The sequence below is a fragment of the Brachypodium distachyon genome, chromosome 4, assembly GCF_000005505.3.
Source record: "Brachypodium distachyon strain Bd21 chromosome 4, Brachypodium_distachyon_v3.0, whole genome shotgun sequence".
Classification (NCBI taxonomy): Eukaryota; Viridiplantae; Streptophyta; class Magnoliopsida; order Poales; family Poaceae; genus Brachypodium; species Brachypodium distachyon.
Window position 1 is genome coordinate 46,155,553 of NC_016134.3, and position 111,529 is coordinate 46,267,081.

The window sequence follows — 111,529 nt, forward strand, 5'->3', positions numbered from 1 at the left end:
CGCAGAATATGAAGCGGAAGAAGGCTGCGGCTCGTGGCCCCAAGCCCAAACCCTTAGTCGTCGGGTAAGGCCAATCTCACCTCGACCGCTTATGTCGGTCTTCTTCTTTTGTTGTCAAGCAAATAGCTAAGTTTTACTCCTGCAGGGAGGCTTTAGTGGCCACACAATCTCAGACGTGTATCGCGTCTGAGATTTCGGTGGCTCGTTCTTCCTGCGCCGAGGACTGAAACCCGGCCGCGGGCAAGACTGAGACCACCGTGGATCCGACATCCCCCGCTCGGGACATCGGTCCAAGCGCCGACGCCACGGTCGTCGGTCGGTCCGAGACTCTTGCGGCCGGGGTCTTGGCAACCAAGGTTGCAGGCGAGGCAGCCCCTTCCTCGGCCACAGTCGAAACAATGATGGAGCCGCGGGCCTCTGAGACGCCGCAAGAGCTGGCGACGGGTCCTCAGGAACCCCAAGAGCCGCAGCCAACTCCGACGCCACCTCCATCTCCGTCGCGGCCAAAAGGGGATGCCCAAGCTGCTGCTACTCGGGACGCGAAGGCTAAAGGCCTTGCTGCCGCAGCAGGGTCGACGGCTCCGGGATCCGCTGGTCCGCGTTATTCCGACCGGCATCAGGAGGTTCCACTCCGGACGTCCAGCGGACAGAGCTGGGGGTCGTTGGGCCAATCCGTCATGGACTGGAACAGCGCCGGCCACTACGAGGTGAATTCCATCACCTTGCAGTCGGCGCGGCAGAGCCCTTTGGTGGGGGCTCCCCGGGCAGCGACTCCTTAGTCAGTGTCGGCGCGAATTTACCAGGCCCGGGTGGCCTTGTTCGAGACGAGCTGAGCTACCGAGGTACGCAGAAATCCTTAAGAAACTTTAACTCTTATTTCCAGTATGGTCTTATTTCTGGTATAGTCTTATTTCCAGTATAGTATCCATACTCCTAGTCCCCGAGGTTTAGGGCGAGTAAGAATTAGTCGGCCTGAAGCTTATCTCATAGAACTTCAAACACTTATTCCCCGAGATTCAGGCCGAGTTTAGAATAGTCGGCCTGAAGCTTAGAAACTTCAAGCACTTATTCCCCGAGATTCAGGCCGGGTTTTAGAATAATCGGCCTGAAGCTTAGAAGCTTCGAACCCTTATTCCCCGAGATTCAGGCCGGGTTTTAGAATAGTCGGCCTGAAGCTTAGAAGCTTTGAACCCTTATTCCCTGAGATTCAGGCCGGGTTTTAGAATAGTCGGCCTGAAGCTTAGAAGCTTCAAACCCTTATTCCCCATTAACTACCTGTTGTAGTGAACTCACTTGTGCATATTCGTCTTGCAGTTCTGCATGAACAAGCGCACTGCAGCCTTTAAGGGGCTGTTGGGCAAGTATAAGAAGCTGGCGGCGTCGCACAAGGCCCTGAAGGCTGAGCGCGAGAGCCAGAGTAAGTATATCCTACCAAGATAAGATCTCTGTCTGAGTATCCATATTCAGCATAAACTAACATTTGTTCTTGTTCACAGCCGGGGACAACGCTCAAGTGGCGGAGCTACTGAAGCGTGTCGCCGAGGTTCAAGGTAACATTTCGTCCTCAATCCGAGCTCCATTCATATTAAACGTCAGCCTCTGTAATCTACGTCCGTTTAAACAGATGAGAAGACTCGGCTGGTCGATCAGCACCGGGAAGAAATTACCCCGGCTGCAAGCGCAGATCGCTGCGCAGGCCGAGGCGCACCAGACCGAGGTGAACCAACTCACCTCGGCCCTCTCTTCGCAGGCCAATGAGAAAATCCGCCTGGAAGACGAGGTGAAGAAGGGCAAGGCGCTTGCTGACCAGCTCGAGACTCGTGCCACCTCCGCCGAGTTGGAGGATGCCGAGAAGGCCGCCCTGCTCAAGGTCGTCCGGCGTGACGTCGTCAAGATCGACAACATGCTGACGAGTAAGTTGAATTTCCTCATTCGGTTACTTGTTTGAATAGTACCACTAACATGCCGAGACTCACTGCCATTCTTCGGTCTCTGCCAGAGTTCTTCCCCACATCTGTCGAGCATGCTCAAGAGACCGTGAAGATCGCCCGTTGGAAGAGGGATCCGGCAGTAGTGGTGGGGGAGCCCTTCGAATGGGACTTGGTGGACTACCCGGTGAGCATTGCGAGCCGGGTGAAGCCACTCAAGTCGTTCGGCGTCGACATGCTGAACGCCGGTATCCGAGCCTTCCGCACGCTGTGGTCGGGAGAAGAAGCTCCTATGGATATCCCGAACCTGGCGAAGCGCCTGCTGGAGACGGAGTCCCGGCTGAACGACTGGAGGGAGTCGGCTGTGCGCATCAGCACCGATGAGGGGTTGTCGTTCGTACTGTCATGGTACGACGGCATTAACCTCGACGTGTTGCAGTCGATGCGGGCCGGCTCCCCCTATCTGACGGATCCGGAGTTGGTGGCCAAGCGCAAGGAGCGGGCCTACTCCTTCATTTAGTATGCTGACGTGCATACGTTTGTAGAAGGCCCAACATCTGACACCGAAGCCGAGATGACGGACGGCGACGAAGAAGCAGCGGACGAAGAAACTGGTGTGGAGTCGGCTTCCACTGCGGCGGATGCGCCGAGTTCCGGCGCCAACCCCTCTGTCTCTTCCTAACTTAGAAATAACTTTAGAAACATTAGATCCCCGGAATGCCGGGTGCAAATGTAATCGAGATACTCTTGTTTGCCAAGTATTATGCTCTTAATTTAATTAAGTCTTTTGTTTATCAAATTTCCGACCGAGTCCCCGAATTCATTTTTTCTCTTAGTGAAATTTTACAACTTCGGTTCCTTTGTCTGCCTTGTCGGCGTTCGATGTATGAATCGCAAAGTAATAAAACCACTCTCGTGAAAAAAGTAACTCGAAGAATTCGCTCGGCAATAACCGAGTTACAAAGAAATGCCGAGTTAAGATAACATGTATCTCGGATCGCTTCTTTGCTTGTTTCTGCAGTCATTTTTCATGTGCTCGGTTATCTTATACCCATCTCTAGCTTGCCATGAAGCCGGGTTGCGGACAACAACGAAGTCATAGAGGAGTTTTTTCAATACCGACACACTACTAGATTGACGTAAGATTACGTAATTAGTCTATGCCGACATATAAAAGAGAATTGTAACAAAGCACTTAAACGATATGGAAGTCCCCGAGTTTCTTTTAAGAACCCGGCGGATAATTTCATTGTCTTAATTAGAACATTCAACATAAGAAAAAACGATACAAATACTCAGCTCTCAAGTATAGAACGAATGGAGCAACGCTACATTCCATGGCCTCTTGGTTTCCTCGCCTGACCGGTCCATCCTGTTCGCCTTTGAATCTTGTGCATCTATAAGATAGTAAAAATTATTGTGGAGTGCTTTGCTCACAATGAAGGGTCCTTCCCATGGAGGTGATAATTTGTGCATGCCAGCTGTGCGCTGCACAAGCCGGAGGACAAGATCTCCTTTCCGAAATACTCGCGGGCTGACCTTTCGGCTGTGATAACGCCTTAGGTGCTGTTAATAGATGGCCGACCGAGATAGAGCCAATTCCCGTGCTTCTTCGAGCAGGTTGACATCATTTTCTCGGGCCTCTTTCACCCTGGCCTCCGTATACATGGTTACTCGTGGAGAGTCATGTTCAATGTCGGCTGGTAGGACAGCTTCCGTCCCGTACACAAGGAAAAATGGCATGTAGCCTGTAGAGCGATTGGGAGTCGTCCTGAGACTCCATAGCACAGCCGTGACTTCATCCAGCTAGCATCCCGGAGTACGCTCCAATGGTTTGATTAGCCGGGGTTTTATGCCGGCCAAAACCATGACGTTCACCCTTTCAACTTGCCCATTGGATTGAGGATGTGCTACGGAAGCAACATCCAGCCAGATTTTCTTTTCAGCACAGAATCGTGCGAAAGGTCCCTCCACGAAGTTTGTTCCATTATCCGTGATGATACTGTGCGGGTACCCATATCTCAAGATGATATCTTTCAGAAATGACACCGCCGTTTTGCCGTCACATTTCTTTATCGGCTTGACCTTAATCCATTTGGTGAACTTGTCGACCATGACCAGGATATGCGTCATGCCTCCTCGCGCCCGCTTGAACGGTCCTACCATATCCAAACACCAGAAGACAAAAGGCCAAGTGATTGGAATAGTCTTGAGTTCGGATGCCGGCATATGAATCTTGCTGGCATATCTCTGGCAGCCGCTGCACTTCCTGACTTTGTCTTATGTTTCTTGTAGTGCACTCGGCCAGTAAAAACCATGCCGGAAAGCTTTGCCCACTAGCGTTCTCGAAGATGCGTGATGGCCACACTCTCCTTGATGAATATCCCGAAGTATTCATTGTCCTTCCTCCGGCTCGACGCACCACTAAGAAATCCGCCAAAGCCCGAGATTTCACGGCATCCCGTCTGTCGTACTGTAGCGCATAGGGGGCCAACTCGACAGCCCATTTTGCGACTCGGCCGCTCGCGTCTTTGTTACTCATGATTTCCGAGACGGACGTCTCACATATAACTCGGATCTGATGTGCGTCAAAGTAATGCTTTAACTTCTTTGCCGCCATATATATGCCATACGCCATCTTTTGGTAGTGGGGATAATTTTGCTTGGACGATGATAACACCTCGCTCAAGTAATATACTGGCCTCTGCACCGATTTGCCATTTTCATCCCTTTCCACTATGATGAAAGCACTGACAACTCGATTTGTCGCTGCAATGTATAACAACATAGGCTCCTTTTCCATCGGCGAAGCTAATATAGGTGCCGTAGCAATCATCTTCTTCAGCTCTTGAAAGCTAGGTCCGCCTGTGGTGTCCACACAAATTTGTCGGTTTTCTTCATCAGCTGGTATAAGGGCATAGCCTTTTCACCTAGCCGACTAACGAAACGACTCAGCAACGCTAGGCATCCCATGAATTTCTGCACATCTTTGAGGCACTTTGGTAATTTCATTCTTTCTATAGCAGCAATTTTCACATGGTTCGTTTCTTTTCCTCGGCTTGATACCAGGAAACCGAGCAACTTTCCTGCCGGCACACCGAATGTGCACTTGGCCGGGTTCAGTTTCATTCGGAATCTCCGCAGATTTGCGAATGTTTTCCGGATATCATCCAGGAGCGTGGCGCTCTTCTTGGTTTTTATGACGACATCGTCGACATATATCTGCACATTTTTGCCGAGTTGATCATGTAAGCACTTCTGCATGCACCTTTGATAGGTAGCTCCTGCATTTCTGAAACCAAACGGCATAGTGCGATAGCAATAAGCCCTGAACGGGGTGATAAATGATGTCTTTATTTGATCATTAGGGTTCAGCGGTATCTGATGAAAACCAGAGTACGCATCCATAAAAGACAACAACTCACACCCGGCAGTGGAGTCGATCACTTCATCGATCCGTGGTAATGGAAAGAGATTTTTGGGACATGCCTTGTTGAGGCTGGTGTAATCGATACACATGCGCCACACCTTGGCAGCAGTTGGGTCGTCTTTCTTCTTCTCGACCATGACCGGGTTTGCCAGCCAGTCGGGATGCAACACCTCCATGATGAAGCCGGCAGCTAGAAGCCGGGATACCTCTTCCGATATGACTTTCCTTCTGTCGTCAGCGAAGCATCGAAGGGGCTGCTTCACCGGTCTTGCGTCTGGTCTGACATGCAATGAGTGCTCAGCTAAATCACTCGGCACACCTGGCAGGTCTTGAGTTGACCATGCAAAGATATCCCGATTCTCACGGAGGAAGCTGCTGAGCTCGCCTTCCTATTTCTCCCCCCAGGGCAGCACCAATGATGACGGCGCGGTCCGAGAACTCGTTGTCGACCTGTATCTTCTTTGTCTCCTTGGCTGCCTGAAAAGCCACACTTCCATGGGGATTGGTCATAGCCGGCAGGCCAACTTGTGCCGCCTGTGCCATCGCCACAGCTTCTTGTAATTTCTTCTTTTCGCCCCCGATGACCAGCGACTCAGCCAAAGCAGACCCGGCCGCCGCATATTCCATTGAGCGTTTGTAGTTGCCAGTGATAGTTATGGTACCATTTGGTCCCGGCATCTTCATCTTCAGATAACTAATGTGAGTAGTAGTCATGAACTTGGCGAGTGCCGGCCTACCAAGCAGTGCATGGTACGGACTGCTAAGGTTCACCACTTCGAACACTAGGTTCTCGGTCCGACAGTTCTCCCTGGTGCCGAATAGGACATCATCTCGGATCTTGCCCACCGGGGCACAAGACACTCCCGGCACAATACCGCGAAAGGTAGTCCGGTTGGGCTCAAGCATGTTATCAGTAATGCCGAGGTTGAGCATCGTGTCCCGGTACAGGATATTTATGCTGCTCCCATTATCAATGAGAACCCGAGTGAACTTGACGTTAATGTCGGGCCCGATGAGTGTCGGGTCGACCACCAGAGCGTATCCACCAGGGTTGGGCACAACTTTAGGGTGGTCCGCCCGGTTCCAGTTGATCTCCTGCTCCGACCAGTACATGAACTTTGGAATAGCCGGCATAACAGCATTGACCTCCATCTCTCGCCTGCGCTGACTTTGCTTGTCAGTTGGCTCAGTGATGAAGATCATGTAGCTTTGGTGATGCTCCTTGTACTCATTTCTTCCGGCATGTTGCGGAATACCTTGGTCTTCCACCTGATTGACGGCATTATTTGCCGGAGGGGGTCCCTGAATCTGGGCGTTAGCGCCGGTGAGCGGTGGAGGGGGCAACCGACTTGCTTCTTCGTTCTCGGCCCGCTGCATCCAGCTGCATTGCCGCGTTGTGTGATTCTCCGGCTTGTTGGGGTTGGTCGTGTGAAAACGACAAGGCTAATCCAGCATCACCTCGAACGTATACTTTGGCTTATCCTGCCAGGGCTTCTTTTGTTCTCCTTTCTTGACCCACTGCTGATTTCCTGTTTTCTGACGCTGGCTGGAGCCGGCGTCAGGTTGATCCTAAATAGCGGCGACATGGGCTGGCCCATAACAGTAATCCGGCCTGTCATCCATTCTCTTGTTGCGGTGATCTTGATGATCGTTCCTCCGGAATGCCCCGGCATGATTGTATGTCGGCTGCTCCCTTTATGGTTCTGCCGGCATCAGCGATGGCTGAGTCGGATCACCAAGCGCGTACATGTCGGCGATCCTGATCATTTCCGACAGAGTGGCCGGCATCTCTCTTTGCAACTTCTGCCACAACATGTTGTCGTGTCGACATCTTTGGGCAAACCACGCTATGGCTTGCGATTCCACTATCCCTTCACAGGAATTGCGGAGGTTGTTCCATCTTGTCAGGTAATCCCGGTCAGTTTCATTGTCTCTTTGCTTGCACATGGATAACTGTTGGGGACGATTTGGCCTTTTGTAAGTGCTAGTGAAATTACTGACGAAAGCTTCCTCAAAGTTTATCCAGCAATTGATGCTGCCCTCTGGCAAGTTGTTCAGCCATATCCTTGTCGGCCCTACCAGCATTTGGGGCACATAGCGTACCGCCCATCTGCGGTTGCCGCCTGCCACGCTCACCGCCGTGACATAGTCTTCCAACCAATCTTTCGGCTTAGTGCTGCCGTTATATGTTCTTGTACCCCTGGGCAGCTGGAAACCCGGGGCTCGTCTCTCCCTCATGATCCGATGCGCAAAACAACGCGGTCCCGGAGGGCCTTGCTCTTCCAGAAGCTCGGACAGATAAATTCTGTAAAGCCGATGTCGTGCATCCAAGGGCGATACCTGCCTGTTCCCAATTCGGCCTCCGAGCGGGCCGAGATTGTCGCGCTCTCGCCTGATATAACCCTCGTCAGCCATGGCCGAGTATCCGTCATCATAACGGTCATAACGGCGATCTTCACCTCGATACAGGGGGTTGCGCCCGACACCCTGCTGTCCCGCAGCAGTATTGGGTGCCGGACCCCAAGGTCGGTGCCCATGGTCATATGAGTAACGCTCCTGCTGATCTCGGCGGTTGCCGCCGAAACGCAGACCGCTTTGGCTGTCATCAATTTCTCTGACTATTTGTTTCTCGGCCAGCGCCAGGTCACAGCATTCCAACTGCTTATCCCGGCCAGAGTTAACGCTTTTGTCCCGTTTGCCACCAAGTGAGGACGCTTGTTTGTCAACCCGGCCACCAGCATCTGCAGCCGAGCGAATGACTTGCGATGCACCGGGTTTACCGTGCATTCTCATGTATGCCTCATTCTGCTCATTAGCTGTTTGTAGCAGCTCTTTTATGCGCAGCTGCTGCTGCCGAAGTGCCTCTCCCGTAAGATTCGGCAACTCCTCAGCCGCAGCCTCGGCAGCCCTGAGATTTTTGGCTGGGGTATTGTATTTTGGCTTTAGTGCCGAGGCAAAACTTGCCAACACAGCTGGCACACCCCTGCCATCTCTTGTCATCTCGACATTCAAGTTCTTGCCACGGTTACGCACCTCCCCAACTTTGCTAGGGTTAGTAAACGCAGTAGAATTAAAACCATGAGCTTTGTTATACTCACGAAGAGAGATCTCGAGCTGTTGTCGGGCGTTGGCGACGTCGACTACTTCTTTTAGCAGCTTCTGCCTCTCCAACTCCAACTCCGCCTGCAGCTGGGCCGGGTTAGCGTTCGATGCTACCGGCGCAGTTAGCCGCTCGATGGAGGCTTGGGTCTGAGTTGGCTTCGGTAGCAGGGCCAACGTGCCGGCTTGAGCAGTGATGTTCTCTGGCTTCTCTAGGGGGAGCTTCGCCGTTCTGCCGGATTTGGTTGGGACCGCGCCGCTTCCCGCAGCGTCCCTTCCAGCATCAGTGCCATGAGCCGTCACCATGACCTCCACACGGTCAGCGGGCGGGGCATGCGACATGCCGGTCGCGTACCGTGCGGACAGCGGGGGGGGGGGGGGGGGCCTTCGGCCACCACCACCTGCTCTGGGTACCTGCAAGGGCTGTCAGTAGCAACATAAACCTCGTGCATGTCGAAGTTGATGAAGCGGCCTGCACAGGGAATCGGTGCGCCGTTGAAGCAGCCCGCATTGTTGTCGATAAAGCCAAGAGAGCCAAATCTCTGTACCAAACCAGAGACCACGTGCTCTCCGATGACGAGGAAGCTTCCCGTCCGGATGAAAACTCCAGCCAGCGCCGCTACTGGCTCCACGGTGAGCGCCAACTGTCGTGGTGGTGTCACGGCAGATGCCATGACAAGACAACTTTACTTTTCCTGCCAGCCTGCAACGGCTACAGCTATCCTCTGCCGCCTTCCGTCATAAATTCTCTTTCGGTGCTTCTTTAGCGCGGTCACCTGACATCGGTACGCAGGCGCTGACTGCTTTTCTGAGATGATGATGGCGCTGCTTTACTTTGCACCGCGTGGTTAGGATAGGGCCGTTGAAGGATCTCGGCACAGCCAAGGTCAACGGGCTCGTCCTTATCCTGCAAACTTACAAGATAAGAAAATTATGCCGGCTTATCGTTAGTTTAACTTTATGATGTCGGCATACGTTGCTGTGCCGGCTTTACCTCCATTATCTCGGCTAGAGTTGTGTCACCATGACCCTACACGGGGCCATCCCCCCGACACAATGTGTTTATCATAGATTTTTTTTCCGTTGCTGGTCTGCTAATTAAATACTACTCCCTCGTATCCTAAATTCTTGTCGTTGAGGAAGTACTCCCTCCGATCCATAACAAGTGTCGAGGAACTTTGCACTGTATATGCCGATTTCGAAAGTAAACTGTCCGAATACTTCCGATGAACCATTCACGTTTTGGCAACACGTTCGCTCAGCTTAATTAAATACCTTTTGAAGAATCAACCCTCTTATTTTTCTCCCGTATGCATCTATGTTCAAGTTGAACTGTTTGATGGTGCTATACACGATAACACGAACCAACTTGTTAATTCCCCGGCGCCTCGACCACAAACCGAACCGTTGAGGAGTCACTTTTCGTCCACGCAACTTCTGCTGGGCATCACCATCAGCTCAATCGACACACGTGCTAACGTACATCCCACGTCGATGACATGATCCTCCACACAAACCGGACGCATCGATCAGACTTCAGACACCATTCACGAGTAAAATACAGAGATCTCTATGCTCTTGTCATGCGAAAGAGACGAAGGATTATTCAAACGATTTAATATACCCTTTAAACTGGTCTAAGTCTAACACGCTTGACTTGTTATGCACTCCACAACTTGAACTGATCTCTCTCGAACTGTGACTTAATCTAAGCTGTTAGGTTGGAAAAGACAAGTAACTAAGAAGCTCATTGGTAACCAAGATTCTATTTTTTACAGCCATCGGTACGTAGAATTAGGTGACTAGATCTGCTTCCCTGTCGACCTGCGAGCGAGTACCCCTTTACACGACAGCATTATACATGTATATGCTACTCCGTATATACAAATGAAGAGACGCAGCTGGATACCAACCGAACGCAGCTGGAAACCAGCAGGTAAAACAAATGGCAAAAGGAAAGAATTTGGGCATGATGCATTTGGTCTTGACTCCTGCTGCATGCATACGAACCAGCCGGTGCAAATGAAGAAAAAACCTGTGGACTATATCCCTTTTGTTGTTGGTTCAGTCGTCACATCGGATATTAAATTCCCTTAGAGTATCAAGTTGGTGTCGCCGTCGTCGATCGACCTGAGCCGGATTCCGGCGAGACGGACGTTCATCAGTTGAGCCACGCCTCTCCAAAATTTTCACCAAAATGAATCTTTGCCAACCCCTCTCTCTCTCTCTCTCTCTCTCTCTCTCTCTCTCTCTCTCTCTCTCTCCCTCTCCCTCTCCCTCTCCCTCTCAAAAGGAAAAAGGAAAAAAACCGGTGTTTTCAGTAATGGCCGGATGGAAGAACTTTTTTTTTGAGAGTCCGGATGGAAGAAACTAGCTTCCGCCGAGCATGGGCCGTCAACAGTCCTTGGGCGAAACGGGCCTTCAGCCCATTTGAAACGAGTCGAGTGCCTCCCTCGATCTTGTGATGCAGGCCGCGTCCCTGTACTGTTCGTCGGGCTGCTACTTGAACACAGCACGGGCGTGTTCGCAACAGAACATACTGGGCCCATTGTACACAGCAGTTTCCGATTCTCGGGATTTTGAAAATTGAATGAACGAAAAATAAATAAATGAATATGACAAATACACGTGTAGAAAAGAGACCTGAAAAACACAGGACTTTTACAGGCACGGACGTTTGATTTTCACGGAAATGAGAAAAACACATAAATGCTACTCCAAACACAAACAAATCAAAGTTAAATCACACTAAGACGATCAAATCGAACTCAAACCCATGGATAAATATAATTAGAACGTTCTTATTCTGCGAACGGACATTATCTTACCTTATCTAGCTTCACATAAAAAATTAATGAAGAAAGAAAAACGCGCGCACGCTGTCCTGTCACGCAATTTGCAAGTTGCATATATACTGTCTCTAGTCTAAATATTAATCTTGTCACTAGCTCACTCTCTAGCAATACTAGCTAGCCAATTAATCTATCGATCCATCACAACCGATCTGTCTGAAGCTCTGGCTAGCTGTCCAATCTTGCTTCTTCAGCGCATGTGGTTGCATGTAGCAGACACGAATAGATATCTGCGCATGCAGCAGCAGCTGTGTGCCGCATCTACAAGGTGGTCACTTCATGTCGATCGAATCAATTACTACTGCTCCCTCGGTACAAGCTTTGTTTTGATCACAAATTACTATATTAATATATAATTATATTTCTATTCAAGTATATTTACTTATGATTATGATTTTGATCACATTAATCACACATTCATGAAGTAATTTGTAGTCAAAGGTTTGGTCAACTGAATCCTAATATCACTCGTATTGTTGGGCCTCGTATTGTTGGACGGAGTCAGTAGCTAGCACCACCTCTCACTCGCTCGGTCACTCACTCTCAGTGTTTTGCACGTACGGCTGAGATTTATCAACCTGAAGCAACCGATCGAATGACACTTGACACAATGACACTATACTAACATTGCTATTGGGAGAGCCCACAAGTGCCCCAACTAGCTTGTGGTAGTGTTACCTATATATCTTAGCTGAAGTGAGTGACAACATATCACTGTTAATTGCTACAATTACTTTTATTAACTATCCATGTGACCTAGCAGTATTACCTATATCGCTTGACCTTTTTCTAGACGACTCGTAGTAGGAGTACTGGTAGCTAAGTAAGACGACATGACAAAAAAGTACACTGCCATCACGACAGGCAAGTGCAAGCTAAGAGAGACAGCCAGGCCAGGTTGGGGGTTCTTTGTCGACAAAGATGGGTCACCAATTAATCACGCACCCATGGTCGTCTCTGTTCTGTTCTGATTGGATGTGTTGTGGGGTGTGGATCCAGCCCCATGCATGCAGCCACCAGCCCTAGCTAGACCTTCTAATCTCGGTCAGTTTTTCCTTTTCGGGACAGCAGAACAGATCATCAATCAAGATTTGCATGCATGCAAAATTCTCACTGCAGATACAGCGGAATGCATATGTCCTTTCCATGGTGGATTTTGTCGGCCGGTAATGTACGTGCTGCAACGTACTTACCTCTTCGGAGGTAAAAGAGGACGCTACAATTGACCTCTTCGAAGGCAAGAGGGGTATATGCTTAATCTTAGGCATCCACTAATCATGGTAAAGAGAGCAAGTTTTACGGGCTTTGAAAGAACCAAAGGGACATAGCTTTAATGATTTTCAATTTTGTGTGTGTACTATATACCGAAGAATTAACCTTAGATCTTCTCTTCGAACAAAGTACAAAAGCAAAATGTTAGTATCTTTTTTAGCAGAACTGTACAATTTTTATGATCAGCGGTGATATTTCTATTCAAACTACGTGAAAAAAATAATTCCATGGAAGTTTCGATTTTTGTTTACTTCAAAAGATGATGTAAATATATTTTCTCTCTAAAAAAGTGCGGATTGGAGAATGGAGAAGGTTCAAAAGTAGAGATGTGGGCCGGCTCGGTGGGCCGGGCGACCACCTATGATGTGAGAGACAAGACCACACAACATCGCTCGTGCGCCACATACCGTGGCCCAGACCACAGTGGCGTTCCCTGGCTTAGCAATATTCTCCTCTAAAAGAAATGAAGCTAATATTTGTTCCTCGGAAAAGAAGAAAAAATAAAAAGGGTGGCCAAATGTTCCTCTAGGTCGCTCGTCGGTTATAGTATTATTGTGCAGCATAAAAAAAGAAAGAAGGGCTAAACCAATTGTGGCCTGTACGCATATATTGATATATAGGAACTTGATACTCTGTAAAAAAAGGCTAGACACAAGAGTGTGGTTGCCATCTTTAATCCATGTATTGGTTCCTTTGCTGATTCCTTTCGGTTGTTGATAGATACTGAGGTTGGGATCACGAAAAAGGTACTAGTAAGATCTTTGAAGAATATTTTTGTTCACGTGGTTTAGTTTAATTATCGACCGGCCGATCGATCTGCAACGAACTGGTACCACCCAGCTGGTAGCAATAGCATGCAGCAAGGAAGAATATATGCCACACGCCCTTTGCAAGAGAAAATGTGTCGCGGAATCTAGATAGATAAAGAACGAAATACGGGTACTACTACGACCCCTTCGCACAGTTGCACTGCATACTTTATGTACACAAGCTTTTCCACATGCATGTTATTCTCATGTGTATAGAAATTTGTATAGCTCTATATGATTGCGATTTACTCCCTCCGTTTCATAATTTTTCTCTCAAATTTACCAAAAATTGATGTATTTATTTTTTAAAAACATTTAGATACATGTAATAATTCGACAACGATTATGAAAAATTATGTAACGGAGGCACCAGTATTAAGCAGATCCAGGCTCGAAAAAGAGAGATCTTCGCAAGGCCATGCATGTAGATCCGTGGGCGCAAGCTAGCAGCAGCGTCGCTTTCGGAGGGAGAGCCTAGCTAGGCATGGAGAATTAATCAAATTAAAAGCTTGTCCTAAGATGATTAAATAATTACGATCAGGTACGAGAACGATGTGCTTCCGTGCAGTGGTGGACCAGGTACGTACGCGTGATGATATTGCGCATGATTAGGCCTACCTACGTTATTCAACCTAATTAATCAGAGGAAAAGATTTGGACATATCACTGTACGTATCTGCATGATTAGGCCTTTGCTGCTGCAGCACCGTGTTGACTCACGAGTATAGTTATTAAGGAGCTGAACTAAAAGAAGGCTACGATATATACGTACGGTCGTATACTCCGTATTCTCTCTTTCCGTATGGATCACCAACCGAATCACGGACCGTATTCTCACCCTCGCTCCGTATTCGGGTGGGGAGAAAGACTCGTTCGTACGTACAGTTGGCGTGTTTCTGCCTGAATATAGCTTTTCCCCAAACATTGGTCGCGCCAGCCGGCCGGTATGGTTACGACACGACACGAAGTATATATAGGTGTACCGTGTACGAATGAACTTGAGTCTTTAACCGCGCATGCATGCATGATCTCTCGATTCATACGTCATTTGGGTTTGTTCGATTCGTTACGTGTCTTTGTTCAGCTCGATCGGAGCGGCTCGGCCTCGAGAAGCGCGAATTCCGGCAGGCAGGCACGGGACGACTGCGCAGAAGCTAGACCGCTGACTAGGCCTGCTAACATGGTCGGGCGATCGAGGGCCCCACCCGGCAGAGACGTCAACCTCCCATGCCACGAATCAGAGCAACTGGATAAACACACATGGCCCTGCACAGTCGTCTCGTCTCGTCTTGTGCACAGTGGTTCGTACTATGACGACGGAGGCCTTCTTGTTCGTCTGAATTTACAGGAGTACCCTCCCTCACGACCCGAACACGGACGGTCAGACGGGGGTAGCGGCTTCCATGGAGGAGAGTTCTCCTTTCTTTCTTGACTTGGTCCTTTCCTTCCCTTCTTCTGGGGCCATGAATTGCGGGCGGCACACCGCTCGAGGAAGACGAAGGTGGCCGTGGATTTGTCAGCAGTGGCGGTCCACTTGTCATCCGTTGGCCTTTGCCCTGCTCGCTGGCCAAAAGGTCATTAATGCCCATGGTTATCCGGGGGTTGAGCCTGCCAATTGCGGCCACGTTGTTGACTGCTTGCTTATTAAAGTTCGGACTCGGATGCGTGGCAGTGGAAATACCGCATTTTTAAGTAACAAAAAATAAATCCACACATGTACTGAAGAAACGAGATGATTTTTTTACCTATTTGATTCCAAGGATTTACAAAACGCAGGAATACAAGTCCAGATCCAACATGCAAAGCAGCATTGAATCATGCAGCACTCTACAGCTCGGTCGCTTCCTGTCTAAATCTCCAGATGACCAGCCGGTCCTAATACGTATGCATAATGCACTCGATCGCATGAGACTACACAAGTTGCTCCCTTGTTAATTCTCAAATCCATACTGTATACTACTCCTCCCCTAGGCCCAAGCTACAGTCATTTGACAACATGGGAGTAGTACACGTCTTCATTTCCTCCGGAAAATGATATCCGTTCTTTCCTCTGTCGTCGAATCAGTGAATCATATCTGCCACTTTGTCATATTTAAACAAGGCCCTCCCGTTCTTGTTACATATGCGGAGAAAAAGCAAAGCAGCAACTTGCCTGGAAAGGAAAAAAAGAAGGGAAAAACCCGGGACGAATAAAAACGATAAAGAAGTCCAGTACACACGAATGCCATGGTACGTTAGTGGAGACGGTTATGTGTTGTATGTCCGTTTGCATTGCGCTTTTTCGATCTCCTCTACTACTCGCCGCTTTCGCATAGCCAAGAGCTGGCCTATATATACATTTTCTCATGGCCCCTTTGATCGCCCTTTTCTCTCCCAATCAAAATAAACGGGCCCAGAAACTTTTGTTGCGTGTGCTTCTCGATCTTTTGCTGCCTGCCTCCATTGGATTTTTTGCTAGGTAGCCAGAATTGGCCGAAGATGTAATGGCCTTGGCACTTGAGATTTTCTGGAAAAAAAACTTGATCTTTTTTCTGTGTGTGGCTGTGTCGCTAACATCAGGTGTTTCTCTCTTTGGGCGAGGTGGACGAATGTCGTCATGCGGCGGTGACACGACGAAGCAACGACGTTGCGTAGTGCAGAGAGCTTTCGTTCGCGTTAACAATCAACAGGGAAATTAACTGTCCAAAAATGGGTCCTGGTTTGCAATCTTCTATATCTAAGCAGCAGAAACCCACTACTTGATTTTTCTCAACATGCAAGCATGCCACATTATCACATCATTAATTTGTTCACACCTATTTGGTGGAAAACTCATATTTTTTTGCACATGTATGCATGCTGCTTTTCATCAAGATATTTTCACTAGTGAAGAATTTATAATCTACCATACAATTCCATTATACATTTTCACTGGATGCTTTTTTGTTACTATTTTTCACTCATGTATGTTCTCAACAACGTGGGCTCACGTATGTTAATTAAAAATTTCCACAACAACATCTAGTTTGATCCGAGAGAACGTCGCGGCTCACGGCACAACCATTAATTAATGGATGAATTGAGAGTGCGAGAGAGAGGAGGAAGAGGAGGATACATACGACAAGCAGGAAAGGGATAGAAAACCTTCCAACTACCGGGCGAGGGGGTCCATCTGAGTGATGCCCCGGTTTTGGCATAGCTTCAAACTGGCGCCGCCCGCCCGCCCTTCTCGTTTGGTTCTGCAGCCATCATGGGCTCCAGCCAGCAAGCCAACAAACCCTTCAATCTTCCATGCGGCAGGCGTCTTCGGTGCTCACAAATTCATTCATTCACGTGCCAGATATAGCACTGCAGATTCCAGTAGTATTCCAGATTTTCCATGTACAGCTCGAAGCTTCAGACTAGCCTCGCAGTAATTACTAGCCGCTAGCTGCAGTGAACAGAAATGGTGTACTGTAGTACAGTTCAGAGGATTTGGAAACAGGAAACAGAAATTCGCAGTACAGGGACCGAATTCAGCACAGCTTGGCGAGTTTTAAGGAGAAGACGACAGAAAATCTCGATCAGCCGCTACCCGCTAGGTGGCGCCAGCAAGACTTCCCCGGATCGAGCCCGGGATATCATTAATGGCCAACCTGCAGGGAATGGAAAGCTTTGGGTAGCTAGAACTAGAAGGCGTCCCTTTTTGATATTATATTCTCGCCGTGTAAACGGATGATGATGATGGGCTGATGGAATATATGGATCGGCTGTTCGATCGATATGCCGTTTTTTGATATAAGCGGAGGGCGTCTATCTATCTTTGGATGTGGTGGATATGGATGTACTCATCGTAGATAGATGAACTCTATGGTCTAGTGCCACTCTACTCTAGTACCCGTATGGTCCTGGACACCCGTTTCGATCCATCGATCGGACCTGAAGCACTATTTTATCTCTGAATTACCGTTCATCGGAAGATCTTTGAAAGCACTCTGTTATGCTATATGACCTGCCGAATCTCGCCGGCATCAGTTTTTCGAGAGGGAAATTTCTGCGCATGTGTACGGATCTTACGCACCGTTGCGTGCAACCGTTAGCTTGTTTCGGCGTCATTCGATTTACCCAAAAAAATGTATTTTATAGTAGGCTGTAAATGTTGCAGTTATTAAAGGCTCATAAAAAGAAAGAAAGAGGAAAAACGAACGTCAGTTTCAGTTTCATCGGCAGGAGAGCAGCTGCTGACCACCTCACACCCCTTCCTTCCTCCTTTCGTCACGCTCTTCTCGCCTTCTCCTCCTCCTTTATAAGCCGCGCCTTCCCTTGCACAAGACGCTCACTCCTCTCTTCTCCTCCTCTGCCGTTTCTTCTTCTTCTTCTACCTCTGTCTCTCCAGTCTCCAGTTAGCTGTACCCACACTAGCCCGCACGCCGCCCCCCGATTTCGATCCTTGACGACGCCATGGACAAGGGCGCGCTGATGTCGTCCTCCCCGGCGCCGGCCACGGACTCTTCGACCACCGGCGGATCGTTCTCGAGCCTGCGCGCGTACGGGCGCGCGCTGACGCAGACGCCGCGCCGGGTGGCGCTCCGGGCGTGCGCGGCCACGACGCCCGGCGAGGAGATGAGCCGCGTGCGCGCGCGGTCCGGCGCGCCCATGGCGCGCGCGCTGCGTTGGCCAGACCTCGTGGGGCTCGGTCTCGGCGGCATGGTGGGGGCCGGGGTCTTCGTCACCACGGGCCGCGCCACGCGGCTGTACGCCGGTCCCGGCGTGGTCGTGTCCTACGCCATTGCCGGCCTCTGCGCGCTGCTCTCCGCCTTCTGCTACACCGAGTTCGCCGTCGACATGCCCGTCGCCGGCGGCGCCTTCAGCTACCTCCGCGTCACCTTCGGTCAGTATACATGTCAGCCACCCGGACACCTGTCCCTTGATCCTTGCTCGCTCTTCTCCAAAATCATGCCGAGATCACGAAGATTGTGACATTAAACACAGACAGCTAGCCATCATTCGTTTTTATTTGTTGATGATTGATTACAAAAGATTGATTGGGTTTCTTTCTTTCTTTATCCCGTCGGATTTTTGTTCTCACTCGCGTCCGCTTCCTTGTTCGCTCGTCCCGGCGATCGGAGTAGTAGTACGTCACTGGGGCCGTGATGATGACTCAAATATTCATATCGGGGAAGAAGGATGTAAAAAAAGAGAGCATCTTTTTTTTCGTTTTCATAAATCTTTAACTGCTCGATGGTTATCCCTTTTCATCTGTACTTTGCTCTTCTCTTCCTCTTGCCTCAAAAGCAGCCTCCTTTCTGCGCGGTATTCAATGCGCTCGCGAGAGGTGTCGTCGTCTTCGACCCATGAACACGATTGCCCTCTGCTCTGCTCTGCTGTCGCTTTGCTTGTCTCATCTCATCTCTCATCTGTTCCTGATAAATGTTCAGATAGATTTCCTGGCCCGCGTCGCTGCTCTGTTCTGCTTTCCTGTTCTGTTCTGTTCTGTTCTGTTCCTTGCAGGTTCTTCCAACAGTATAACACCTCAGACAGATTTGTTTTGCGCAGATTTCGCTGTCAACTGAACTTAGACTATGATATTCTTTTGAGTATCGGGCTTGGTTTAAGATTCAGTACAAAAAGGAACTCCCCAAGTCCAATGGGGACCTTTTTTATTTCTGATGGAGTAGGACTGCGACGCCCAACAAATTTTATCACACACGCACGGCACGGGCACGCACGCACGAACACATCCATATCCGGGAAATAATGCTCGCGAGGTCGCTTTCTCGCATCTCCCGAACGGTTTGTTCGCTGCTCTTTTTGGCCCCGATTATAATGGATCGATGGACTCATGGACGACTGATAGGGCCGCCTATCTGTCTACCTAGCAGCAGCTCGAGACAGAGGAATACAAAAAGATCTCATCTTTTACTGCCACCATTAGTAGCACTAGTAGCTTGCTTTTCCGTTGCCGATCGCCATGGATTTGATCTGATCTGATGTTGATGTCTGTGATGTACTGTTGCAGGGGAGTTTGCGGCGTTCCTGACGGGGGCGAACTTGATCATGGAGTACGTCTTCTCCAACGCCGCCGTGGCGCGCAGCTTCACGGCGTACCTGGGCACGGCTGTCGGCGTGGACGCGCCCAGCAAGTGGCGCATCGCCGTGCCGGGCCTCCCGGAGGGCTTCAACCAGGTCGACCTCGTCGCCGTCGGCGTCATCCTCCTCATCTCCGTCTGCATCTGTTACAGGTGCGCTCTCAGCAGAGTTCAGAGACTGCCTGAATTAATAGCTTAGCTGCTGTTTCATTCACAATGTCAATCGCTTGTGTCATTATCATTGGAGAAAGTTTGTACTATAGTGGTATTTTTTTTGGTATAAAGAAGTACTCCGTGCTAGTACCAGGGGAGAAATAATACTCCTATTTATTTTTGGGTTTGCTTGCAAGTGTGTGCCAGTCTTCTCTTGTCTCTTGCCGTGTCTCTGATGTGTTTCGCACGCATGGCTGTCGTCGTCTAAAATAAGCCAATGCATAACACTTTAATTATTGCCCGATTCAACCATATTCTACTACTACTAGTTGTTTGCTCAAATAAACACATGAGGGTTTGCTATTATTGTTTGCCCAGTATTGATTTTGGAAGGGCGTTTCTTCAGTAATAAGAAAGGGGATCTGGTCTGTCGCTGTTGCCCATTTTTCCCGCCTTTCGCAATCGAATGTTTTCTGTGGCAGCTGTTGTCAAAGAAAGCTTTCCCCCGAAAGAAGAAGGAATCACGAATGTTCTCTGTGTTCCTCTGAATTCTCGGTCAAGAAACACTGTAGTACATACATGATTGAGTCATGATGATTCCTGACTGATTGGAGAACAATTCTCAAAACTTTTTTTTTCCTGACAAAATGTGTGCTCATGTTTGCAAATGTGTGTGGCAGCACCAAGGATAGCTCGATGGTGAACATGGTCCTGACGGCGGTGCACGTGGTGTTCATCCTGTTCATCATCGTGATGGGGTTCTGGCGCGGCGACGCCCGGAACCTGACCCGCCCCTCCGACCCGGCGCACCCTGGCGGCTTCTTCCCCAACGGCGTCGGCGGCGTGTTCAGCGGCGCCGCCATGGTGTACCTGAGCTACATCGGCTACGACGCCGTGTCCACCATGGCCGAGGAGGTGGAGAAGCCGGCCCGGGATATCCCGATCGGCGTCTCGGGCTCCGTCGTCATCGTCACCGTGCTCTACTGCCTCATGGCCGCGTCCATGTCCATGCTCCTCCCCTACGACGCGGTAAGCAATTACCATCTGATATATCTATAGGGAATTCGAGATTCCTTTGTAGGCATATGTTAATTCATATGGATGATGCTTGTTTTTGTTTCTCCCTGCTTTCTTTTTTCGAGTCTCGTTTAGAAGAGAAGAGATCGATCTGGCCTATGATTATGTAGGTGAGGATAATTCTGGGAATATATTACCTAAGGTTGAGGTCAAGTGGCATGAGCCACTACATAGCTTAGGAGCTTGGCACACGATTCTTCCTTCTTAGTTTCCCCCTTTCTACCTTTTCGCGACGTTGGTCACATGATTTCGGGATGAATCTGCCGTCGCCATCGCAGGACCATCGGCTGCCCAGCCGGCCCAAATCTACCTTTTCTAGCCATAAAGCATCCGCAACAATAACGCCTTTTATGCATCCCTTAATTATATTCTCACCTGACCATGCTCAGCAACAGTGTTAACAACCAGAATCTGGAACAATGGCAATTGACATTTTTTGCTTTGTGTTTGACCTTCAGATTGACACGGAGGCGCCCTTCTCCGGCGCGTTCAGGGGCAGCGAGGGCTGGGGCTGGGTGTCCAACGTGATCGGCGCCGGCGCCAGCCTCGGCATCCTGACGTCGCTCATGGTGGCCATGCTTGGCCAGGCCAGGTACATGTGCGTCATCGGCCGCTCCGGCGTCATGCCGGCATGGCTCGCCAAGGTGCACCCCAACACTGCCACCCCCGTCAACGCCTCCGCCTTCCTCGGTACGTCCCTTGTCCTTCTCCTTCCTCTTCTCTAAACGTTCCGTTGCAACAAGCAACCCAACCGTTTCTCCTGGATTTGACCGGCGACGTCGCCATGAATCTGTTTCTTGACTTTGACTTTTCTTGTTTTGACAGGGCTGTTCACGGCGGCGCTGGCGCTGTTCACGGAGCTGGACATCCTGCTGAACCTCGTCTGCATCGGCACGCTCTTCGTCTTCTACATGGTGTCCAACGCCGTCGTGTACCGCCGCTACGTCCTCGCAGCCTCCTCCAGCTCCTCCATCCCCAATGGCGGCAGCGATCGCCGCGGCGCTAGCGCGTGGCCGACGCTGGCATTCCTGCTAGCCTTCTCGCTGCTGGCCATCGCCTTCACGCTGTCGTGGAAGCTGGCGCCCGAGGGGCGCGCCCGGATCGCGCTCCTGGCGTGCATCGGCATCGCGGCGGTGGCCACCGTCGGCGCGTTCCAGCTCCTGGTGCCGCAGGCGCACACGCCGCAGCTCTGGGGCGTGCCGGGGATGCCGTGGGTGCCCGCGGCGTCTGTCTTCCTCAACGTGTTTCTCCTGGGGTCACTGGACCGGCCGTCCTATGTCCGGTTCGCGTTCTTCTCCGCCGCCACCGTGCTGGTCTACGCGCTCTATAGCGTGCACGCCAGCTTCGACGCCGAGGAGACCGGCAGCGGCGACGACGGCGGCGCCAAGGTGCAGGACGAAGACTGCAAGGTGTAGCGAGCGATGATCGAGCTAGATGTAGTTAACGGCTGCAGTAGGTTTTTCTTTCTTCTTCTTGATTTTAGGCTAGTTCTTGGAGACTTTGGAGTAAAGCAAACAAGCTAACATGGTGATCAAACCAGAAAAATTGGGAGAGAATTGGGGGGAGTTAAAAAAAATGTAGATTTACCCTGGAACTTGCAACTGCCATGTTCAAGTTCTTTTCAAAATGTGCATGTTCTGATTTCCCGGGAGAAACTTCAGCACAAAACGCTTCTGTTTTTATACATGCGACAGTTCCCCGTAATTTTCACAGACAAACTTGGACAGAATCTTACAATTACCGTAAAACAGGTACTCCTATGACCAAAATCGCTTTGGATCTGTCATTAGTCTCTTAGTCTATCACACATATCATACATACATTACTCAACGGAATGTGATCTCTTTCACACGATTGGATCATCGGATTCCTCGCATTCTCACGAGCCTTTGCTTTGCGCCAAGCTCGAAACGTCCGGAGTTCCATTCGCACGTGGTGTGCATCGCATCATCTTCCTGCAGATTCTCGTCAGGATAGACCCAAATCCTCCCAGAAAATTAAATCCACGAACGCCGCACACTGACCCCAAATCCCCGCGAAAAAAACACTTTGCACGAATGCACGATCGATTCTTTGGAGTCTGGAGGACACACGTTTGCCACGAGTGGATTAACACAGGAGGCCTACAACAAGACGCAAAGACAGAGACATCCATACATGCAGCTACGCCATACGCAGTGCAGAGCCGAGCTGGCTTTGCAATGGACATCTCCGCATCTCGATCTTATGCTCCAATAACTTTCTTCAGATTGAATCGAAAAAAAGCAACAACGCCGCAATCGATCGATCAAAGCCGGGCATCATGCAAGATCATCTCTATCTGACTCTTTCCCCAGGCAGATAGATCATCGGACGATTAAAATACATACAAGTGCTTTTGCTCTCTGAATCATCGTCAAGTAAAAAGGCATGCCGCATGCGTGCGTGTTTGTGCAGCTAGATAACCAATGATCTCCCTTTCCATCCCCTGGATCCGTTACGATCGGCGCGGGGAATCAAATCTAGCGTCCACTGGCGGCAAGACGGAGGCCGGAGGATTTTGTTTCTCTTCTTCTTCTTCGTCTTCTTCCACCTCCGTCGACTTCGCCGGCCGGCTGATATCTGTGGTCTCGAAAGGCTCTGAAAGTGCAGTGTGACAAGTACAGCACGGGCTCTATTTTATTTTATCAAAGTAAGACTCTCGGTTGGCTAGACCCATGCATAATTCCATCTAGCTGCCGACAATGTTTGTGCTATCTGAGCAGTTAATTAAGTTGGTGATCGATTGGTTTTTGGTTGATGGGCGTTGGTTCCGTTTCTGGCAAGTGATCAGCGGCTGCGCTATACTTGCTGTTGCAAGCACGCATATGCACTGCACTGCACGCACGCATGCACTTGTTTTCGCTTTAGTTTAGACCAAATCTATTCTATCTTGTGGCGGCCGGCCGGCTGGGTTATCTCTATATGCAATAATGCAAATCTGGTTGGTGGTGAGTGCATCCGCATATTTTCGGTCACCGTACTGATTTGCACATTCAGAAAAAGGAATTTTAAGAGGATGGGCAAATTCAGTAGACCCGATTACAGCAAGATTTGGGTTCAGTGGAACCTGTATATAAATTTTCTGTCGGAGTTAAGTCACTGTTCGTTGTTGGAAGGTGAATCACAACTCTTGAGGGAAGATTTCTCTCAAATGACCAAAAACTTTCAGGTTTAGTGGGTTGACATTGTCTCCGACTTGTGTGACCCACATTTAAGTGTCTGCGTGGCAAAAATATCATGTCAGTGAACCCAGTCCGTTAACCCATCCAATCTGCAAACTGGAGTAGGTCAAAAACAGGTCGAATAAAAAGAGATGATGTTGCACTTACACGTGGGACCATGTATCTGAATTGCTGTCAAAACATATTGAACCAGTAGATTTTTTTTAGAAGACATGTCTCAAAGCGGTGGTTCGGTGAGAAAATTAGTGTCGACCGTATGTGGTCTCATAAAACCATAGTCACGTATTTAATCGGTTTCCGTTTTGCCCCACGAACAAACCCACAAAAATTAAACTTGACCCTTAATGGGTTAAGTCTTGAGTGAGGCACACATCAAGCTAGGAAGATGTTGCCGAAGGAATCTCCACAAGTGCCCACAGCCAAACCCAACCTTGTACGTAGGGCAACGGTTCCATGCCATACAAGTAAAACACTTTCTGACTTTCGTAAACTTCTTCACGCTCATTGACCTTCACCGAACTCAACTAGGCTTGACATTTCTGTCCCGTGTGCTACGGCTACCTACAACGACACCACAGCGAGTCAGCGATCGGCACGCTTTTGAAGCGTTGGGAATCCGCGGAGATGCGACTTTAGCGAGTAGCTCTGAATTTCCTTTGCTGTACCACGGTACCACCACATATATCTACTAGACTGCGTGGATCGGTAGGCAGCACTCAGCAGAAGACATGTTTTGCATATGTCCTCTTCGAAAGCTGCTTTGTACTTTCCATATCTAGTCGGAGCGAAGATAAGGGCCTGAAATTAGATAATGCGGGTATCGATAGATCGAGATCAGGGTGGTGGTGTTGTTGGTGTTGTTGGCGCGTGTCACCGTCGAATGAAAGCCCCCCGGAGCTACGCGTGGCGATGGCGAGCTGAGCTCCATGCGTACGTTTCTTCTCTTGAGTGGCGGCCGGCGAGATCAGAAACACTGGAGAGTTCCCCCTTTTCTCTGATCGATCGCCAGTGCAGATAGATAGTGCGCGAGAGAGGGAGAGCTTGGGGGGGGGGGGGGGGGGGGGTGGGTTAATGCCTTAATGGCCATCTCTTTCTGGAAATTAAAGCGGAGGAAGATGCAGGGAAAAAGAGAAGATCGAGAGGTCGATCGAGCCTGGCTTGGAGCGTGCATATACGTTTGGGATGATCGAAAAGTTGCAGCATCTAGGTTTGAAATGGAAAACGAAATGAGATGGACGAGGAAAAGGCAAAAAGGAGCCGCCGGACCGGCAGGAGGAGAAGAGATCGAAGGCGACGGAAAAGAGCGGATCGAGCAGCACGTACAGAGGAAGGCGAGATTCTCGGTTAATCGGCCAAGAGGATGTCGCGGTCGGGCAGGGGGAGCTGCCTCTAAAGGGGCCGTTAAGCACTAACAGGTTTTCTTGTGTGATCTGTTGCGTGTGTTGTGTTGTCGGTGTTTTTTTAATTATAGACTTCTAGTCCTCTGTTACTGTAGAAAACTAGCCACCGACTCTTACAATCTAAAAAGGTGCCTCCTAATTTTACGTTACATGTAGAATTCAACAAGCCTTGCATGATATTTTAATCACATGCATTTTTTAATCTTTGTTATATACTCCGTATATCCTTTTGTTTTAGTAAGCCCAGATTTAGTTTCAGCGGTTCAGAACTCATGCAACTACACCCTTTGCAACGCAGGAATCTGAAACGAGGAAAATGCGCAAGAGATTGGGGGCAAAGAATAGACCGGATGAAGCTATGAGAGTCATCGAATCTGACTAAAGAAGAAGGCTACTCGTGTTCCAGTCCACTCTTTTTTCAGAAGGAAAAGTAAGGACAGGAGGAGGACACTGCGATCATGCTTTTGAGAACTGGGATTCTGTTCCATGTAAGGCACAAGATCTCAACGACACATTTAGCTAGAATAAAGAGGCTGTCAAGATCTTTTTTCCGGCTCGATTGCATTGCTGGCATGCTGCCTTCTGTTTTGTAGAAGACATGGGGACAGATATTCTGATAAAATCTTCAGATGAAAACGGGCATGGATTTCTGAGAGGAAAACCAGGTACCAATCTTTTTCTTAAAGTGACGATGCCATCGATGGAGTGCAAGAGGAATTTGTTCGGAGAGGTCGGTGGATCATGTTGGTGCTCCTTGGCTTCATTTAAAATGAGGGTTCGGATGCTGCTCCACAGATTCATATCTTCCCGTTTCATCCGTAAACGCAATGCAACTTTTGGCAAGTCGAGAGTGAGTGTAGAAAGGCGGTTCTTATTTTGTTGAATGGCTTAGAAGAGGCGAAGATGGAGTGGGGCCGGCAAATGATCGTTATGTGTCGTTGATGAAGGATGTTGTTGCCCGGAAGTCTAGCTTGCTCATAGACTGACGTGCATCTAGTAGTTATTGGTCTAGGTGCCCTTGTCTCGGGGTCCGATGATGTACCTTAATCTTGTTTTCTTTTCTCCTCTGTTCCCTGCCACCAAGGTCTAGTTGTTTTATTTTTTGTGTTTTACTTGTCATTTTCCGGTTGGACTCCGTCCGATCTCTTTGGCAATAAATAGCTCGCTGCAGCTGTTTCGTCAAAAAAAAGAGAGAGAGTGAGTGTAGAAACTCCCATCTGTATGATTAAACTCTGCACTCTTGCCACTCCATCTAATGAACTTTTTATATTTCGAGGAGCTACTGTACTTTTAGCAAAGATACATCTGAGTCTATTTCGGCTAGTAGTGTTGTACTTGTTAGAGTGATCTCCCAGCCGTGTGGGCCCAACGATCCATCGGGCCTAGATCTAACGCGCCCTGATCAGGGGCGCCCAACCCAATATGGTTGGCGGGGCACGCACTACGAGGTTGAACTGCGTAGCCAAAACCCCACCGACAACTCCAAGACCGATCTAGGGCTTGCGCAGAAGCGACGGGAAGCTCCGCCACCGCCGTCGCCTCCCGACGATCTCTCCCTCGCCGTCGCCGTCGCTCTTCCTCGCCGACCATGTCATCAGCGCCGGCCTCGTCATCCCAAGGCGAAGGTATCTCTCCTCCTTCTCTCCCCTCTCTCTCTCTCAATACCGAACCAAGTTGTATCACAGAAAGATCCTACCGGCTAAGGTCTACATCTACATCTAGATGACCTTCATGTACGGCTGAGGTCGTGCCTGCGGGGCGCGGCTACCGTCAGCAGCGGGGCGGGCCCGATTCTAGGCCTCGACCGGGCCGGCGCCGGTGTCTCTGATGCGGGGCGCGTCGGTGCTGGCGTGCGAACGGATGGTGTGGTGGCTGCCCTGACTGGTGGAGATGGAGGTGCGGCGGCTCCGACTGATTGTGGAGCGCGCGGTGGGCGTCAGATCCGGGTCTTGGAGTGCCAGATGGGGCGGTTGCGACACCCTGGCCGGCGGTGGTTGGGCTGCGTGGCGGGCGACAACCTTCGTCAACGCTCGTGGCGATGCGGTGGCCCCAGTCAAGTCTTTGCCTTCGACTCGCTGCGCGGTTGTCTGCTCCTGCCCGCGGTGGGTGCGTAGAGCTACGGGGTGAAAACCCTGCACCGACTTGTCGGTGCCGACGACAACGACGTCTACGGACGTCGCTCCCTTCTTGAAGGCGTCGTCGAGCAACCCTTTGCATCTGAGCGAAAACTCAGATTCGGTCCGGATCGGGCAACGGCAGCGTCTTCGGATGTCGTGTCCTCCTTGTAGGCGTTGCCTTTGGAGCGCTCGTCTAGCGGCGGAGTATGCTTGCGGCGGTGGGCTTGGTTGGGACGGCGGCTTCGTGCAGCACGGGCTGGCTAATGTGCATGTGGTTCCAGTCTGGGCAGCCCCTTCTTGCTCCGGTCATCGAAGAAACCCTAGTTCTGCCTACCTCTTTTGGCACATGGGGCTGTTCCCTATTCGGCGTCGTTGGAATGGGAGGGGTTTCGCTTTGGCGATTGCGGCTCGTTCTTTAGTTTGGTCATGTGTTTTGTTTGTAGCTAGGGTTTTGCACACGGTTTTTCTGGAGTAAGCCGTGTATTGTATTGGTTTTTGGGCCCAGTTTTTCTTATAAACATGGTCAATTTTTTTTTCTAATCGAGCGACGAAAATCGACCGTTTTGAGCTCAAAATTGATATAGAAATCTTAGAACATCTTTCTTGTTGGCTGCAGCTTTAGTGTGCCATATTGGTTAATCCTTCGCGATCGGAATTTTTGAGGATTTCTGGATTTGGTTGATTCATGTCAGATGCAACATTTGACGAGCATGGAAAAAGAGTCTGCCGAGCGGCATGTCAGATGCAACATTTGATGAGCATGGAAAAAAAGAGTCTGCCGAGCGGCATCTCGTCCTTCATTTTAGAAGACTCGGAAGGCAGTTTCTCTGATATAATCTTCATGCATAAAACGGATGCTGATCTCTAAAAGAAAAACAAAGTGGATATATGATAATAGCACTTCTTCTCTTTTAAGGACAAACGGGGACTCTCTTAGCACTTTTAATATGTAAAATGCTTTTCTTGATGACGCATCCATGGTGATGCTCGACGAACCAGCCTTGCATTGCATCTGTGAAATGCTTTGCTGAAAATTTGTCGTCTTGCTGTTTCATGTTTTTTTGTTGCAACTATACGCTATGCAGCACAACTAGTGTTCACTTCATCGAGAATACTTTTAGTCGCGAGAAAAAAGTTAGGAAATGTTCGACGAAACACAGACGACGCGAGGAGAATTTCAGATAGCCTACACTATCAGTAGGATCTGCAAGATGTGCACTTGAGCACGTATCGGCTCTTGTTTGGAACGCTGCAAATCTTGGTGCCCAACCGAATCGCAAGCGCCGTCTCCTGCCTGCAAATCTTTGGTGCCCAACCGAATCGCAGGCGCCTTCTCCTTCCTGAGCTGATGTCCACTCTGCATTCATGCCGCTGTGCCATACTGCCATATCGGTCTGTACAGATCTCCAAATATACTTGTACCCTTCTTGACCTCGGTGTGGACAGTGAGAGTGCTTTTTTTTTAAAAGAAAACGAGTGATGTTTTTGAGGGGATCAAGAAAACGAGTGATGAATCTCTGTCTCTCTTTTTTCTGAGCGAATAGTGATGGATCTCATATACGAGCACATGGGCAGATGGGCTTTATTCACATGGGCTTTATTGATCTCCATCCCGCTGTGAAACAAAGACTTTGACTTCACTTGCAGATGCCGTGTAGTTTCGCTAAACAAAGGACGAACAAATGCAGATGCCAGGATTTGAATCCGCAAGCGATTATTGTTTGGTACTCACTCTGTTTCTAAATACTTCTCGCTGTTTTAGTGCAAGTTACGGAGGGAGTACTTTAATTTTTCCTTTTGGCGAAACATTTGTGCTCGAGAACCATAGTCTAATTTAGATGTGAAATAATGTATACCAGCTGCATGCCATGATTTCGGATTTTATACTTCAGGAATAAGACAACACTCACGTTAAGAACCTAAAACTTGAAGGTATTCATATCGGGCTTATTCGGTTTACAGGACTTTAAAATCATAGAAACAGGAGAACTAGAGGATTGGGATCCCATAGACATTTCAAACCTTAGAATTTTTCATGAGGTTTTACCTAATGTTTAAAATCCTTTGGAATTAGATTAATTTGGCCACAATTCTTTTTTTTAGAGGAATTTGGGCACAATTCTTAGGCCCCTTTTTTTCATCTTCTGGACAACTTATGGGCCTCAAGAAGCAACCAGCTGGAAATAAGGCGAAGCTTTCTTCAGGCTTTTTTTTTCAGACCGCAACTTCGCATAGTACAAATCAAGAAGTCTCCACACGGCCTTTGTGAAGTTGCCACTGCAGCAAACCGTTATTGCGGGCAGTCCACGGAACAACTCCCAGACCCTGCCCCGAGGCCGACTCCCCCTCCCCGGCTCCCCAGCACCCAGAGCTCACCCTTCTCTCTTCTTGCTCTCGTCCCGACCTCCTCTAGGGTTCGTCGCACCACCTCCCGTGCTAGCGCCGCTGCTCCTCCCATCCTAAGGATCCGCCGCCACTCCTCCTTCCCTCCGTCTGTTTGCGGTGCTGCTCCGTGGTCGGGTTCCAACAGGAAAGGGTGCGAGGTGCCTGCCTCCGTTCCCCTGCCCCGGTCATGGTGCGTGTCCAGTCAAAACGTACAGAGCAAAGGCAGGTGGCAGAGTTGAATGGTAAAAGTATCATCTGACTTAAGCCACCTGCCTTTTGAGGCCGACAAGCGGGCCTGCCTTCCGTTGGACCCACATGTCAGCCTCACAAAAGGCACCTGCCTTAAGTCGGAGAATCCACACCGTCGTCGACGGTGACATACATACTGTCTCCGTTCCTGAATACTTTCGCTGTTTTAATGCAAAATTGTACTAAAACAGCGACAATTATCTAGGAACGGAGGAAATACTTATAACGCACACGACCAAGATCACGAGTCATTACCATCATTAAACCACAGGGGGATCGGGATGCTCCCGGGGGCCACTACAAGCCCGAGCATACAGTGCACGTACAGGTTGGGGCATCAGAATCCAGACGAAACGGAAGAGCAAAGGCAAGACAGTGGCGATCACCAAAACGGCAATAAAAACAAGCATGGAAGCGCGTGGATCGTTGGACATACCCAGGGCAAAGGTACTGAAGACAGAAGAGGCGACGATGAGCGCAGACGGTGCTATGAGGTTGACGGCGCGGGTTGGCGAGGCTTCTTTCATCGTCAGCAGCGTTACCACCAGGAACAGTGCCATGGTGAAAGTAGTCGCGTTAAAGATCATGTACAGAGCAGCCAGAGCTCCCGACATACCGGCGAAACGCTTTCTGAGGAGCCAGGCGCCCCAGTCTTTGGGAATCCAGGCCGGCGGCTGGATCGCCGCCTGGAACGCAATGCCCGTGAAGAGCGTGGCCACCGTTATCAGCCACCCGCGCATCTGGTCCAGGTACTTCCGGTCTTCATCTTGCTTTTGAGCCACCGCTGCCGCCGCCGCCGCCGCCGCGCCTTGTCCCGTCGATTGTTCATCTGCTGCCGTGTCGTTTTCGCCGCCGGCAGCAGCAGTCTGCACAACGAGCTTCCCTTTGAGAGGGATCTCGATGGTCCTGCCTCCTATGTCAATCAGTAGCCTGATGTTCTGTACATGCATCGACAAATTAATTAGCAGCAAACCAAATCGACCGTACGTCGGTAAGCAAATACTTCCTCCGATCTTAAATAATTATCAAAATATTACATGTATGTAGACGCTTTTTAAGAATAGATACATTCATATTTGCGCAAATTTGAGTTAAGAATTTAGAGTACTACATACAACTTGAGCAAGATCCGAAGCTTGCGTGATGGCATGGGAAACAAGTGAGTGGTACTAGCTATATTACTAGCACATATATGGAATCTGTCACTAGCTATACCTGCAAATCTTGAGGCCCAACCGAATTGAAGGCGCCGTCTCCTGCCTGAGACGACTCAGGTGCCGGATCCACGGGCTTCTCTGCCATCTCGATCTGTACAGATGTTGCGCTGGCTCTCTCCAAATACTCCTCTCTGTAGAGTTGCGCTGGCCAATTCTAGCTAGCACAAATCCAATGGACGCAGGCATAAGAGAAGCGCAGGCAACAAAAGTTTCTCCGTCCGTTAGTTTGATTGGTAGAGAAAAGGGAAAAAGCGTCGAGTAGTAGAGAAGATCGAGAAAGCGTATTCCTGTACATATATGCTTGGTCTCCAGTACTAACTATATCATTCCTGTGTGTACCTCTAGTTCTTTACAGTTTTTCATCGTCCTGGGGTTTGCTCTTTTTGGTCCTTCCCCGGCAAGTTGCTGCTTTGCTTTTCTCCCCACATGTAGCAAGAGGGGCTTGTTTAAATATGACAAAGTGGCAGTTTCACTAAGAAAAAAATGTATTCCCTCCAATTCATAAAAAATGTCTTTCATTTTGTACGAAATGTGAAAAGCTTCATGCGCTGGCAAAAAATGAAGCTATCGCATGAAGCTCGTCAAAATGAAGACGTATTATTCCCATCTAGTGTCAAATTACTATAACTAGATAGGAGTATACCATAGGGATTTGAGGATTATCAAGAGCAATTCAACTTGCGTATGACAGTACGAGGGCCTTCATGTGCATGCGTATTAGGACCAGATGGTCATCTGAGATTTAGACATGAATGACACATGACCACACGTACCAAGACACATGACACTGGAAAAAAAAAATGTATGATAGTCTCATCCGCTTGTGACAAAAACAACGCTTTAGACTACCCTTGAAGTTTCACTTTAATTGGTTGTCTTTAGGAGTGACCCACCGCGACTATCCTCGCTAGCCAGAGCATCGCCGGCCAATGCTCGCAGCACCCTCATGGGAGCCATGGCGGCTCGAGCTTCCTTGCGGCGGCCACGATGGCCCCCGCTCGCAACAGCGATGGCCTGTCATCGACGCACCCACGGCCACCGCACGCAACATCGCCGGCGCCCTTCCTCGCCGCACTGTCGCCGCCGCCCAACCTCGCCGGACCAGCGGGCCGCCGCGTCTGCAGCAGGTCGGTCGCGGCTCGCAGCACCCCGCCGGCGGAAGTCTTCCTCGGAGCAGTAGCCGTGGGAGGATTCTGTATCGGGGGAGATGTTTGTGGAAGAAAACGACTAACGGGGGAGACGATAAAGGAGAAAAACACACACGTGTCAAGCGCAGAAGAAGGCCTCACAAAGACACGGATCAATTGGAAGAGCCGAAAATCAAAAATTATCGTGGGCTACAGCGCCGACGGCCTTTTAATGTCTTGGACCTAGTAACAGGCCAAGCAGATCACACGACCCACAGCTTCATCGGGCCTCGAACAATCCGCCACCAGTCCAACCCAGTCTCGCCATCGCAGCCTTCTTCCTCTTCCTCGTCACGGCCGCGCGCCTCCCGCCAGTTCCGTTCCCCGCGCCCTCCCTTCTCCAACTCCCTCCTGTCACCTGACGCCCATCTCTTCTCCCTTTCCCTCCTCCTCGCCCCACTGCTCCCCGTGGGCGCGTGTGCCTGCGTCTGCTACCCCGTCGGTTGTCGCCTCTCTGGCCGAGACATCGGGAGCCTCGCGCGCGTCTCGCGCCGACGGTGTTCGACGGAATGCCCCGCCGATCGACAGCGTTACCGATGTAAGTGCATACGCGCACAAGATTTTGTTGTTGTGGTGCGGGGTCAAGCTGGTGCAACGGGAGCGATGCATCAAATTATACCTGATTCTAGATGTGATGCAAAATTTTAGAAAGACAAAAAGGATGCTGCGATGTTTCACGCGCTATGTTATAAAGTAGAGTTCGCGAATCACGATTTGTGGCGATTTCTTTTCCCTTCTGATTGCTGGTATTGCATTCTGTGTCTTGCGATCAAATCCTTATGTCGAACAGAGCACAACCCTGATGCTGAAATTTGAAAATGAACCCTAGGGTTAAGTTAAATTAAGTTAGATTGGAAGTTTAAAGTGGAGGTGACGCAATGCATGTTATCTGCACCTATTTGTATTCCATTTCTATTTTGAGTGGTACAATACCTGTTCGAATCATAGGCATAGATACGACCCATGGTAGATGATATATTGCGTCGGAATTTCTACTACCAACAAACTGCTATTGTTCACTTCTTAGGGCTAGTACCGTACCTTTTCCTAAAAAAAGGGCGAGTACCATACCACTACCAGCTCCAGCTCATAGCCACAGTCGAATGGTTCTTGAACAAGAAGCTCGCTTGGCATTAATTCCTGGTTCTTCTTCCCAGTTGAATCACATATTTTATTATTTTTAGATTATATTTGTATGCTCTTTGACAGAACCCATAACATAACAGGACCATATCTGCTTCCTAAAGGTGCATCAAACTGTGATGAATATCATATGCTTGTTGCTCTTCCAGGGATGGGCATTTGGTCTATGTACCATGCCATAAATCCTCATAGTACGGGGTCTCTAAGTGTTCTATGCTCTGGAATTTATCTTGCTGCTCGTTCTTTCTGTAACAAGCTGAACCATAGCAGTTCCCTAAAGGATAGAAGGCTTGCTAGGATTGATAGGAATTTGATTGACGTGTCTGCGATCAGTCAACGCTTGCAACTATGTGCAAAAAGGAAGTCCCTCTTGGTTGGGAAAAGCTGCCATGGATTAGCCATTCATTTTGGTCTGGTAACAGATACTCTCACATGCAATATTCTCATCAACTTGTACACAAAATGTGGCCGGAATGATTGTGCCCGTCTTGTTTTTGATATAATGCATGTCAGAAGCATAGTCTCATGGAATACCATGATTGCTGGATATACTCACAGTGGAGAGGATGTACAAGCCCTGAAGCTTTTTTCAAGGATGCACCGAGAAGGGACACATATGAGTGAATTTACTTTATCCAGCACAATCTGTGCATGTGCTGCAAAATATGCTATCAATGAATGCAAACAATTACATACTATTGCACTCAAGCTCGCACTGGACTCCAATAGTTTTGTTGGAACTGCAATTCTAGATGTTTATGCCAAATGTAATATGATTAAGGATGCCTGCTGGGTTTTTGAGAAGATGCCTGAGAGAACTTTAGTTACATGGAGTTCATTGTTCGCCGGATATGTGCAGAATGGTCTTCATGAAGAAGCATTGCATTTATTCCGGTGTGCCCAAAGAGAAGGAGTAGAATTGACTGAATTCACTCTTTCTGCTATCCTTAGTGCATGCGCAAGCTTAGCATTGAAAATTGAAGGGATACAGCTGCATGCAGTTATTTTGAAGTGTGGTTTTCATGGGAACTTCTTTGTTGCAGCATCTCTTGTCGATGTATATGCAAGGTGTGGGCAGATTGAAAAAGCTTATGCACTATTTGCTTATATGGAGCATAAAAATGTTGTCATATGGAATGCAATGATTGCTAGTTTTTCTAGGCATGCCCATTCTTGGGAAGCCATGATTCTCTTTGAGAAAATGCAGCAGTTAGGGATTTTTCCAAACGAAGTTACCTATCTCTCAGTATTGTCAGTGTGCAGTCATGCAGGTTTAGTTGAAAAGGGTCGTCACTACTTTAGCCTTCTAATGTCTGATCGGACCGTTGAACCTAATGTCCTTCACTATTCTTGCATGGTTGATGTTCTGGGACGATCTGGGAAGACTGATGAGGCTTGGGAATTGCTTAACAAAATGCCATTTGAACCAACTGCTTCAATGTGGGGATCTTTGCTTGGGTCATGCAGGAACTACAATAACATTAGGTTAGCCAGAATAGCAGCTGAACAGCTTTTCCAACTTGAGCCTGACAACGGAGGGAACCATGTTTTGCTCTCAAATGTATATGCTGCCAGTGGGAACTGGGAGAATGTTCTTATGGCAAGGAAGTATCTGAAGGATAGTGGTGCAAAGAAAGAAATGGGCAGGAGTTGGATCGAGGCAAAGGGCAAAGTTCATGTCTTTGTTGTTGGAGAGAGAAAGCACCCAAGAATCACTGATATTTATAATAAGTTGGAGGAAATTTATCACGAGATGAGAAAATTTGCTCGCAGAACCAGCATAGAATGCGATCTTCATGATGTACACGCTGAACAAAAAGAGGAGCTGCTTAAACACCACAGCGAGAAGTTAGCTCTTTCTTTTGGTTTAATCAGCTTGCCTTCTAATATACCAATTATAATCCACAAGAACCTTAGGATCTGCGGCGACTGTCATTCCTTCATGAAGATTGCAGCTCATATCACTGAACGTCTAGTCATTGTCAGAGATACCAATAGATTTCACCATTTTAAGGATGGCTCATGTTCTTGTGGGGACTTCTGGTGATTTAGGACTGAATGAGGGACATCAATCATCTACCAGTGGTACTCTCAACATGTAGAAAATTATTGCCCTGTGAGTAGTGGCGCTGCTGCCGCACTAAAGATCTATGTCAGGACTGATCTTTATAGCTTTGCCATTCAAGTCAATAATGTCATGCTGCTGGTCCTATTTGCTATTATGTCAACACTATTGTCTGAACTGTGCATAACGAATGGAAGTAGATGCAAGTCCTTGATTGTCTGAATGGACTGTTTTTTTCATACATCATGAGCCACGTCATGGGGAGTGCATGCAAGGTTTGTTCTTACAGAAATATACATGGGAAGTGGATTTATTCTCAGCTCAACATTTGATAATTTCAGTGCCTGAAGAAGTCTGCTAGGCCACTTACTTGGCACTACCAGTGTAATTCTTGAGAACTGTACCAATTGATGCACATTGTGGCTCCAGCTCCTTACGATCAAATCTTCCTCGTCATTCTTTCCACAATTCCACTCCAAAAATGATGTACTCTGGAAGCGGTATGTCTCGGTCTTCTTTTCCAAGCACTACTCAGATCATATGCTTTCAATTTATTAAACATTTATTTTATTCCCCATACTGTATTTAAATATCTTGCATTTGTACAGAGTTTGTATTGGAAATTCGTGGCATTAAAACCTACTCATGCAGGCCTTAAACCCAGCCATCCATATTTGTTGCAGTTTGCCGTAGTCATTTTTTTCAAGATTGACAACCAAGTTTTACTGGAGCTTTGATAGTATATTGGGACAACAATAGCTTTTCTGCGAGCCATCAATTGGCAAGTTATAGTTGTCTACTGGATCCAGCATGACAAGGAGGAAAGCATCTAAATTCTAGAAAGGATGCCAGACATATTGGCCCCCATTTTATTACCTAATAACCTGAGGTTTCTTCTGTGAAGAACTAAATAAAACATGTGCCATCTGATACTTCGTCTTTATTTTGAAAAATCTTGTCACTTCCATTTCTGTTAATCTAGTTTTCTTGACGTCACATTCTCTTTGTCGAGTCTCTTAGTTAGTCTAGAATGTTGCTATTTTGAGACATTTCTCATCAATAATTTGTACGTCTTTTATCTTCCGGTACTATGGTATAACATAGGAGAAGTATCAATAATTCAGTACAGTGAAGATGTCTGTCCTTGTCATTTGCCATCCTTACCAACTTACTAGCTGTGCATAGTTTTTGCATCCTGGTACAACTAGACATATCTTTGGTTCTTGCAGAGTCCCACTGGTCCACCATCTGCGCATGTTACATCTGTTTCTCAAGGGAAGTACTGTTTGTGTACAAAAGCTGTCATCTAGAACCACTAGCAGGCTCGGAAAGGGCAAATAATACATATGAGAGGACCATTTATCAGGTTAGGCATTCTTTGTGGACCATACAGGACCATACATCATGACCTTCATGAAGGTAGCAGCTTCTTGTAAAGAAAAAGGTGATCTTATGGTTGATGCCTGATGGGTATATCATAGAATTATGTAGGTCCAGTTTGAGTTGCCCCCCTACACGCCAATTTTTTGGGTCAGGCCTCTGGTAGTCCATTCCATTATCCAAGGGGGGCATTCACCCATGTTACGCATCCTCATCTCATCTGGCTGTCTAATCCTGTGGTTATTACTTCGGTTGCCCACCTACTAATTTACGGTCATTTCGTTGTATGTATTCTTGGTTATGGCTGCTTGTCTCATCCCTTGGGAGCCGATTTTCGTTTCACCTGAACCCTGGCAACTTTGGTTAGCTAGACTTGGACGGCCAATTTGGGCATTTAGATTTTGGTAATGCCAAAAATTTGGCTTATTTAGGCATAAACCAAACAGTCCAGTCCTTCCTATCTCATCTGCTATTCTTATTTTGTATCCCACAGTCCCAGACAGTCACATTGAAATAAAACTGCACCTTTAGCTTTATAATGTCACATGGATGACGTGATTAGCCTGTACTGTTAGCCTTTGCATCCTTTGACAATTTCTTTCTTTCCATAAAAAAGATAATTCCTTTTCTCGGTATGTGTTAAGTAGACAGGTGAAGTTCTACTTTACCATTATGGCTCTCACATGACTCTTTTCTGCTGATGTTAAGATATATTATTTGGTGTTCAAAGGCGTTAATCATGCAACCATGGAGTGCCCGGATAAGGTTGATCTTTTGTCATTAGGGAAAGCCTCCCGTGCACATGGCTCCTGTTCTTGCTAGCAGACAGGAAATCTTGCTGTTGATACGGTCGTTAACCTATAAATTTAATCATCACTACCACGATTGCTGCAAGTTCCGTTCAGATGAATCTGAAGACTGCATTTAATTGATTATTTCTCCACTGGTCAGTATTCTAGTACCATGTTCAACACTATCCGTACTGCATTAGGCAATTATGTACCTGTATCTCTCAGGCAACTTGCAGTTGCGCAGTCTGCGTACTAAGATGTGCTCTTGCACCAAATTAGGCGACCTGGTAAGTGGTAACACAGGGTTTACTCTGGATTCTTCAGCGACTTTACATTTAACTTTGTTGTGTGTTTCACAAGTGGACACGAGTGCAAATCTTTTGTACAGCTAGCTACTGTTTGACCTTAATTAAGGGCTGATAGCACCACGTTAGTTTAGTTAGGCCATGTTTCTCCAGGCATCTAGTACTTTCAATTATTGACCGGCCGGCCGGCTGGAACAATAACCTGTGGTTAGCCTCGTACAAGCCTTTCTAACATAGGCAACAAAAGCAGGAGACAGATCTCCAATTTTCGTTTTGATACGCTCTGTGGGGAATCTTGTTGATTATTGGAGCCTAGTGGCCTTTTGTGTCTGAAACTTCCTCTAAGACCATCAAACTAGCCAGCTTTTTTCTCCATATCCTATCAGGGCAAATTGAGCCCACTTGCACACTTAGAACTTTTGCTGAGCTTTTCCTTCCCGAGGGAACAAAAAGGTTGAGACCGGCCATTAATAGAATAGTAAAAGATCAGGACATGGACATCCCCAGGTGTCGGCATCGCTTGTGGCACATCAGTTCTTTAATGGTCCTTTGGCATCTATCAATTTTCGTCCACAGCATTGCCCTCCCTATTTGTTTAGAGAAGGTGAATTGCATTGCATTGCACGTACAGTCACTCATTGCTTACCTTAGGCCAGTGAATGCATTTTTTTACAAGGTAAGGTGAATGCATTGAATTTTTGAGAATGTGAATGCGTTCAATTGAATTGAGAGCATTAAACTAATTGATTGCATGAGGTGTAGAACAACAGTACTGGAAGAGGTGAGACTGTAGAGATGGGGAGAGAACAAAATCCCCATGGAGGATATTACTTTGTTTCTTCAGGAGGCAGGAGAGGATACATCAACTTCATAGTTTGTTCTTGGACCCACTACATACAGATGACAGATACATTACTTGCAAGCATGTCCTTTTGTTTTTCATGTGTGTCACCATCCTTCCATCTCTCTCACTCTTCTCTCCTTTTCAACCTGATGCTTCCTGAAACCTGCCACCTGCTAAGGGCCCCTGCACTGTGATCGAGTAGGTCTTCTGGAAGACAAGAAGAAAGAAAATATAGAAAAAAAAAGGGCACTCTGGGGATGGAAGGAAGATTGCCCGGGAAACAAGGGATCTCCCCACTTCCTTCGTTTTCCTTCCACAGGTCAATTCAAGCCTGTCACTTAGTCCAGAGTTGTAGTAGCAGCCTTGTAGGCTGGTAGTAACTAGTTTGGCTGCTGGTTGTTAGGATCCTCCAAGCATGGCCTCAGATCTCATCATCTTATGAACTGCCCCTGTTTGAGAAAAGAGAGTAAATTTATTGAATTTTGAGAAACTGATGATATGTACAATTGATACTCAGATATCTGCTAGATATGACGAACTTGGTGATGTTTACAGTACTGACCAGTAATTTGGCACTGTGGCCACTGCAGCGTAGGGGCTGTGGTTAGTGTAGCCGTACATTGGCGTCGTTGGCGCCTCTGCCTCCGGCTCCGGGCCACAGTCGAGGTTCACGCCGAAGAGCCTGAGACGCCTAGATGGTGGTGCTGATGCTGTGCTGCTGCTCTTGGCGTCTGCGTCTCTCTGCGACTCGCCTGCGATGATTCGCCGGAAAATGGTGTAAGAGGTATGAAGTTTTCATCTAACCTTTTGCTACATTTGCATGTCATAACAGTGCTTTGTTCTTGAGTGCAATATATACCTGCGTGCAGCATGTCGCTGTGATCCTGCTCCACGGAGTGGCGATAGGCGTAGGAATTGGCAGGGCTGGTAGGGTACGACCCTGACGTGCTGTAGCACATCGGGCTCCAAGGCTTCTGCTCCCCGGCGTTCAGCGCAGGCGGCAGAACACGCACAGGAGGCGGTGTTGCCACCGCTGCTGGGGCAGTCTCGCCACGGCGCCTGCAGCCGATGAAGAGCCTGTCGCCTGTGCCAAGGCCACGCACCCTATCGAAGTGCACGACGTCTCCAGCGTCTAGGTGCTTCTCCTTGACGTACCGGCTCCAGCCCTTGGTGAGCACGTAGCTCTGGCTGCTCGTCCAGTATGAGTACCGGAACCGCCATGGCTTGCCGGCCTCATCCTCGAAGGACAGGAGCAGGTCCTTCTCACCGGGGGAGTCTCCACCGTTCAGGGGGAAGTACCTCTCCGCATGCTGCTTGGGGATCACCAACCTGTTGAGCTTGCCCACATCACTGGGCGTCAATGGTTTCTCGAACAGGTGCTCCCTCTCGTACTGTTGGTGGTAGTGTAGGTTCGTGTACATGGCTACCCCCCATGGCCAGGCCTGTGGGTGCCCTTGGGAGAGTGGGTGCATGGCCATTGCTGCTCTAGAGGAAAGCTAGCTAGAGGTTGTTGTCTATGGGAAAAGTTGGGCAGTGGAGAGAAGAGCGGAGGGGAGAGAAGAGCAGAGGCAATGATGGTGGTATGTTGTGTAGAGAGCCATGCATATGTCATGGCTGGGCATTTATAGCCTCCAAAGTAGACCTTTACACGGCTTGGAGGTGTCTAGCTAGTGTCTACATATTATAATGTAATGTATTGGTATTGATATTTACATGATGAGGTCTTGGTGCATTTGATCATGAAGGGAGTAGTAGTATTTTAACCTAGGTAGACAGGAAGAATCAAAGTGAAAGGGCTCAAAGTTGCTAAGGTTAGAATATGTAGTTCCAGTGTAGCTGGTGAGGAATGATCAGGTGGTGGTACTTAAAAGTTGGTGCCTGGCCATTGTGGCCTAATCACAGCCATCCAGGGGGTGCAGTGGTGTAGGCCCCACCATTGCTTTCCATGTGCCTGGGTGGTTGGGACCTATGCAAATGCAATGTGGTAGCATGACCACTGTCCCTAACTCCCCATTTTACCTGTAGAGGTCCAGGTTTCTGGTGCTGCAGTGCGGTGCAGGACACCCAATTTCTATCTGGCCTTGGGACGGTGCAACAAAGTCCTGGCTTGTTTAAAACCCAATTTCCAATAAGAGTCCATCCCATTTGTAACTTGTGTAGACATGGAGGTTCCCTCTGGATCGATAGATTAACTGAAAGAAAGGGACATGGGCATATAAATTGGTACTAGCCCAGTTCTTATACCTGTTGTCCACTTGGGGTAGCTGGTAGGCATTAACTTGTTCAGGCAAAGTAGTGGTCTTGTGTGAGATGTGACATCTGAGGTGTATGGGCTCTGTGCTCTCAGCTACGTACTACGTATCGTTACTAGTCGTAGAGTACATACAGTACACCAACACTGGCCATTTTCTTGATCTCAGATTCAACACAATCAAGGAGTTTTGTCAGGCCTGCCCCATTGAATGGCATGGCTGGCCACCTCTCGCGAGGACAAGACCTCCAAGCAAGTAACCGAGCTGGTTTTGGTTGGATTCGGACACAATGAATTGAATTAAATTGGATTGTGGGTGTAGGATATTATTTCCATTCAAACCTTTGGCGTAGGACAACCTGCCCTAGTCTGGTCAGGCAGGCCACAGGGGGCAGCTTGCGTGGGGGTAAAGCGACTGGCCATTACTCTGCTCTGCTCCTTGTGTTAGATGATGATGGCCTTTGGAGATTAGTGCTTCTTTATCATGCATTAGGCATATGGGAAGCACCTCTAGCTGTTGCAGGATTGGAGCACAGGGCATTGAGATGATCTGTTATGTTATATCTTTAATGGCAGATCTGTATCAGATTCCGTAAACTAGTAGGGATAAAACCATCTATGTCGCTTTGCTTGCTCCTTTGGAGACAGCCATTCCATCACATGGTTTTGAATGTGGTTACATGGTTAGATACATTGTGTGTGTGCTCACTAATGTATGTGATTATGTTAAGTATATTGTTATTCAGCCTGTCAGCCTTTGGAGAAACCGGAGGGACCATGCATGAGGGGGCGCTTGTTGTGTCAGTGTCAGCGGGTTCTGTCCAGAATCAAATCATAACGGCGATTTAACGGATCTCATGATTAATCACTCCGTTCATTTCAGCACTTGATTCTTATTTTCTAGCATCAAACTTATAATTATTTTCTTATTCTTATTCTTCCATGTTCCATCACTCACTAATGGTTATTTAGTGCCAGGAAAATGGGAATAGCTGGTTGTTGTCTCACGTGGCCTTGGCATTACCTGTCCTGGCCTTGCTGTTGCAGCTGGAGTGCTCCAAGTTCCCAAAACGCCAAAATATTCTTACATTGAGATTGGAAATAGGATCAAGATTGGACCTGCGCACGGATTCTTCCTTCTTCAATTTCCAACAAGTTCATGAATGAGGTGATGCAGATTTTTATCCCCAATTCCTTCCCCACTAGTGCTCTGTGTAGGATCCCCTGGTTCTTGTAGCCTTCCTCCTATTTCCTGCTAATCCCCAGAAACTCCTATTTTCTTTGCGCATGCATGCACATAAAGATACGCACCGAAGATGACTAGCTACATGCACTCCAAATCAGAATCCATGTTAGTCAAACATATTTAGGTTTAATCATTAAAATATAGGGGAGGAGAAATACCTACGTCGTAATGCTGAATTGGCATGCATTATGAAATATATTTTTATAATGTCTACCTGGTTCTACTTGAAGCAACATAGTTTGATAGAAATGACCTATCTAGCTAAATTATGAACCAAAAGTGGCACTTCAACATTCTGATCAAACGAAAAGTCCTTATAGCATCTCTTGATTAACTGCAAGTCAGCCATTTAGTTATTGAATCTTAGCAAGACAAGATAAACTCCTTGTAAATTATGAGTCCTAAGTTGCAAAAATCAAATGGTTTATGAGTTTCTTTAGTTCTGTACTGAACTAGTGGTGCATAAGGAAACACATGCAAACTCTTGGGAAACGAAGAGATGAACAACTCTCTACTTATAGAGTTTTACTTCACCATGCAAAATTCAGTTGAAGGATATTGATCCTTCTTGTGAGAATTTTGAAGACACCGTGTACAATGTATATGGTTATCCGTGATCATATTAGGGGAGAGTTAACCGTTAAGCTGTAGTTAACTGTATATGCCCTCGAAAAAAAAGGACAAGTGCATTTCTAAACTTTGACCAAGAATCAACATGTACTCTACTCCCTTGGAGTCACAATTAATGTACTCCTCTATATATGTGCTAGTCACTTGATATGTGACGGAGGGAGTAGATACTTTTTGAATACTATGTGCTAGTCAAGTATTTCTTGTCTTGATACAAAACAAAAACAAAAAATGCCAACATTTACAACACATTACCAGATGCATAATCATGAATATGTTTCATTACTTATATTTGGTTTATTTAAAGAAACATACTGTTATAGAAATTGATGGTCAAAATTATATCGGTGACCGTGCCAATATCTTCTACTCCCTCCGTTTCAAATGATAAGATGTTCTGGCTTTGTTTTCAGTCAAACATTCTTAAATTTAACCAAGGTTATAGAAATGTACTAATATCCTACAATATCAAATAAGTATACTATGGAGATATAGATCATGATGGATTTAGTGTTGTAAATGTTGGTGGCTTTTTCTATAAACTTGATCAAATTTTAAGAAATTTAACTTAGTACACAGCCAGAACATCTTATAATTCGAAACGGAGGGAGTATTTTTAGTACGTTCTACTGGTACATTGTGCTTCAGAGGTGGTAACTTAATTTTGGTCAGCTTAGTCTTGTATTATTTGATCAGGGATCTACAAAGCACACTGGATCACAATAACTACCGCGCACTGGTACCTATTTGCAACATGCATGCACTGGTTGGTTGCGAGTTGTGCCCCAAGTGTACGTACGTAGCATATTTAAATCTGGCCACGAGGATGGAGCCACGCAACGCCGCAGCTTAAGGTTCTTAATTTCCCAGGGCTCAATCATGCAGCTCACCTGCCCCCCAATCTCCCCTGATAATGCAATGCAATGCAGGCAGGCCAGGGTTTGGTTTTCGATCTCCAGTCACATGATGAGCGATCGAGGTGACTCACTTGAGCCGGTATCTCTCGTGGAATTGAATATGGGATCACTGGTGATAAGGGGACACACACATGCTAATGCCCCTCATTATGTTATTCCCGTGGCTCTATGGATCTGTTCCTTTTCCATGAGGCCACGTATGTCGCCCGGGTTCATGCATGCAGATGTAGCTGGGATTGATCATCATGGTCATGGACGTACTACGTGGGTAGCATGTGCCTCAGCACGTCTTCAGGATGTGTCAAGTTTTTTAAAAAAGCACGATGGTGAGTACAGGCATTAATTATTTTTATGCGATTGTACGAACCTTGCTACATTTGTACGGTGGCTTGTACGTTGTCTCTAGTTCCTGTTTATACTCCTCGTGGCAAATATATACACGCATGTTTTTCTGTTGGTCTCCAATAGATTTGCTTTGTTTTATGGTAGCATGTTTGATTCAAGGGATTTTTGCAAGACTTCAATATATCCGTTTATGATTCTCTTTTTACAGAAGTTGTTTTGATTTGTGAGGTTTTGAACTTCAGGGAATTTTGTCATGCCACCACTTTGCTCTCAGTTTCCATGTTTTTCTTATATGCTACTGTATAATCGATCAAACAATTTTTTGTTGCCAATTTCTCTGTTATGATCAGTCTGTATACTTTCTGTTCCTGCGAGGCCAATATTTTATGTGTATTCTAATATTTGGGTAACCAGCACTCCTGATCGAGCTCATCGCATCATCGTGTACGATTCCAGTTCACAGGTCAACCTGAATACCTGATGAGTCCGCCGCTACCAGACGCTGGTATCTCCGTATTATCCTACGGTTATTTATTCAGCTAGCTTAGCTATAGCTAGCCCCGGATGCCTAAGTTTCTGCACCGGAAGGCAGGAGCGTGTGCGAACTAAATTCCATATCTTTTGTGCAGATCTGTGTGCTGTGCGTGGCGTTGGCGTGGGAATGCGTAAAGGAGAGGCGCAGGCTGCAGACGATCTCTAGCTGGGATTGGCAGGAGCTTTTCTTTCTCCTCTTCTCTGCTCTGCCTGCCCGCACTGAAGACTGACGTGATAGAGAAGAAGGCCTGACCACGCGGCCAGGAGGAGGGAGAGATGATGATGGGCAAGAGAAGGAAAAGGAACTTGGTATGTTTTGAGATGCCTTTTCTCCTGACGGTGTCATGTTGGTAAGTACTGGAGTAGTAGCTAGTATAGCACTCGCTTTTTGGTCAGCAGCCTGAACGGGGTCTTTTGGAGTGGAGGGAGACAAAGTGGAAACAAACAGCTCCTGATTACCACGAGGGGACGAAAGAGAGCGAGGTAGCGAAAAATGCTGCAAATGTGGTGATAGTACAGTACAGTGAAGGCTACGTCACCTGGTCTCGGGCCTTTAGTGTTGGTACCTGGTACCTTTAGCTAAGCCTGCCTGATGATCTGACCTTGGAGGTCGACGCCGAGCAGAGAGCAGCGCCCATGTAGGAAAAGGCAGCGCGTTTGCCAGCGGCTTCGATGTAGCTCGTACGTCCTCTTGGATCGACCCAAATTAACCACGCACGCAGCACAGAACAGAACAGTGTGCAACGCGGCCGCAACTGAACCTGCAACAGCAACAGCAACAGCAAGATGGTCCTCCTTGCATTGCATGATGAATCCATTGGTTATTTGGTTTTCGCATCTACTGTATCTTTCTCAACCATCTCTCGCGCCTGCGCCTTCCTCCAGTCCTACACTGCACGGACCCCAGCCCAACAACAGTAGTTCGGCATGCACAACAAAGCTTCCTTCCTTCGGTCCCCTGCCATTGTTAGGCGCGCGACGCAGCACGCCGGCCGGTGTCCCAAGTGCCACGCGCCGGAGGTCCCCCTCCACTCCAGTTCCTCCCAGATCTAGGTCCCGGGGCCTCTGCAAGACTCTGATGGCGAGCCATCTAAACGTATGCACACCGTCAAGTATTTCGGCTCTCTCCGATATATAGTGGTATAATGTGTCAATTGTCATGGTCCTCCTGAAGGAGTACTCCACTTCTCTCCTTCACCCTGGCCATCGCTTACCGGTCTGATCTAATTGACAACTACAGCACGCAAAAAACTTCCAAGCATGTACGCGTGCGTTCCCTTGTACTCCTACTGAACCACTACGTACTACTTTACATACTACTGTTCATCACAGCCATCTTCAGTGTCTTTCATTTTTGTTGCAGCTGCCTTGCTGGTGTGGGAATGCTGTGCTCCTACTGTCCTGTTGTTCCTGTGCATGCATTGCACGCCAACCAGCAGAGAGGAGAGAAAACACCAAGAGAAGAGAAGAATAATGTGCGTGTGGCCGATCAAGTGACGACGATGCAGTGGCAATCTGGTACGTACGTACTCTCTCCAGCCTTTTTCTCGTTTTCGTTGCTTCACTGCCAGTGCCAGTACGTGCGTTCATGATGCATCACAAGTGACCTAGTTGGATCTTGTCAGTGAAAATTATGATCCTACTGTAGTATTTCCATTTGCACTGTTCGCTCAAGTGCGTGCTGAGCTGATCCCTCTCTCTTTTCTCTGGAAACGTGCAGGGCGATAGCGATCGAGCAAGCATGTGACGTAATGGATTGTAAAGCCAAAGCCGGGCTAATAATTCCGGCCACTGGCAGCAGAGAAGAGAAGAGAGGGCCTCCTCCAATCAAGCGACACCTGAACCTCGTGTGGACGACCGACTTGTGGGTGACGTCACCCGGGCCTCCTGAGTGGGCTTCTGCCAATACAGATCGGCTTGTCAGGCCCGCCTGCTGCCACGCCCCCCCTCTACCCGGTCCCGTTCGGGCCGGGGCCCTCTACACAGGGCGCTGCTGTGCACTTATCGTGAAAAATGAGTGAAAGAGTGAGTGAGAGATTGGGGTGTCAGAGACGGGACCAAATCTGCATGTTTTTGGAGTGCGATGTAAGCGTTCCTCAGGCGTTGATTTTTCCTCCTCCTAGCTAACCGTGGCCTGCATGGTGTCAAACGGCGATTTTTGAATCTCACCTTCGGTCTATGTCGTCGCTTGTCGATCTGATAGCCCACGTCATGAGTTTGTATGTTTTGACTGAATATCAGTTTTCACTCTTGGTGTTAAGAAGGATGAGTCATCTTGAAGCCGAGTTTGCAGGCTTTGACTGAATTCTAGTTTAAAGTACTTTACACAAACAGCCCGTTAGGCAACCAAGAATTCATTTCATTTGGTAAAAATGAAATGAAATCCAATTTTTGATAGAATTTCATTTTGTTGAATTTGAATTCCGGGTTTAAAAATCATATTTGTCTATCACATGGAATTGTAGAGTGAAAGACAATTCTAGAGAAATGATGACTTTTAGAAGGGAATTGGGATTAGTTACAGTGTCATTTCATGAAATTTGAGATTGAATTCCGATGGCCAATCCCGTGCCACCAAAACAAGTTGGTTTTTGGATTCAAAATGAATTCCAGAATTTTATGCCCAAATGATGGGTGCCAAACAAGTTGAAAAAGGATTAACTATCTAGAAGCCGAGTTTGCACAATTAAGCTCGATTTGTTCCTCTAAATGTATTTAAGCTCATCCTTTATTTTACACTCGATTTTATTTTCATTGAACCTTTTCATGCAACTTTGAATCGACAGAGCAGTTTTTTTTTTCTGAGGGGACTTGTTCATGCACCTAGTTTTTTTTAGCAAACAGGGAGCACCTCCTCGGCTTTTCTTTTTTTTCGGCCAGACATAATCAGCACGTTGACCAATGACTAGCCTAGTAAGGATAGCCCAAGCTCAAGGTTTGGAGCGGTCCAGTTCGTGAAAAGAGCAGAGAAGCATACGGTCATGGAGAAGTCAGCCGCCCGCCTGGGAAGTCCCAATTCAATTCCGTATTGGGCCTCTTTATGGGCTAAAACTTCATCTGGGGATTAGCCAGACATGGGTTATTCAAGTGGCTTCGGCCCGTTATACGGTACAAGTCCACATCATAACGGGCCCTCGAAGCAGATCATGTTTTGGTTTTGAGAAAGCAGAGCATGTCTAAACACGAAGTAAACTGTCACTCCCTCTAAAAAAGACTAACTCTGCAGGAAGGCAGAGCATGTTTAAACTCGGAGTAATATCTTCTGCAGATTTACCTGACCAAAAGCTTGTGCTTTACCTTTACCACACAAAAAATGGTTCCCGCAAAACAGGAACGAAATAGCGTACGTAGCTCATTTGGCTCTAATTTCTGTGTACACCAAACAAAATCTCTAAATCAGATATCACCCCTTGTTTCGAAATAAAATAGATTGCTCCATTACTAATCCAATGGATTCTACGAGTAGGCAAGTAGCTAACATTGATCAAAAATCCATGTCGAAGTCCAAAACGTCACTAGCAGCAGCAGCAGCGATCAGGGAGTTACTAAAGACGCGACTGTTCTCGGCAAGGTTCGTGTCCAAGGCAGCCGCCGAAGGCACACTCTGATGCTGATACGCTTGAACTTGAGCTTGGCCATGGCCGCCGGCGCCGGGCGGATTGAGCGGGCGGCGGTCGAAGGATCTGAGCGTCCCCGTGCTGACGTACACCCTGCACACGCTGAACTCGTTCCTCAGCTGCACGCAGAAAACACCCCATGAGCAAATCAAGCCATAGAGACTCAGACCACAAAATCAAATCATCATCAGCGACTGATTCGATTAATCACGTGCCTTGGGAGGCGCCGTGGTTGGCTGCAGGTGTGCGGCGGCCACCGGGTCATCATGGGCGATGGCCTTGTACTCGTTCATCTTCCAGCGGGTCTTGGCCCCCGTGGGCGCGCGGCCATGGTAGAACACCATGGTCCTCTTGACCCCGATGAGCTCTGAAGACGAGGAAGATGAGGAGGAGAAGACGTAGGAGGGGGAGCCGGTGGCCTTCCAGTATCCCGAGGGCGCGGTGCGTCCCGGTCTGCCCCCGCGCAGCTCCCGCTCCGGCGCCCGCGGGCAGAAGAAGAACCACTGCTCCGCGTCCCGAGCGCTCGCCTCCCCCGCCATCGCTGCACACGCAAAACAGTCGTACGCAAGTACAGATCAGATTTAAAAATTGAGCTTGATCTACGTATCAAGATTACTGTAATTGAGCTTAATTATATACGCACAGCGGAGTTGGGAAGGGTGGTGGGCGTAGACGTCGACGACGGGGATCACGCGGTGGAGCTGCGGCCGGGCTGCGGCGGCGGAGAGGCGGTGGCGGAGGTAGAAGCCCAGCAGCTCCTCCTCCGTCGGATAGAACCGGAACCCCGGCGCCGCCGCCAACGCCAGTTCTTCTTCTTCTTCTTCGCCGGCGCTGCTACTCATACGAGTTGTTGCCATCGATCACAGCGTGCAATGCCCAATGCAACGCAGAGAGGCTTGATCAATCGATCAGCGGCAACCTAGAGCTTATTACCTAAGCTCGATAGATATCTTTCTGTTCGATCTGTATGCACTGTTCGTTTTTCGATTGATTTTGTTCGTGCACGACGACCTTAATTAGTCAGTGGAACTAGCTACCCCAGGTCGACCATGATACCACCGAGCTATTCATTTATATACGTGTTGGATCTTGGATCATGTGGTATATACGTACTGCATTTTAAGCTTCAGGGGTTGACGTACAGTGCAGGTCGTGCATATGCATTTCTGTTTGGTTTGAGAAAACCCAGAGGCCGGTTAATTGACCCGGACCAGGACCAGCTGGCTGAGAGGGTCGGTCTCGGTCGTCCAAATCAACCGAGTCCAGCAGCCTGCTGGTCGGGCGCCACGTAGGCAAGGGGACACCTAGCTGGCTGCCTGGCTCTCATGACTGGCAGTGCACACGGACACGGTCTTGTGTTCATACGTGTGTGGTTTGTCGTGTGCGCGTGCGTCCACACGCACTGCACAGACATTTACTCCGTACTTAACTCAACAGAATAGACTGCTCTGATCTTTTTCAAAAGGAATTACTTTTTGATGGGATTGATCTGCCCACAAACACCATTAAGCAGCGAACGGACAGCCTGCGCCTTTGGAGCTTCAGGACTATCAAGGAAGACTTCCTGAAGCTCAAAAATGTTACTTCCTTGTCTCAAACTTGTCCAAATACGAATGTATCTATGTGTAAAAGGCGTCTAGACACATGTAATATTTCGACAAGTAATTCCGACCGGAGGGAGTATAAGAAGTGTGCAGCAATTAGGAACCAGTGTTTCTCTGATGCCTAAGAATTAACTTGGCGGAAATTCCAGAGAAAACAGCAAGAATCTCACCGACCAATCAGGCAGATGAATTCAGCTAGCAGATGGCCGAGCGAGGGGTACGTCCATCCAATCCTGATTAAAAACCCGTACTTACGTTACGTCCATCTCTCCACCGGGCTACAGGCGCCATGGCACAACGACGGGGCCGGACGCGTTTTCAGTTTTCCACAAACTGAAAGCACAGCGTCGCTGGCACGCTGAGGTATACAAGTGCTCTCTCGTGGAACGCACGGCAAAGCGTTCATGCATGGATGCCGTGCAATGCATCTCCGTCCATTCTCTTGAATTAATTCAACCTCTTCGAACTGGCCAGTAACTGAGAATTCCATCTCTTGACTTTTCTAAGTTTGTATAGTGCTTCATACTAGTGAACAAGTACGTACGGCTCATGCAAACGCAGAAAGCGATCCATATATGGTCATGCATGTGTCCGTATGTTACTGTTACCAGCGTACGTTTAGGTCGAAATCTTTATTCAAGGGTCAGGCGAGTTGACTGGCACGACTCCACCGCATATACACACGGTCAAGGATTTCTCGCTCAACTCAATTCAACCACTCACATTTTTCTTTTCTTTTTGACAGCACAATTCAACCTCACATACTGCTCTCTACTGACTTCAAAGCTCAAGCAGTCCAGAGTTGAACGCAACGATTCCAAGACGCTGTTCACGACGGTTACCGCACAAACAACACAGAGACCTGTCAAAACACAGAGGTCTCATTTTGACTGGTCCTCGACTCCTCATTGGTTTGTTGATTGGTTCTTCTTCTAGACAAGTCCACTGGAAATTAGAGAAAGCTAATTAAATCGGTTAAGTGTCCCGCCTGCGTCATTTTGGTAACCAGAGTACCAGACCCCGTGAGCCAGGCTAGCATGATGCAACCTTTTCGGTGTGTTGCATACGGAGTACTTGCATCGGTGAGCTAAACCCTCAAGAAATGCTTCTTCACTTCTTTGGCCCAATCGGAATAAGGAATCTTGCGCTCAGCCTAGCCCCAGGAATCCTGCACCAAGCTAGCTATCAAACACACCCTTTGCCCAATCCATTCTCGACGATGCCTTGCTTTCGTTGCCACATGAGTTTTGGAAGCATTGCAATACAATTATACAACAAGAGGAACAGATTTACCCCCATCAACATCTCAGGATTGAAGGAGGCCTGTCAGTAAAGGTGCCACAAAAAGGGTCCAACTGTATAAGAATGGACTCACCAGTCACCAGCATATATTCACAGGCAACCCGGAAGCAGCACGATCTTCCTGTGAACCTCCTCTCCCCACACAGGCTGCGATCACACAAAGTTCAGGAAATCTTTCCAACATGTCACACCATCACCATGTACTACAGCATAGCACTGGACCACATACCTCAACCAGATGTGCCTCGAAAGAAAACAGAAAAAAGAGTACACGTACATCACATGAAGCACAGAAAGTAGATCCGGGCAACCAAACAAGCAAAATAAAGACCGCCCAGAACCAACAAGGTCACATCATTTCTTTACCTGCCTAATCCCAGAACGGTGCCAATTTCCCTTTCATTGATTCTCAGATACATATGTATAATTCAGCAGATGCAGCATAGAGACCACAAGATGCAATGCTTGTACTATCTGATACTAATTGTTCAGTTTGGTTGCATACATTGCAGGCCAGCAAACATTGATTGCTGTGAACATCAGTGTTGCAATCATACACACTGCTGACAGTAAGGCTGATGCTTTTTAAATGGAGAATGGATACAAGGAGAAAACCGGAAGTATACACAATGATTTTTGCAGATACATTTTATACATAGACCAAAACTGCAAGCGACCTTTTTCCTGAAAGGATGCAAGCAACCAGGGAATCCCTTTAAAAATTTCTCCACACATGGAAATCACACTATAGTAGTTTGACACCGAAAACTCAAAAATAAAGTAAGCAATTGGTGATCTGTGAGATAGTCTGACTACAACACATGTTTGTTTTGTCACGAGTAGATCACCAAGGACCCTTCCATGATACCTTACTTTTCTACTCGGCAAATTAATAATATAATGAAAGTAAGCATCACATATTGTTTATGAGTTAGACTGATTCAAGAAAAAAGTATGAGCTGGAGATCACATATGCTCATTGAATTAGTTATGGACCTGTGGTCATCAGCAGACAGTGCTACATAAAGGACGATACATTGCATATTCAGAGCAGTTGAGTTTCATATTGTGGAGACCACAGAGGCAAAAAGAACTCAATGCGCCAATTATATGATGGAATCAAATAAAGGGGCATCAGTGGACCAAGTCTTGAAAGGGATAGCAATTAGGGAATGATTAAGACATAATGATGGTGTTTCTTTGAGGACCACCCAGGCACCCAGAGTGTGGATGCAATATGTATAAGGTCACCATCAGTTCTATTAACTATTAAGTATTACCAATTGAAACGCATAACCTAACATTTGGAGAAATAATACATCTGGGTGTGGGTTGCCTTCCGTTAAACCGATCAAATAATTCCAGAGAGAGATGCAAAATCGAGCTAATCAGAAAATAGCAGAAATTGGACATGTTCTGATGAGATTTGCATTTTTGGAGAGGGACCTACAAAGATGGTAATTATTTTTTCAATCTGCGATCACTCATCATTAAGTAAAATTCACAGGAGATGATCATGGTATCGCGGCCAATCTAAGGAGCAATGGCTAGTCATGTCCTTGGATTGACATCCTGCTAGCGACAATTCAGTACAATCCGGTCTTGTGACATTCAATTATTTGAGATGGTGCTACTGTTGCTAACAGAAAACCAACAAAGCTTATTGCACAACACTAGTGACAATTCTGAACACACAGCAACCTCTTGACATATTATCATCCATCATTAAGTATCAATATTTCAAATTATTGTGCGAAACAACTTTATAACACAGGAAAAGATAGCAAGGAACGAGACACATTTGAATAGCTGTATCTGGATGGACATAATAAAAGGACCATGCGTCCTCGTGCATTTGAATTACCACTGCATTTTAATGAATGGACCATTTCATTAGTAACACTGTGGCAGTGTAGTGAAGTGGTGGTCCTTGTACCTGAGGAGTCAAATAATTCCATGACAATACTAGGATGCTGTGTAGTGGTTGCCAGAACTACAGTATATCATCGCTATTGAAACAGGGAGTTAATTTGGAGGAGAAACCACCAAACACTAGTGTAAAGGAATTCCAAGGAATTTGAATATATGCTTTCATGTTGATGTGTTCTACTGAACTTCAGAACTTCAAAAGTAAACATCAAACAGTTACTCCCTCCGATCCTAAATTGTTGTCGTTGTTTTAGTTATTTCATATGAACACAATGGTTTGACGTACTAGTTTTTTGTCTCCAGTCTACAGAACACAAACATTGCTAAACAAACAACGTCACTTGCATTGCCAAGTTTCTCTGTGAGAATATTCAGAATGAATCAAGCTGGAAAACTAGAATCTGAAACAAAATACCAACTAATCATTACCACTTCCGACAGGCTACTAACTAGCAAATGTTTTAAGAACTACCAAATTCCACCACACAAAACTACAAATGTATTACCACTTACAACAAGCTCCTAACTAGCAAATGTTTAAGAACTACCAAATTCCACCACGAAGAACTACAAATGTATTACCACTTACAACAAGCTCCTAACTAGCAAATGTTTTAAGAACTACCATCAATAGAAACATGATATGCCTAAAATTAACAGCAAATGATGAACAAAAATTAGACTAAGCACAACCATGTGAACGAACAGCAAATTCAAAAATTCTGATAAACACCATCTCCGGGATCCGAAACCCAACAAACCAAAGAATTTCATTTTGCATCTTTGACCCAATTCTCTGACCAAAACGCTTTAGCATAATTCTCAAGGAAATCATCTCACCTCGCGTACACAAATATTTTTCCTCCATTGAACCGAAGACAAAACCTAAATTTTGAGCCCATGAACAAAACACACATCATACGGATAGAACAATCATAATGGCCAAAATTTCCATATAGGTGTGATGGAACACAGAACTGTTATTGTCGTGTTATAATCCTCGCTCACTCACCTCACCTCACCTCTTCCATGTCCATCCCCTTTCCCATGGGTAATAAACGAAATAAAAGAAGAGCCGGAAACTCAACGGACGTACGAAAGGGGGAAAAGATTGAACAGAAGAAGTCAAAACTTTAATCGCGAAAGCGACGACTCGCCTCCGTCCGCCTCCTCTCTTCTCAGTCGAGGAAGCCGGTGCGGCGCAGGACGGCGTTGCGGACGCGGCGGAGGTCGCGGCCCTTGAGCGTCCTCCCGGCGCCCTCGAGCACGGAGCTGTGTGCCGCCGCGCGCCGCGCGACGATCTCGTGCGGCGGGACCATGGCGTCCCCGTCGTCGCTGCCGCCGCCTCCCACGGCGTGGGCCCACCTCCCCCTCCGCGCCTCGCACGGTATGCGCACCGGGGCCGACCTCGCCGTGGCCGCCGCCGCTGACGGCACGGTCACCGCAGCGGCCTTCTCCGGGATGGCGCGGCCGGCGGATCGGACGGCAGCAGGGCCGCCCGCGCCCGCGCCCGCGCCGGAGCGCTTCTTCTTCTTCTTGGCCTCGTCGTTGGGGAGCGCGGCGAGGAGGCCGGGGGCCGAGGAGGCGGGCCAGAGGACGTCGAGCTCGAGGAGGTCGCCGTCGGCGGCGGGGGAGGCGGGCGTGGTGTGGAGGACGGGGGTGGGCATCGGGGGGCGGGAGAGCAGGAGGCGGTGCATCGGTCGGGGATCACCAGTACGGCGGATCTCCGGCGACGTTGCGGCGCTCCGGCATCGGAGGTCGGGGAGAATGGGGGTAGGGGTGGGGTGGGCGTGAACGAGGACACGATACCGGCGAAGGGGAGGTGGGCGCGGCCGAATGCTTATAGGCAGGAGGAGGTTGTTTGGTTTCCTCTTTTGCGGCTCGGTCCTTACCTGTTCATGAAATATATTTTAGAACCCTCTCTAATTACAAGTGCCTCCCTCGTATCCAAATTAATTGTCGCAGTTTTATCTAAATACATATGTATCTAGACGTATTTCATTATGTAGGTACATTCGTATCTATACAATTAATTTGGATCGGATAAAGTACTTTATTTTGAGAAAAAATTTAGAATAGACGTCGACTTAACTTAGTCGCGTCCTTTGAAGAAACTAGTTCATTTTGAGAATTCCTATGTTATTAAAATCTACAACATATAGATAAAGCATGATGCCTTTGTGACTCTCCTGAAGAAGAAGAGGAAGTAGAAAACAAAGATGAAGAGAGCGATCACGCGACGGGGGTTAGCATCACAAGACTTAGATCGAAGCTTGTTCAAGGTACCGATGCATCGACATTGCTTACAATGTCAACATCATCAGGGCATTGGCGGCTTAAGCCTAAGCCGTGATGGCAAACAGGGGAGGTAGCACGTCGAAGAGGGAGCACAAGGCGGATTGCTAAGTCCATTTTTGAAGATCTTGCTAGGAGATATAAATTAAGCAATGAAAAAGTTACTGTATATAATTTGAATATACAGTAGTTAGTATTTTGTACTCCCTTCATTCGAGTTTACAAGATCATTCTCCAAATCTGAGAAATTCAAGATTACAAGGTCTCTTTTCTATTTCTCCATCTTAACTTCTATTGGTTTTTAAAATCGACATTTTTTTTCTTACATGCATTGAGTCATTCCTCCTTTTAGTAGTGTTGTACTATGACATATTGACATCAACTAGATCATGATTGATCCTCTTCCTTTTCACATTGTAGTAGTTATAACATTTTTAACAGTGGCCTTATAAAACCAGACAGAAGCTTCGGTTTCGAAAAAGCAGGAAAAAATGGATAGGATTTTTTTTTGAGTGGAAATGGATAGGAAATGAGAGGACCTTTTCTTCATGGAAAGTGGTAATGGGCAGTTATATAGGGCCTAATCCGCCCCTTCCGGCCCATATACGACCGGCGTTTCCTATGTCAAAATCTGACCGAGACTTGGGCCTCTTGGACTCCTAGTTAAAACAGTTTTTCTGGAATCCCAGCCTCCCAGGATATGCGCACAGTACTACAAAACCGAAGGCAGAAACAACTCGATCTGTTTTTGCAAACATGAAGCAGATCAGATTTGGTCAAAAAACAAAAAACATGAAGCAGATCAGATCATCAGATAAGATCGATCGACATCCAAGAGTTCAAATATGTTCCACGGTTAATTACACGCTGACATACTTTGGGGTTGGGTAATCGATCTGAATCTGAAGATCCATGGGCGCCAGCCAAGAAGATCAATTCGTCCTGCTCCCGCCGGCCGGCCGCAATGGATTTGTATAAAAAACATCCAAGAACTACAAATTAAGTAACTATTGTAAATAAAAATTACATTGAAGTCTCGAGAAAATCTTCTCCATGGTACAATCTTCGCAACACAAAGTACCTTTTAAGTTGCACATCAAAAAAGATAGGAAGTCATGAGCGTCGAACGTATTTGGGCCGGAAGTGATCCCCGCCGAAGGTACAAGTCCTTGAACCACATGATCATGATTGGAACACCAAATAGGGATTCCCAATCATGCCAATAAAAATACGAGCCCACACTAACAAAAACTCATCGGAGTGAATGAAAGGAGCGAGAACACGAACTCAAAATTCATAAGATCAGACTCTACGGTCGAAAAAAACTCTCTAACATCATCATGGCATTGCACCATGATGCACGGGAGGAAGAACCCGAGTATTTCTGATATAGCCATTTTTACAGAGTAAAAAAAATCCATCGTAATGGCCTTCCCTCGAAAAAAAGAAAGAAGATGTACACGGCGGTGGGGCCCACCTGTCAGACACCATGTCGGACCCGAAAACTTGCAGGAGTGAGAAGGGGGCCGGGGCTTTAATCATGGGCTAACGGGTCAGGTCAGGTTGGGGCCGACGTGGCATACAACAGGTGGCGCCACGTGTAAGAAATAAAGCAAAACCGTCAAACCACTCGCTTTCGGGCTGTCTGACACAACTTGACTCAAAATGTGTGGTTCTATGAACGATTTTTCGTTAACTGTGGTTCAGAGACATGACTGCCACAAAAACTGTGGTTTTGTGAAATCCCTAATAATAAAAGCAGGAATGTTTCCTTCGTCGTCGTCCGCCGTGCATCAATTTCCGTGCATGTCCTGATTTTCAGTGTCTCCTTACACTTCATCGAACCTTCCTTTTTCTATTCCCACAACGCTGCCTTCCCTGGCTGCCACCGCTGACTCAACTGCCCGCACAGCACCTCCCTGCGGTGACCACTCTCGATACGCGTCAGCGCCGGATTAGATTTCCGTGCAAGAGACGAGCAAATGGGTCCAGGGCTGATCGGCACTACCCACCGCCGCGCGGTTCCTCATGCACTGAGCCACCGCGTGCTCCGTGACCTTCTTCTAACGCCAGCCACGGCCGGCGGGCGGCGTGGACTGGGTGCCATGTCCGTGGCTGCAGCTGCTAGCATCGGCGCCAATTTCGATTGAATGTACAATTATATTGTTTATGTTTATAAACATGAATTTTGCAATGCACGGTCACCGTAACAGTTTGCTCGTAAAAAAAAAAGGACTTTCTCATCGTCTTTGATTAGATCTCAGATCCGTCGGTTGCCCACAAAACATCCATGCATCCATCGGCCGAACCGATCGATCTGATCATGAGCGGCAGTCCACCAAGAGCCGCGCCGCCGCCGCCGCCCGCCATCCCCACAGAAGCCGTCAGTCCTGGAAGCCGTGTCTTCCTCGCCCTCGTCACACGGCCTCCCGCCGGACCTCGCGGCTCTCTTCCAGCGGATCATGAGCGGCAGTCCACGAATCCCTGCCGCTCCCGCTCCCGCTGCGCCGCCGCCGCCGCCCGCCATGGCGACAGATCAAGCTGCACCCTCTTCACTCCTCTGGTCAGACGGCCTCCCGCCGGAGTTCGCGGGCCTCGTGATCCGCCGGCTGCCGTCCCTCGCCGACCGTACCCGCTTCGGCGCCGTCTGCCGCCGCTGGGGCCTCGCCGCGCAGCAGCAGGCGCCGACGCTGCCCGCGCCCCTCCCCTGGATCAGCAACTTCTTCACCCAAGTCTTCCAAAGCTTCCCAGACGGCGAACCGCACGAGCTGCAACGGCACTCCCGGTTCCTGGCATGCCGCGGCTTATCGGAGAGCTGGTTGATGTTCGTGAGGCCCGGGAGCTGCGCCCAATCCAGGTTATTCCTGAAGAACCCTCTCTCCGGGGCTACCATACCGCTGCCAGGCAATTTCCGCTCCGCTGATGATCATCGCTTGTTTAATTCCGATTTCGCAACGATCCGGAAGTTCATCGTGTGCTCGGATGATGACCTTATCGTCCTCATGGCCAGAGGATGCCCTTATCCTCCTCCTCTCGGTCCACTGATTGCTTGCTGCCGTCCGGGTAGCATGTCCTCGTGGTCAACAGCTACATACGTTGCCCAAGAAAGTGATTATGACTTCCATTACCAGGACATCGCCTTCCACCATGGAAATGTCTACGGTGTCAACGGAACAGGAGATCTGTACGCTCACAACATTAGCGAGGATTCTGGCACCGGAGAGATGGTGGTTTCTCATGCCAAGCAAGTGATTAAGTGCAGTGACGCCTGGTTCGGTATGAAATTAAGGCAGTTTTTCCTTGCAGTGTCTCGTGGGGACTTGTTGTTGGTCAAATGGATCGACGATGAGATGTTTACCTCCTCGTTCGAGGTATTCAAAGTGGATTTGGAGATGTCTCGGTGGTCAGAGGTATCAAGCCTTGGCGATCAAGTATTGTTTGTCAGCGGGATGTGCTCCAAGGCCGTCTCTACATCTAGCGACGGTGATTATCTGCGTGGGAATTGTATATATTTCATGGATTATGATCGCCGCGGGGCTAAAGGATGTGCCATGTATGACTTGAGGGATAACACATATCACAAGATTCACACTCCACAATGCAGGAGTCATGAACCAGCGTGGTTCTTTCCACACAAGTGAAAGAGCCAAGGAGGATTTTTACATGAATTAGAAGTTTAATTTGAAGGACCGTGATGAAACTTTTAGTTTTATCGAATATCTTGATTGTTTATTTTTGTTTTAATTGTACGTTCAATTATACTACTTACTTTCTTGAATCAATAAATTAAGACAGATCGCTGTTCTGAAAAAACATGTGCTGAAATCTCTTGTACGCACACAAAGCTATATGCATGCATGTGAATTGTTCTGATGAGCTTGAATGTTAAAAAGTTCAGTTTGTAGACATCGATAAGAACTTGTCCCTTATTGTGTAACTGTTATATGCATTTGATATGTGAGCACACGAGAGCTCATGGGAATCTTCCCATGGTGGATGGCGAAATCGCAGTAATACAAGCGACCATCAAAAGGGACCGAGGTCAACCACGATGATGCACCCGAGGAATGCTGATCTGGGTGGATGTGATCATCGCGACGATAAGTTCACTCGAGCATACAATAAACTTCCATATGTAAGTCTTGGTGATAGGATTGTCATCGACGTAGCTTGGCAGCTTTGTAGTGGCTCCGGTGAAAGGGTTCTCCAACAAGCTTCGTCCGCCACGCCCCAACTCGCCCTGACGTGCAACAACAATTATACAGTACTGTGTTTAGATGTAGATACTTGACATTGGCATTGGACATCGACATTGTGTGAAGCCTAAATACCAGGAACGAAGGTTTAGTTCCCCGCTGTGTAATTTTGTTGCCTGGCCGGCCGGGAGAGGAAAAAAACTCGATCCAGGTGGCAGAACAGGAAGAACCAACTGAATAGATGATTGAATTTATCTCTTCTGCCGCCCTTTTTTTTGTTGAATTCTTTTGTCGGGAATTAATTAGTGATGCCATCTTTTTTAGAAGATTTAAGTTGAATCGATGATCCTGGATCATCAGTTGGTCATTCATACAGGCCAATCATGCAAGAAGATATTGATTATAACTAAGGAAATGAAACTATTTTCTTCTTCTTCAGTCACTTGCCAGTGCTATCAGACCTCTGAAGAGAAGATGATCCCAGACAGCTAATTGGACTGGTTAATTCAGACTTGAGTCATTCTGGCGCAATTTAATTTACAAAACAATTAGTTCACAGGAAATTAAGTGGACGTGATGGCTCTCTTGTTTACTAAAATTATTAGTAACAAAAAAAAAAGAATGAACAAATTGGTTACATATGAGCAACAGTGCCTCTCTTTCTGTACTACACATCTTTCTTTCGTGCCAGCCAGCCTGACCACACTTTACACTAGGCCTACTTACACAGTTTGATTTGAAAACACATTTGCAAAATTTTACTAAACCAATATATGAACACAATCGCCAGATCGACCGATCAAGTAAACAAAAAAAAAACTCCATCGCCGCCTCGACGTCATCGAATCTCGATCATGCTCTCTATCAACAGAAAGAAAGAAAGAATCAGTATTTACTGCACAAAAGTTTGGGTCGACGGCAGAAATGGAGTTTGGGTCGTAGAGCTGCGACTTGTATGCGTGCTCCAGCTTCTTGCTGATATCGTGGTCCTGCAGGATGTCGATGATGCCGAAGAACATGATCACCTCCTTTAATTCCCCCCGTCAGTTCCCCGATCAGCGTCCCCGGCGCGCACTCGCTGCCGCCCTCCGCAGGGCTACTCCTCACCATCTCCACCCGCGACGGCATGCCGATCCCCAGCTTTGGCGATTTCCTGCACACCCCCAAATAAATTAGTTCTTCAGTATGACAGCATGCACTTGGTGATCAGCATTTTTGATTTACTTGTTTCTGAAGATAATGTAGGGAGAAGGGTGATACTAATTAACTTCGTTGTGCAACATCACTTCTTTCTCGAGCAGCATCTTGACGCCGCCGATGCTCGCGCGCGTTCGCCTTGCAACGCCGGACGGCGGCCAGCAATAGCATCGTCCTGGCGCTGGCGGCGGCGAGGGGTTTGTTTTCTGTCCGCTCTCTGGGTCGGGGCTTATTGCGCTTCACTGTTGGGCCTTATTTATCGGGCCTTACCGCTGTTGGGCCCCATTTTGTATCAACCGACACGGGCTTGATAACGATGGGCCGACATAACTGGGCTTCCTGAACCCTTGCAAGCTCCGGCTCAACCCGATTTCGCGGCATCACCGTTCTTTATTTTCCACCGGTCCAGGTCTACTCGCGCGCAGCTGCGACTCGGATGGCGGCGGCGGCGGCGGCGGCGGAGTGGGCCACCAAGGAGCCCTGCATCATGGGCATCGACGAGGCTGGCCGCGGCCCTGTTCTTGGTGACCACCCCTTTCTCTATTCCCCTGTTGATTTTAGCTTTCAGTTATGAACTGTGCCTTACATCGCCGAGGTGAAGTGAAATCCTTCTTCTTCTCTCCTCGATGCGCTCCTCTTCTTCGCTTCTAGCTTCATTTTATCTACGACTCTGCAGCAAATTAGAGACCTGATGCCTCGTTCCTATGGAAAGTTGGAATCTTGCTTGAAATTTTAGTTGGTTTGGACGAATCCCCATCCGAAATGTCATGAGCAGAGACTCGGATTTGCACGCACTGAGCACAAATATCAGATGGAATCTTGCTGGGAATAATTTATTTGTGTTGCTGCGGCCGCAGGTCCAATGGTGTATGGCTGCATGTTCTGCGCGCGTTCTTACCATGACACTCTTGCCACCCTCAGTTTTGCAGGTCTGTACTCATGCCTTCTTCCTGTCCTTTATAAATTCAGTACTCCCTCCGATCCATATTAATTGTCTCAAATTTGCCAAAATATGGATGTATCATGCCTAAAGATCGTCTGGATACATGTAATATTTCGACAATTAATATGGATTGGAGGGAGTAGTTTACCTGACCATAGTGCTAGTTGCGATGCATGTTTTGCTTAACTCATGTGGTGTTTTGAGTTGCGAAGGCATATATTATGGAGAATGCCTTTTACTATCATGACCAATTTAATAGTACTCCCTCCGTTCCGGTATATGGGGCTGTTCTCTTAGAAATCCTAGTTTCAGATTACCCGGCCCAATCTCGGTTCAGAGCCATCGAGGCTCGTAAAAACGGCAATGCTTTAATTACGGGAATTAATTAAGTTGTAAGACTGTAGCAATTAAGTTTGCAGAGGCATAAATTCTCTGCATCCCTGTACTAAAAGGGAAAAGAGGTGACTTGAAAGTTCAAACACATTATCTTTCAAAGACTAACTTTAATTTGGCTCATATTAAGTTACCACACAATGTAGATTTGGACACTAGTGTTCAGTATTTCGGAAGAATTTCTATAAAAAGCTGATACAGTGTGTAGGAACTCTTGAGGTTATGGAGAACAGTAAAACGAAACCCAGGCTACAGATGCCTCATCTGTTTTTGGTACAACCAGATTAATTGTTGCTATCCTCTCCATAATCCCTCTTTAGTCAAATTTTCCTCTCCTCCCTTTGTATTTATTCTTGTAGTGAGTAAGTGTTTTCCTGTACTTATCTGTGAGAAACCTCAAATAGTATTTTTCATTTTATGAATCAGCTTCTGCCATTTGAGACTCTGATATCTATTTGTTTGCATGAATTCCAAATCTTGAAATATTGTAGTTGTTTTTATTATGTCAATATTGTTCCACAAATTGTCAAGTCCTAGAGCAGGATGATAACATGGCTTTCCATGGGTACTGGATTAGATGAAGTGTAAGAGTTCAAGTAATAGTTAACAAGTTGTGCAATCACCCACACTCTTCATCAGCTACATCGCCAGTGAACCTGCTTAGCTTATTGTCCTTCTATTCTTGAACAGATTCGAAGACCTTGAAGGAGGAACAAAGGGAGGAACTGTTTGAAACTCTGAAGACAAATAGCGCCATTGGGTGGGAGGTGGATGTCATATGCCCAAAGGAGTTATCTGCCAAAATGTTAAAAAGGTATATCTGGTTTTTGCACCTACTAAGCTTCAAATCCCTTGATTTATTATCTCTTTGGTTTCAGGACAAAAGTCAATCTGAATGAAATATCTCATAATTCTGCAATGGGCCTTGTTAAAAAAGCTCTCAGCATGGGAGTTCTACTGACTGATGTAAGATCTTATATTCTTGAAAAAGGATTCATGTATTCAGCTAACCTTACTAACCAGATATGTTGACAACATTGTTTGAATAATTTTGTACCGTATTGCAAAAGGTCTATATCGACACAGTTGGAGATCCTGAAAAGTACAGGGTCAAACTTACTGAAAAGTTTCCAGGCATCACATTTGTGGTTGCCAAGAAAGCTGATAGTCTTTACCCTGTTGTTAGTGGAGCAAGTATAGTTGCAAAGGTAATTCCTCGTGAAATTTTTCCTATGTGATTACTCTGATACTCGAAAAGAAAAAATGGTTGATGAATTCATCCAATTACTATACTAGATTCAATAATCATAATTTACATAGTTGGGCTTTGTATCTTTGTGGAAAGTTTCGACAGAGTTTAAAATATGTTTACTAGTTGTGCACTGTTGATATGCAATTGCAGGTCACTAGGGACAGAGCCTTACGAAACTGGGTATTTGATGAAACGGCTCAGAATATGCACATGGACACTGGATCAGGTTATCCAGGAGGTAACTGATTTGTCATCATAGTGATTTTCTCAATGATAAACCTTATGACAGGTTTTTAAAGGATTTCCTAATTAATGGAGCAGATCCTAATACTATACAATGGTTAAAAGATCATAAGCATCCAGTATTTGGTTTTCCAACTTTGGTGCGTTTTAGCTGGGGAACCTGCACGTCCTACTTCAAGACTGGAGTTGAAGTCACCTGGTGAGTTTTGATTTCAAACCTGATGTTGCTGTGCTCTGTTAACAGAAAAATGTGATTGTGACAACTACTATGATTTGTGCCATGTGGGATCACTTGTAGGGAGTCCGACGAACTTGATGAAGATGCAGCTAGCAACGGAAGTGCCAAGCGGCAGGTCAGGTTGTCGAGTTTAGGCTTCACGGGGTTCAAAAGGAAATCCGAGGAGATCGAATCGAGTGGAAAAGGCCGTTGCAAGTTCTTCCAGGCTCGCAAACTTGAGCTGGTCAGGAAATTTCAGTGATTTGCAATAGCCTGGTAGTACACTTGCAGGTTCAGTGAAATCGATGTTTCAACATATCAAATGTACTGATGTGTGAGGTGCTTGTATCTATATCTACTCACTACAACTTGTTTTTGGACAATGACACAAGTTTGACAACTAGTTTTAGTGTAATATATGGATGAAAACCTCTGTACATTGTTGCTATGAAATACTACTACTAGACAGATCACTGCGGGTTTCCCCTTCAAAAAGAAAACTACATACAACACCCAAGAAAATTTAATACTATGGGAATACCATGGAGACGAATGAGCATGATTTGAAGTATCCAAATCTAAATATTTGAAAGCACACTAGTTAGAAATTCCTAAACAACAAGTTTTTTTTAGGGAGAACCACAAGTTTGGCAGACACAGAACTGGAGGGAGCCTTTGCGAATTCCTTGTGCTTCTGGTGACCGTGATGCCATGATGCGTCTTGTGCGTGCGCACACACACCTACTGGTTCGACCGTCTTGTCAGCATCAAAGGTATAGTAAGGTTCTGTACGCGTCTTCATTACTAATCCATTGTCGTCCAGCCCGGTTAGGATATCTGGCTTTCACCCAGACGACCCGGGTTCAAATCCCGGCAATGGAGCCCATTTTTACCATGTTAATTGCTTATAGTAGATACACAAGAGAAACCATCGGCAATGAATATACCTGCCGTCATTGTTCTTCTCTAATTATGAAGTTGTTGTAACGTGAGTACCGCTCTACTTCTCTCTCCAACTTTTTGCATGTGGTGTGATGCACGATGTGACTACATGACATTTTTTTTCTCTTTTCTCTACTTATGTGTTATTTTCTTTTCTTTTTTGATGAAATCTTGAAAGTTCAAACAACATATGCATAGTTATATTTTTATTAATATATGGCATACAAATGGTATATACTCCCTCCGTTCCTAAATACTTGTCGCTGTTTTAGTGCCGCACTAAAACAGGAGGGAGTATGAATGGTATATGTCATTGATATATCTCATCGGTATATGATGTATTTACCGGTACATGGTATATATCATTTGTATAAGACATATGATATATGACATTGATATATGATATATAAATGGCATATGATACAAGATGCCACGTGTCCGCACCTGGTTGGTTTGGTTGCACGACGGTACAAGTACATTGCTAATTTTCAGTACTTATGGCGCTACAATTAAGTACCTCATTATTTACGGTGGAGCACCTCTGTCAATGCTACAATTAAGATCGGAGCTCCTTGGCTATAGCTATAAAGAAAGAAGATGAAAGACTTTGTGGTACTGTACGTGTGAGAGAGACAGTGGAGAGAGAAGAGAACAAATGGGAAAAGGCATGAGGTGAGTGTCAGAGACGCAGAGAAGAGAGAGAGGAGAAAACATGGGGTTGCATGCAAACAGTACTATCGGACCCCACTCTGCTAATTATATGTGTCAGGAGATTAGAAAAAGCTGCATATGAAAAAGGAGACAGGAGGCGAGCTGGCGTCGGGGGTGTAAATCACGCGCATGGCACCGAGAGGTTTGGAATTTCTTTTTGCCTCACCACCGCTCTCGCTCGCGCTGGTGGTGGGACAGGGTAGGGATCGATCTTGGATCCGCCTGGCAAGTTACATGTTTCAGAGTTGGAATTTGGTTCCTCAGCACCGCACTGTATTAGTATATGGTCGACCTACTGTTTTCGGTCAAAAAAAATATATGGTCATGGACTTGTCGGGAAAAAACTCAGGAAAAGCGATGCCAATTGACACACGAAGTAGCCAATGGCTTTACAGGGAGAAGCCCTTCGTAGCCTGTGCGGAAGTCCCGATTCAAAACATATAGTGCCGCCATCCTTCCCTCTCGTCTTGGATTGAAAGGAGCCAACCGAACGACAAGTAATGGAAGGGCTCTACCTACAACCCTAGCTAAGATGAAAACAAATTAGTGCGACCCCACCAGATGAGACGACAATCAGACACCACCAGCTGCCAACACACAACATTTGACCAGTCAACAATCTCTAGCAAGAGAGGTAATCAAGGCCCTCCAAGAGCCCCTCCATCGAGGGGAACGACACAGAAGGGCATAACAACCTGTTGTAGTCCCGGACCATCGCCGGCGCAAGGTCTTCCTCGAGCATTGTCACCTCCTACCACCTCGCTAAACACCAAGCAAAAGTGAAATGCAAAGGGAGAAGATATGTGTTCCCTCGGCGGCGCCTTCCAAGGACCATGCACGGGCTTGGCATTTTGTCACCGGATGGAGCCCGTCCCAAAACCCAGCCCGGGTATGCCCACGTCTAATTGAAAATGCATCTATTTATTATGAAGTTTAGTTGTGTTATTTTTTGTTAAATATATGATCATTTGTTAGAACTAACCTACTAATTATATCAACCATAATACAGTAGTTGCATGTTTACCGTTTGTTTTGCAGAAACTTGATGAGACTATGAAAAATTGGGAACATCACATAATATAAGGACGTCTTGTGATGAAGCACCATAATAGGGGAGAGCAACAGAGGCCCACCCAGGTCGCACACTCCACTTGGGCATGCCACATGGGAAGATAGGGTCCACAAGCCACCGTCAACAACGATGTTCAGATGAGGGTTTCGTCTTGACCACCACGTGTGTTCTAACCAATTATTCCAGGATCTTACGACCCCGTCAAGGGGGTAAAACGGAGGTGGAAACATCAAACATATATAATAGAAAACAAAATAGAAACTCCGATATATACTTCTTCATCCATATTCAGTCTTGATCTTCCACCTCTAAGGAACGCCATCATAATTTGCCCCGCGGGGAGGAGGGGTGTCTAGTAGCCGAGGGTTTCCCCTCCGCTATTTCTAGATCCCAACAGTCAACCCTGGGCCAATCGAGTCTTCCCGAACGTTGGGGGTTAGAATCCGGAGGGAATCTGTTGTTTCCCGACCTCGACCTCAGACCGAGCTACGATATCAAGGCTAGGAATCGAATGAGTTCTAGGATCCCCCTTAGTTTACTTAAGGTGAGATGAAGTAAGTTACAACCCCTATGGAGGAGGTATTTATAGCATTGGGGTCCACTACAAAAGACCATGTATGGATGCCCTTTCATGGAAGGGATATTCCTAAAATACTTGGAGGCGCTTCTAGTTATAACACTTGAGTCGTTTTTCCTCGCTGATGACTCCTTTTCTCTCATTTGAGTTACTCTCTTCATTTGATAACTTGTTTGACATGCATGTTGACCCGCCTAAGTGGCTTGACCTACCCTTGTTGGTACCTTGACCGGATGAAGAATTTACTTGATTTGGTCTCTGCCACGTACGATTCATGCATGGCTCGGCCTATGCAAGTATTTTGTTATATCCCAATACTATTTGTCCTTGGTATTTCAAGTATATTGGATTTAGCAATGATGAACTAGTAATCTAACAATGTGAAATGACTGCTAGGAATAATGAAGAATAAATTATGTGCGAGCGAGTTATATCTTTTGCTGGCTAAAGATTCATAAATGGTAATACTCACCTTTCAAAATAGTTGTAAATTTAGGTTTGTCCTCAGTAACTTCTTTAAGTTTGACAAACTTTATTGAAAAATATACTAAGATTTATAACACCAAATTAGTTTCATTATATCTGTTATGAAAATATATGTTCATATCATATTCATTTAGTACCCCAAATATTGATATATTTTTATATAAACATACTCAAACTTCATTAAGTTTGACGCACAACAATTTAGAAATGGATGGAGTATTAACTATAGAAACATATGCGTGAGAATTTAGAAATAATTAATTAATTCCATAAAAGTGAGCTACCTGCTGCTAGTGACCAGCAAGTAATAATGAATTAAAAAAATTGCATTAACCGTATAAAGATATGCATGAGATTTGAGTGATAATTAATTTATTATTGTGTTTTGCTGATATTAGGATATTTAATAAATGGCATTAAATTGTACGAAGATATACGTGAGATTTTTTCAAATATTAATTAATTAGAGATATCTTTTCTCATGAATAGCAATTAATAAATTAATGAAAGATATGCGTGAGATTTTCAGTAACAATTAATTTATTTATTACGTGGTTATCTTTTGCTCATGCATGATAGGAAATTTAATATAGAATTAATAGTAGTAAGATATAGGCCGTCCTTATCCTCTCGTACAACCAGCTATATATATAATCGACCCTTTTATTTGCAGTGCAATTTTGAGAAGTAGCTATGGACAAGATCCCACCCACCGAAAACACGGTGAATCGTGATGAACTGCTAACCGATTCTATTGATAGTGAGAGAACAATCAGTGACATTCTGCCTGTTAACCATGCCCATGATGAAACAGAAGCAGATTCATCCACAGTTTTGCCGGCTAAGGGAAGAAAAGGCTCAAAATTACAAAAATGTGCAGGCAAATGGAAGGCTTGCGTAGCAATTAGGGGGGATGGGAAGACGAAAGACAAGGTTCGGTCGAATACTCTCATGTTCTGATTTCCCTAAACTTTTTCATCTCACTATATATACCTATTTATTGTGTTTTTATCATGGTCTAACATACATTGGCGTTACTTCTCATTAATGGCATTGAGCATACGGACCAAAGGTTTGAGTTAGTGCTCATATTCTCTAAAAAACGATATTGTGTTTCGCTTCTGTTACCTGATGCATTTCTCCATATTATCTTTATCATCTCTGTATGCAATAATAATATATATTCATCGATCATGTCTGACATATGGGAGAAAAACTTACTGCATGCCTATTGTAATTTTTGAATAAAATATTTATCCAAAGCTTAACGCTGGATGAAATTGTATCAAGGTTTAGGCAGTGATAAAAACTTATTTTATTTTGTTGTGATGTGTGTACGTATATGATAAAACGGTCATACTAAACTCACGTACTTGCGACATGGTGGATGCAGTTTGGAAAAGTTGTTAGTGATGATAAAACACAAAGGGTGCTCATAGATACCAACCAATCACTAGCTCCTTTTAATTAATTTAATCACATAGAATCAAGTGGTATAGAGCAGAACTCTCCTCTTTCGCAATTCTAGCCCTTGTTATACCGAGCAAATTAAAGTGCATCTGAACTGCTGCACTAGAAGAATGAAAATAAATTGAGCTAAGCTGTAGTATATATAGAACCCTAAGGTTCTGTCTCTCTCACCAAAGTTAATTTATGTTTGGATATTAACAGCATATTCTGCTCTGCGCACGAGTTATTTTTATGTTTTCTATTTTTTTACGTGCGTTGGTACTTTTGCAAGTTCATGCATTTGCGTAGAAGTTAAATGATGTATATTAATGTTTCCGTGTATTCCAGCTGGACAAGATCCCACCCACTGAAAACACGGTGAATCATGATGAACTGCTAACCCATTCTAGTGATAGCGAGAGAACAATCAGTGACATTCTGTGTCCTGTTCACCATGCCCATGATGAAACAGAAGCAGATTCATCCACAGTTTTACCGGCTAAGGGACGAAAAAGCTCAAAACTACAAAAAATTGATATCCCTGAGTGGCTGCAGCATATCGACAATGGTGCAGGCATATGGAAAGCTTACGAAGCAATTAGGGGGGATGGGAAGACGAAAGACAAGGTTCGGTCGAATACTCTCATGTTCTGATTTCCCTAAACTTTTTCATCTCACTATATATATGTATTTATGTGTTTTTATCATGGTCTAACATACATTGGCGTTACTTCTCATTAATGGCATTGAGCATACGGACCAAAGGTTTGAGTTAGTGCTCATATTCTCCAAAAAACGATATTGTGTTCCGCTTCTGTTACCTGATGCATTTCTCCATATTTCTTTATCATCTCTGTATGCAGATATATTCATCGATCATGTCTGACATATGGGAGAAAAACTTACTGCATGCCTATTGTAGTTTTTGAATAAAATATTTATCCAAAGCTTAACGCTGGATGAAATTGAATCAAGCTTTAGGCAGTGATAAAACTTATTTTATTTTGTTGTGATGTGTGTACGTATATGATAAAACGATCATACTAAACTCACGTACTTGCAACATGGTGGATGCAGTTTGGAAAAGTTGGTAGTGATGATAAAACACAAAGGGTGCTCATAGATACCAACCAGTCACTAGCTCCTTTTAATTAATTTGCTCACATAGAATCAAGTGGTATAGAGCAGAACTCTCCTCTTTCGCAACTCTAGCCCTTGTTATATCGAGCAAATTAAAGTGCATCTGAACTGCTGCACTAGAAGAAGGAAAATAAATTGAGCTAAGCTGCAGTATATAGAACCCTAAGGTTCTGTCTCTCCCACCAAAGTTAATTAATTTATGTTTGGATATTAACATATTCTGCTCTGCAGGAGTTATTTAATTTTATGTTTTCTATTTTTTTTACATGCATTGGTACTTTTGCAAGTTCATACATTTGCATAGAAGTTAAATGATGTATAGCTATATTAATGTTTCTGTGTATTCCAGTACTACTTTTACAAGGACTGTACACATCGATTCCGCTCCCGACCCGAAATTGCCAAGTTCCTTAAAACTGGAGTTATCCCTATACCCAAGAAGCACAATCTGCCTAAGGTACCCAAATACTTTATACTTCCAGACATATGGTGATAATAATCAACATTGTGTTACATCAATTCTACAATTTTCTGTTTCCAAAATTTTATTTTTATATGCTTTCTCGTTGCTCCCCAGGAACCTACTGAAGCTACAGCGGATGATCATGGTATATAGATGGATCAATATCCATATGAATTAATAAGTTATCTGATCAATACAGTTATTTTTAGTTACCAGACTTCTACTCATAAAAGTCGAGAGAACATAGACAATCGCTATACAGCTCTGACTAAATATGTTTTCTCGCCTACAATATCAAGAAAACACTTGTATAAAATCAACTAATTACATCTGAAACAACATTTCATGGTTCACTCATAGCATTTCAAAAGGTAATGGTTTTGGATCATACTACATGCATGCATGTGTTATTGAAAAAAAAATCATACTCACTTAATTTTACTCTAACATCAGCAAATAATAGCCTGTCTAGTACTAGAAAAAGGATGAAAAGCCAAAGTTCAATAAATTCCTTTGAGGTTTTCTATATTGTCTAGACAATATAATTAATTTATTGTTCAATATATAGCAGGACTCCCTTAGTATACTGTGTGCTATCATTTACTTTACCAATAATTTTCTGACCAATGCATATACCAAACATTGTAGTATGATATGCCCCTGAAAATGATTATTTTTATCGGATAAGTGCATTCCCTAAAGCTATATTTGTGTAATGTGATATGGTATTTTTAGCTTGTTTGAACGTTTTCGTAGTTGCAGCCTTGCAGAGGCTTATAATGTTAGAGTGATATTACTAACTTATTCTAACTATAATATGTGCAGCTCATCGCCGGTCTACTAATAAGAGAAAAAGGATGACACACCCAACTTTTCAAGTAATCACTCTTACAAACCACTTGTATAATTCTTGGAGGCTATCACTTTATTACTTGTTTCATTGTTCAAACTACCCTTAAGTACTACCATGTTAATCCTCTAGCATTTTGTTTGAGAACAATTTCAAAACAATATGCATCGCCTCAAACTATGTACTCAAAAAGTTGGGCGCGCGCACTTTTGCATCAAGGAGTTGGTCTACTAATAACTATATGGCAGGACATGAATATGCTTCTAGCATGGTGGTAATTAATCTAGCGGTGCTGAAGGAACAAGAGGGACATTTGTTTCCGACACTTTAATCTAAGCTCAGAGTTCAATCAAATAATGCAAATATTGGCCATACAGAGAGAGTCTAAGAAATAAGATAAATTTTTATAAAAAAATATTTACTTTCAAATATGTTTTGAACTATTTCAACTGGAAATTATAGCAATTTATATTTACATATTATCTTTTATCTTATACACAAAATATTTCTATGAACACATGCAGGCTCTGGTTGTCGAGAACAAGACTGATGGCCCAAGTTCTAGCAGACGTCCGTATCCACATGGTTTTGTGTAACTTCGTGTGGAAAGTGCAAATTATTAAGACAAACTGCAATAATTGAACTCCCAAAAGTATGTGATATGGGATACTTTTAAAACCACCATATACTCTTGTAGTATAGATGGTTGCCAGTAATACTTTTCTGGTTGATGGTTTAATTTGATTGGACGGCTTTATTTTGTTATGTTTGTTCTTGTGACCATAAGTACCTGCAAGCTTGAAATATTATTGTTCGTTTGGGAAAACTGCAGGGATGACAATTTTGAAAAGAGAGAAAAATAGTTTTCGTCCCACAATTGGCATGAAAGTATATAATTAACAGCTGGTCCTTTTAACTTTTTTCTGTAGACATTTAGTCACTCAATCAGCAAAAAATCAGAGAATTTTGGTTCCTCGCCCCCGCCTGGCAGCATGTGGCAGGTTGCTCATTCTGTGTAGTCATCATTTGTGTCTTCTTGTTCCGTCTCCTGAATGACTGCACAGTGGGCACCGATGAAGGGAGGTGATGTAGCTAGCTAGTTGCTTATTCTGTGGAGTCATCATTTGTGTCATCATTTGTCGGTAACACGGGGAAGAAGGGATCCAGGGGGTTATCGTAGAGAGGCAATAACTTGGTGTCCAGGTGGACGTCTAAAAGCAAATTAGTCACGGCTGTACGCGTACGATTTTGATCCAAAAGCCAAGAATCAGCGGATGAATGGATACATAGAACCCGTGGATTCATAGGATACGTTGCCATTATCAAGTTTGACGCTTATTAGTAGCATGCATCCTGTTCTTTGATTTTTTTTTTGGTGATTCTAACATTTTATTCAAAACAGAAAAATCTTCCAGAGGTTCTTGTGTCTATGACAAATAGTTGGCTCCTCTATTTTTAGTTATGCATATAGCCTTTGCAAATTTGCTCAAATTAATTGTAGATTTAATGCGGCTCATGCACTGTCCGGAAGTTTTGCTTTATGCATGAAATTAATAGCCTACAATATAATTCGGCTCATTCACTACCCAAAGTGCTTTACGTGTTGGCAATCCGTCTAGGTCTTTGGAAAAAAGTGAAGACGGCATATAAATTGGGATGGAGTCAGTAATATTTTGTCCCTCCTGCTTATTTTGTCTTAAAAAGTTGTGCGCACAAATAGAAAAAAACGAAGTAAGTACACAACAAGCAATACCCAATTGATATACTTAATAGAACTGATGGCGATCTTATGTGAAATAATACTAACCTAACATTTGGAGTTCTATTAATACATATTTCAATTGTATAACCCACACCAAGCATCATCGGCAAATTACCAGTTGAAACAAAGGAAGGTAGACAAAAAGCAATACCAATGGATAACAAGAGCATCGAACACCAAGCATCATCGATCGGCGAAATTTAGAGCATAAAAAAACTGCTGATAAAATGTCACAGAGAATAAAAGTGTTGTAATAAAATATCACAGGGAATAAAATCTGCTGATAAAAATATGTAGAGCATGGAGTTATGCATTCTTTGATTTCTAGACACTTCCCTGCTCTCGCCAGTTGCTCCTTTCTCTCTCACCATTCATTTTAGTGCATGGTATATATGGCTATTTTTCATGGACCGTGCCACACCATCTAATCCCATGAAGAAGATATTCATATCATGCGCGACGTGGCAAATAAGTCGACCATTCATCCACCGCGTCAAGTCAAATTAATGTACCCGGTATTGTCAATTCAAGGATGAAATCCATATTAAAAAAAAAGTTCAGGAACGAAGTTTGCACTTTTGCGGATGGACAAAAAAATATACTTCTGTTTTGGAAAACATATATGAACTTCTAGTAGTAAACGACAATTATTTAGAGTAAATTTCAAGAAACCATAGTTTGAAACCACATCTGCCATACCTGAGCGCCCAGTATACATCTTGCGTAAGAAGGAGCGCCATGCCCGAAAATGCACGAGCAAGTTCTTCGAAGCCCAAATGAGAAATCCCACCGAAGAAAAGCCGCATGAGAGTCCAAAGACCAACCTCAAACCAAAAGTACCCTATTTTCTGTGCCGGTAATTTGGCCCACTGCTTTGTTGTGTAGCCTCAAGCCCTCAACGCAGTTTTTCCACAAGTACATGGACGTCAAAGTCTTATATTGCCTCCATGCTGTATAGTTGTAAATTAGTGTGGGATTGCTTTGTTGTCTAGCACCTGCATCATGCTCTGGTTTAATTTGTTGCTGTCTGTCACGGCGAGGAAGACGATCGTTACTAATGATTTCTGCTGACTTTGAATTAATCGGTGGTCAAAGATCTGTTGGCACAACAAGGTATTTTAAAGGGTTTGCCGGAGAAGCCAACACCAAGCTTAAGGATGATCAATGGGAAGAGATGCAAGCACGGGCAGCTACTACCATATGGTCGTGCTTGTCAGATGAAGTCATGTATCACATCATGGAGGAATACTTCGCCTAAGGTGGGAAGAAAAAAATGGCCCGTCGTTATATGTCCAAGACTCTCACCAACAAGTTGTTTGTCCAAGATCACAATATATAGTCTCGCAGCCAGGTAACGTATGTATATATGATACATATCGGTGGAGATATTCAAGGACAATGTAGATAATTCATGAATACATAGGGACATATCATTATTACATGATTACCTCCACTCCAGGATATATATGTTTCCAATAAATAGTACTCCCTCCGATTCATAAAAAGTGTCGCACATTTGTACTAATTTAATACAAAATGGGCGACACTTTTTATGGATCGGAAGGAGTACGTGAGAAATGAAAATAGAAATAAAAGTAATTGCAAATACCCCAAGATGCATTGAGGGTCATGGATAGAAGCCCCACCTTGCATGCAAAACTAGTTGTCAGTTATCATTTCGACATGCAACATCGATCTTCTTTGGGCAACCGAAGCAACTCTTTGGGATTCTGAAATCAGAACTTCAATTCAGAATTACACACATAATTGTTTCCCAACTTTTATATTAATGCCCCATTACATGCCTATATATTGGGCTAGCTTTGTAACACAAACTTGTAACGTGAGATTTAAAGAGAAATAAACAAACAAGACACGACAGGTGTCTTTGGCCATAATTTGATGATCCTCGTGTGCGTCTTCATGTGATTGATCTTTGGACAAACCCAACAGTGAGTATTATCGAAGTGAACAAAGTGCATGTTTCATCAAGGATCATTTTGAGCAGGAAGCAGATCATCATTAGACGGAGTATAGATATAGGCGATAATCGTATGTTCCAAACTGCCTAGGCATGTTGGGTAAAGTCTACCCAAGTACTGCAACTTGGAGCTTCCTAGGTAGTAAGCAAATCCGTTGTAACGGTTTCCCAAGAAAACAATTTCCCTATATGGATGATAACCCAACAAGTCAACACCATAGTCGTCGTGCTTTGTGCTAGCCTCCTTGTTACGGGTCCCTTCTTCTCCATCAATGATGCAATCATCAGAAGAGTCCCATCCGTGGTCTCCTCCATCATTTGATAATTCCTCACCTGGGTTTAAGATCCAAGACATGTCGATCTCTTCTCCCGTGTAACGCCGTGTGTAGTGTCGCGAAAAAGAGGGCTTGAGGTCAACTTGGTGCTTTAGCTCCCATTCCGGCATTTGGCATGATTCCGATGCTCCGTGCAGTATCCATACTTGAAGTCGGTACCCCAAGAGAAGGGTGTAGTAGATTCCCTGCTCGGATTTTGCCAGATACACATTGGGTATACCAATACGTTTTCCTGTTCGCTGCCCAAAAAATGTATCTGATAATCCTGGAGTTTTGATCACTGTATACTTCTCCTCCAGCAATGAGAACCTGTGCAATTCCACCAAAGAATGAGCCTTAATTAGAAACATCAGAGACAACTGAGAACAAGAGTGAACAAAAACTACATGTAGGCCGGCTCCTTTGATCTTATCTTAACTTACCTCATGATGAATCCACCAGGCCAATTGAGGTACAATGCTCCCTGCGAGTACACGCCGGCGTAGCACCGGAGCGCTCTGCCGCAAGCCGGTGAACTACGACGTGGAATCTTAGACCATATCTCGGACACCGTGGTCACCGCATCGCCTTGCCGAACAAAGCACCTCTCCTCCCACAGGCCGGTCTCCGAGGAGAAGACCTGAAGGGCGTACGAGGGCGGCGGCCACTCCATGGAGCCCACATTATTTACCTCCTCTTGATACGTCCTTGACGCCGCGGGCAGGTTCTCAATCTCGCTGCCCACGCAGCAGTCGTCGCGAGGTCTCTTGCCATGACTAGTAGGAGCAGGAGGCGGCGACCGTGGCGTCGGCTTGCCGGGCACCTCGGGGAAGAAGAAGACGCGGTAGCGCAGCGACACGGCCGGGTCGAACACGAGGTGCAGGCGGTCGCGGAAGACGCGCGGCCCGGCGTCGGGGCGCAGCGGGCGCGGCGGCAGCCGCTGCCACCGCCGCGTCGCCGGGTTGCAGACGTACATGGCGCGCCTGCTGCTGTTTACAGGAGGAGGCCGTTGCAGTGGTCCTAGGCCGCATGTCTTCAGTTACCAACCGCGTCCGCTTCGGCTCCATCTGCAGGCAATGGCACTACGCTTTGCAGGAGCAGTCCCCAACATTGCCTCGGGCGCTACAGCGGCGAGCTGCACCGGCTCCTGTCCGACTCCCAAGAAGCACCCTTGTGCCTTGGCTGCTCCGACAATTGGTTGTTACACTATAGATATGTCACACGGCGCGTTGGTGGAGTCGTTGAGCTTCAGCGCCAGCTCCTGCTAAAAACCCCTCTCTCAGGAGCCATAATGAAGCCACCACCCTATAATGCCGTTTGGAGTTTCATTGTATAATCGAGTGCCCTTATCGTCGCGAGAATCACCGACGGATCCCACCGTCATCTCGTGCTGCCGGCCGGGTTCATGCTCATGGTCGGTGTCAACAAGCACTACTCCACACGATTCAGTCGTTTACCTCAGTATAGCCATGCACCGAGGAAAGGTTTACACTGTCAGCCTTCAGGGACACCTCTTTGAATATGAGGTTAGCGCGGACAGAAGCACCGGGGAGCCAAGGGTTTCTCCTCCCAAGCAAGTGATTGTTGGCACCGGCATCAGGAACGCAGACCAGCGTTACCTTGTGGTTTCAGGTGGATCGTTGCTGATGGTCGCCCCATGCTTTCAGTATGATCACGAGGGAAAACCCTTGGGTGATTGCCAAAACAACCGAGTTCCAAGTATTCCATGCAAATTTGGAGATGTCTCGGTGGTCCCAAGTGCCAACCTTGGGTGATCAAGCACTACTAAGTCTACTATTCATTAGTGATATTTACTCAAAGGCCGTTCTTGCGTCTGCTCATGCCGACTATTTGCGAGGAAATCACATGTACTTCATGAGAATTATTCGTCCTCAACATGCGTGTTATCCACCCATCGTACCGCTAAAAGCAACTTGTTCTCCTACAAGCTGCGGCATGTACGACATAAGGGAAACACATGTCATCTCATTCCGTCTCATTCCGTCTGATAGTTTGCATATCGGCAATAGATTGAGGGCGGTTCTTTCCACACAAGTGAAGGCAGAGAGCATTGATTTATACTTGTGATATGCCCCACTTAATTTCTTGTATATATGCATATGTATTATTCGTACATATGTCAAACATGAAACATCAACTCCCTCCATCCCAAAATAAAAATAAGTGACGTGAATTTGTAGACTCTTATTTGACGTCACACGACGGAAGGAGTACATATTTGTCGCAACAAAGGGCAATCCAAAACCATGCTGGCTCCTCTGCGGAGGTCCAAGTCGAGCGCAAAAGAAAGTACTCGTATACATCCAAGCGAGATTGGGGCTCTAGCCAAGCTCTAACCGAGCTCAGAGAGCTTACTACGTTAATCAAGTTGTTTACACTTCTCAACGTGATAAACGCTAGCTACAGTTTCTGTCAAAAAAAAAACGGTAGCTACAGAGCACTGCAAAATAACCCAAAACGGAGTTCATAGCTGAATCTTTACTAGTACAGATGAAGGGAGAACAAAACAAATGCTCACACCAGTGCAATATACATCTACGGAGTACAAATTAGTAAACAAAAAATACACTTGTGACGAATCAGCGTCATTTTTACAACGAAAGAGCTATCCAACGGAAGAACATGGCGTGGATACAGCCCTGGTACTGAGACACTGAACGGCACTTGCAGGGACGAAGAGCATCACACGTGAGTGCATCTCGGGCTTCCAGCACATTCACCATGAACTCCCGACAGGGTGCTACAAGACTTCCAAAGCAAAAACACAGGAAAAGGATCGAGTAGAAAGCATAATGTTCGGAACACACGGCAAGTAAGCACAAACTAATTGTTGATAATACTGAGGGCTTGACGTGCCCCTATTAACCAGCCTTAGGTTTATCCCAACTAATAAAGGCTTTTCTTTATGCTTTGTCATTTAGGCGATACCCACTTTCCCAAAACTGTTCTAGCTTTTTCTATAAAATTATGATCTCCATGTCTGACAAAACAGTATGTGGTTCCTATTTCACGTGACCCGTAGACTTTCTCTGAATCTCTGAATGTGGTAGTGAAGCGGTAATGTCAGTTTGAATAAAACTCCACTGTCAAGGCCTGACAGTACTAAATTTAGTTGCTCTTTTAGGTTTTCACCATTTTGCACGCAACCAGAGAGGCACGGTAGGATCCAGAAATGCTGGGTAGGTGGTTTTCCACACTAAAAATCAGAGATACATGGTGTTCAGTGTAGTTCTTAATATACAAGAAGCAGATATTGCAAAATGAACACAAAGCCTATGCCTCAAAAGTTTTACTAAAAAAGTAAGACCTTCAATTAAGGTGTTTAGTGTGGTATTTCAATCACAATGATTTCACATCATGACAAAAGATTGGAAAATTAAAATTGTAACCCACGAACAAAAATGTTCTAGTAGTAAAAGAGATAAAAAGGTGCTGCACATAGGTCACTGAACCTACTTAAATAAGTTCGGATCTAATCCGCATGCAGGTCAAAACAAGTACAAGTTCTCTATATATCTACTATCAAGTCAACTTGATTTGGGAGTTTGGGGTGTAGGTTAGTTGCCGAACTTTGTTATACTTTGCTTAGGCAAGTATGACCGTTTTGGCGGGGCTTATGGTGCACAACCACAATAGTGCCTTGCCAAACTTAGGACCCCGCAGAGGATAATTTTCTAGCCAAAACATACCACAAAAATAGTGTGTGTACGTTATCAGTTAGTCCCAACCAGGTTTTACAGATAAACGAATGTCATCATATAAAAGCAAAGCAGTCTAGGGGCAAAACCAGTAGTCAAGAAAATGAGACATGACTAGAGAAATCAATTTATTTGGGCCAAAGATTGACGGCAAAGTTAAAACACGCCGTAAAAAATGTTCAATACATATCTATCCTTACCGCCTTCAGGAAAGCATGCAAGTACGATTGTACGAACGTGGAGCCCTCGCAGGAAATTTCCTAAACTTGTCAATCTCTGCTTAGCAAACAGACAACAAAAAAAGCATATCATTCAATGGTCACCTTGAAAGAAACACATCCAGAAAAAAGGCTACTGCCAAGGAAACTTATTGTATGCCAATAATTAACCATCATATCAACATTTACTGAAGAAACCATATCAAACTGAACTGAATTAAAAATGAAAACATTATTACTAAGGAAGCCCTGCCAATTCATGCCCAATTTATGCCAACTCTTGCCCTGCCAATTCATGCCAAATTTGGCTAGCCAAAAAATTGGTAAAGGTTTTGGTGGCCCATGAGTTGGCTAAAATTGGCAACAGAAATGAACTAGAGTTGGCAAGAAGTCATTGCCTTGCCAAATTATTGGCTCCAATCCAAACAAAGACCAAAGTTTTGGTCATGACCAAAAATTTGGTAAGGTGGGTTTTGGCTAGCATCCAAACACACCCCCTAGTGTCCATAAATTCTGATGTCATTCTCCACTCCAAACCTATAGTGATCGAACCAAGAAGCATGCCTCTAAGAAGAAAGTAACCATCTACCAGAGCAAACAAGTCCTTTGCTGGTATCAGCAGTTTCGAAAAGTACCAGGTTAGCTTTTCAACTACATCAATGTCCATCTCAAAACCAAGTAACAGAACTTTTATTTACGTTCTGCAAGTCCTTTCAATTAGCCACCTCCAACATGTCTCTCTTATTACGTGTCCTCATGCTAACATCCAGGATTTTTATTCATGTCCCATGTTTGCTAATTCTGTGTGTTCTTCCCTCCCTTCCCGGTCTGTCACTCTTCCACATTTTAGAATTTGCATGCCCTCATAGGCATAAACAGCCGATCATTGGCAATGTCACAAAGTTATACACATGTGAATAACTCAAGACCACACTTCAATTAGGAAAGAAAAAGACCCTCCAATTTGTAGTTCGATACAAGACAATAAGCAGATTCTTAATATATATATCACGAATAAGAAAATGTGGACTAGCAAACCATCATGACAAGATAAAGATAAATGGTCAACGAATAGTCACACCACAATTACTGTTTACACTTTACACCATAACCAGTCCTCTACACCGTTTCAGTTCTTGAACGTCAGATAACTATATAAATACCTATGCAGTGACCAAGTAAACATCTAATACATCTTTGCTATACATGGAGTGGAACTCCCAGCTACCATCCATGGAAGTAGCAGAAAGGGGAGATTAGAATAAGCTATGATGCTTCAATGCTTCACACTAAATGTTCCGTGCTATAATTTGTGATGGGGGAGAAATATTTCTACTACAAAACAGTCCTACTGAACGTTCAATGTCCATTTAACTATATTCACTGTCCTTTTTGTCGGTCTAACATTCAAATTCAACTTAATACAATGGACGGGCTACATTTACCTTATAAAATATCCTTTTCACAGGCCTTTATTTAGAGCAGTGTGTAGGATCTTAGGGTTCAGTTCAATAAGTCATGGTATATTTTGGAATTTAATAAAGCAACTGCTGGCAATTTTACACACCAGAAGTGCCCTAAAAATACATACAAATTTAACGTAAGAGATATACATTTCTGTAGGATACTTTTATCCTTCTGGGAAAACAAAAGTTGATCTGTCACTAAGCCCCAGTACCCCAGTACACATGATGACAAAACTCATTTGTGCCTATTGGATTTACAAGTAAGTCAAGTGTTGTTTTTGCAATCTTCTTTCAATATATAAGGCATGTGTGTAGAAATAGTGGCTTTATCTCTTTTGCCCTCTCACTTATCTATCATACTCCCTCCGTTCCTTACAAAATGTCATATTAGCTTTCGTTAAGACAAGGCTTTGACCACAAATTACTATGTTAAAGTGTGGTTTATATGACATGAAACCACAAGTATCATGAAGTACTTTTGATAACGAATCTAGCTATACTAATTTTATGTCATATAAACCACACCTTGACATAATAATTTGTGCTCAAAGCCTTGTCCTAATGAAACCTAATATGACATTTTTTAAGGAACGGAGGGAGTATATCTCCATCATTTATGGCTAAACACGCATACAAACTTTCTCTCTCATGTTCATAAGATAACACGCCATGGCTACCACGGTCATTTCCCACTACTATTATTGACTTCCTTAATCTATGTGCTAGACCAAAATACACACAAAATGAAATGGAGAAAGTATTATCCAGTACTATCATATGTGCAAGACTGAAGGGTGCACGCTCAGAAATAGAAGTCCTCAAATCAGAATAACTTCAGCAATTGAATATCCAAAATAACAAAAAAAAAAGCATGTAAAGTCTGCAGGCCAACATACTAGCAAAAGTTTGGGGCCACTACAAGCTCCATTCCCAAACATGCAGAACTACCTTAACCCAAATGCATGAATAGGTCTCAATTTTCAGTAGTCTCGGATAAGTCCAAAGAGCATTTGCAGCAACCTGGCAAAAAAAAGGAAGCAAAGCAACTTACCTCGTGATCTTTTAGGACAAAAAGGTTGCACTTAAGGAGAAAATGCAACCACCAAGCTTACCTTCAAACCTCATCAAGCTCAGGACTAAGAACAAGAGGTCTAACGCCTATTTCCACGGAAGTTGCTCTTCCCAGCTACTTTTTTGTTGAATGACTTGGGGCCTCCAGAATTCCTGAGGAACGGGTGAGAGTTAAAACCAGGTAAATATTTCACCTGAATGTCCAAACTCAAATTAGTACAGAAAGACACTCACATCTTCTGCCTCTTTGCGACATCGTGCTTCATTTTCAGAACAATTTCCATTGCATGCTGCTGATGTTCCCTTGTATGCACATGTAGATCCAGGTCCTCTGCACTCCCACAGTTAAACATGCATATTCGGCACCAACCAACATCTCTGTTGCTGAAGAATCCACCCTGAACAATACAAGAAAACAACAACAGTTCAGAAGCAAATGATACATCAAGCAACAGCGATAGCATATGGACACTTAGTGCATCACAAATAAACACCAAAAAAAATTAAATTTATGAATTCAACATTGATAACCCACCAAACTGAAGTTGCCAGATTCTTGTGGATAACCATGTTGAGAATATTCAACAAGATTTGGATCATCTGGATGCATGTGACCTTGGAAGCGGTAACCAGAAGGTTCAATTCCATGCAATTGACCATGTCCAAGGGGTTCTCCACCTCCATGTAGATTTCTTGGAACAAAAGTATCACCAGGGTGGAAATGTTGACGTTGGAACTCGGGATTGTCAAAATCACGTTGTATATTCCCAGGAAGGTTCGCAGAGCCTAGTTGGTCTTTACGAAGACCTCCAGGCCCAGCTGCCAGTCCTTGGACAAATGGACCTGAAAACCATTTGAACTCATTAGAGGGTCACTGAAACATTATGAAATTATCAAAGAGTCATAAGCTAAACCCATGAAGACCTGCTGATAATGAAATTTCAAATCAAGCCTTAACTTACGAGGAGTTTAGAACCATCTTATAATCCTTACCTGGGTTTCTAGGGATTCCGTCCATCCTGTGATTACCAAATTCTAAGTCAGGATGACCACCAATTGAATGAGGTTTTCTTGATAAATCTTCAGGGAATCCCATAGGGTATGGACCTGGCTTGTTTGGGAATGGAAGCCTTCCAGGTAATGAATCAGCGAAACTATCAAAAGGCCTGGGGGGCCTTTGAAGACCGTCGCCATCATGATGTGTTGGCCCTGGAAATTGCTTCATATTCTCTTCAATATCTTTAGGGTTGGCATTGTATCTGCCAGGATATGATGCCAATGACCTGGAATGTTCCCATGAAGTATTGAACCCTTCCTCATGGAAAGCCCTGGAATTCTCAAGTGGCCCACTGCCAACACCATTGCTCTTTATCATTCCTGAGTGGATGGAAGCTTTGGTCAAGATGCTTACAATTAAGAAAGCAAAAGTATTGTTTTAGGTCCAGAGAATTACCAATAGAATGAGGCCGACCAACATTTTCTGGAGCAAAAGGTGGACCAATTGGGTCATGATGTCCAGGCAAGGGTCCACCCATGGGTGGCCGAATCATGCCATCATCAGGTCTGATGGGTCCAGGCCTTGGAAGGTTTGGTGCAAATGCCCTTGGTGCCATTTCAGATTGATATGAACCATATGGTTGTTGCTGCATTGTAGGCTGGATATTTTCAGGAAAGCTATGCCTAGGTGGTCTCATCTGATTCAGCTGTCCTTGCGTAGGCGGCATAGGACCAGTATGGAGCATATGTTGAGGGAGCATCTTATCAGGTCCAGATGGAAACTGTGGCCCCATACCAGGGGGCACATAGGACCCCAGTCCTCTCAGATTTGATCCTCCTTTTTCAAGATCATTGGATATATTTGAGACCTTAGACTCTTGGCCTCCACGTACATCTGTAACATGTGAATTACTTTCCTGGCCAGTAAATTCATCCTTTCCTTTGCCTTTGTCCGAACCATCTGCACCGCCCAATGCAATGCCAGTTTGTGACGCATCTTTTCTAATATTACCAAAATCATTCTGCTCTCTGCTCACATTTTTATCAACCAGAGATTGCGGCTTTATGCCAGAAGATTCAACACCTCTGTTTCTATTATCACTTACTTCAGCATTGCCAGTAGCATTGGCTGCATTTTCTGACTTCCCTGATTCTTGGAACTGGTGTGCTGTTGCAACATGACTCGTAGACCTACTAGTTGAAGTTGGGACATGCTGCTGTTGCATGAATGGTGGACCATGGGGCTGGAAAGGTTGAGAATGCATCTGTTGTTGTGATGAGTGCATTCCTTGTTGGTATAATTGACCCGTTTGTGAAGGAACAGATGTGTTAAGAGGAAATCCTTGTGCTGGTGCCTGGGAAGGGATGCTGGGATGCATTGGTGGCTGCTGAGCATGATGCCCAACATGTTGCTGATGTTGTTGTGCATGCTGACTTCCTTGAGGAGCCAGCATAGCTGGCTGTTGGCCTTGCAATGGAAATTGACCCTGCAGGGGGCGAACAAGTGCAGGATACTGAGGACCAACTAATTGTTGGTGAGACGCATGTGCAGGGTGTTGAAGTGTTGCACCATGAGGCATCTGACTCTGATGTGCTGGCTGAGGCTGTGGATATGATTGATGACCCGTTACAGCATGTATTGAAGGATTCTGAGGTTGTGCATGAGGCACTGTATGAGGCTGATTATAGACCTGAGGTTGTGGGTAGGATTGCTGTTGCACTTGTGCATGCTGGTGCTGGGTCTGAGATTGAAGATGATGCTGCTGAGGTAAGTGCTGCATTTGTGTATGCTGTTGCTGGCCAACTGCCTGCTGATATTGTTGAGGATGAGATTGTACATGTGCCTGCACCTGGGAGACTACTGCTTGAGTAGCAGGAATTGCAAATGGCTGGCTACCAACTTGAGTAGAAGGTTGTGCTTGGGGGTGAGGTAGCTGGAGAGGTACTTCACCATGTGGTTGCATTTGTGGAACTTGAGGTGCTGACTGCAATGGCGGATTCTGCTGAGGCTGTGGCTGAACTACTGGTGCTTGGAATTGGGAAAGGTGGGACTGATTTTGTTGGTTTGCCACCATGTGTTGGGCTTGAGAGGGCTGCGGGAATTGAGGCTGAGCATATGGAGCAGGTTGTGCAGAAGCTTGAGCAACATGCTGCGGTGCCACTTGCAGTTGAGGCTGTGGGTACTGCTGATATTGCCCATACTGTTGATACTGCTGGGTGTAGGGGTTGTAGCCAGGGTAATGCTGCTGGTAATACTGTTGGTACTGGAGCTGCTGCTGGTACTGCTCGGCTGTTTGAGTTTGGGGAGCAACTGCTTGACCTTGACTAGCAGCAGCAGGTGCCGCTGCGAGGAAAGGGGCCACAGCCGCCATGCTTGCTGTGGTTGCACCAGCCGAACTAGCTGCCACTGCAGAAGCTGTTGCAGCTCCAGCTGTACTTGCAGGTGGGACTGCTGTAAGAGGAGCTGCTGCAGGCACTGCTGACGAAACCGCAGAGGGAAGTGCAGACGGATCTTGGGTGACTGCCTGGGTTGTTGCAGCTGATGACTGTGTCAGACTACTGCCAGACTGTTGTGTTTGAGATTGCGAGCCCTACAAAGACACGCAAAGGAAAAAAGAATTAATCATAAGGAAATAGTTCTAGACTTATGTAGCAGAGCACTTAGCATATGACAGACGTACAGGGCAAAGCTGGGCATGTTCTTGCACTTGACGATGTACAATCTGTGTGCCACAGCGGTTGCAAACAACAGGGGAGTTCCCATAGGCACAAGCAGTACCATGTGTGATGCTTTCAGAAAGATTTCCTTGCCATTGGCAACCACTCTTATTGTACAAGCAGTGTACTGTAACTTTACCAATTGACTCAGCAAGTGATTTATTCGAGTCCACCAGAGGCTGCATATTACAAAGCAGGTTATAGACAAGGGGCACATTAGTTCCCAATATAATTACTGTATTATGCATAAATTAGTTCCTTAAAAAGAAAGAAATACCTTGGAATCAGCTTCTGTCACTAAGTAGCCATCATAAGGGCAGGCTTGTGTGGTAGCTGCTACATAAGCCAAGCAAGGTTTGCAGTAGAGATGTGTGCACTGAGTTTGCAAAGCTTCGTTGGGGTATATGAGTGTCCGACAAACAGGGCAAAAATATTCACCGGGAAGAGATTGAATGTACAGAATACATTCATTATCAAAACCCATCGGCTGGCCTCACTGACTTCTATCCAATCAGGATTTTGATGCCTGCATATACGCTAAATTCATAAGCTTCTGCATTCAAAATGTATGAATAGCTAAAACCAAATATAGGACTCGATCAAATAAAAAAAGGTAAGGCTGCTTCCGGCTATATTAGGTCAGACTTAAAGCAAAGAGTACAGAGGATGTCTAAGTTTCCAACTATGTTGCCACTCTCTATGTCCAGTGCATGATAAGCATGCCATAAAAAGAGTGTCACACTGCCACGTAAAGTGTGCCATGTGGGTTCCATGCGCCAGGCCAAAAAAATAGCTACAGAGTACGGCAGGTGTCTTGTTCGCCGAAAGAAGACAAGAGTTTGCTAAAGAACCAAAAATACCCAACAGTACCCTCAATCCCTAATGCACTAGCATGATAGAAGTTGGCAACTTGACATATGCGACAACGTGCTTCCACTATAGAGTCGAAACAGAAAAGAGGTAAGCATTGTCACATACAACAGACAGACGCATGGCAGATAACCAATGTAGCTCAGACTAGCGTACATAGCTGATCTCATCAGAAGAAATACATGGTGGAACCGGTACAATAATAGTCAAACATATTGTTAAAGCTGAAAAGGCCATGCTAACCATGCGAATAGAAAATATGGTGGCGAACAAGTTGACAAATTGGCCAACTATGCCAGTAAGCTGAACGGAAAAGATATACTACCAGGGAATCAGTCAGTAGTGACAAACTACATAATCAACAATGAAACTCCCTTGGTCCTACGGTAACCAATAGCATAAAAATTGCATAATGAGTGAAATAGAATATAGCACTAGCAACAGAGCACATTCTTACATATGAAATTAAACGAATCCCATCCTAAATTATCACGGGTAATCGACGCAATAAAGGTAGCCACCTATATCACTAAGCGGAACAGAAACGGGCGTATCGACATAATTAAAGTAACACTTGCAACGAACTACATTATAAAAAGGCTGGAATCACTTGCTATCTAACTATTTCCGTCATGTAACGGCAGAGATCACAGGCGGAGGACCCAGTAGGGCAGGATAGGGCGGCCGCCATACCTCGATTTTTACCTCAGTTACGAATCGGAGAAAATTAAGGACATGAAACGGTGAGCTAAAGGGCGGGATCGGTTCGTGGGGGTGATGGGAGGATAAACGGTCGGGGGCGAGAGAGTCGAAGGGGAGACCAACCGGCGGTGGCGGCGCTCGCGCGGGGAGGAAGACGAGCGAGGGTGCTGGGGCGGAGGGGGAGGGGGTGGCGGCGGTGGGGCGAGATCGAGCGTCGGCGGGCGGCGGCTAGGGCACCCAGTGGCGGAATAGGAGAGGTTTTTCAGGTCAGGAGCGAGCGGGGGGAAAGGGTAAGAGTGAAGAAAGGCAAGGGGGGAAGACAATAGTTTGCCTCGATGGGAGCGGAGATATTTTTGGTTTCTCACTTTCTTGCCGTGCTTAGGTGTCGAACTGTGGATCCGGTGGCTCTGCAAACTTCATGAACATTGCAATATCTCAAAACATAACCATGCATGCAAAATAAAAATGGTCATTGGTTGTTACGAAATGTCGAGAAAATGGTCCGCAAGGTATGCAACATGAGCGAACAAATGTATGCAGCAAAACGAAAACATCGTTGCAACATAATGCCAACATTGCAATAGACTTCCAAATCACTGCAACATGAAGCGGGGGGCCTAAGACAAAGCATGCATGAGCTCACGACATGCCAAAACAACCATGCAACATGAAAAATCCAAATTTGCTGATCTTTAAATGTTAACATCTTGAAGCATCGATCTTATTGTCGTGGACTCGCGAGTGATGAATCTAGCTCGTTCAGGCCACGCCAAAGCTGGATTTTGCGAGCACGATCCCAACCACATCCGCGCCCACCATCTTGATCCAGCTTTGTCACGTGGTGGTCTTTCATTTTGAGTTCAGTTTGAACTCCCCCTTAGCGTGATGGATCTAAGCTCTATCCATATGAAGCAAGATAAGAGGAAGGGAAGGAAGACGAGGAGGAGCAGCTGAGGAGCCCCATGTAAATATATTCAGAAGAAAGAATAGTGGAGTAGGTGGAGAAGAGGAAAAGGAAGATCTCAATGTCATGTCCCATTCGAGAAGGCCACCAAAACTTCACACGTGGGCCATGAAGGAGCGAAGCACGCCATGTGGGAATAGTCGGCATCAACCGATCCAATGAGCGGGGTGATTGCACGGATTGGATTGTATCTTTGTTTGACACTAGTGTAACCGTAAATACATACAAAAACAGACTCACAGGAATACGTACTAAAAAGACACAGTGACAAGTTATGTCAAAATTCATGAATTATTTGTTCTACACTTCGTCAATCAGGATATATCATAGGTAAAATAAGAGGAAGGTTGAGAATTCAAAGTAATCTAGCTAGTATTATTCAATGCCAAGTTCATGTGCGACTAATCGACGGGCTAGCTCATTTGCTACCATAACGAGATCCTCCATTTTCCATCTCGACAAAATATTTGTTATCGGTTTTAGTTCCAATTTATCTGACAAAACTGCCAATTATGCGCTCGCTATTGATGATGCTTGTCATATGCATTTCCCTCCATCAATGTATAATGATAATGGTTTTTGAAGTAAACCTTTGCATGACAACAAAATTAAAATTTACCAGCAAACTTTGAATAAATTCGCAAATGTAAAGGCACAACATTATTAACCCTCCACATGCTAGCATAACTATTAAACCATGTTTTAGTTGCGTTCCATTACATCCAAAAAATATTTGTGATAAGTTCCATGTAATTGCACCCAATATAATTAGTGATCCAATTACATCCACCAATAAATCACATGTCAAATATATTTGGATAGCTACACCCCCAAAATAACATTAAGCCTAGCTACTCCCTCCGATCCTAAATTGTTGTTGCTATTTTAGTTTAAGGGAGTACTTGTCAAATAAGAAGTAAGAAATTAACAAAATAATAGGAGGATGCTTGCATTCCATTGATAATCGTCTATCCCCAAGCACAAAAATCAGAAAACTACAACAAAAATTGGTGAAATGATGCGAGGGTGAGTAAAAACTAAAAAGAGGAACCACCCCTATGACATTTGGGATTGGGAATGGGCTTGGCCCATGAGCAGCCTTGCAAGCAGCAACCACTCTACTAATGTTGGAGCGCCATCAAGGAGAAAGGGTCCACACTATCGGTCCTAGGCACACTAAGTTGTGTATGTGTGCGTGCGTGTGATCGGCATCATTTTGAGTCGTGCTAGCCTAGGGCCAGAAGTAGTTCAATTTTTTAGGCGAGAATCAATTCAAGTTTTCTAAGTGCTATGAACTTGTCTAAAAATGGTCAATATCATCAAATTTCGGTAATCTCGTGTGGTAAAAGAAATTGTTGATGCGTATTAGCAAAGATCCAAGCATAGACCTCTTTGAAACAAAGTTTTTAAAAAATAGAGGAATTGAAAAGTAAGGGAGAAAAACCCACATACAAGGTCTTTGGATCATGGTACTCCATTACATCAAAGGAATTTCATATGAGATGAACGTTTCCTCCAAGTTTGAAATGAAACCAAGCATAAGCTCTAATCTCAAGGAAGAAATGTTCCCAGAGTTCAAATGCAATTTTCCCTTTCCCTTCTCCCATATTTCTCCAATCAAACAAGCAAATAATCTCAAAATTTCTGCATTTTTTGTTTTAATTCACTTGGTTTTGACGTGCTAATGACATTTCAAATTTTCAACCATGTATCTTAAAATTTCTTGCACTTGTGATAATTGCTTTCCTAGATAAGCACAAAACTTTTTTTTTGGCCGCAAAGCAAGCACTATACTTTGTTTGTACGAGCTATACTTCCAGAATCTATAACTCAAAATCTCAGGGTGAAAAGAAATCAGCTCGAGAGTCTTTGGAACGAAGCCGGTTCAAAACTGCTGGAACTGCGTGGACTTTCTTTGAAGGTACTTACCCCAAACTGCCCAAACAGAGGAGCGAGCAGGGCGGAGGCAGGCGTGAGCGTGAGCGAGAAGCGAGAGCCGAGAAGCATGTTCGTCCATGCGTGCGCATCCTAAAAAGAGAGCAGCAGTAGCATGAGAGGAATGATGACGGCCCCGTCCCAGCCCCTCCCTTCAATCCAACTCCACCTCCACAGAAATCACAGCCTTTTCCCACCAAACAGCTGAGCAGATTTGGTCTTAGCCTCCCCCCACGCTAAATTTTTTTGCATCTTTATTCTGAGCTGATTCATTCGTTTCGTGGATTTTGGAGGCCACGCGCTCCACCAACGACCAATCCCCATTCCAGTTCTCCAATCGAAAGCAAGGCATTGAACAAATCCTGAATAGCAGCAGCAATCCACCAAGAACTCCACTACAAGAATCCCCCAATCATTCCTCGTCTCGCCGCTGCGTTTGGCCCACTCCATCCACCATCCAGGAAATCATCCCCACTCGGTTCTTCGCCCCCCCCAAATCGGCCCTACGCCCGCACCAGATTACAGCTCATAATCCCACGAGGAGGCAATGACGGAGGTGGCGATACTCCGGGGCCCGACCAACCTCGCTTCCCCCGCAAGCCGCGCCTCCTCCTCCCTGCGCTATTTAGCCAATGCCGATAGCGACGTGCTCCACAGAGGCAGCAGAGCGGAGAACCCTACAGGATCTACAGGAGGCCTTCGACTTGAAGGACGGAGAGAGCGGGAGGTAGAAGGATCCGAAGAGGAAGAGGAGCGGTGGTCGTTCTTGGAACTGCTGCTTGAGCTGCTGCGCAAGTCGTTGTTCGGGTGCAGGGAGGAGGGCGGCGGCGGCGGCGAAAGCGGAGGCTGTGGGATGGAGATCGGGTGGCCGACGGAGGTGCAGCACGTGGCTCATGTCACCTTCGACAGGTTCCATGGATTCCTGGGGCTCCCCGTCGAGTTCGAGCCCGAGGTGCCCCGCCGCGCTCCTAGTGCCAGGTCTGTCCTCCAGTTCTTCTTCTAATGTGATTTTGTTCTGAATTCAAGGACATCCCAAGATTCATTTTTGTTCTCATTTGCATTTGATTTTTTCTAGAAATTATTTGAATTTGATTCTAATGTCTGTTTATTAAAAGTTCTGTTTCTGGAATTCAAACAATCTCGTCTATAAATGGGGTAGTTAAAATAATACTACATCAGTTTTATTATAATACTACATCAGTTTTATTAACCAATAAATGCCACTGTTGTTTGCGTAATTTAAAAAAAAATTCACTGGGGGTGAAAAATATGTTCTTTCTCTTTCCTGTATTGCAACCATCTGTGCTGCTTTGATTTAGTAGAGAGGCAAGTTTGACTTTCTTTTTCAGGTGGAATATTATTCCAATTGATATTTTATATGATAGCTTGATTTTTTTTTGTGGTATCCTTTAGCTGGATGTGAACTGTAGTGAATTAACCCAATACAAATAGAGTAGTTTTGTATTGTTTGCCTTCCTGTTCTGCTAATAGTTAGTCAATTCCCTAAAAAAATAGTTTGTCAATCATGTATCTGGATGTACTCCTTGTACTGTGACGAAATTTCTGTAGCCTCTCACTTCATAAAACTGAATTAAAAACTTGGTATAAACATTAGAGAAGATTGTAACTTGAACTTTTGTTTTGTCATTATGATTCATGATTAGGGAGAGAGAGACAGGCGGGGGGGGGGGGGGGGGCTATAAATGGCTGAAATGTAACCTTTTGCATCTTATAGTCCATTTTGTTCCGGTGGCTTCCTTAATTCCTGCTGTTGTGGTTGTATTTCATTTTCATCCCTGGGCTCTTTTACTGTTCCCATCAACTCCAATCCTTTATTGACTTGTCTAAAACCACCCAAATAAGATAAGGAGAAAAATGACGCAACGAGTTCAATGATTTCTATTGACCATTCTAGGGATATTAAGAAAGTACATTGTTACATCATCTATTACTTTGGAAGGTTGTTGGGACCGTGGTTCACTAATGGCCTATGTTATCTCAAATAGGCGATTCATTCACTTTATTTAGTACACTAGGGCTGCACCTTATCCTTTGCTATCATTTTCCCATATATTTCTTTTGTCATGTTTATAGAACTAGCCGAGTTGCCCACGATTTTCCAGATATGTACTACAGTAAGCAGACTTACATTTGAAAACATAGTTGCATTTTATACAACTCTAGTACTCATTCTAAAATATTATATCTGTATTTCTTATTAAACCGTAGTACCTCTAATACACATCTGATTAATCTGCAGCTTTATAATCTGAACCCACCAGAATACGTTGTCTATTTTAGATTCTAACATTGTATCAGTAAAATAATAGGCCAGCTTAGTGATTTGAAATTGATTCCTTCTTCTTTGCTGGCCTTTCTGACTTATTCTAGGAAAGAATGAGGAAAGTGTGTAAGTGTAGTATTTATTTATTTTGGGCGGGAGTTCCAGGATGTGGGTTCTTACAACTAGGCATTCTAGAAAGAATAGAGAAAATGGCTCCATACCCCGTTTCTACTTTATAAAAAGAAGGAAGCCTAGCATAGTATCTCTACCAGAAGATAAAGTGGCACAAACACCAACATCAGCAATTCAAACTGATAGCATCTTTATATTGACATCATATTTAATATTCTCTCTGTAATATTTCCTTGGGAACCATCTAGAATTTTAAAATATGGTTCTTTAAAGATGCCTTGACCTCATATGCAAGGTGCTCTCATTTCCATGTGCTCATATCCTTAATTTTGCAGGATGTATATGCCTCTTGCAATTATATATGTCAGTATATGTTATCTTGAACAGTAGAATTTTAAGCTTGAAGCATGTTTACTTTAGTGGTTCCTAATCTTCAGCTGATTGAAACTTGAAATGCAGTGCAAGTGTCTTTGGAGTTTCAACAGAATCAATGCAGTGTTCCTATGATTCCAGACGAAACAGTGTTCCGACAATTCTCTTGATGATGCAGAGACGTCTTTATGAACAAGGTGGTCTCCGGGTATGGGTGTTTCAGCAATGGAGTTGACTGTTACGTGCTTTTTGTTAGTGCTTTGTAGCTTTAATCTGACTAAATAAATGTTCTCTTGCTTGTAATTTGCAGGCAGAAGGTATTTTTCGTATAAACGCAGAGAATAGCCAGGAGGAGCTTGTGAGAGACCAGTTAAACAGTGGAATTATTCCGTATGGTATTGATGTTCACTGTTTGGCAGGTCTAATCAAAGTAAGATTTTCTTTATCATGTAGCTTATGCAATTCTATTAGCAACACTAGTATCCTAAGCAGAAATAAGAACAGCAACCAGAGAGTCATTAGTGGTCATGATTATCTTCCCTTGTAGAAATTCATATCAACAATTGTCAGAAGAATCAAGACTCGCATTCTAATGGAACCTAGTCTTCTCTTTTTCACGCACAAATTTCTGCGATCTTCTGCTGCAGAGAAATCTCGCTTCTCCTAAAAAAAGAATCAAATCTTGCTTTTGGAAACAGTTCATGCTCTTGATCAGTAAACTTGCTTGGCTGCCAGCATATTTGATGACACAAAGTTTATCCTCATTCCATATGTTTTTCTATCCTTTCCAGGCATGGTTTAGGGAATTGCCAAGCGGAGTGCTGGACCCTATTCCACCAGAACAGGTGATGCAATGCCAGTCTGAAGAGGATTGTGTCCGGGTTGCCAAATGCCTTCCACCAGCTGAAGCAGGCTTACTTGACTGGGCCGTTAATTTAATGGCTGATGTTGTCCAAGAAGAACAGATAAACAAGATGAATGCTCGCAACATTGCTATGGTTTTTGCACCAAATATGACTCAGGTGACATATTGTCCTAGTAGGAAATCGGCTATGTATTTTAAGCTAAAATCCAATAATCAAATGGTTAGGTGGGTGCTAACTGCTGCACAATGTCATGCAGATGGTAGATCCTTTGACTGCACTGATGTATGCAGTGCAAGTGATGAATTTTCTCAAAATGCTAATACAGAAGACCCTCAAGGATAGAGAGGAGTCCAATCTGGAGGATGGGTCTTTGCCCCAAAAGGACCCATCTGATGAAAATGGGCATCATAACCCCAGCCTCCCTGTTGATTCTCACCATGAGGAAGAATCAAGACGTCCTTCTTTTGTCAGTGAGGAACCCCTGCTGAACAGCCCTGCACACATCACCAAAGACAAGCCTAACGAGACTACCCCTGCTGGAGGACACTCAGCACCTTCTGGACAGACAGGTAATGTCTTGACAAACATGGAGGGCTTCTCTAGTTGGTCCGAACCTCTTCCGGCACCTTTGGCCACTGCCAATGCTTCATGTGCTACAACTGTGAACTCACTTCAAGGCAAGGGGAGCCGTAGCCTGAATAGTAGGAGGACCAGAAAGGGTAAGGGGCAGTCTGGAACACCTGCCGTTGCTCCAGCTGAGAAAAAGTCAAGAGGTGCGAGCATCGTGAGCCGGTTAAACTCCACGGTTGAACGGATTGAAGCGTGGAGATGAATGAGACCGGATGGCTTTGCCATTTCTGTTGTGCAATAGATGACTGACCCAATGTGTTCCTGCATAGAGGACCAACCGAGAACTGTGTGCTCCCCTATTTTGCATTTTTGATGTGGTTACCATTTCCTGTGAGATCATGATTCTGTATCTTCTGATACTTTCCCCCCACCTACACTAACTTTTGTATCCTCTTTATCAGTACTTGTCATTGTTTGAGTAAATTAAAATCAGAGGCCATTGCTTTTCGCTGTACATAAATTTCTTCAAAAATCCTAAATTCCCACTGCATCTCGCACCTTATTCTGGTGGTTACCTTTCATTCTTGTGTATTGGAATGGTCAGTGTCAACTCACCATGATCTTTTGAGAAAGAATATGAACACTATGGCTGATGTCATCCTTCTTTTTTATTTCAAAAGTAGGCAATTTGCTTCGCAGATAAAACTAAGAGCCACTGCAGTCATTCCATGTCTGCAAGTACCGCAAAAGAAATGGTTTTGTACCGTAAAAAAGAAACAGTTTTGTACCATAAGGAAGAAAGAATCAGTACTATTATTTATGGTTTTATTATCTATTCCTTTTCTCCATTGCACTCACTTCATCCTTGATGATATTGTTTGCAAAAGGAGAGAACAAAATAATTTCCCGACACCAGAACTGTCTGAACTGAACTCTCACTCACCCTTGAGCAATGGCATCCATCCATCCATGCCCTCTCGTTGTAAACATCAGAATCAGACAGCTTTATTCTATTCTACCTTGTTTTCCTTCACTCTTTTCGTTATTCCCAGTGACAAGTGCACCACTGGTGTGGTCAAGCTGTTGTCGACAACCGGTCCTCGCGCCATCAGCATTCGAAAGTTTGCGTTCCTGAAATTCCCCCCGACCACAAATGCACACTGATGCAGCAGCATCATACAGATTTCATAGGGTACATATCTGGTTTCTAGAAAGAAAAAATGAGACCTTTATTTTATCTATGTGAGCTGCAGAATGACAGCACCCAACCGATTTTTATTTCCACCCGCGAATTTCACCTCGGCCTGCAAAACACCAGATGGATCGATCCACTTGTGTAAAAGGAAAAAATATTCCAATTCCACAGCCACAGAAAATTCCTAATTTTGTCTGATTCTTTTGAAAAAATGAGATGAAATGGCTCACATCTCTTGGCCTTTCCTTTTCTCTGACTATATATATGTGCTGCCTCTCCCTCCTGAGTCCTCACAGTTGGTCAGCAGAGCACAGCTGCACAGGACAGGAAGAAGAGCTTGTCTGAATCGACAGCCTCCGCAGCTGTCTGATCCAGGTGAGCACCGTGGCCATCTCCGGCCATGAATGAATTAACGATCTTACACATGCTGTGTTTAATCAGAAATTTCATATCGATTGATTATTTTCTTTGCAGTGGAAGAGTGTTAGTGTGTTGGCAAGCATGGCGGCGGACAGCGGGCTGAGGCGGCTGTTCGAGAAGCCGGTGCCGGAGAACCCGACGCTGCTGGAGGCGCTCTCGTCGTCGTGGAACCACCGCCGCCACTTCCCCAACAACAAGGACACGGCGTCCTTCACCGAGATATTCGGCGAGCTCCACTTCCAGGAGAAGCCTCATCCGCCGCCGGTTCTACGCCTTCTTCCGCCTCCGCCTCCTCCTCCTCCGGCGCCGGCGGCATCATCTTCGTGGGCGCTGGACGGCGGCACCGAGAAGAGCAAGGACGACTCGTCGCTGGACGCGCTGCTGCGGCCGCGTCCGGCGCCGGTGAAGCGGAGCGCGAGCTTCTGCGTGAAGAAGACGAAGAGCGCGTCGGCGTCCGCCCTGCTGCTCTGCACCGAGGGGCTCGGCTCCGAGAGCACCGCCGTCGACGTCGTCCGGGACGATGACCTCGACGAAATCGCCAAAACCCCCAAGACTCAGGAGGAGGAAATCGAGATCGTTGCGGACATGGCCGCCAAGGAGAAGGGGAAGGAGGAGCAGAGGACGTTCCCGCCGCCGATACGGTCGATCGCGAGCGGGGGCCGCGGCGGGAAGCCGAGCGTGTGCTTCCGGTCCTTCAGGGCGGAGGGGCGCTTCGTGCTCGTCGAGGTCGTCATCCCCGGCAAGGAGCTCCTCCACGCGTCCCGCGAGGGCGGACGCCTCAGGCTGCAGTTCGCCGCCCCCGCCGCCGCCGCCGCAAATGTGTAGATCCATCGACGAGATCATCTAACAATTCGCCGGCAGTTAACCGAGATCGAACATATTCGATCGGGGGTCTATGTAATCTGAGAGTATCAATGAATTAGAAACTTCTTTGCATACGATGAATTTGGAATCTTTCTAGCGTTATGGGTTCGTTGGTTGGCGCCATTCCTGTAGAAGTGAAAAGAATTTTAGAAGGATGACCACTTGACCTTGACCACCATGGAATCCTTTCCTTTCGGATCGGTGTCCCAAAGGCCAAAGCTCAGAACTGAACTGAGCCGAGCCTGAGCCAGCCTGGGCTGGGCCTGAAACATGATCGGCCATTTTGGCGAACGCATGGGCCCAGCCGAAACGTGAGAAAGGCCCGATTGTTCTTCCTCTGTTCGTGCAGTGAGGTGACCTGGGCTTTTCGGTTACCCCCTCCAGCTCGTTTTACCGGGTCTGCACGGTATCTCGTGCAAAAACTCAGACCAAAATTTAGATATTCTAAAAAAAACAAAATTTAGATATACAGTAGTAAAATATAGGTAAAGTGGTGTTATAAAATTACCTAGTGTGTAAAATAAATCGAGAGAATAACCTTTTGTTCTCGTATGTCGGATATTATCTGTCTTATTGTCGGTCAAATATTAGCATAAAATTGTGTGCGGACCATGTAAGCTGAACAGAAGGAGAAGTTGGAATACGATTACTGCCATCTAAGAAAGTGACCAAGAAATACAAGTTGATTTCTAATTGCTCCAATTAAATTCATGATGATAACGCTACTGCTTATGGATCTCTCGGAGTCGCGAAGAAACACTTCTCCTAGAGAAGAGAAGATTAATTTCTAGCAGGAGTGCTACTATTCGACTTGTCACGTAGACGTAATCATTTCCGCGGCCAATTTCCAAGGTGCGTGAAACCAAGTCTTAGCTGAGGTCAAACTGCTTGTACATGGAGCAGAGAAGCCATCGTTCACGGCCATTCACAAGGCTTTTCCTCCTTTTTTTTTTTTTTAAAGACCCAGCGATAGCTGGCTTCCCATGTATTAGCAGGTAGAAGTAATTACAAAAGCTGCCCTAGGCAGAAAGAGAAAAAAGAGAGAAATCAAAAAGAGGAGCTAGAGAAGGAGGGAAGAACTCAAGGGGGTTCCCAGAGAAGCTTGCGCAGGGCCTTGGCGCCGGCAAAGGCCCATTCCTGCGCCTCGTCTTTGATGAAGCTAGCGAGCTAGGGCCGGGCAAGCGCTTTGTCGTGGAAGACCCGGGAGTTTCGTTCGCGCCAAATGGAATGGCAAACAAGGAGGAACGGGGAGCTCATGCCTTTCCTGAGCTCAGCGCGAGTAGCAGCCATCAGGTGATCGCGAAACGAGAGGACAGAAGCAGCGTCCCGAATAGCAACGGCGATGCTACGACAATTGGGCCAGAGCGCCACGGCGCACCAGAGCTGACTCGAGAAAGGGCATTCGACGAAGAGGTGTATGGATATCTCGAGGTTGCGATGGCAAAGAGGACAGAAATAACAGTTAGGCCAGCCTCGTCGCTGCAGCCGATCGGCGCACCACAGGCGGTCTTGAAGCATCAGCTAGGCGAAGAACTTGGCCTTCGGCGGAGCCCAGACGCGCCAGACTGCCTCGGGCATTGGCGAGGGGACGCGACCCGCGAATTGGAGCTGGTAGGCGGAGCGCGCAGAGTAGGAGCCTTCCGTGGTCAGAATCCACTTGATGGAGTCGGGTGCATCTGGCTGAAGAGTGACCATGGCGAGCTCTCGCCAAGCAAGAACGAATTCGAGAAGAAACACTTCAGACCGATCATGGCGCAAGTCGCGAATCCCTAGATGGCCACGGAGAGCATCGGCGACCGACCGGGACTTGCGGCGCGAGCGAGCAAAGAGCAAGGGAAAGGTGAGCCGTAGAGGAAGGCCACCGATCCAGTTTGAGTGCCAGAAAATCGCCATCTTGCCATCACCAACGGAGATACGGGTGGCTGCCGCAAAGAGGTCACGGTCAATCTCGTCGCAGGGAGTGGCAGTGCCAACCCACGGCCTCTCGGGAGCACGCCATTCGAGCCATAGCCAGCGCAGCCGCAAAGCTCGACCAAAGGAGCTCAAATTTGCGAGGCCCAGGCCGCCAAAATCCAAAGGAGAGCACACCTTGATCCAGTTAATCTTGCATTTGCCACCGGCAGTGGCGTCGTCGTCGACACCCCAGAGGAAATGCCGACGAATCTTGTCGAAGGAGGAGATGAAATTTTTGGGGAGCTTTAACGCCGTCATGGCGAAGACTGGGAGGGCGCCAAGAACAGAGTTGGAGAGCGCCCGACGCCCACCGGCATTGATCCAAAGCCCACGCCAGCCCGCCAACCGGGCTCGGGCACGGTCGATGATGTGCTGGAGGTGGACGGCCTTGACCCACCCCAGGGAGAGGGGGAGACCGAGGTAGCGCAGAGGGAACGCCTCCCGGATGCCGGCGAACAGCAAGAGAACATTGTCGAGGTCGATGTCGCTGCAGCGTATCGGAGCCACGGAGCATTTGCCAATGTTGATGCGAAGGCCGGAAGCGAGACCGAACTCATCGATTAGATTAAGAGCAAAGCAAACATCTTGTTGTATCGGGTTGATGAAGATGATGGCGTCGTCGGTGTAGAGGCTGGCGCGCATGGAGGCCTCTCGTAGGGGCAGCGGGGAGAGGCCGCCGAGCTCCGTAGCGCGGAGGAGGAGACGTTGCAGCGGGTCGATGGCAAGGATGAAAAGGAGGGGCGACAAGGGATCTTCCTGCCGGAGACCCCGGCGATGAAGGATGATGTCACCTACCGTGCCGTTGACCAGCACCGAGGAGGACGCGGTGGAGAGGAGCATGGAGATCCAATCACGCCAACGGACCGGGAAGCCGAGGCGTGAGAGGAGCTCGAGCAGGTACTCCCACGAAACCGAATCGAAGGCTTTCGCAAAATCGAGCTTCAGCAGCAGGGCGGGCTTGTTTTGTCGGTGCAGAGCGCGGGCGATGTTCCTAACAAACAAAAAATTGTCGTGGATGCAGCGGGTCTTCAGGAAGGCGCTCTGAGCGGGAGAGATGAGCTCCCCCATGAGCGGCGCTAAACGACAAGCAAGGACCTTGGAGAAAAGCTTGGCGAACGAGTGAATGAGGCTGATCGGACGCAGATCGTGAACGGAATTCACTTGAGCTTTCTTGGGGAGCAAGAAAATGAAGGCCGAATTAAGGGAAGCAAAATTCCCTCCCGCTAGGTGGTACAGATGATTGAAGGCAGCAAGGATATCAAACCGAATGAAAGCCCAACAAGACCGGTAGAACGTGCCGGTGAAGCCGTCGGGCCCGGGCGCCTTCTCAGCCGGAGAATCGAGGACGGCGTCCCCAATCTCCTTCAAGGAGAAAGGGTTATCGATGCCAGCCGCCGGGAGAGAGGGCAGGTGCAGCTCCTGCCAGGCAAGATCACGGCCGCGCGGAGAGGAAGCGCCGAGAATGTCGGAGAAGTGTTGATGCAGCGCGCTGACCTTGTCCTCGTGGGCAACATGTATACCGGAGCAGGAGGCAATCTGATGAATGAAGTTTTTACGGCGCCTAGAATTGATCTTGATATGAAAAAATCTGGTGTTGGCGTCGCCCTCCCGAAGCCACACTTGCCGGGATGCCTGGCGGCGGCGGGCGCGCTCGACGGCAGCAAGGCCGAGCACCTTGGTCTTGAGAGCACGACGGAGGTGGAACTCCAGGGCCGTGAGTGGACGGGAGTCCTGCGCGACGTCCAGGCGGAGAGTGATCTCGAGAGCAAGGTGGAGCTGGAAACGAGCATCACTGAAAAGCCCTTTGCTCCAACGGCGGAGGGCGCGGGCCGCCCGACCCAACTTGACGCGGAGCCGGCGGAGAGGATTAGCAGAGGACACCTCCTCGGACCAGGCGGAGGCCACGACGTCGGAGAAGCCCGGGTGCTTCGGCCAGAAATTTTCGAAGTGGAAACACGCTTTTCGGGGCGGCATACTAAAACCGGCGAGGAGTAGCGGACAATGATCGGAGTGTGACGTGGAGAGGGCGTGGACGGCGCAAGGAGAGAACAGGGCATCCAATGCGGCGTTGTAGAAGATGCGATCGAGCTTCACCAAAGTGGGTTGTTGCTGCTCATTACTCCAGGAGAAATTGCGATTAGAGCAGCGCAGTTCAAAAAGCTCGGCGAGGTCGATGGCAGCGCGAAATTGGCCCATGAGACGATGACAAAGGTTGATATTGTTCTTGTCTCTTGCCTCGTAGATTAGGTTGTAGTCCCTGGCGATCAGCCAGGGCACCCCCTGGCGCGGAGAGATGTCAGAGATTTCCTGAAGAAAGGCCGCCTTGCGACCGTCGTCGGCTGGACCATACACAGTGGAGAGGACGAAAGCAAGGCCAGACTGCACCATGGTGACGACAGCCAAAATGGAGAAGGAGTGCATCTGCGGGTTGGAAATGGCGACAAGATCGGGGTTCCAAAACAGGGCCACTCCTCCGCGAGTGCCCTCGGCGGGCAGATGGAGGAAGCAGTGCCGGCTGGGGCCAGCAATTTCACGAGCCATCGGGTGTCATTCATGGGGGAACAGTAACAAACTCATGAAGAAATGGTGATGAACTAGAACTAGTATTGCAAAACACCAACCGAGCATACAGGGGGCGGAGACGAGTTCTAATAAACCACCAATAAGACGTCTTCCGAAGTCGGTCCACTGACACCACGTCACAGCTACTAAAGAACCGGCTTAAGGCCGGACGTCGCCTAAACAAACTAAGGTTGCATAGCATCAGGAACTAATGTGCCGGAGTGGCAGCTCTAGTGGCAGAAGCCTGGGCGGCGGCGCGGTGAAGCGCGTCGCGGTCGATCCGGGTCAGCATGGCGAGGCCGTCCACGTCAACCTCGCTGAGTGGCTCCTTGAAGCGCTGGACGAGGGCAGTGGCGGCAGAGTCAGGGTGCAGGTCGCCAAGCTCGACGATGGCAAGCTCCTTCGCAAGGCGGGCGGTGGCGCGTTGTGCCACCGGAGTGGCAGATGGCTTCCCAACCTGGCGAGCACTACGACGAGGAGTGAACTGGGGCTTCTCCTTGGCGATCGGCGAGGGCGTGGGCGGAGAGGCGCCCAAAATGGAGGTCGGGGGCGCGGCGAAGAGAGCGCGGAGCGCCCCGTCAGTGGCCTCGGAGTCGACGTCGACTGCCGGAGAGGGTGGTGGCGAGGCGCGGCTGAGAAGGGAGGGGCTGTAAGGGGCGCGTCCGAGCCCACCGGTGGGCGAGAACATCAGCGGGGAAGCCACGATCTTGTTGCAGAATGCGTTCAGCTCGAACTCCATGGGGTCGACGCTATCCTACACACTAACAAAGTCGTCAAGGCGCTCGGCGGCCATCAGCTCGGCCAAGGGGTCTTCACCGGAGGCGGAGAAGTAGCTGTCTGGAGAAGTAGGAGACAGAGCCGTCTCGGGCGCCGGAGGCGAGGGCGGTGGCGTGGGCACCACGGGCGCCTCCACCTCCGCTGGCGTGGAGACGAGGCGAAGCGGCAGAGTCCCGTCAGAGGGGAGCGGGGGCGGGGGTGGCAGCACCACAACGTCGAGCTGGTGAGGTGGGGAGGCAGCCCGGCGGCGCTGGCTGACCGGAGTGCGGCAACGGCGACGGCTCCCGCCCTGATCGTGAAGGGCAGAGATGACGATGCGCGGCGGCAGGGCGCGGGGGGAGCCAAGGCCATGCCCAGGGCCACGGCGGTCATCAGCATCATCATCGGCGTCGTCACGCCGCGTAGAGGTGAAGAAGTCCTTGCAGGGACCGAGAAGGCGGCGGCGGGCGCCGGAGCGGGGCTCCTCCCCATCCCGACAGCGCATGAACCACGTGTACCGCTGGATGGCAGGAACTGGGGGCACCTCCTCCGAGCTTGACGAAGGCATGCCGCTCTGGCGGCTCGACGGAGTGCGAGACTCCCTGACAGTCCAATCCTCGGCAAGGTCGATATGGATGAGGGCAGTGAAGGTAATACCCTCAGGTGGCGGGGCGACGGCGCGGCGAGGCGGGGAGTAACCATTCATCTCCTCGACCCGGCCAGCGCCGTTGCGGAAGACGGTGAAGACGTGGTCGCTGGGGATGCTCTCAAGGCTCCAGCACCACACCCAGCAGCTGAAGAGCTGGGTGTCCTCCTTGGCATAGGTGCGGCTGTCGAGGCGATCGACGATGACATCCTTGCCCAAGACGGACTCGGCGCCCTCGATGGACCACAGGTGCAAGGGCATCTTCTCAATCATGACACAAACATGGAGGTTGAAGCGCTCGACGGAGCCGTGGTCCAACTCACGCCAAGGCTGAAGGATGAAAGCTGAGTCATTGACGATGAGGCGGCCGAGGGCGACAGCGCGGTCGCGGTGCGCAGGGAAGTCGAAGTGGATGTAGAAAGCCTCGGGGTGGTGACGGGTGACACGAAGCGAGTGCGGCTGGATGCCGAGCTCCTCCTCAATCGCCTTGCCGACGAGGATCGGGCTGGCGGAGTGGTGCAGGTCGACGGCGTTGACGAGCACCCCGTGGTTGCGCAGGATGAACACCTGGTGCTCGACGTAGCGCGAGGCCATGACGACCGAGCGGGAGGAGCCCGAGCGGCGGGGCGTCGGCAGGGTGAGGGCCCTGCTGAGCATGGCGGCAGATGGCGGTGGGGCGGGGAAGCGCAGGCGCTGGTGAACTGGCAGGCTTGAGTGGGCGGGAGCGGCGGCGGTGCTCCGGCGGGCAGCACGGCAGCGGGAGGACTCGGAGGCGAGATGACCCCAGGACCAACACTATGCAGCGGGGAGGCTCACGGCAGGCAGCGCTGCGGTGGTCCGTGCTGAGGCAACGGAAACAACGGCCCTTGAAGCGCCTTAAGAAGGCAGCACGGGCAGGACTCGGCGGAGAGGCGCGGCTGGGAAGGCGCGAGGATCCAGGCAGCATGGGCGGCCGCCCGTCAAGCGGAGGGCGACGACTTCTGGACGGCACCGAGATCCACGGGTTTCCATTCTCGGCAACGGGAGCTGCTGGAAGGGAAGGCAGCGAACCGACCACCATGGACGACAGGCGCGAGGGTGCCTCGGACCGCCGGACCGAGCGCGGAGAGGATGGGGTAGAGTGAGCCTTCCCCAGATGAGCGGGAGCCACGCTCGGACCGCCCAGGGCGACAACATCGGCGAAGGACCGGGTGGGTGCAGAGGGCGTTGACGAGTTCAAGGCAGCAGCAGTTCCAGCCAGAGACAGCAAGAGACCACCGGGTCTGGGAGAGGAACTGGAGGAACCGACGGGTTGAGGGGACGAAGAGGCCCTCATGGGCGCGTGGTGGCCGGGGCACATGGAGAGGGCACATCGGCAGTGAGGGGGTGGGTGGCCGCCACGGCCGGAGTGGCCAGTGGCGAGGCGTGAGCAGCGGAGAGCTCACCAACACTCCTTGAGTTGGTTTTTTTGTTACAGAACTTGTTGTTTCCTTTTCCTCCTCTTTTGACAGCTGACATGAACGCTAGCCAATTGGTTTCACGCACCTTGGAAATTGGCCGCTAAATTAGTACACTGCCCGTGGCAAATCTATCCTGGATAGTTTCTGCCACTAGAGCAAGCAGCTGAGACTGAGAGGAGTCTGTGACAGTGCGAGGCAACGCTGAGCTGAGCCGAGCTCACATTCTCACGCTAGTAATTGCCAAAGTTAAAACCCTGTCTGCAACATCTCTCCTGACATTGCATCTACACTGTGCACTGCAACTCAAGGCTTTGTTTTTTTCTCTTTTCCTTCCTTGTGTATGTCTGCACTGCCTATCCAGTCTTCCCATGCTCTAGCTGTGATCATGCATGCCTTCAAATCACACAGGAACAGAGGAAGGAAGAGCCGCAGGCTGCCAGGCTAACTTGAGTTCACTCTGCCATCATGGTTCTTGCAGGCGAGGCAGAGGCAGAGGCAGAGCAGAGCAGGACAGAAAGATCTAGAGCTGGGTTCCAAGGTCAACATGTCAAGTCAGACCAAGAATCCAGATCTTGGATTATTCTGCCGTGTACCTGCATGCCCTACCTTGTGGCTGCTCCACAACTCAGACGTAGGAGTACTACCACTACTTTACTATATTCATGTAAGGAATAGGAACCGTATCTGTGCAGGATCTGGAGTGTTCCGGAGGAATTGTTCTTCAGAAACTGTGCATTTCAGGTTTAAGATCCTCAGTTGAGAGGCATTTCTTCCAATTTCGTTTCATGCAAGGAAATAAGAAATCACCATCAAATACATTGTTCATTGCGCAAATATGACTGAAAACAATTACTAGAAGACAAAATGCCTTGAACAGCTTGTACTATCAGTAGTGGTAGGAGTACTCCACTATACTACTCGGTCAACATGTTGAAGAAATGTCTGAAGAATCTTCAGGACACCGGAAAGGCAAAATTATCACGTTCCTTGACGATCGATTGCCACAGCAATCTTGAACACGAAATGATATCAATTCACATCGAATCTTGGAGCGAAGTGATGTGATGTGCCACGATGATGGAGGTTTGAAGAGAGGAGGTATAAATAGATTAGATCGATCAGATCATGCATCTAGTAGACGGATGGTTGCTCTTGGCAATACATAGAGCAGCAGTGAAGTGAAGACCAGCTAGCTGGAGTAGCTAGCTGCACATTCTTGAATGCAGCTCATCATCATGTTGGTGCATCGGAACCGTAAGAGATCTGTGCAAAGATCAGCTGGAGGAGTTTGATTTGAAAGCAAGATTTATCGCACTGCTGCAAGCACTCGAGTACGGGAGTAAAGTGAGTTAAATGTACTTCCCCTTGACTTTGGTCGCCAAGCTTAACCACTGTTCTTCGTCATGACGTACTCCAATGGCAGATCGAGGTACTCCGGATTGTCCTTGTCAGTTGTCCATTTGTCCTCGTTGTGTACCGCTACGATTACAAAGTTTACGAGAAGTTACTACGAATGATTTAGCTACTCTGTTTCTTTTTACTCTACTCACACATGCCACATGCAGTATTTTAGAGACAAAATAAATTGGCAAAAAAATACGTAATATTCAGCCTAACTCTTCGTGTTCTCATTCAATCCTGCACTAATCTCTCGTCACCTCCACCTTACCTTACCAATACTAAGACGTTAGCATTAAAATTGTTTGCCTACAAAAATAAAAATAAAAACGGTTTTGATATATCTAAGTCGCCTGATTTTTAGTCAGAGGTAAGTTGATTTCTCACTCATTGGATAAGGGTTGTGCTAGATTCGGAACGAACGATGAATAGGAGAGTGTAACTACGTCTAGATATTAATCAAAGAACTCTCATACGTCAGCTGAGATTTAAACTTTTTGCATAAAATCCAGACGCAGAAAAATAGTCACACAAACCCTTATTTTGATTATTTAGGCTGTGAAAATTTAAGTGTGGAGTAAATATTTTGAGAGAACTTGCAAATGTTACGCGTACAACTAAAACAAATGAAGGGGTACCTCTTTTTGCACACTTGTCTTTTCAAGTGAACTGGGAAAACATCTTTCCATTTTTCAAGTCTTAACGAATAATTAGTGCTCTTGTTAGGTTTTGTTGAAAATGAAAATAAACAAAACAATGGTCGGAAGGGGGATGAACAGGTGTAATCCTCGTGTAGTCGTGTAGGAGGGGGTTTCTTGAGTTGTTCTACACTTCACACTCTTTCTTGAGTACTCCTGGGATCTCGAAAAACTACTTTTGAGATTATTAGAGCAGCCCCGTTCAAATCCAGCTTGGATGAAGATATTTTGCATAGATCACGGCGGGGAACAGTAGTATTTCAAGATTGTAACCACAAAATTCGTCGACATAACTGCATAGTTTGACCATGTCTGACCGAGAGAGAGTGAAGAGTTGAGAGAGGGGATGTTGGAAATGCTGCCGCCGGCGAGCCGGGAGAAATGCAAGAGGACAAAGGCACAGAATAAGGAATGATTGCGTATCTTTGGACCGGACCGAGGAGCCAGAAGTGCGTCATCAATGCATCACCATCATGACACTTTTCTTCATTGCATTGTGACAGCTAACCACCACGATCGAGTCCAGGAACGAGCACGTACTCCTCTACTCTTCCTGCAATCCTGCCCCTGCCTACGCATCCTACAGAGAACATTGGCTGGGTACTACTGGACACACATGCACCTTCTGCTTTGCTGGGAGCCTATAAATACGCACCCTTTTCGCGTAATTCGTCTTGCCCCCCCTCTAAGCAAGTTCCTTCAGTTCTTCCTCACTCTGTTCCCGACACTGCCTTGTAAGCCCAGCCTCCAGAAGTTCAGAGAGACAGCTGAGATAGGTGAATGCTCACACATTTCCTCCGTCCTCACTTTCCCTGTCTTGCCTTATTTCTTGAGAGCTGCCGTTTCTGTTTCTTTCTTTGGTTTCGTCGAATTCTGAGGCAGAGTTGCAAACGTTTGACATTTGTGTTTTCTGCAGGTGCGTGTAGGAAGAAGAGGAACGATGGATCGGGTGAACTCGAACCTGTACCTCCAGAACCTGTGCATCATGGAGGCGAACGAGCGGCTCCGGAGGAAGGCGCAGCAGCTCGACCAGGAGAACAAGCAGCTCCTCGCCGAGCTCAAGCTCAAGCAGCAGCAGCAGCAGTACGTGGCCAACTCCCCGGCTTCCTCCCAGGCGCTGCCGCCCGGCGGCGCATCGGCGGCCAGCCTCAAGACGGCGGCGGCGTCCATGTCCGGCAAGCGGCAGACCAAGTGAAAGTGGTCTACATGCAGGAAAGATGACGTGGAGGGATCGATCGAGGCCGTGCTTTGTCTTTGTCTTTGTGATTAGTAGCTTCATTAGTACTACTATTAGCTGTAGCTAGTTTGGTCTAGTTAACTTGCTAGTAGTAGAACATGCATGTGTGCGTGCATGCATGAGAATGATGGTTCGCTAGCTGCTTGTTCAGTTGACTCGTGCATGGTTAAGTTGATCGGTAGATCGGCCAGGCGCGGTGGCAGTTGCTCGTGTTTTGTTTGGGCTATATATATGTAAAAGTTGCGACATGGAAGTGTTTTGGTGGTGCTGCTTAATTGATATGAACAGTGTTCTCTTCCAAATCTCCCCCGGACGAGAAAAAAGAACAGTGTTTCGGTCTTTCGGGTTTGGTCAAGATCAATACTCAAAACACTTTGGAGCTGCATGCACATCACGAGAGGTTTTTTTTTTACAGTAACCACGAGAACATAGTTTAATTGATCATCCTTATTTTTCTCTCTTTGTGCAACCGGTCGATCGATCCAACTCAGGAATTACTTGAATCGCAGCGGAAAGGAGGCTGCTGCACTGCAGTGAACGCAGGCAGCATGGCAAGACTGGATCGAGGTTGCTCCATCTTGATGGAATTCTGGAACCCAAACCCAAGGAGGGGGAGGATCAACCGTACGTGATCGGTTCCCAAGGACAAAGGTCAATCGCGTCGCGTCGCCTGCAGGCAGCGTAATCATCATATATGCCGGCTGCGGGCGACATTACGTCGAGCATTTACAACGTCCCGTCACTTCACACAACCTAGCTAAAGCTAGTAACCCATTACCCAACACGACCGACTTTTGCAGTCAACAGAACATGGGGTACCAGCTAACTATAGCTAGAGCTAGGGATATAAAACAAACAAGAAGTACAAAGAAAGAAATGGAGCAAAAGAAACCAGGGGTAGGACTTACTTCGAGAAATTACAAAGAGAACATTTGATATATACAATAACTAGCGAACACGATATAGCTAAAACTAAAGCAAAACGTATTCTACTCTTGGTTCTTCAATTTGGTCTCTCCAACTAAAGCAAATTAAAGGGGTTGGCAAAAAATGCTAGAATTCCCGAGACCATATGGGCCTAATTTCTAAAAACTTAGAGGAAGAAAAATCGTATTTTGGATAGACAGAATGCAAGTAATACATGTGTAGAAACTTAGCCTTGTAAATTCTCCTACGAAATATGATCATTCGTGAGTGGTGCTAAACTAAAAATGTAATAGCTACTTGTTTTGTATCGCATTCCTTTTTACTTCTATACATCATGCAAATAATCATATTTTGTATTGCAACAAGTACTTTTATGTTTTTTGAGGAAAAATAAAAAGAAGTTTTGCCAATTTACAATAACCGGGTCTGAAAATCTGGACTTAGGAACCAATTAATTGCATGCCTCATATGCAAAACTTGTTGCGAGATGGCAATTTTTGTTTTCAAAAGAAGATTTTATATACATACTTTATTAATCTAAAAATTTACTAGAAAATTCAATTAATTGCAAAATTACAAAAAAAAATCCATAAGGCTTAAACTTTGAAGGAGAAACAATTTTTTTAAGAAAATGTTGAAATATACCAGAAATGTTCTTAGAGTCAAATTAGGGTATTTAAAAAATGAAATACACTAAGAAATGAACAGTCGTTCGAGAAACCTCTTGGTGTGCTGGTGGAGTTGCTAAAAAAAAGAACTCCCACGTCTTTGTCAAAATTGATTTAACTGAGAGTAATGAATTAAACCAAACACTAATTTGACTCAATTTATCTGGCACTCAGTGGAGTTAAGATATCAAATTAAGGACCAAACTTGGATTTATTTGTTTTTCTAAAATATAATTGCATCGACTTTTAATTCTACATCGTCGCATGCAGCTCCTCTAGAAGGGGACAGGCTTGGGTGCTGATTTTCGCGTTCGGCATTCAACTGAACATGGCGTTGGACTAACCGTAGATGCATGCTCTCAGTCAACCTAATTAGAGTACTTTAATTGTATTTTCAGATCGCGCGACCATGGAGCTTTCAACTGGTAAAAAACACTTCAAAGTAGGCTGCCTACTCTATCACCTACCAACACGATACTCCCCTAGCTTGGCCACTTCCTTCTCAACCATCCGCAACAAGATGGAACCAACTCCATCTCGTTCAAGTGCGCAGCTATATATACCTAATGCACCCCTGCACGTACGTACAGGATCAGGATGAGTTCAAGTCACAAGTGATTAGCTAGCTTCCTGCCTCGAATGTCAGCAGCCATGGAATCCATGGCCACCGGCCATGAAACCATCGCATCCATCATGATGAACGACGAGGAGGAGGAGCTGCCCAGCTGCGACGGCAGCCACCACCGCCAGTCGATGGACGTCGTCAGCGACGACGACGAGCTGTTCGAGCTCGACATCACCTTCCTCCGCAGCTTCGACGACGACAACGATCAGGAACACGACAGACATGGTGATGGCGGTGGAGTTCACCATGCGCTGCTGGCCAACTGCCTGCTGCCGGTGAGCTCGGTGAGCATGGCGGTGCCGGTCATGGCGAGCAGCACGGTCTCGTGGTACTACCCCTTCTACGGTTACGGCGGCCCGAGGAGGTTCAGCAGCGGCGGCGGCAAAGGCAGGGGGAGGTTTCGCCTCTCCAGCAGGCGATTCACTACCATGTGGAATTTTCAGAGGTAGCGGATGTAAAATAGGAGAGGATCAGATGATCTTTGTCAAACCAATACGAGACCCAAACACTTTTTTTTGCTGAATCCTGATTCCTGAAACCTTATGTTGCTTCAAGTAACCTGAAACTGCAGAACAGCTGTAGTACACAGACGAGCGACTTTCTGAAATGAGAGATTGTTCCACTTTTCGGTACTGGGTACATAAGAAGAACTTTGTCTCATCTCAAGTAGCACTAATTAATTTCGGAGATCTCAAACAAAAGAACAATATCAGAAGAACTAATCCAGATCACAGATCCTACCCGACTAAATTTCCAAGATTCAACTCGGATCTTCTGTCCACAATACAAAGAACACCGAGTTCTGAAGTGCGACAGGCCGCTGACTGCTAATTAACCAGTACTTCGTATTACAAGAGTGTACAAACGATAGGTTTGGATGCGCTCAATCGGGCGGCTAGTGTGCCTGCAAGAACTGCGGCAGAGGAACCACGCCGGCGCGGCGTGGGAAGAAGGCCGGCATGGGAAGCATGCTCGGCTCCGGGGAGGCGACGACGAAGCTTGGTCCAGAGAACACGAGATGCGTGCGTGGCGCCATCGCCGCCGTCTTGTCCTCCTGCGGCTGCTCCTCGTCGACGTTCGTCTTCTGCTCCTCCTGACCGGCCCCAGCCTGTGCTGCCGCCCCCGCCGCCGCGCGAGGCTTCTTGTGCGCGTCCCAGCGCTCGGCTGAGGACGCGCGGCTGGGCGGCCTCTTGTACCTCTCGCCGCCGGAGATCGACATCGAAGAACTGCCGCTGCTGCTGCTGACGGGGTTCGCCTTCTTCTTGTTGATGTCCCAGCGCAGGAAGGAGTCCGCGCGGCCTGCTGGGCTTGTGCTGCTGCCGCACGAAGACGATGCTGGGCTCCTCCTGGGTTCCGCCGTCTTGTCGTCGTCGTTCTTGTGCGCATCCCACCTCTCGGCGGCGTCGGCGCGGCCGGGTTTGGGGAACTTGGGGTTCGAAGCCACCGG

The 111,529-nt window shown here is 46.6% G+C and overlaps 12 protein-coding genes and 1 non-coding gene across 33 annotated transcripts; 8 read left to right on the top strand and 5 right to left on the bottom strand.

Annotated features, from left to right (window-relative positions):
• The first annotated feature begins 17,601 nt into the window (after positions 1–17,601).
• On the top strand, positions 17,602–22,371 carry LOC100827311 (cationic amino acid transporter 6, chloroplastic). Its single transcript, XM_003576982.4, has 5 exons — positions 17,602–18,239; positions 19,368–19,590; positions 20,271–20,619; positions 21,126–21,357; positions 21,493–22,371. Exons 1-5 carry the CDS (start codon positions 17,810–17,812, stop codon positions 22,080–22,082), a joined length of 1,824 nt encoding a protein of 607 aa, XP_003577030.3. The 5' UTR covers positions 17,602–17,809; the 3' UTR covers positions 22,083–22,371.
• Positions 22,372–30,127: 7,756 nt separating this feature from the next.
• Positions 30,128–32,467, bottom strand: LOC104585183. Its single transcript, XM_014902605.2, has 2 exons — positions 31,237–32,467; positions 30,128–30,959 (listed from the first exon to the last, which is right to left on the bottom strand). The coding sequence occupies exons 1-2, from the start codon at positions 31,321–31,323 to the stop codon at positions 30,282–30,284; spliced, it is 765 nt and encodes a 254-aa protein (XP_014758091.1). The 5' UTR covers positions 31,324–32,467; the 3' UTR covers positions 30,128–30,281.
• A 177-nt stretch (positions 32,468–32,644) lies between these two features.
• On the top strand, positions 32,645–47,222 carry LOC100840871. 15 transcript variants are annotated; one of them, XR_002960069.1, is made up of 9 exons: positions 32,645–32,963; positions 33,652–36,133; positions 39,544–39,737; positions 42,177–42,372; positions 43,777–44,323; positions 44,757–44,847; positions 44,972–45,185; positions 46,240–46,394; positions 46,597–47,184. XR_002960069.1 is itself a non-coding variant. In XM_024454698.1 (3 exons), exons 1-3 carry the CDS (start codon positions 45,153–45,155, stop codon positions 46,895–46,897), a joined length of 534 nt encoding a protein of 177 aa, XP_024310466.1. In that variant the 5' UTR covers positions 44,855–45,152; the 3' UTR covers positions 46,898–47,222. The 15 variants fall into 15 exon arrangements, 1 of the variants encoding a protein (XP_024310466.1); XR_002960070.1 differs by having other exon boundaries at positions 43,777–43,934; positions 44,010–44,847; XR_002960074.1 differs by having other exon boundaries at positions 43,777–43,934; positions 44,014–44,847.
• On the bottom strand, positions 38,830–40,777 carry LOC100841176 (B3 domain-containing protein Os11g0156000). Its single transcript, XM_003578843.4, has 3 exons — positions 39,813–40,777; positions 39,516–39,705; positions 38,830–39,402 (listed from the first exon to the last, which is right to left on the bottom strand). The coding sequence occupies exons 1-3, from the start codon at positions 40,429–40,431 to the stop codon at positions 39,390–39,392; spliced, it is 822 nt and encodes a 273-aa protein (XP_003578891.1). The 5' UTR covers positions 40,432–40,777; the 3' UTR covers positions 38,830–39,389.
• Positions 47,223–48,053: 831 nt separating the features above from the next.
• LOC100827613 (NAC domain-containing protein 90) lies at positions 48,054–49,637 on the bottom strand. The gene is made up of 3 exons (XM_003576983.4): positions 49,137–49,637; positions 48,709–49,034; positions 48,054–48,612 (listed from the first exon to the last, which is right to left on the bottom strand). Exons 1-3 carry the CDS (start codon positions 49,348–49,350, stop codon positions 48,361–48,363), a joined length of 792 nt encoding a protein of 263 aa, XP_003577031.1. The 5' UTR covers positions 49,351–49,637; the 3' UTR covers positions 48,054–48,360.
• A 4,388-nt stretch (positions 49,638–54,025) lies between these two features.
• On the bottom strand, positions 54,026–55,152 carry LOC100841480. Its single transcript, XM_003578844.4, has one exon. The coding sequence runs from the start codon at positions 55,023–55,025 to the stop codon at positions 54,507–54,509; it is 519 nt and encodes a 172-aa protein (XP_003578892.1). The 5' UTR covers positions 55,026–55,152; the 3' UTR covers positions 54,026–54,506.
• A 2,765-nt stretch (positions 55,153–57,917) lies between these two features.
• Positions 57,918–59,374, top strand: LOC104585184. Of its 2 annotated transcripts, XM_024454962.1 has the most exons (2): positions 57,918–58,480; positions 58,590–58,792. In XM_024454962.1, the coding sequence occupies exons 1-2, from the start codon at positions 58,086–58,088 to the stop codon at positions 58,666–58,668; spliced, it is 474 nt and encodes a 157-aa protein (XP_024310730.1). In that variant the 5' UTR covers positions 57,918–58,085; the 3' UTR covers positions 58,669–58,792. The 2 variants fall into 2 exon arrangements, with proteins under 2 accessions (XP_024310730.1, XP_010239506.2); XM_010241204.3 differs by having other exon boundaries at positions 57,918–59,374.
• Positions 59,375–61,386: 2,012 nt separating this feature from the next.
• On the top strand, positions 61,387–64,537 carry LOC100841783 (ribonuclease H2 subunit A). The gene is made up of 8 exons (XM_003578845.4): positions 61,387–61,540; positions 61,874–61,945; positions 63,043–63,166; positions 63,231–63,318; positions 63,423–63,560; positions 63,755–63,842; positions 63,926–64,046; positions 64,146–64,537. Exons 1-8 carry the CDS (start codon positions 61,453–61,455, stop codon positions 64,324–64,326), a joined length of 900 nt encoding a protein of 299 aa, XP_003578893.1. The 5' UTR covers positions 61,387–61,452; the 3' UTR covers positions 64,327–64,537.
• Positions 64,538–64,872: 335 nt separating this feature from the next.
• On the top strand, positions 64,873–64,946 carry TRNAE-UUC. Its single transcript has one exon. It is a non-coding gene; the product is annotated as a tRNA-Glu (tRNA).
• Positions 64,947–78,273: 13,327 nt separating this feature from the next.
• LOC100827924 (trithorax group protein osa) lies at positions 78,274–87,776 on the bottom strand. Of its 6 annotated transcripts, none has more exons than XR_001407810.2 (11): positions 87,563–87,776; positions 86,277–86,525; positions 85,963–86,178; positions 83,739–85,872; positions 83,279–83,662; positions 82,821–83,128; positions 82,520–82,683; positions 82,327–82,438; positions 82,163–82,234; positions 79,731–79,806; positions 78,274–79,028 (listed from the first exon to the last, which is right to left on the bottom strand). XR_001407810.2 is itself a non-coding variant. In XM_010240395.3 (9 exons), the coding sequence occupies exons 2-8, from the start codon at positions 86,481–86,483 to the stop codon at positions 82,366–82,368; spliced, it is 3,486 nt and encodes a 1,161-aa protein (XP_010238697.1). In that variant the 5' UTR covers positions 86,484–86,525; positions 87,563–87,775; the 3' UTR covers positions 81,846–82,234; positions 82,327–82,365. The 6 variants fall into 6 exon arrangements, 2 of the variants coding, with proteins under 2 accessions (XP_010238697.1, XP_010238699.1); XR_001407809.2 differs by having other exon boundaries at positions 82,111–82,234; positions 87,563–87,775; XR_732742.3 differs by having other exon boundaries at positions 78,274–79,806.
• Positions 87,777–90,454: 2,678 nt separating this feature from the next.
• Positions 90,455–95,210, top strand: LOC100842082 (rho GTPase-activating protein 5). The gene is made up of 5 exons (XM_003578846.3): positions 90,455–91,448; positions 93,346–93,466; positions 93,569–93,688; positions 94,050–94,280; positions 94,381–95,210. Exons 1-5 carry the CDS (start codon positions 91,018–91,020, stop codon positions 94,954–94,956), a joined length of 1,479 nt encoding a protein of 492 aa, XP_003578894.1. The 5' UTR covers positions 90,455–91,017; the 3' UTR covers positions 94,957–95,210.
• Positions 95,211–96,104: 894 nt separating this feature from the next.
• Positions 96,105–97,261, top strand: LOC100828229 (protein FAF-like, chloroplastic). Its single transcript, XM_003576985.4, has 2 exons — positions 96,105–96,264; positions 96,364–97,261. Exon 2 carries the CDS (start codon positions 96,391–96,393, stop codon positions 97,132–97,134), a length of 744 nt encoding a protein of 247 aa, XP_003577033.1. The 5' UTR covers positions 96,105–96,264; positions 96,364–96,390; the 3' UTR covers positions 97,135–97,261.
• A 12,773-nt stretch (positions 97,262–110,034) lies between these two features.
• On the top strand, positions 110,035–110,726 carry LOC104584787. The gene has a single exon (XM_010240399.3). The coding sequence runs from the start codon at positions 110,097–110,099 to the stop codon at positions 110,529–110,531; it is 435 nt and encodes a 144-aa protein (XP_010238701.1). The 5' UTR covers positions 110,035–110,096; the 3' UTR covers positions 110,532–110,726.
• The last annotated feature ends 803 nt before the right edge of the window (positions 110,727–111,529 follow it).

Coding starts and splice junctions, on each gene's coding strand:
- LOC100827311 (XM_003576982.4), top strand. CDS start 17,810: ATGGACAAGGGCGCGCTGATGTCGTCCTCCCCGGCGCCGGCCACGGAC. Junction 18,240..19,367: donor CTACCTCCGCGTCACCTTCG/GTCAGTATACAT, acceptor GTACTGTTGCAG/GGGAGTTTGCGGCGTTCCTG. Junction 19,591..20,270: donor TCCGTCTGCATCTGTTACAG/GTGCGCTCTCAG, acceptor TGTGTGTGGCAG/CACCAAGGATAGCTCGATGG.
- LOC104585183 (XM_014902605.2), bottom strand. CDS start 31,323: ATGGCAGAGAAGCCCGTGGATCCGGCACCTGAGTCGTCTCAGGCAGGA. Junction 30,960..31,236: donor TTGGGCCTCAAGATTTGCAG/GTATAGCTAGTG, acceptor ATGCATGTACAG/AACATCAGGCTACTGATTGA.
- LOC100841176 (XM_003578843.4), bottom strand. CDS start 40,431: ATGGCCATGCACCCACTCTCCCAAGGGCACCCACAGGCCTGGCCATGG. Junction 39,706..39,812: donor CAGCGACATGCTGCACGCAG/GTATATATTGCA, acceptor GAATCATCGCAG/GCGAGTCGCAGAGAGACGCA.
- LOC100840871 (XM_024454698.1), top strand. CDS start 45,153: ATGATGATGGGCAAGAGAAGGAAAAGGAACTTGGTATGTTTTGAGATG. Junction 45,227..46,239: donor CTCCTGACGGTGTCATGTTG/GTAAGTACTGGA, acceptor TTTTTGTTGCAG/CTGCCTTGCTGGTGTGGGAA. Junction 46,399..46,596: donor ATGCAGTGGCAATCTGGTAC/GTACGTACTCTC, acceptor GGAAACGTGCAG/GGCGATAGCGATCGAGCAAG.
- LOC100827613 (XM_003576983.4), bottom strand. CDS start 49,350: ATGGCAACAACTCGTATGAGTAGCAGCGCCGGCGAAGAAGAAGAAGAA. Junction 49,035..49,136: donor CCACCCTTCCCAACTCCGCT/GTGCGTATATAA, acceptor TTGCGTGTGCAG/CGATGGCGGGGGAGGCGAGC. Junction 48,613..48,708: donor CAACCACGGCGCCTCCCAAG/GCACGTGATTAA, acceptor TTCTGCGTGCAG/CTGAGGAACGAGTTCAGCGT.
- LOC100841480 (XM_003578844.4), bottom strand. CDS start 55,025: ATGCACCGCCTCCTGCTCTCCCGCCCCCCGATGCCCACCCCCGTCCTC.
- LOC104585184 (XM_010241204.3), top strand. CDS start 58,086: ATGAGCGGCAGTCCACGAATCCCTGCCGCTCCCGCTCCCGCTGCGCCG.
- LOC100841783 (XM_003578845.4), top strand. CDS start 61,453: ATGGCGGCGGCGGCGGCGGCGGCGGAGTGGGCCACCAAGGAGCCCTGC. Junction 61,541..61,873: donor TGGCCGCGGCCCTGTTCTTG/GTGACCACCCCT, acceptor CTGCGGCCGCAG/GTCCAATGGTGTATGGCTGC. Junction 61,946..63,042: donor TGCCACCCTCAGTTTTGCAG/GTCTGTACTCAT, acceptor ATTCTTGAACAG/ATTCGAAGACCTTGAAGGAG.
- LOC100827924 (XM_010240395.3), bottom strand. CDS start 86,483: ATGGGTTTTGATAATGAATGTATTCTGTACATTCAATCTCTTCCCGGT. Junction 82,684..82,820: donor AATCTGGCAACTTCAGTTTG/GTGGGTTATCAA, acceptor TGTATTGTTCAG/GGTGGATTCTTCAGCAACAG. Junction 82,439..82,519: donor GTCGCAAAGAGGCAGAAGAT/GTGAGTGTCTTT, acceptor CCCGTTCCTCAG/GAATTCTGGAGGCCCCAAGT.
- LOC100842082 (XM_003578846.3), top strand. CDS start 91,018: ATGACGGAGGTGGCGATACTCCGGGGCCCGACCAACCTCGCTTCCCCC. Junction 93,467..93,568: donor ATGAACAAGGTGGTCTCCGG/GTATGGGTGTTT, acceptor TGTAATTTGCAG/GCAGAAGGTATTTTTCGTAT. Junction 93,689..94,049: donor GTTTGGCAGGTCTAATCAAA/GTAAGATTTTCT, acceptor TATCCTTTCCAG/GCATGGTTTAGGGAATTGCC.
- LOC100828229 (XM_003576985.4), top strand. CDS start 96,391: ATGGCGGCGGACAGCGGGCTGAGGCGGCTGTTCGAGAAGCCGGTGCCG.
- LOC104584787 (XM_010240399.3), top strand. CDS start 110,097: ATGTCAGCAGCCATGGAATCCATGGCCACCGGCCATGAAACCATCGCA.